Raw genomic sequence first — 107,449 nt, forward strand, 5'->3', positions numbered from 1 at the left:
TTCTGAACTGCGTAGAGTCTAGGCTAGATCTCAACCGCTGGTTCAACCGCTCCCGCTGAGTTTTTTTCTCCAAAGTATATATCATTCGAATAATCAAGGGATTGCATTTCCTTATCCTATCACAAGAAATTTGAAAATTCTGTTGTAGTACTCTGGATCTTATTATTGAGTTAAAAAATTGAAGATGATCGATTTCTACAATTGTTTGCTACAATGGTATTTGTCTGGTCCTAAACCAGAAACCATCTTGATGGTAGGAAGCTAATAAACGAGCAACTGTATACAGAGGAAACATCCTCAAAACCACTTCTTCTTCATGGCTTGGCTTCGAGAAGGATAAATATTTAAATTCATTCAAAGTTTTTTAGGAATATTATTCTGTTTTTAGTCACAACAATAAAAATGCATATGTCAGTTTTAGTAATATAAACAACTCAATAACAAATATATATGATTGCTTGAAGACTGTAAAGTTAAAAGAGTAAAGGTTAGGCTTAAAAAAAGAAAAATTCAAAAAAAAAAAAACAGCAAAACCTAAAAAAACCCTTTTAGGTTTTTTTAAAGTGGTTTTTATAGGTTTTTTTTGGGGGTTTTCTGGGCTGGTTTTTTTATGCAAACCCTGGGTTATTTTGTAAATATGATTTTGCAGTATCACAGTTAAAACATTTAACAAAAAAAATTCTAGGGAATTCCAAAATGTGGTCTACAATTTTTCACCGTCAAAATTAACGGAAATATCAGTAAATTTTTCCAGATTCCAGTTAATTTCTTAACAAAACTGTTTAAATGATTAATATCTAAGATACAAAGAAGGTAGACCACATTTTGGAAAGCTCATTAGACATTTAAATTTGTGTTATTGATGCACTTTACATCATTTATCAATTTTCAGAAATGAAAGACGATATTCAAGTCGTCTCTCAATTCCCATGTTTACTGGGACAACCTGTACTTAAAATTCATTCCAATGTGTTACTGTTATTGTATTATGATTTTACCTTGCTCAAGACTTGTAAGATTGTCGTCGTCATATGCATCAGCTTTTGTTTTGCTTATTGTTAGAAACATAAAACTCTTTAGCGAATATCTAAGAATAATAATTACTCTATAAATCTTTTTTATGAGTAAAAATAATTGCTTTTTAGAATTCTTGTTAATCCATCTGAAAAAGTAATGAACGAATTTATTTTCAGCAGAGGAGAGAAACAGTTGAGAGACTTTATCCTTATGCAGGTGGTTGAGGGGTCGGAATTTATGCATCTTCATGGGTGAGGTGGGAGGGGGGCAGGCCCTCTTGAGGGTCCCCTCCACCCCAGAAAAAGACAATGGACTACAGGTGTAAAATTGAAAAAAATGACATTTTTCAATTTTATTTCAATGACAGAGAGGAAATGGTAAAATTGCCATAATTGCTTCCTTATAAGATAAGATTTTAAAATTTAAGTCTACCATATGTAACAACGTACATCGCAGAAATGATAGAATCTACACATTTGTGCAGATCACATATTGATCTGCACAAATGAAATATCTGAAAATTTAAATCTAAATATGTAACATTATGTTGAAATAATAACACAACAGAAACTGTACATGTATAATGATGAAAACCAGTATGTTATAAAAAATGGTGAACCATTTACACAAAATATTGTAAAATAAACATTTGGTTTAAACAAAAATTGAATGAAGTCAATTTGTCCCGCTTTACCTGAAATGCTCTTTGAGATCAAAAATATCTTGAACAGACAGATCTCCATAGATCCCAGTAAATCCAACCATAGAAGCGTTTAAGGTCTAAAATAAAAACAAGAGGTCAGTATTTTTATCGAATTCCAAATACTGGCTTTGGTCCTCAAATTAAAATGGTCCATAAATTATGTCTATACATGTTGTAAATGCAGTTCACTTATAACTTTGTCCCAAATGTTTCAGTCCAGGCACAACCAGTTCGCTATCCAACTCAACCAGGACACAACCCACACGGCTCTAAATGCCACACAAGCTTAGCTATCCACAAACTACAAATCAACCCACCTGGCTGTAAATTAGTATCAAACTATTACTTCGGCTCTAAATGCCACACAAGGTCACAAGCGTAGTTATTAAACAAGCTATTACTTCGGCTCTAAATGTCACCCAGGGACACAAGCATTGGCTATCTATCAAGCCCTTAATCGATCTCTACCCTATAACGAGGTATGATCTCACTCAACCCGAACATTTCACCAGGGGTACAATTATTCTACTCTGTAATCAAAGCAGATTTCTGAATCTAACTGATCTCTGTTTACAAATCTATATGTTACATGTTAAGTTTCAATAAGTATTCACAATATTACACAGGTATATAATATAATCACAATACGTAGCTAGTCTAGTCGCATTACAAGTTTTACGTAGTTATGGATTAACGCAGTTAGATCCTCAGACAATGTACAACGCATTTTATAACGGTATGTTCAAACAGCATTTATTACATACATTCAGATTATACAGATCCATTAAACGGTGGAATAGGAAGACAACTTTTAAACTAAAGTTATAACTTTAACCCTAAAAATTATGCATGGGGGGGGGGGGAATGCATCTACAGGGTGTCCCAAAAAACATGGGAATTCAGTGACGAATAGTATATCGTCTTTGCTATGAATTAGCATTGTAATACCTAATTTCAACAGCCATAATATTATTATGTCTGCTAGAGTTTATTTTATGAAAAGGGTAAAAGACTGTAAAGATGTGTCTATAATGTCTCTGCAAGATGAACAGTGAAGACGGACAAGTTTTCTCTGTTTGTATACGGCAATTTTCTTGTTTTACTAAGTACAACCGTATGCAGTTAAAACATAAACAAACAAAATGTAAACATAGCAGACGAAACTCTTACAGATTAAGGCTTTCTCAGTTGGTATCACTATACTAAATCAAAGAATTTTTTAAAAAGACGATATCGAATTCGTCACTCAATTCCCATGTTTTTTGGGACACCCTGTATGTATAGACTGTGGGGGGGTGGTCTCGCTTCCCCGCCCCCGTTAGAAAGAACCCTTAGGACAAAGGTTTCTACGCCACCTCATCAAAAATAAATAAGTAGGAAGAAGAAAAGAGATCCTGTCTCACACTATATGTGGACTGCACTATGGCCAGATATTTGTGAATACAATCTTATAAAAACTTAAATACCTTTAAATTGGCTCCAAGCAAAGATTTCATATCCTGAAAATTCTAGAGTTATTTTTAAATCCAATTATAAATGATTTGAAAAAGGCAAAAGATGTAACAAATAAGTGTAGTGCACTAAAGTATATCAATTGTGTATACATTGGGCATTCCAAAAGCATTGTTACTTTTTAGCTACAACTTGGTTCGTTTTTCAAAAACTTTTAAGTTTGTTGACCTTTTAACCCTATTCCTGCTGGGGGGGGGGGGGCANTGTATTGAAGTATTTTTGTTTACCTGGAAGTGTACTGTATTGAAGTATTTTTGTTTACCTGGAAGTGTACTGTATTGAAGTATTTTTGTTTACCTGGAAGTGTACTGTATTGAAGTATTTTTGTTTACCTGGAAGTGTACTGTATTGAAGTATTTTTGTTTACCTGGAAGTGTACTGTATTGAAGTATTTTTGTTTACCTGGAAGTGTACTGTATTGAAGTATTTTTGTTTACCTTGAAGTATACTGCATTGAAGTATCTTTGTTTACCTGGAAGTGTACTGCATTAAAATCTCCGACCATTTGTGGAACATCCCCAATATAAACAATGGTAACAAAGGTTGTCTTCTCCTACATTTATATTTTTTTTAATTCTTTTATAAAGATATTTCTTCTTTAAATATAAATATACAAATAGTTCAAGCCTTATGGGCAATATTTCGAGGAATCATGAGGTAGCAAAAAAACTAACTTTTTCCGTTGAGATTGAAGCTACGATGGATTAAAATTAAATTGATTACTCTAATTTTGGTGAAAATGTTTCAAACTTTTAATGCAACTAAATTAAATATATTCCAAGTTTGAAAAGTGAATCGTTTTGTTTTAAAGATATGGGAATTGACTGCAAGTTTTTGGTGAAAAAGAAAAAATATGTTGAATAACCTCAAATCTGGTATCTACTAGATTTCTAATAAATTCGCCTAGATCCGGGATTTGGTCCTGACAAAGAAAAAAAAATTGATTGTATACAAAATTTATATAAAAAATTATACGAAAAATCGTAACCTTTTTTTTAAAATTTATTTTAAAATAAAATTGAACTTTAAAAATGACATATCAAAGCTTTTGACAAAATATGGGTGATGCAATTTTGTTGTTTGCTACTTAATAAACGGAAGCACATTATTCCATTAAATACTTACTCTGTTTACGTTTGCTTGTATTGGAGTAGAATCTATTTTCTCTGAATCCTGACCGGGCGGTTTGACCGGAAAATCACCGGCCTCAAGACCCTAGATATCAAAGTGATCTAAAGGTTGCAAGCACTGATTTAAAGTCCAGCGAGTCTTAAATTTCACACGTAAAAAGTATATTTTTCGTTTTTGTTAGTTTAAATTTTTTGTTGGAGTATATTTATAGTCGAATATATCAATACGATGAGGACAACTTTCTATTTTAATTTTGATTTGTACAAAGCTTTCAATCAGCTCAAATACACATAAACTGGAAACAAAGAGAAGATGCTAATTAACAGAATCTTTTAATGTTTACTTAATTGTAAACTTGTAATTTGAAAAAAGGTTTGTTAGAGATCTAAACCTTAATAGAAAAGTCGTCTTCATTGAATTGATACAAACGCCAACTACTCTAAGTATTTTAAATATTTAAGTATGTACGTTATTTTTGAAGGATTTTGAATAAATATTAAGTCATTCTGATTCAGCCAGAATGCACATTGCAAATCGTTGTATATTTAGTTCTACGAATAGCCTGTCTACTATTATTGCAGAAAACGCGCTGGGTCATCAACATACTGGGTACACTAGATGGGCTGGTCCGAGTAATTACCAGATCTGTATCCTTGTACCGGCTTCGATTAAGCAATGATTGGTCTCATGTGCAAGTTTTCAAACAAAAATCGATAAGAACTTTGCAAATTACTTCTTAAAAACTAAATAAATGATTTCAGTTCTAAACATATTCATGTCTGTCCTAGTGACTTAATGTTGCAAAACCAAAGGCCAAGGCCTTGCGACACTTTAAAGTCGATTTAACCTTAAACAATCATGCAACTTTTCGTAGCTATCTAGTATCATGTGATACGGTTGTCAACGTACCTCGTACATCATGCAGAGATGTTACCAACAGCATTTGAAAATTATTAATATTTTGTTCAAAATTATGAAAAAAAATAAATGTCTGGACAAAAGTTGTTGATTATCAAAACTATGCAAATTATTTTGGCTAAATTTGGATTCTATATGTGGTGCAAGACACACATTAAATGAGATGTTTAATTAATTCAGGGTTTTTTTCAGAAATTTTTCGGGAGGGAGGAGGAACTTGAGATATTCTACACTAGAAAAAAGATTGATTTTGATGTAAAATTATGATTTGAGCTAGGAACTTTTGTGCAGGATACTTATAATCTCAATCGCTTGATCTAGACATCCATTTGGGACACTTTACATTTAAACTTAGAGATTGTTAAAAAAAAAAAAATTTCACTTTTTTACATTTATAATATTTTTAAAATATTTTATTGGATACAAGATGAAATGCCTGGCGTTGCCCGTGAAATAATAAAAAAAATTTAATTTTGAGAAAAGATTGATTTAAAAAAACATATTTTTAAAGGAAAAAATGTCAAATTTTCAGCTTATGTTACACCTAGGGTACCCAATACTCATATGGGTTCCCTTTAAAAATTCAGTTTTCTTTGAAACAATTTTTTAAATCGTCAAAAGGACTTGAATTAACACTGAGAAAAAATCGTATAAATCCCATGACAATGAATCAAACCATAGGCATCTAACCTGGGAACCTATAAAACTCAATCCACTTAACTTAAAAATTTAAAACCAAAATGAGAACATTCCCGTGTATCTCCCGGGTTCCCCAATCAAAATTGGAGGAGAATCGGTCACGGAATCGGACATACCATACACACAGGAAAAGAGATTACTACTTTAAATACATACAAGATAAACCGGTTGTTAGGAAAGATATATATAAGTGTATTAAAAACTATTTGTTTGCCTTTAATCAAACAAATATTCAGAAAACGAACTAATGGGCGGTATTCAGCGGTACACGTCGATTCTTATGATACCCAAAAGTTTTGACTGGTGCAAAAAGGAATTGAAATTTCCGATGACATATATGTTTTGCCCGTATAATTATAAAATATGTTTTCATGAAATGTTCTAATTCTCTCAAAATCATTCCTTACCAGAACTTCTGTTGTTGTTTCATTTCTGATTTCTGTATTATTTTCGATGTCGCGGAAAGTCTGACCGCTTGCGGTTGACCTACTCAGAATAAATAAAACTATGAAAAGCATGGTTTAAACCAAACTGATAATAAGTTCAACCTGTATTTTTATATATACATGTAAAACTAGGGGGAATCAAATTTTCAACAAAAGAAAAACCATAATAAGTAATTATAGCTAACCTTTTATTTAACTACTTCAACTACTGGATGCGCCTATCCGTCTAAAATATCAGGTTGTAAAGATATTGAGATTAGAATAATAGAGTTTGAAGCGAGTAATCAGTCACTTTTACTGTACATAATAAATTTTATATTTTATCAAAAATTTGTTGTCCCCTTAGTTCTGCATCCATGTATCTGATATCAATAATATTAATTATAAAAAGGATATTAATTCCTGTACTTTACATCCTTTCGTAATGTCATGAGGGGAAATTATCAACATGCAAACCAAAATACTTTAAGGTATTGAGTATTGATTTATAATTATCACGATGAAACCCCTTTTGACGAACTGTAGAGATCAACAAGTCCTTTTTTCTTTTCCTTTAATTTTCATAGTAGTAGGCTTTCAATTTTTATCGTTTTAAAGAACTCAGTTTTAAAATCTTTCCTTAAATTTACGCAAAAATATTTTTGAAAAAGAAGTCTGAATTTGTTGATAATTCTCTATTCTTCCTCATGTAAGAAGCTCCATTACCCCCCCCCCCCCCCATTATGCACTTCTCCGTCATTATTTGCTCTATATGTGTCCCACGATAAAAAGAATATGATGGAATGAAAAGAATAAATTATTCTCCTAACTATTAAATGTATGCATCTCTATTTATTATATTTATCATATATTCTCGCACTTCTTTAGAAATGGAACAAAGCAAGGAACTGATCAATAAAGTTAGATAACATAGAAGTTTATATAATTCTTTAACTTGACTTGAGCTTTACTTGGGTCTAAATATACTCTACTACAGGATTTTACTCATGTTTTCTCAGCTCAGATCATTTATAACTAGTTTTAATTTCAAGGATTTGACACTTTAATAATAATGGAAGGACAGGTATTTTGAGGTGGGTCGGGGACCAGAAAATGAAGAGAATGTGGCGCCGCGCGGATAAGAAATTATTGTTTTTTGCCTTCCTAGCTTGGTACCATAAGATATATGTCCATTGTCCATGTCCTTTCTAATCCTGATGTATAGCATTGAATACATAGTTAGGAAATATATGATATTAATTAGGAAATTAGGAAATTAAATCTATACAATTATTCCAATAGTTAATAAATGGATATTAGGAGAGTTGGGAAATAGTCGGAAATCGGATTCTAAGGGACTGTGCCCTGAATTCAATTTGGGCGCAACCAACAAATTTTTGCTTAGTTCAATAATAAAATTTTTTAAATCAATTATTCACTTTAAAAATAAGAAATTACAAAAATTTCTTGAATTTTCTCAAGTACTTCTAGAGTAGGTTTCTTGCCATAGTGTCTCAAGAAAGCATAAGTTTTAAAGTTGCATGACCCGACCAGTTGCACGTATATCTATGATATTGTTGACCCCAAGAGTTTTATGAAACAACATAGGGCGGGCTGGACTATAGTTATCTCAATGAACTAGAGACTAGAGTGCTTAAACTAAAATAAGGCGGGCTGGACTATAGTTATCTCAATAAACATGAGACTAGAGTGACGACTTAAACTAAAATAAGGCGGGCTGAACTATAGTTATCCCAATAAATATGTGACTAGAGTGACAACTTAAACTAAAATAAGGCGGGCTGAACTATAGTTATCTCAATAAACATGAGACTAGAATGACGACTTAAACTAAAATAAGGCGGGCTGAACTATAGTTATCTCAATGAACATGAGACTAGAGTGCAGACGAGACTTAAACTAAAATAAGGCGGGCTGAACTATAGTTATCTCAATAAACATGAGACTAGAGTGACGACTTAAACTAAAATAAGGCGGGCTGAACTATAGTTATCTCAATAAACATGAGACTAGAGTGACGACTTAAACTAAAATAAGGCGAGCTGAACTATAGTTATCCCAATAAACATGAGACTAGAGTACTTAAACTAAAATAAGGCGGGCTGGACTATAGTTATCTCAATGAACATGAAACTAAAGTAACGACTTAAACTAAATTCCCCTAGAGAGGCAAATGGTTCATTTGGTGTACCGTCCCATTATTAAGGCATATCAAAGTTATGTGTGCATGAGTATGTATTAACCAGGGGGGATGGAAGTTTACTGATCAAGGATATGAAGAGATTATGGCCTAACCATACAGTACAAACTTCAAATATGCAGTACGCTTTTGGAGTGCAAGTATATGGGGAGGATTTGTGTTCAAAATTTTACATGGTTTTCTCAGAACCGTATACGAACACTGTAGTATTGCTCTGTAACAGATTGTAATACATATCTAACTGTAATTAGTTTGTTTAAAATGGGTAAGGGTAAAAAAGGTTTATTTTTTGAGGGTGGGGAGGGAGCAAAGTATTTTTGCATAGGCGTAAGATAAGATAAGATAAGAACTTTTTACCGTCCTATACCTACCCTATGCCTATGCATTAAAAAATACTTTAAATTACTATTATTAAAAAGTCAGAAAATTTTAAGGTGATAATGTCGAAAATGAAAGGTTGCAGGCAAAAAAATAAAGGTGTGGTGTCCCAAGTCCTACCCCACGCCCCCTGTTTATTTTAGTAATTAATTTAAATATTAAAGGGTACTGCAAGTGCAACTTTGTAAACTATTCGATCATATACACACTTCCATATTACAAGTGATAATAAATTATTTATGAGTGAACTCATCAGACAAAGGTTTTTAATGAAACTTTTTTAGTTAAGGGCAAAAGTGAGATTATAAAGTATTTATTATATAATGTAATTATACTTCACAGGAATCCATTTCAAGTGACCCTCCATTTATAGATTGGCATGTCCGATGTAACTTTAAAAACCTTCAATTACCATCGTTTCTGAAGCAAGAAATGCATAAGTCACTTTTTTAGAGAAACCACAAATAAAAAAACTAGTTTTCAAAAAGGGAAACAAGGATATTTAATGCAATACTTAATCAGACAAAGCTTTGAAGGGTATTGCTGTGAATCAGAGCTGAAAACTTTAGAATGGTGGATATCGGGATTAAGGCTTAATCCACTCTTTTTCTTAATCTGCAGATTAAATATTGCTTGTTCTCCACTCATTTTTAATCTCCAGATTAATTAACCGATCAGGATTAAGGATATCCCATTCAAAAGTTCCCATCTCTGAATCTATTTTTTTTCTTTTCTTAATCTTTTAGTTTGGGTGATCGAGTGCAATGCAATGCAATGTAGAATGTAGATTACCTGAGGAAAGGAAATGCAAGCAGATATAATATTAAAAGACCCCCCATGGGTGTCCCCGAACGCGTATTGGGGGCCAGGGGGCTCGTCCCCCCTCGTACGCCCTTGGTACTGTTATCAATCTGACATTCCATTCTTATAGATATGTAGAGGACGACTCGCTAATACAGGGTGTTCCACGAAACATGACAGTATGCAGGACGACTTGAATGTCGTCTTGATTTTTGATATAATTTGCTGCGTTTATTTGTCAACCTAATTTTAGAAGTAAATTTCTGGAGATAATAATCACAAAATTTCCCTTGTCCTGCCATTTCCAAAATGTGGTCTGCCTTTTTACTTCCTATTGTCATGTTTCGTGGGACACCCTGTACGTTACACTGAACCTTAAAAAATTATTTCCAGAATTCCCCCCCAAGTACTATAATATACAAATTGACCTTTGGAAGTGGAGCACATGGCCTGTACAATTAGTAAGATATTAGCGTAAACATCATCATTCTATATACTATAATCTTGTTGGTATTAACGGTAAAAGGAAGTTTGTTATTTATTAAATGTATATAATATGTTTTAAAAATGTCCAGAATATGAACTGTTAAGAGGGACAAGTCACAAATGTACTTTTTTCTGAATTTTTCTTATTTTTCAACAATGCAACACCATGAATCGAAACAATAAACAAACACAAGTGAAGAATATAGCAGACAACACATTTTACGTCACTAAATTCAAATGTTCAATAACATGTTTAGTTAAAGATTTTTTGACTGCCATCTAACGGCCTCTTGTGGCACATAATACATATTTAGGGGTTAAGTTGTACTACAACTTTAAAAGAAATACTCCAATTTCTAACATGAAACATAGAATTTAGGATTTTTTTAAAAGTTTATTTTTAAAGACTTGAATATCCCTGAATACAGAGCCCGTTCTCTTTATAGATAGTGGTTGTGTAGTTCCGAAAACAATCTATGGTTTTCACCGCAATTAATAAAAAAAAGATTGAAGTTCTTTAAGCTCGGAATTATTTGCGGCATTCTTCACCGGGAATATCTAAAAATGTGAACATTTTTAAGGACATTAAACTTAAACACTTTAATTTAATTAACAAAAATTCAAAATTTTATCTGGCCCAATTCTTATTTGGAAGGATTAGACACTTAAAAAAAATAATATTGGAAGGACGAGGATTTAGAAGGGACTCGGACGAGAAAACGAGGAGAATGTGGCTCGGACGAGAAATTGTTTTGGCTGCCTTCCTCCCCACGCATAACACATTAAACTAAAGTCAATTGCATGTAAGATTGATTGTATTTTCAATCATAAATCCTTTTATTAAAGAGAGAGGGCGAAAAAAGGTTTTAAACTTCTATTATTAAACCGGATAAAGGAGTTGAGTCTTTGCCACAACCTTCAATTTACTAATCCCTATATCTTTGCAACTTGATGGCTTTAACCTTTAATATTTTAAACTTAGATTATTTGATCTACCAGAATTCAGAGTTTGAAATATTTAAGATCTACAACGTTTGGTTGCAGAGAAATTGGGATTATAAAATCAGAGTTTGTGGCAAGGACTCAATTCCTTTGCTTTCCTTTACCAACACAAGCATAAAGATTATACCATTAGTACAGATTGACCTATAAAAACCTTTATTTTATCATTAATAGAATATTTAACATGTAAACTGTTTAAGAATTCTAATCTTGTTGATAATGTTTACTAAACTTAGAACTCGGATTTCTTTCATAGAGGTATTTAGAGTACTAAAGAGGAACTTTAAAATAGGGTTTCCATTTTTTCCCCGGATCAATTTGGTTCCATACTGACTCTTTCTTGAAGTTATGAAGAATCATTGAAAGCTAGGTACGACATAATGAAAAAAGTAAACTGGACGATTATTTATTTCTTTATTTTGTGAACGGAAATACAATTTAAATAATTGGTACAATTAAACATACAAAATTTGTTCATTTAAAAACGGAACCCTCCCTTCTTCTTCCGCGGGTATTTCTTGAAATATTATACAACTTTTTGCTATACATTTGTCAAAAAAATTCAAATATTTGTTGCATTTATCTGTAATATTTCTCATATTTTTGGCAGCTTAAAAGTCTGATACAGATTTTTGACGCATTTTCTGATGAAAAAATGAATGAAACAAATCAATACCGAACAATCAATCCGTAATAATTGTTCCGTATACTTTAAACCTTCTTAAGAAAGACTTTTATAGATCCAAGTTGACCTGGAAGAAATTGGAAACAATACTTTAAACGTAAAGTAATGTAATTGAAAATGAGGCTGCTAATATACTGATGCTTCCATAAACCATAATTATTTGAAATTCAAATACAGCTTCAAAACAATTGTTGTTTACATGCCGACCACATTCATGAAAACAAATTAAATTATTGGTTTTAGTACATCATTGGTAAACAAATTGTCGTGGATCCCTGGACTGCATTGCATTGTAATTTTTTTTTATTTTGAACGCTAACTTAGAAAGGAATTGAGTTTTTGCCACAAACTCTGAATTTTAAATGCCTATATATTAACAAGCCAATGGTGTAGACCTGAGATATTTCAAACTATGACTTCTGATATATCAAACAATATAAGTTTGAAATATCAAAGGTTTACATCATTTGGTTGTAGATGTATAGGTATTAGAAAATTGAGATTTGTGGCAAAGACTCATTTCCTTTCGGATTGATTTGAGTATTTAGGTATCTATTGGCACTTCTCAGTTATCATAATTTTCAGATTTATTCCTTATTTGCTGAATATTTCTAAATGTTCTAGGCTTTATTCCATACGCCTTTTCCTTTTACCTTTACTGTCACTTTAAGTTGTGGTATTATTTGTTAATTATGCAGATAGTTTGTACACTATATACTGGAAAATTTTTCTAAACAAATTTAAACTACTTCATTAATGCATGTTTATTTCATTTATATCCTTGTGTGCAAATTCATCTTTAAAAAAAAGTTAGGTTTTTATATTTCTTTAGGATTGAATTGAAATTGTACACTCTCTCTACGAGCTCTATGGTTTCTAGTATGAGAATATAGATAAGATAAGAAAACAAATTTTGTATTACATCTTCCAACATTTTCTAACATTAGTTTGTTAAACAATGTTTAAACTTTCTTCTTCCTTTCTTCTTCTTCATCTTCTTCGTCCAAATAAAGGAAAATATAAAGAAACCTTACATAGATCCAGACTGTTATGAAAAGTTGCACATATTTTTAAGAATGGGTCTACTTTCAAGTAACGCAACGCTTTTGCCTTAGATTTAAATTTTCTATCTTTTAGACATGTTCATAATAGAACTTTAAAGCATTTATTTTTAGCGTTAGTTTTAAGAATTAAATTGGGAAAATTCCCCTCGCTTTTTGCGTAAAAGCTTGCAACCATCTTTTGGATCACTGTGACATATTTTGATATCAAGTAACTAAACAGAAAACTTACAACAAATTATAATATTCTATTCCTATATCTTAGCAATTAACCTGAAGTTGTATATACAGGATGTTCCACGAAACATGACAGTAGCAAGACGCTTGAAAGTCGTCTTTGATCTAGGAATTTATTTGTGACATTCAGTTGTCAAACTATTTTAAAATGTATGATTCTCAAAACATTTACCAAAATAATTTCCAAACTGTTTTTGACAAGTGTTCAGTTGCTTTACTTTATTTTTACATTTTATTAAAAAATAAAAAAGGTTTTTTTTATTTTTCAGGATTTGCTGTAAAATCTACAGATATTGGTAAACATATTTCTACAATTTGTCTAAAATGTTGATTTTTTATTATTTTATTTATTCATAACTGCAGAAAGATATAAAGTGTCTTTAACAAAATCTAGCCCACATTTTAAAGATATTCTAAAAGCAAACATCATAGAAAAGAGTTAAGGTAAAAGTTATCAAGTCCCCTTTAAATTCTGCTGACATTTTGGCTTGTATAATTTTTGGCATTCAGCAATGCAAAATCTTTTTATTTCCATTCAACCAGCATCTCGTTAATCTAGAGTAAATTACACGTGTAATATTTAAAGTATAGGTGACTCATGCTAAAAACCTCCCCCAGCCTCACACCTTTATCTCTTTGTTCTTTTAATGAATGCGGAGTAGTTAACCTGAACTGATTCATTAAGATTCAACAGTGCACCCTAGACCTTTGAACCGAACAGACGTATGAGTTAAGCTCCGTTTGTTCAACCAAAGGCTAGGGGACGGGCACTTCATGGACAGCTCTCAGAAGGCTTACAGCATGTGGACTTACATGATTATATCTACATGATCATATCTTCAGNTCTTCCTATATAGGAGTTAGTGGAGACTTGCTTAACGGCTGAGGGACTCTTCATATACACGAGTTAGGGGAGACTTGCTTCACTGCTGAGGGACTCTTCCTCATATAAGAGTTAGTGGAGGCTTGCTTTACCGCTGAGGGACTCCACAAATATATGGAATATGATTTAATGTAAATAGATATTAACAGATATATTTGTACCAATAAAATATGTAATGTTAAACCACCCACTTATTAAAGACCTTGAGAGATAGATATTATACACAAGAAGAGAGGTTTGGGTGAATTATGAACTGGTACTGGGAATGAAAGTGAAGTCTTGTATTAACCCTCAAATGATGGGGGACAACGATTGATCTTGATTTCCCTTGGATTTATGTCTGGGATTGTAACGATATCAAGGGATTAAATGTTACACACGTAAAATTAATTCTTTATTATATCATAACTACTGGTATTGCATTGAGGATGAGTGTCACTTGAAAATAAAGTTTACCGTCCATTTAAGGTATTTTTTTCACTGCTGGATATCAAGTTCGGCTGCTAAACCCTAGCAATATTCAAAAGTTTTGCCCTCTGTACTTATAAACTTTTGTTTGCAAAAAAATGGATTAAAATCTTTAATCTTCTTATATCAGGTTATTTTTGGCATATCACAGATTTCCATCATGACCCATGGTATGGAAGAAAGCTAGGAACAATATTTTTGAAATCTTAAAAGCTCTTTAACGTGCAAACTGCAAATGACAACAAACCATGATTTTTTCCTAATTCGGTTATTTTGACTATGGCGTGCTCATTTTTAAATAATTTTTTTTACTTTCATTCTGACCCAAACACAGTCAAATTTAATATGAATCATTGGCGCGACTTTACAACCTCATATAATTTTAATGTTACACAATTAGCAATTAGCTTGGTTGCAAGGTTTTTTATTTTTTTTTTCTATAATACAGCTCTTTTTTATAAAGTTCATGGTGAGCTATATTGGGAGTTTGGTAAACCCTTGTTCTAATGTCCGGAACAATCCCTTGATTGGTAAACCCATGTTCTAATGTCGGAAATAATCCCTTGAAATTATAAATTTAAACTTTTTACTGAAGCTAACATTTACGTTGAAACTTTTTGTATTACCAATTTTATTTAATTTCCTGATTAGGTATATTTCGGAGGCTAGATTTTAACAACTTGCATGAGATTTCAGATTTGTATTTGATAACTAACACTGAAAAACTGAGCTCAAGTATTGAATACTAAGCTTAGATTAAAAATTCAGCTAAAGAGTGGATTCACTAAACTTTTTGATCACTTCGTGTCCGCTTTTCTAGCAATTTCATGCACTTTCTAATTACCTAAAACTGTAAAACTTTTTCTAAAAAAAAGGTTTTGTTTGGCCAGTCAAAATTGTTTCCTTATGGAAGGTCGTGTGATATATCACAAATCAAACTATAAATTCTAGGGGATCCAATAGTTTGGTATATAATAAAATTTGCACAGAGTGAAAACAAAGAAAGAAAGAAAACAAGAGTGACAAGTGTTCAATTTATAAAGTATAAAATTAGTTTAAAGGGACTGTTGTAAACCTCCATTTTAAGAGAGCATGTCCGATTCTATAGGGTACCCTTTAAAAAATATAGACGTTTATCTAGCTTAAAATTTCCTCTATTATTTCTGCAGCAGAAACCCGCAAGTCAATTTTCTAAAGAACACACAATTGAACATGATTAATTTCTAAAAAATAAAAACACGGGCATCCTATTCATTCTTGACCAGACAAACTTTTTAAAAGTACTTTAATAACGTCCACATCCCCTTTAAAGATCACTGTATTTGTAATCTGTAGATTAAGGTGAATACATGTACATGATACGGCAATGTTTGTTTAGGATTTTACCTATGCAAACAATTGAATTCGGATTTATAATAAGCTTGAAAAATTTGCTCATATTTGTATGCAACATGTGATGTGAAACACTTTGTGGACCATGTATCTACTACTTTTAAAGAAGCTTAAATAAATCCCAGCTTGGAAACACAGCTTTGCTCATGGAAACTGAATAATAATAGTAATATGATAATAATAAAAAAGCTGTAACAATATGTTTCACAATATGTTTTGCGACCAAATCCGGCCGATTAAAATATCCTAGAGTATCAAGCATGTCATAATCTACCATGAGGTCTGATGGAACCAGCACTAAGTCTCAGATCTCTCTTCCTCGAAATAACTCATGTGCTCTGATTAGCGCCAGATGGGTTCAATAAAATTGCCCGATTAATCTTATTTATAACTGTAAAAAATACAAAATGCAGAAAAAGAAATATATACACAAAATCGGTTAGTGGAAATAAAATCTTTTAAATAGCTCGAAAATATGCAATAAACTATAACATGGATAAATTCAGATTTAATTTAAGCAATACAAGGATACAAAGCTCATTTATCAATTAAAAAGAATGCAGTAATGCCTAATTAATACCTTAATGTGATGCTGTAAACAGATCAAAACATTATTATCGGCAATACTAATTGTATCAAGTTTAACTGACGATAAATGGCGGATACAGTATATAACGTAAGCTAAAGTTTACAAATCAAAACTGGTCGCTGCAGTTCAGACTTCCACCCCTGGACTTCAGGGATTTCACATCTTTTGCGTGAAGAACTCAGGGACGAGGGAATTCAAAGAGTGACGATTTCGTCGCGTAACAGTTTAATTCGTGATATTCAAGCCACATCAAATTTGAGTAATTTTCATTCTGGATTTAAAGCTTACAGGTTTTCAAACATAACTCCTTTTTTGAATAGCTGTTGAGACGAACAAAAATGTTTTTATATTTCTAATATTTATCTAAATCAAGGATGTATTGCAAGGAAAGTTATTCAAAGAAGTGTACACATCTTTTGTACTGCAGTGTACTGTCTCTGGGTGCTAATGTAAACACAAGAGGGATGTCGAAGCCTGACATGGGATCCATCTTTCACATAAAAAATCAATGAAATATTCTGGTCATAGGAAACTAATATGTCAATTATCAAAATTATCAAAAATTAATGCTTTTAACCTCCTCGGATACTAAACGAACAGTGATGCATCTATTCTTGTTTACAAATTCCGCCCAGAGAGAACTGGCTTCAATATGTACGCAGATTATACGCGACCGCAATTAACTTTCCTTGCATTATAAGCTTGATCTAAATGTAGTTTTGTGAAAACTAGATGAGTTACAAGGTCACAAAGTCGTAATATCACAAAGATCGGACCTTTTCCGCCTGAAGCATGAAACGTGTTAATAACACGCAATGAAAGTCGTTATTAATTGTAATTGTAATTGTAATTTTTAATTGTAATTTCTAGAGGTGTAACATTAGCAGGTACTCATTACAAAGAAAGACGATTTACATTTCGCTTTTTACTGGTAAAAGATGATGTTTCGGTAATTAAAAAAAAATCAGAATTTGTAAAAAAATATTGGTTTCCAAGATGAAAAAGATTACTATCTGGGTGAATATGACCAGGTATTATTTTTCTCCTTTACGCTTTTTTTCTGTAAATATTTAATCTATTTTAAGTAATTTAATCTTTAAGAGGAGAGATTGTTACAATTATTTTATCTAGAACATTCAGAAATTCAAGACAGATTAAAAAATGCCATAAACACAACAAATCAAAATTAAAATTAAAAAAATTATATCTATCTTTTGTATATCTTTCTATGTATCTTTATTTCTATCTTATATTTATCTATCTATTTATATAATTATTTATAATTCTATCTTTCTAATTTTCAATCTTTCTATTTATCCATATGGTCTTTAAATTATTTCTGTATTTTTCAATCAAATGTTAAATCATTGTTTTGACATAATAATTTGTAAAGTTCAGGTAGCTATACTAAAAGATTTATTCTTTACATTAAAAAATTATATTTCGTAAAGCTCAACAAATGTGAAAATGATATAAATCAGTCATAAACAAAGCCAACGTCAATTTGAATATTGGAAAATAATTAGATAATGTTCAGACGGTCTGGAGTATAAATATGTCTGTTTTTCTAATTAAACAATCTAAACATATATAGATATAGATATAGATCGAGGCAAGGCGCTTCGCATCTCTCTCAAACAGACTATGGGTGTAATTTTTTGCGACCCGTCAAAACGGCAACTTTAAAAACTTTGTTTGATTTATAATATTGAAGGTATCCTAGTTTCCTGGATTGAAAACTGTTTAATTCTCACATTTTCTTCATTTATTTCTGTAACAAAATATTCTGCAAGTCACTTTAATAAAGAAACCGCTATTTCTGTTAACCAATTTTTAATAAGAAACCATGGATATCTTATTCACTCTTAATCCGGCAAAGCTTTTCTGGGTATTGTTTTGAATCGAACGTGTCACTCTATGAATAGAACTCGGAAACTCTGAATTTACTTCTACATTCCCTTGCAGCAATACTTGTTATTTATTGTTATTTATTGTTATTTATTGTTATTTATTGTTATTTATTGTTATTTATTGTTACTTATTGTTATTTATTGTTACTTATTGTTATTTATTGTTATTTATTGTTATTTATTGTTATTTATTGTTACTTGATTTGGTATTTGCCACTCAGTCATAAATAAGACGAAGAATACGAATTACTTCATCGGAGGGATTGTACCTAACAAAAAGGATAATGATCACTCCAGAAGTGGGATAGTAATTAGTGTCCTCAGTGTTCATTAACATCCCTCCGGTGAGGTAATTAGAATCATGAGTGTTAAATACCATCCTTCTTGTAAAGTTTGCAGCAAATTCCTCCAGTGGAAATTAATTTCCCTCCTGTGGCCTCCAGCCCTCCGGAGGAAATGCTAAATGCTACTATTTTCTTCCAGAACTCTTCAAACTCTTCATTTAATTTGCATGTACCCTAAGCACTAAACAGTTATTTATACTGTACACAAAGCCGGAAATTGAGAGAGCATATCTTTAAAGGAAACTCCTGAATTCCTCTTTTGGGTTTGAACATTTGTATAAATTTTAATCTAAGAGAGAAAATATAAAACAACACTGGTCTTTTATGTAGTTTACTGCATTGTATACTGTAATGTACTGCACTATACTGTATTGCATTGTATACTGTACTGTACTTCACTGCATTGTATACTGTAGTGTACTGCATTTTATACTCTTCTGTACTTCACTGTAACTGTACTGCACTGTAAATACACTGTACTGTATTGTACTTTACTGTACTATACAGTACAGTAAAATAGAGTACAGTACAGTTAGAGTACAATGCAGTACAGTACAGTACAGTACAGTGCAGCATAGTACAGTACAGTACAGTACAGTACAGTGCAGTACAGTACAGTACAGTACTGTAGATTACAGTACAGTAGAGTACAGTACGGTACAGTACCGTAGAGTACAGTACAGTAGATTACAGTACAGTAAAGTACAGTACAGTACAGTACAGTACAGTACAGTACAGTACAGTACAGTACAGTACAGTACAGTACAGTACAGTACAGTACAGTACAGTACAGTGCAGCATAGTACAGTACAGTACAGTACAGTACAGTGCAGTACAGTACAGTACAGTACAGTACAGTACAGTACAGTACAGTACAGTACAGTACAGTACAGTAAAGTACAGTACAGTGCAGTACAGTACTGTACAGTACAGTACAGTACAGTACAGTACAGTACAGTACAGTACAGTACAGTTCAGTGCAGTACAGTTTATGTTTAAAATTGAAGACAATGTAATATTTCAGACGCTAGTTGGCCCTGTTTCGTGTAGAAACTGTAAATTCAATTTAAAATTGCAGTTTTAAATCTTTCCAGAAAAACCATTTTCTTCATAGTTTAAACTAAATTGGAAAAATGTTATGTGAGTTGAAAATTCCAACTTTGATTTTCTTAAATATTTTTACAAAAAAGACATTTTTTTATTTACAAATAATTAGAGTTTCAATGAGATAATTGCAATTATCTATTATTATTGCTATCATCAATCATTGTAACTATCTATTATTGCAATTTTCTAAAATTATGTATTATTGCATTTATATAATATTGCAATTATGTTTTATTGCAATTATGTATTATGGCAATTATCAACTATTGCAAATTGCAATTATCTCTCATGGCAATTAACTTTTCCTGCAATTATACTATTGTAATATTGCACATGCAATTATTCCAGGGATGTTGGACCGAGAAAAGAGGAACTTTTGGAGATTATAATTGTGATGCACCAGATACACTCATAAAGGTACAAAGAATATAAAAAACCAAAAATATTAAATGTATCATCGTATAAATGACAAAGAAACTGATTTTTGTCCTCAAGCTCTCTCTTTGACTTGATATTTTAGACCTTGAATATAATTCAGAATATTATTTTTGCTGTTCATGTCAAAGTTTTAATATCAAAGGTTATCACAATTAGGTTGCACAGAATTAGGGATTTGGAATTTTTGCGATAACGATAACTTTATCTGCAATAAATGGAAAAAGAGAAATTATGTTCTCTGCACGCCAAAGTTTGTTTTCAAAAAGTATATTTTTACGAAATCGAAAACGTATCTTATTTAGTATAACGCTAAAAAAATTAAAAAAGACCAATAATAAGATGTTTCATTTTTATTTCACAACTTAATTTTTATATTTTGTGATGTTTCTACGTAATTATGAAACTAAAAGTTTAATTAGCTATTCTCCCATCTCGGATTAAACACTGATTGGATTTCTGAGAAATTTCTGTGAAGAAAATGTATGCGAAAATACTTTTAAAAGTTTTATAACATTAAAATCACGAAAAGTACATATGTATAATTTACATTTTATATACAAAAATCAAGAAAAGCTATCGAAAGTACATTCGAAAAATTTATTATCTTTTAAGAATTTTTTTTCTTAACTTTTAAACTTTTTTGTTAAATTTCTTAGTCAGCTGTGGAGTTTATCACAGGGTTTAATGAAACCAAGTACGTTTAACCTAGAAGATAATCCGAGTTTCATTTTTTTCATTATCTTTTTAAGAAATTTTTTTTCTTCACTTTAAAACTTTTTTGTTAAATTTCTTAGTCAGCTGTGGAGTTTATCACAGATTTTAATGAAACCAAGTTCAACCTAGAAGATAATTCAAGTTTCATCTTTTGGACCGGGTAAACAATTATTAGATAAAACATGTCTGGATAAGATGAAAAAAACACATTGGAGAAGAGGGTTGGGAAAAGTCTACATAAAGCTGTCAGACTTATTCTTTTTAATTCATTAATATCCATTAATTTACTAAACGGAATGAAATCAATTGAGAAAAGTAATATAACGTGGTAATGATCCAAACCCTTGATAGTTCAAAGTATAAAATATGCTGGATCAAATAGTCAAAGTTTGAAATATCACCATAAAGATGAAAAGATTTTAAAATTTAAAAGAAATAAAAATGAATTTCACTCTTAAATTATTTTCCTCTGAAAAATATATCGTTGTCAATTAATGTTGCGAAGAAAACGGGTTTCTATAAACACAAAACTGAAAGTTCTGAAGAATTTTGCAATTCATTGTATTTAAATTAATAAAAATCAATGAAATTGCCATTGTTTAATTTTTACTTAAATACACTGCATGTTAAAATAACTAACAATCAATAAAAATAGTATGAGAAACATAATTGTATGGTATTTTTAATTTTGAAAAATACTTCATACACAAAAAGTTCAGTAATATTTAACAATTGCAGGGATAACACTGCTCATGCTGAAAATTCATTTTTTAATGAAACATTGGTTCTTGATTCAATAGATTTCATTGTAAAACAGGTTAATATTGTATTTCATCGTATTGTGTTGTTGTATTGTATTTAATTTGAACGCTTTTTCTTCTTTTACTAATATATGCCATTTAAAAGATAACAGTATAGGAATTTTTTTTCTGTTTTCAATAAATGATTTTTAGAAATTTAAGAAATCTAAAGTTTTTAAATAAATATATATGACTTTTACATCGCAAACACAAACAATCAGAAAAGCTAAAAGTAAGTAAATAGATTATATTATGATGACATTTTAAATTCAATTGTGTTTATGTGTTTAATGACTTTTTCAGTTGGTCTCAACAGGAAAAATTGTATTTCCCGTTCTGGGAAATCATGATGTTCATGAAAAAAATCAGGTTTTTCTTTAATCATTTTTTTTTTCATTCAAAACAGTTAATCAAATATTGTTCTTGAAATTATTTTTATATTACATTTAGTTATTTTATTTCAATAATTCATTCATGTTTAAGTCAATTAAATAAAGCGCTGATGATAAACTGACTCTGTAAAAGAGAAAAATATGATTATAACAGTACTCTTATCTGATCAATAATGTGAAAAATATTATCGTTGTTTTTGCAGCAAAATTCCAAAAGTCTCTTTTAAAAGAAACCACAAAAAAACATTTAATTTGTTGTGAATCTATAAATGGTTGATTAATTGGAAATACGTGCACAGTCCCATTAATACGTATTTTTACGATTATAAGAAAATATTTTGTATTAAGATGCCGGAAGGAGAAGATTACTATACTAAGTATAAAGATATTCTAGAACAGTTCCCGCGTCTCAACCAGTCCTCAATACTTCAAGATATTCAACAAAAAGGTCCTATTTATAGAGCCTAGGGACAGTGTTGTTAATAGTCTTGGATTTGAAAACTTTTAATAAAACTTCTAAAATATCAAAACTGGCATAAGCTAAGGTTTGTTTTTATTTTACTATAAGCAATATTTTTATCTAAACAAATAAAAACGATCCAAACACGATCGTTTTTTAAAAAATTCGTTTTTAGGTTTTTGTAGTTCGTTTTTCTGTCTTTATTTTCTGTCATGGCCAAGATTGGGCATAATGTTAGAACAGCAAATGTTTAGAAGTTACCATTTTTTTTAAACAATTGCTTTTCTACACTATAATGACCAATTTGGAAATTGAAAAATAATAAAGGTAAAAAAAGTTACTATAAGAAACCAACAGAAAACATCACTATCTAAGGATGGACAAATCCGTTTTTCTTCTTCTTTAGAAATCCTGCTAAACTACTTGGCAACGAACCTTCCAAAAATAATAAGTAGGATAAAATAGAAAAAAAATATAAAATTTTTTTTTGAAGGATAGTTTTCGTTTTCAACCCGAATCAACGCATTTCTCGATTGGATTTTGATTTTAAATTTTATCTAAATAGAATTTTAAAAAATATTTATTTTAGTACAGAAATATGTAACTTTTTCAGGAGGATATTTCTCTGTCGGCCCAGATACAAATATTATTGATTTTAAGCTTAGGAAAACTCTTTTATTCTATATAATGAAGATTTAGTTAAAAAGAAATTTGTTTCCAAAATCGTGGATTCATGTTGGGTGAAAAATTCTAAGGTTGAAATATCAAAGGGTTAAACCATCAGGTTGCAGAGCTATTATTTATTCAAAATTTGTAAATATTTACGAAAAAACTGATATTTTCAAAAATCATTTCGAAATGTTAGTGTAAACATTGGACTTTGATATGAATACAAATGTTGATCTGCAGAATAATTGGATTAAACTCTAATCTCTGGTATCAAAGCAATCATCTTGTTTCTGATAAACCAGATCCTGCTGATCAATTCAGGTGAGTGTTGTCTATATTCCTGATCCCGCTGATCAATTCAGGTGAGTTATGTCTTATATTCCAGATCCCGCTGATCAATTTAGGTGAGTAGATTCTTATATGCCAGATCCTGTTGATCAGGTTGTGTGACAGGTCTCTTATGTATCAGATCGTGTTGTCAATTTAGGTGAGTGGATTATGATATACCGGATCCTGTTGATCAATTCAAGTTAGTGTTTTCAAATATACCAGATCCTGCTGATCATTTCATATGATTGGAAATGAAAGACGACTTTTCTACTCAAGCTATGATTTTAAAAATTCCGATGATATATATTGGCTGTTTTCGCAAACCATTTCACTTAACTATTGATTTATTTAATTACAATAGCAAAATTATTTGCATGGTAACAACATCGAAAACACTTAATATTGTCTAAATCTTGTATTTCTATTTTACAGTTATATGATTCTCACAGATAGCAAAAAATTATCTTTCTTGCTTAGAAATTTTGAAGAAGAATTAAAATCTGCTCGAGAGAATAAAGAAAGAGTACTTATATTCTCTCATATCCCACCTGGGAAATTTGAAAGGTAAATCAACAATTAAAATTTTCTTAAAGAAAAAAAATTATTTATAAAAAAGTTGTTTTTCTTCGTATGATTCAACTGTTCTTTAAATTTTCTATGTCATTTGAAATAACAAGATTTCGAAATTAACATAATTTTTAAAGTCACATTTATAGCTTCCTGCAAACTTATAACTACAACTCAAACAAAGTTATAATTTTATTTCTAAAATTGTGTTTTTTTTTACAAATTTTCCCTAAGATCGTTTCTTTCTGCACGAAAAAAATATTCCAGTTATGAATCTTATGTCACTTTTTGCAAATGTTATTAACAATAACATACCATGTGCACTGAAAACTATAAAAAATGAGAAAGTCAAATTTATGCGACATNCTTTTAGGCACACAAAGCATTAGTCTCCGGAAAATCAAAACAGTGTTTAAACATCATTTATCATTGTCGGAGGAGGCTGATCTGTTGCATGTGAACTCAAAAATATGTATTGTAACTTGAAAATTCAGTTTCAAAAATATCCGTGCAAAAGCGCCCGCGCTGTTTTTGATTTTTGGTAAAAAAAACCCTACTTTATTCACGTTTTTCAATTTTTATTTGAACTTCAAGACATGTAATCTCTGAATAATTTTGCAAAAAACAACAGGTAATTTTGAAAAAAGAATTCATTTCTGAGGTTAAAATAGACATTAGAGGGTTCTGACCGACGCACGAATAACCAGATGTTTTATTATGGGTCATCTTACCAAAAAATTACATGTCATCTGTCGATTCTGGGTAATTGGGCACAGGGATTCTATTTCTTGGGTAAAAATGTCTTTTGAGCACTCTGATCAGCGCGCTATTAGTCAGCTGTTACATTTTGGGTTGACCCAATTTGTCCATTTGTCCATATCCTTGGTTAGAAAATCGTGAGAACACTTTGATAGGCGCACTGGAGTTACCAAGCAGGTCATCCTACCGTAAATGCGCTCGTGTTTTTCACATTTTTGCATTTTTATGTTAGTTTTAGCAACAGAATCAATTAAAATGTCAAACTATGATAAGTTGACCTTCTAGCTAGCAGCTAGCAATCAGTGCAATTTATCCTCAAGAAATAGAATACTTAGGTCTAGGTACCTAAGATCGGCGTAAACATGTAAGATGCAAGATGACAAGGTAACTGCTGATTGCTAGCGCATTGATAAGAGTGCCTTTATATTTTTTTAATCTAAGAATTGGACTCAGCATGCTCAATTTTCCTTAAATCGACAGCTGGCTACTAGCGTGCCGATCAGAGTGAAAAAAAACATTTTTATCCAAAATTTGTGGTAGGAGACCCATAATGTGACAATATTTATTTTTACCTCAGAAATTAATTCTCTCTTCTCAATTTACCTGTAGTTTGATGTTACGAATACTACTTAAGTACAGAATTAGGTCATAATTGAAAAAAAACATAAAACTCACATATTTTCTAAAATGCACGCGCAAAACTTTTCAAGCATTACATAATACAGTGTCTAGAAACATATTCAAGTTCATTTAATGGTGTCAAGATTTCATAAATATAAAACGCGCACATATGGAAGGATGATAGAAGGCAAGCTGCTAGTGCGCCTATCAGAGTGTTCTGACGATTTAATGGCCAAGGAAATGGCCTATTACCTTTAAATTGACGCACAAAATGTAAAATCTGTGGTATGATGGACCATAAGTTCTGTCTACAAGCACGCCGGTTACACTGCTCCAGTTATTTGTCTTCCAATATTCTTACCTCGTGCAATGAATTCCTCGTGCCCAATTTCATTTAAATCAACAAACAATATGTAAACCCTTGTGCTAAAACGACCCATAATTTTGTTAACAACTGCATACTAGCGCGCCTGTCAGAATTCCCCAATACTAATTTTGTTCTCGGGAATGAATTCCTAGTTCCTAAATACCTTTAAATCGACATAGAACCCAACAAATCTGTGCTATGTTGACCTATAACATTACAACTAGCTGCTAGCGCGCCGGTCAGAACGCTCCAATATTTATTTTGACCTCCGAAATGAATTCATCGTTCTCAAAACCTGTCAATCGACATACAACAAGAAAAATATATTGTAATATGACCCCAAACGTACCAGCTGGCAAAAGCGCGCCGATCAGAGTGCTCAAACGACATATTTACCCAAGAAATAGAATTCTCGTACCCAATTGCCTAGAAATTGACATACGACGTGTAAAATTTGTGGTAAGATGACCCATTTCCTAAATTTAAGTTTAGATTGATATAATATATTGCATACTACTTCTGTACGGAATGATGTCAAAATTGAAAGAACATACAATCTCAAATATTTTCAAAAATGTGCGCGCTCACTAAGATTTAAGGCTCTTTGCGCATAAATTTTCAGGGATTTCATGTCAAAAAGAGCCTTGAAAGTGAAAGAAATGTAAAAAAAGCACTTGTTTTTGCTCGTATCTTTTTGAAACTGAATTTTGCAGTTACAATACGTGTTCACCCGCAAAAAATCAGCATTCTTCGATAATGCTAAGTTATGTTTAAACACCGCTTAAATTTTCCGGAGAGTAATACGTTTTTAATTTAGCCGGTTATTTAAAACATTTTTGTTCTTCCTAATACCTCGATCTTTAAAAAAAGAAGTTATGATTGAAAACATAAAATATTTCAATTCAATTTACTTTAGTTTGACAAGATTGATTTAATATTCAGAATAACTAGTGGAGTATTTAGATTTTAATATTTTTAGATTTTACCAGAAAATGACCGAAGTTGATTATTCTGGGTACCACTGGATGTATGAGAGGTTTAACAAGAGGTATTTAAAAAGAAAATGAATCTGATTTTTATTTTCTTATATAGTTGTAAATAAAGGAAAAATCTGTGGTGCTCGGCCCCCAAGCCTGTCTAGCCCGTGACAGTTTTCCCCATAATTGTCTGCCCTAACAGTGTCATTCTGCCCTCTACTCAGTTTAAACCGCAGTGCTCGGGCCCTAGTGTAAGCCACGGCGCTCGGCTCTTAACCTTTTGTAGCTATCGTCGCTCGGCAAAAATCCGGCTTCTATAATAGGTCAATAAACTTTTATCTCCTAACCTAAAAAGAAAAACTACCAACGCTATATATAGATGAACCGAAAGGTAGTTCAGCGACCCCGCAAATTCATTAAATCTGGTCTCCAATCACACAATTTATCATCTTTTTTGTTAAGGTATCTGAACATAATAGAAGAATTTTGGGACATCATTGAACTGCAGCTGTTTGCCCATCATCATACTGACAGTTTCAAAGTAAAGACAATTGCTTTTGAAATCATGGTCATTTTCTCATAAAAGAACGGGGTTTTTGATTTCTTTTTCTTCATAATTAAAACAAAGCTGATGTTCATTACATAGATGTACCTTTCAAGTGAAAAAGAACAATTAAAACTTGTACTTTTTATCTATTTTTACTTAATATTTATATTTCTTGTTTGTAAAGTTTATTAGTTGCCTTTTGATCTATTTAAAAAATTGTATTAATAGATTATTTATTGTTGATTATTATTATTATCAATCATCTAACAGACGGTAGATTAATCAAAATAGTGTCATGTTCAATTCACAACAGTATAGTACCCTTTAACCCTTTATTTAAGTACAATGAGAAAGATATCACCATTTGTCTGCCTTGAAAAGTGGTAATTCTTTATATTTCCTAATCAATCCGGAATTCACCATTTTATAATAATAATTAAAAGCATTCATTTCATCTTTAAGCTCCTTTTAGTTCAGTCCCTTTTAATATTTAGGTATTTCGAGGACTAAATGGAACCCCTATCAGTGTAGGTCTTGTTGCCCCTGGATTGACTCCCTGGAACTCTACACTAGCCCCTGAAACAGGGGCGAATAATCCAGGACTCAGGGGCAAAATAAATACATCCAATCTATATTGTAAAAGTTCTAAAATTCTAGTAAAGTACATTTCAACCTTCGCCTAAAAGAATAAGTTATCAAAAACACAAACCTAACTTAATTATCGCCTCAATTTTATGCTATGAAAACTAACACTAAAATTCAGGAGATTGGTTTAAATTGAACCCGTTTTATCTTTCCTGAACAGTGATGGATAAATATTACATATGAAATATTATAACTTACATAAAACGTCTTTAAAAACGTTTCTGTCAGTTTTTAGATTTTTCTAATTTCAAGTGGTCTTCAAATTTGTACTTGCTATTAGCTTAAACTTTATATTTTAATTAGGAATTTCTAGAATTTGCTGAATATTGAAAAATGATATGACGTCATTGTTTTTAAGATACATTGGATACCTATTATATTGGATTATTGTGTTTACAATGTCAGTAAACATTCCAAAAAAATCATTAAACGTTAAAAAATACGAAAATGAAAGAGAAAGTTTTGGGGAGTCTATGTGACCTAGTTTCTCCATTGCAAGAAATGCGCAAGTCACCTCTTCAGAAAAATTCCTTTTTTTGCAGATCAGCCAACAATTTGAAGGGTACCATTGCAAATTGAACATGCCACTCATGTCAATGGAGTGTCACTTGAAATTATCTATCACTTTTATAAAAGGTTATAAAGCTGGTTTTTAAGTTTCGGATTTTTCAATAGAAAAAACTGAAAAATGTAAGAATAAATTTATAGTTTTTGACCAAAAAATATACGACACTTTCCGTGTAGATTTTAAAGGGCTTTTCAAAAATTAAAGTTTTAAAAAATTTGGGCTTATTTATTATTTTGCCTTTTAAAGGTTGTTTAAATACAGCAAAAACGATGGAAGGGTGAGTTTACTTTTAAATAAGAAATTTTTCAAACATTCCCCTTACTCACCTTTTTTGATTACTTCTCAAGTTTTCAGAAAGGACTGAATCAGTTTTGAAAGAAGTTTAAGAAATTTCTTTGATCAGTCAAATAATTTTATTAATTTTAGTTTTGTTTTATTTTTTTTTATTCATTTTTATTAAACATCTTACTAACTAAAAGTAAGTTTTAAAAGTGTGAAAACCCTAAAGAACATAAATTATTATAATTTTTAATGGTTTTAATGGACAAAAGAAGCAAAAATAATTGCCTTTAACTCTTATTTTCCAATAACTATATCTTGGCAGCCTACTGGTAAAACCCTTGATATTTCAAATTTTTGCAATTGGATCTTGCTGAAAGCATACTATAAGTGTTTTAGACAAATTTGAATTCTAAAAGTGATGTGAAGTTTTTATTTTTGATTTTGCATTCTTTACTACCCGATGTTGTAGACATGTTTAACTTTAAAAAATAATTTATTTTAATTAAGGGTTGTGGGCAAAAGCTCACGCATACAAAACAAAACGATATTAATGCAGTAAGCTTGTTTCCAGTTTGTTATCAAAGTCTTTCTAGTTAAAGTTTAGTTGTAGACATTTAATATTTAAATCTATGAGTTTTTTTAGTTAAATTATTTTAAGTTTGAAATATTAAAGGTTCTAAAGATACAAAGATTAGAAATTAGAGTTTGTGATGAGCGTTCAGTTTTTCTACAAAGGAACTGAGTTCTCTCCACAACTCCGATTTTTGTACCCTACATACCAGCAACCAGATATTGCAGGCCTTTAATCTTTCAAAATTTTAATTCGGATCAGAAAATTTGAGTTTGATGGCAAAACTCAGAGTCTTTTTTAATTTTAAGAGTGAAGTCTTGATAGATTTTGTACTTCCTACTTCCTACAACTTTTGCTACCTAACGTATTATACCTTTGACCCTATTCCTGCTGAGGGGTGGGGGCAATTTGACCCCCCCTTCCTGTAGTTTTTTTTACATAACTCAAAAAGCATTGGTCTGAGGCTGTTGAAATTTTCTGACTTTTCCTACATACCCAAAGCCCTCCCTTTAGGGCTAAAACCAGGCTTTAATACTAACTGCCTGAGTCCTCAGGCACACTGTCTAAATCACTGCTTTTTCCTGTAACAAACTAAATCTTTGTTTTGACCCACTTCCACTTGTCAGATTTTGATAAAATTTAGCTTTTTGGAAATCCTTTGACATAAGGAAACAAATTGCACAAGTTTTGCGAAAAAAACATGTCTAAGGAAATTTGCACATTTTCAAAATTGTATAATTTTTCATTTTTTGGAAAATTTTTTTTTGCAAACATATTATATAACTGGATTTTGCGATAAAAAATTCAATTCTAAAAGTAGAGCACAAGGGCTTTCCAGTGATGTATCATTTGTCATATTTGGACATCAAACATGGGATTTAGAGGGGGGGGGGGGGTCAATTTCAATTTCAAGTACCCCAGCAGAGATAGGGTTAATTTCAAAAATTTTTGAAAGTTGTTAGATTAATTACTCTAAATTTGAAATATCTAAGATACAGCGGTTAGAAAATTAGAGTTTGTGGCGAGCACTCATTTTTTTACGTAGGAACTGTGTTCTAAACACAAAATTCGATTTACTAATCCCTATAATTTTGTCTTAGTGAATAAATACTAAAGTGGAAGAGACAAAATAAAAACGACTTAATTTAATGTTTTATGGCTCCAACTCAGTTCTTTTTTTTAATTCTAAGAGTGAAATTATTTTAATTCAGGTTCTGGACTTCTCTCAGTTTTATCTGAACCTCACCCAGGAATGTTTAATCTAAAAAATTATTAAATTCTTCTTGAAGAAAAACATCCGTTAGACGTGCAACATAGAAGAAAAGTAAAAATAAAAATTAGCCTTGAAAGAAAGTTGAAATTTACATGTTAAAAAATAAAGAACTCCAAGTAAAATTTTAGATTCACAATGGTAGTATTTAAATTTTTATTAGGGCAACAATGAGGAAGATTTTTAATCAAATCTGAAAATAATCTTGCAAGTTTTCTAAGGTCTTGAATATTATCTATTCAGTGTTTTGTGAAATCCAATATCTTTATATTACACAGCTTCAATCTTTCTAAGTTATTATGATTGAAACAACTTTTAAGTTTTAACTCGTTTATTTAGTAAAAAGACATAATCAGGAGTTTTTCTATAGCTTTTTCTATTTTTTTCCCAGCATTTTTACCGACAAGGTTTTAACATTTATAAAGGATGTTGACAAATTCTGGAATTACAAAATTAAATTTTGTTTGAAACCTTTAGCATTAATTAGAAATTCTGGAAAAAGCAACTTAGGAATTTTCCTTTTAACATTTTTACGACAAACTTTTTTTAATTTTTGGAATTTTTAAGTACTAGCCAAATTCGATGCATTTTTTGTACACTTTTATACCGGATGATCAGCTAATTTATTAAACCTATTCATTTAATTTAAAGTTACAGAATCGGTTGAACCCTGGCCGGGCCTGCATCTAGGTGTAAACTGGACTGGGTCGTCTCAAGGGTGTTAGATACTTTACCAAAGGCATTTTTCCAGGGGCGACTTCCCAAGTGACAATTTCCCAATTATTTAGGTCCAGCACATTCAAAAATAAGCTAGACTTACAAATTCAGAGAACTATTTTGTACACTTTCATCCAAATTAATAACATGCAAATTTGTTAAACCTTCCCTTTCAATTTAAAGATATATAATTTGTTTTAATGAGCTGGCCTTCGAAATTTGAACTGTGACATCCATACTTCGTCGATAATTAATTGCAAATATAATTAAACAATTGACAAAGGCAAATGAGATTGGAAAAGCTCACTGGGAGCTTGAGTATTCATTCCTGGACTTCTACAATATCAGGTTTAAAGGAACTGTCAACGATAATTAAAGTGACCCCCAATTTAAAGAGATGCATGCCAGATTTACAACGGTACCATTTAAACCAATTCATATGAACAATCTTTAAAAAGATCGGTGTTGTTTTTTCTCTGAAAAAGTGTTACACAATTTCTTTGCTGCAATTTCGCAGATCACTTTTTTTCTTTTTATTTTAAGATTAAAAATAAGAATATCATCATCATTTTTGCTAAAGTTCAGCCATGGGAATCGGCCATATCCCTTTCTAAATAAAAGGGTCATTTAAAATTGTATCGACTGTTTCTTCATGGAATGGGTTTTGGGAAATGACACAAATAAAGCTCTAATCAATTTTATAATGATTGATATATCCTTTCATATATCGTTCTAATCCTTTTACAATTTGATTGAACGTTGTCCAACAGCCATTTTTTCCAGACCCCTGCGCTATTTCTTCAAATTTATGTATAGATCTATTACTTTTTCTAAACTGCAACAATTATAAAAGGATATAAAAATAATTATTTCCGAGTCCCTTATCCTCCAGAGTTGTCTTAAACTTTTTGCATATACTTTATAAAAATAGACAAAGTGAAAATTGAAAAAGTTTCCTAACCTGAATACTAAATATAGATTCACGGTCCTTGCATGGGGGTTAGGGGAGTTTGCAAAATATGGATCGTGTTTGCACAATTCACGTATAATAAAAGTGCTGAAAAACAAGCAACATCTATTTAGTCTTTATACATACTTTGATTGTCTGTCCCAGTGATCCAAAGTTGTATGCTATTAAGCAATCGATGAGAAGTTTGCCAATTTCTACTTGAAAATAGGTATTTCATAGTTGATAGGCGGCTTATGGGGGAGGAGAGGGGACATCACCCCCCCCCCCATCCTCCTGCAAAATTTGGGGGGAAATACCCTCTCTAAAAAATTGGTGGAATGCCCCCCAACCCCCTGGTAAAATTAGGCGCGCAAGAAGAGAGAGAAGGCCTTTAATTTTGAATTTAAATAGGAGATTGCCTGCAGTTAGCTCAAAATTTAGATTTTTTATAAAAATCCAAACTTTACCAAAGCATTTTCCACCTTCCACCTCCCCCTTCCCCAGCTGGTCTTGATTTCGACATTAAATTGATCCAATTCCCTGTACAACATTCCATGGGGTTGGGGGATTTTTTGCCAGGGGGGGAATCCGGCGCACTTGGAGCACAATTTATTTCAATTACCCCCCTCCCCCCCCCCCACAGGAAAATATCATAAGCCTTTCCTGAGTATGGATCTATGTGGAATTGTTTGAACAACTCACCCTGAACGTCTGAGGGCTTTTTGATTGTCTGTTGTTTTGTATGTTAAATTTAAATAAACGTCGAATGGGTTTAACCAAATAAAGTGACCTCAAATGATGATGAACCCAAAAAAGATTAGTTGTCTGTCAATATTTAAAAAATTCCTTAAAAATGTAGATTTTTCAAAAACGTTTCAACGATATGAATACCTATCCTTGTACGTATACAGAGATTTCTAAAAAATTGTATGAGAAAATTATAAATGAAATAGAGGTTAAAATAAGTAAATCTGGGGGAAACAAACAATAGAGATTAATTCATTTCTCGCGTTTCATTAAATATGGTGGTTTTTTTTCTGTATTAACTGTTTCCAATTCATAAGATTAAAAAATCAAAAACATTAAATTGCTTAAAAAATTATGTTTTTTTTTTCATGATAAAAATATAAATATGCATTTAAAGCAAACTTCTAAAAGTTGCAAATAATGATGATGACAGTAATAGCATGTTAATGTAAATTAAAATAATCAAAATTTGCTTGATTTTAATTAATAATATAAATATTTACCAGTGATTTATCTGCCCTCAGTGTTGCTTCTTTACTTGAAAGGGTGAGTTGTGAATACTTTTATTTAAAAATGACCTACCCTTAAAAATTTGTTCTATAAACAAGCATATTAAAGTTGATTTTTTATCGTAACCCTATAAAGGCAAATTTTCAAGGCTAGCTCAAAGAAAAAAAATTAGCCGAAAACTTCAATAGTCTGGGTTCTATGAAGGGTTAAAAAAAATGCCTAAAAAATATTTTTTTGATTTAAACAAGTATCAAAGTGTGACACATGCATTTTTCAAGGGCTTTTAAAAAATATAGTGTTTCGATCTGTAAATTTAGTCACAAAAAAGTTAACTATTTTAGATTTTTTTATCAAAGACCGGACTTTTTTTCTGCCCTATGAATTTAAAATAAATATTTTCTTAACAAAAAATCCTTTAAATTACTATTCATTAAAAGTCACAAAATTTCTCGGAGTGTCAAAAATGAGAGTGCTAGGACAAAAAAAATACAAGGTTGGGGGGGGGGGGGGTTTGCTGTTTGGCGTTTAGGGTTAAAATATTTTTTTTTTAAATAACTCTGACTGGAAAGAAAGAAAGCAAATGTGAAAATCTCATTAATGGAATTTCATCTGAGTAATTAAAGAATTACGAAAACTATGTTAATCAAAATTGAAAAAACCTTGCCAAGCTTTATAAACCAGCTGACAACGTTTAGATGAAAACTGATGACAAGCTGTTTAACCAATACTATTCCCTCAATACTGTCATGTTTGAATCAGAAAAGGTAAAAACTTTTGATTTTAAATTTTTTTTTTATTTTGTAATTTATCTTCATTGGGACCCATTTAACTGTGGAATATGAAGAACACATTTAAGTATTCTTTGAACTTTTTATAGGTAATGTTTTTACCAGTAGCCTGTAATTTCTGGTCCATGTTTTATTGGTCCCTCTGGATATAATTTAAGAATTATTTTTTACCTCTCAGACTTTCGAATGTTTCAATTGGTTTATTTTATCTCTTGAACTTTCCTGTGTGTCACACAGTCCCTTCTTACCTCTTAAAACTTTTAAAAATGTGACAAATCGTCCTTTTCCTTTCAAAAAAATGAATATTTTCCTATTATATCAAACAATTTAGCTTACCTCTCAAACTATTTAAATTGTGCCAAACATTTCCCTCATAAAATCAAATTAAATCAAAAAAAAAATATCAACCTTTTTCTTACTAAAACGATATTAAAATAATTGTTTTTTTAATACATACCTTGGTAATTTTTTAATGTGTATTGTCAAGCAGTTTCATTTTTCTTTGCAGATTTAAAAGTACCCGCTAACTTAAAACTCTACTTAGCATTTTTCTAACGCATTTTTCTAACAAACATTATCAATTACTGGTTTCCTAGGATGCAGAGGAAAACTGTGATGCAACCTGCAGACGGTAATGTTTAAGTTTTATTGCACTTTTATTCTTTTTGGTACCTTAACATAATTGAGTTAAAGTTATGATTTGTGATACAAATCAATAACATTTAATACATTTTAGGAAAGTCAGTAGACTCTACTTCAATAATCTGATTTTAAAAAAATTTGCAAAAATCAAAAAATTTACTGCAAAATCCAGTTTTTAGAAAAAATTGGGCAACATTTTCAATTGCTAAACTGTCTGCTTTCTTTTCTTTAAGGCTTTTCAAAGAACTATAACATGCTAAATTTCATTGACTGGAAGTGAGGAACATGATTAAAAAAAAAATTTAAAATTGAACAGACTCTTCTTGAAATATAAAAATGTGTTTAGATACCATTACTGTGCACAAAGTGAGCTTGATTATTCAAGGTGAAATACATAAAAAATATATTTTAAATTATAAAAAAGCGGTATTTGTCCGATTCAAAACTGTACCACTTAAGGCTCTGTCTAAAAAAATTGAAAGTTTTCAACTGTGATTTCTCCATGAAGTTATTGAGTCTTTGCCACAAACTCTGATTTTCTAATCACATTATCTTTGGAACCAAATGTTGCAGACCTTAGATATTTTAAACTGTGAATTCTGTTAGATCAAATAATCTGAGTTTGAAATATCAAAGGTTTACAACATGGAGTTCTTAAGATATTGAGGTTTAAATATTTGATTTTGTTCCAAAGACTCAATTCCTTTCTGGCCCAGAAATGATATAGTACAAACAAGCTGAGAAACAACCTAATTTTTTAAAATATTGATTAGAAAAAGGTTTACAGATTTTCGTTATGTCTTAGACTTTTTTCAAATACACATTCCCTTTAAACCATTGCTTAATTTTAGTTTTGAAACTTGTATCAGTTCTACATCAAAGGGGGATTCTCCTTCTATCTCAATAGAATTGATCAGTGCTTTTGTCCTTAATGTGTTTTTAGTATTTAATAGTTATTCCAAAATATTTTTGTAAGTATTTAACTGAAATTAAATACACTATAAAATGTAGCAAAGCCTACAGAATTACCAGTAAACATGGAAATTTAATGATAACCGTAAAGCGTCTTTGATCTTTAATACCTAATAAAGGATACAAGTATATATCTTTTTTTTTGATCAACTTAAAGACAGATTCTATAAATGATGAAATTCCACACTGAATACACTATAACTTCAACATAAGCGAGATCTTCATTTTATGTGGCATCACTTGTGCGCCTTTGAAACCTTGTAATTCCTCATCTTTTATGTTCTTTTACGCAAAGAGTAAATAGATCAAATTATTTTGGTTGTATTTAAATTTATATTATTTCATCAAAACTTCTTTAGTAAAATGAGTTGAATTAAAAAAGAGGAGATTTCAAACTAAAATTAATGTGAATAGTACACGGTAGACTAAGCCAGTGGGGTCGGTCAAATAGGCCTATGATTAGGCCGGGTACTGTTAAAAGTCTGAACGCGCCATGGGAGTTGTCATAGTTAGCCCTCGCACGGGACTATGCCAAGAAAATTGACCCCTGTCGTATGTTAGTCTGGTTAGGGAGACATACTGTACAGAATATACAGGGTGTCCCACGAAACATGACAATAGAAAGTCGTCTTTGGTATTTGAATTTATTTGTGACATTTAGTCTTCTATCTACTTTAACATGTATGATTCTTGAAACAATTATCACATAATTCTCCTAGCCCTGGCATTTCCAAAAAGAGGTCTGCGTTTTTTGTGCTTTCAATGTTACCGGAGATATAAAGAGTTTGGTTCAGATTTCAATTTTGTTAAATAAAAGCAAAATTGTCGACATCTAAACGAAATTCTTCATATCTCGGGCAATATTGAAAGCACAAGAAAACAGACCACATTTTGGAAATGGCAGGACTAGGGAAATTTTGTGATTATTATCTCTAGAAATTTACTTCTAAAATTAGATTGACAAATAAACGCAGCAAATTATATCAAAAATCAAGACGACATTCAAGTCGTCCTGCATTCTGTCATGTCTCGTGGGACACCCTGTACCATAGGATCGGGTCAGTACACGCTGTTATCAGCCAGGCCGGTACAAACTGGGCAGGTCCTGTTCGAATTCAAATTTACTACGGGGATAGAGTGAGTAGGACTAATATGAAAATTACTTTGATAAAGAAAAATGTCCTGCTTGTTGGGAAGCTATAATGTAAAATCCCGACTTAGGACTGAAGGAAAGGTCATGAATTTAAAACTTTAAAAATGGCAACGGCTTCAAACAAAAACTGCTTGCGTTCAAAAATTTATTTTTGCGTTTTCTGAGAAAGTTTTTCCTTCGAAAAATAAAAACAGAAATTTAACAAACTTGAAAAACCTGAAACTTTCAGTATTTCTATTTTTATTGTTTTTTACCTCAACTTCAGGGGCTGATGTTTGCACAGGGGGGGGGGGGGGGGGGATGACTGCAAGTAAAGAGATAAAGATTCTATCTAATTTGGTTATGTAAACCTCTCCGGAGTTTTTTTTTAAGAGCATCATAAACCATCGTAGACTTCCCTTCACACAATTAGATAAATGTTGTTTTCACATTTATCTTTGCACCAGGGCATGTTTAATAAAATAAAAACTGGTAATTCTGCAGTACATTTGTTTGCATTTGTCAAGAGATTGTTTGTTTATTTTTAATTATGTTTGTTTGTTTTAATCTTCTTCAAGCCTCCTGAGAGTCTTTTGAGAAATCTCTTGATTGATAAACCTTTTTCTTTTTTCATCTGTTTTAAAATTTTTCGATTATGTTACAGTATGACCAAATGTATGAGCGAAAAAAGCTTGTACCTAGGTCAGCCAAAAAGTTCAAATTGTCGATGGAAAAGAGGATCACGCTTTATCTTATCATCCAAATTTTTATCTCTGTCTCTATTCCACGGTTGTATTTATCTATCTATCAAGATCTGAGTTGGAGAATAAAGTTTAGTCTGTTGCGAGATATCTCAGAGAAAAGATCCATCTATCAGAGAGGGAGAAGGATATAGGACATGGCAAAGTTCCCTTAATCCTTTGCTGCTGTCACCCCCCCCCCCTAAATCTATATTGATCTTCAATAAATATATTTTTCTTATCTGTTTTTTTTGTATCCAATAAACGCCAAAACTGCTAAACCGAGCGGGCCCGCATTTTATTGTGGGACCTTACGTGACCTTAGGGAAGGTTTGTGGATGATCAAAATTTTAAAAATTAGCCTCAAACAAAATTCGATTTCAATTAATTTTTGATTAAAATTCGCAAACTTTTTTGTGTTCGTTATACAATGTATACAACAAGAAAAAGATTTTCAACAAGCGTAATCAAAAACATATAAGAATTCAGTTTTACGTGGAAGGTACTTTAGTTTGACGTAAGGTAAAGGACGGCACAATTTAAGAGCGATACTGTGTGAAGTGAAAAAAAATCTTTTTGATGTTTTGGCAATTAAAACGGTATGATGTGATTTGAATTTCAATTTTTATTTAATCTTTTGATAGTCTGTAATTCAACTATCTTTATCTTGCAGTATTTTCATTTTCAATTTTTTCGTTCAAAGCATATTCTCTGACAAAAAGCTATGAAAGAAACAAACCAAAAATGTATGTTTGAATGGTTAAATTGGGATCAAATGTGACGGCTTTCTGGGGCAAGGACCAAATCAGCGTATATTGATAACACATTTATAAGGAAATGAGATGTTTCCATTTTTCGAGTCCCTAAATCTTTGCAATCTGATATTTAGTATTTTAAAATTATAGTATTTGATATAACAGAATTCATAGATGGCAAAGATGGCAGCAATGCCCGATTAACAACGGTACCCTTAAAAGCTTCGTATGAGTTAGATATCAAAGTTTAAAATTTTAAAAACAGATTTTTTTTTAAATTGTGGTTCTCTACAAGTGACTTGCGCATTTCTACTGCAGGAAAAAATATAGAAATGATTAGAATTTAACCCCTTTAAGCCTGGAAATCGACTTTATCTTCCACTTTTTAGATGAGATAAAGGTTTCATTGTAAATCGGGAATTTGCATGAAGGATCATTTGAAATTTGGCATGGAGCCCCTTTAAAGGGAGTGACCGGCTATGTAAGGTAATTGAACTGAGTATGCAGTGTTGTCGAAAACTTCTTTAGGATTCATTTGTGACATATTTCACTTTTTAAAGATCTGTAAATCCTGAGTTTGAGCGCAAATTCGACGTTCAAAACAACTGATTTGGGGGTGGATACGCTTTCAGAATTAGTTTTTTTTAAATTCTTAAATAACGACAACGAAAAATAAAGTAAAGCTTATACAGTAATCTAATAAGATGGCTAGGAACATATTTCACAAAAGAAATTTGTCAATAAATCCATTCTAAAATTGATTATTTCGTTTTCATTATTATATTGAATTTCTAATTTTCTTTGAATTTATTCGCAGATTTCTTCAAATTCTTTAAATGTCGTCTTTTCAATAATAATTATAGAAATCTGCGAACATCTTTGTGAAAAACGAGAAACCAGAATAATGAGATAATATAGACTAATAATTGAACAAGATTTCTTATTTTCGATGATAAGATTAATTTTTATTTTCTCAAAATGTTCCTAAACATGACGTCTGTAGTTTATTGTAGAATATTTTTACATTTTATGACGTCGTGAATTAATAATTTTAAAAAAACTAATTCTGAAAGCGTATCCACCCCCAAATCATGAGTTTTGAACGTCGAATTTGCGCTCAAACTCAGGATTTACAGATCTTTAAAAAGTAAAATATGTCTCAAATGAATCCTAAAGAAGTTTTCCACAACACTGCGTCCTCAGTTCAACTGCCTTACATAGCCGGTCACTCCCTTTAATGTATTATTATTGATGAAAAGAAATAGTATAGATATGGATTTATAGAAAATTGATAATCTTCTTCATGGAAAAGGCAAGTAATTACTGCTTTTGTTCGATAATTATTAAAAAACAAAAACAAAAACAGATTTAATGATTTTTATCATTACTTTTTGATTAAGCTAAATGAAGAAAATAAAATCTTTTTTCTCTGATTTTCTGTATACAATATACACGTTGTACAGTAAACTCTAACATTTTGATCAAAATATCGAAATTATTAGAAGCGTTCGAACTTTTATATTAAGTCAATTTTGATAAAATTACGATAATATTGTTCCACACTATAAACATATGTTAAAAGTTTATAAAACGCTCTGTTCATAATATCCTGTACCAGTACCTTCAAATGCTTTTGATATTATAGGAACAAAATTTTAGTTCCTATAATATCTTCTGACAGTTTAGCGTGAGAATTATTTAAAATTTTCCTGATATTGAACAGGGATCCAACTTTTTACTTACCTACAGTATAGGCCTGTAAAGAATTTTAAGATTTCTTTTGATTAAAACTAAAGTTGTTAGATTTTAAAGGTTGAACTATGTGTTTTTAAAAAATATTCTCAGATTACCTATACATTTTAAGAAATAATTACAAATTTGTTTTTTATAAAATCCAGAAATGTGTAGACCGAAAAAGGGTTAGAGTCTTTTATAGACCCTATGAAATTTGCAACAATTTTCAAAAATGAATCGACATAAAAGTGTCGCAACGACTTAACCTTTACTTTTACCTCGCTAGATCATTTAAATGTTTTTGTATTACTAAATTAAAAAGAATGGAGCTCTTGCTTTTATTTTTCAGTTTTAAAGGAACCGTAAAGGAAAAATGAAAGGGGGTATAGGCTGAAAGCTAATTACTTTAGCTCTCGATCGCGACCCATGAAAGTTATATCTGATGTTCCTTTCATTTTTAAGTAAGAGCTAAAATTACTGTCCGTCTATCGCATGTCAAAGTCTGTCTAGAATTGCAAGGCATATTTAATTAGGAAAATTTTGTAACTCAAACTATCTTTACTCAGGCACCAGCTTGCAGAGAGTTTTCAAATATAAGTTTTTAAAATGCAGTTATTTTTTTAAAGCTTTTAAAAAAATGCTCATTTAACCTTCATCCCCTTCCAGCATAAAAAAAACAAATGTTTTAGTTAATAGAAGTGAATGGTTAGGTATGGTAGCTGAACTCATAGGGCAGTATGCAGAAAAAAATATCAGGCTTCATTTGATATTTTCTCAACCTGTTTATAACCAACAAAAGAATTAGTCTTTGCCACAAAGATATAGGGGTTAGATATTTGAACTTGTATTCAAGACTCAATTCTTTAGCTAAAAGTAAAGTATTATTAAGCTTTTTGTCCTGGTTATCAAATAATCTTAAAAAAATGGAATCTTGAGAAAAAGCCTCTTTGTGAAAATGTTCGGTCTTTTATAGAACAAAAAATGTAGGTATCAATTGAATCAGACAAGGTTTAACAGTTACAATTGTGAATCGGATACGCCCCTCTACAATGGAGGTTCATTTGAACTTGAACAGATCCGTTAATAAACATTTACTTAGTTACTTACAGTAAGCTTGCTGTAACCCCCTTTCTCAATTATAAATCATATAAATTGTAAGATTGTTAATTAATAATTTTATTTGAATTAAAAACTGTCGGTTTTGACAGAAAATGCCAGAAAAGAATTAAATAAAATCATAAAACATTTGAAATTTGTTGAAATACTGATATGGCTACAAATAAATTCTCTAGTGGAATCGTATGTTGTTTTTTAAAGGTTACATAATTTTTCAATCGTAAGAAATGTATAAAGAAATATTTTTAAAATTTTTTACAAACATCAACTATTGAGAAATGTACATTGCACGTATTGCTTAGTTAAAAGTAAAATAGAAATTATAATGTTTGCCTCAAACTCAACATCAGAACAGAGCTATAGTGAAACTTTGAAGTGAACTTGAAACTGAGTTTGAGTTTACAATTAAATACTACTTCCAAACCTCAACATACAGAATACAACAATGGTTAATTTAAATTTCAATTAATAAAAAGTGCAAAGGTATTTTCATTCAGCAAGATGTATCTTTAGACACCAATTCTGACAAGTACTTCCAATATAAGTTTAACTAAAATCTTAGATCCTAGATCGTGAAGCTAATGAGAACAAAGTTTAAGTTTCTTATATGCAACCTGAGCTGAAAACTTTCAAATGGTGGATATCGAGATCAATGCTTTAGACTCTCTCTTTTTGCTAATCTCAAGACTAATTTAGTCTTTAGATTAATTTCTATAGATTAACTGGTCTTTAATTTCCCCTATTTGTAGTGTCATATCAATTATGATCCAATTGAAAGAACGTTAGTTTTAGATTAATGTTTATTCGGACTAATGTTCAAAATTACTATAATCCTGTAATGTGATAAGTATGTTTTTTAATAAGTTCATATTAACATGAGTTAATTTATATTTGTTTAATTGCTCTAAAAGCAGACTTGTGAACAGCTAACTTTAGTTCAATCGGGATCAAATTGATATATCATCGTATTCATGTATTTGTAAGCTAACGTATCTTTATTACATGCAAGGTAAGGTAATTTCATAAGAAAATTTTGTACTCAGATTACACCAAATGTGTTAAATCACAACGAACTCAGTTTCGGTGGCTGTACTAGAGTATGCTGGTTGCTTGTCGACAAAGGCAACTGAAACTGGATTTGAACCGAAAAATGAAATTGAACCCAGTATTTTAAGATAGGGAATAAAAGCATAAACAAACAGACAGACAAGGGAAATATAGTGAAATGATCTACGTTAAAAAGAATTAAGCCCCCTCCCTCTAACATGCTTCTTTGCATGGTCTGTTCTCCCCACAATGTTTATGTCTAAACTTTAGATATTGTTTCAACATTAGCCTACTTAGATTGTTTGTAAACAGACTGCTAAGCCAGTTTTAAGCCACCGAAACCAAGTTCATTGTGTATTCCAGATTTTTTTTTACATTAGATAAATTATCTTAAGGCCCATACTTGATTACATGTACACTGCTAGAAACTCATTGCGGAAATTCACACAGAAAGTGCGATCTATCGCATTGTCCCCATACCGTTGCGATCTATCGCACATAATGTTATTTAATCTCATGTGAGATGGAAAGTAAATTCTGTGCGAAGTATCTCACATCTTGATTGTAAATCTCACACACAGTCCAGCCCGTGTGCGCTACATCGCACACACAGTGAGGGGGCTGTGTAATTTTGTGCGGTTGTTCTCACCTCCAGGACTGCATGTGAGTTATACCGCACAGGGGCCCTGCTCCTGTGCGTTGGCACGCACAGGGGCCTGGCTCCTGTGAATGATAGCTCACAAGGGCAGGGCTCAAATAACATACAGTAAATCTAAAAATTCATTGAAATACTCCATACTTAATAACATGAAATACCATGCATTTGATATTTAATTTAAAATATAAGTATAATTAAATTGTGATTTGAAACTCAAATAAATAATATAAAATGAGATGCAGTGGTAGGCGATAATATCAGCACAGGATGTGATGAATGTTAAACCTCAGGCACAAAGTGTTAATTACTAGAAATATATTTCGCACAGGATGTTAGGGCTACCTTGCAAACATACCTGTGCGAAATAACTCACATGATTATAGTCCGAGTTAAGATCATGTTACCCTAGGCTCACAGGACACTTAGAACAAAAGAGTGTGAGCAGTTTCTCACAAAAAATGCGATAGATTGCACATCATGTTAATTGCACGGCTGAAATCAATATGCACTTTTTGCAGCTAGTGAGAAATGTGATATCCAACAAGAGCGGAATAATAATTAAAATTTATAGTTTCCACAGTGGATATTCAGATTAACCGATCAGGATTAAGGGTATCCAATTCTTAAGTTCTCAGCTCTTATGGTTTAACTCTTTAATATTCGTTACATTTCCAGCCAACCCTTAATAAACAATTTTACAAAAATCATAATCCAGTTTTTTGATGAAAAATGCCAAATTTCAAAATTATTTCGGAAAAAGCCTTTTAATTAGAAATATCTAAGTATGGGATTTAAGCTGAAAATTTCTGTCTTTTAAAGTAAGCTGGCATTCTTTAAAAGTAGAATGTCCAGTGTCCACAATATATTACAATTGAAATGAAAATTCATTCAAATATTAGATTTAAGTTCCATTGAACTTTGAAATAAAGTTAACATAGAATCAAGTAAAATGGTCTGAACAGTGAACATTCTAGCGAAAATCCTTATCTTTTTCAGATGAAATAATAAAGATCAATCATATCTTGATCCCAAAATATTGGTCTTGATCTTATACTCTTAATCTTAATCTTAATCTTAATACTAATCATAAGCTAAATATTAATCTTAATCGTAATAACAAACTTAATCTTATTCTTGATCCTATTTTAAAATTGATCTTAGCTTAATTTAAACTTAATCTTGATATAAATTTAACCTTTATGTTGACCTTAAGATTAATCTTGATCTAAATCATAATCTTAATCTTGATCTTGATCTGAATATCCTAAGGATCAAGGTTAATATATTATGAATCAACAATTGTTAGACTGTGTGCCAACTAAAGAGTTTTGGAAAGGTCTCAGATTTAGCTTTCAGAATATAAATCATCCTGGCATACACAGAAGGTAGAAATACAGGGAGTTGACATACAGGGAGTAAAAATACAGAATGCTGAAATACAAGGAGTAAAAAACAGTGAGAAGAAATATAGAAAGTAGAAATACAGGGAGGTGAAATACAGGGAGTAGAAATACATGGATTATAAATACTTGGAGTAGAAATACAGGGAGTAGAAACACTGGGAGTATAAATACACTAAGTATAAATACAGGGAGTAGAAATATAGGGATTCTAAATACAGGGAGTAGAAAAAAGGGAGTAGAAATACAGGAGTAATATACGGAGAGTAGAAATACAGGGAGTAGAAATACAGCAAGTAGACATACAGGGAGTAGAAATACGGGGAGTAGACAGGGAGTATAGTTAAAATACATATAGCTGATAAAGAAATAATGACAAGGTTTTGATCATCTTTTCCAAATGTATAAATTCAACAAATTCTTCATCGTGAGGAAATTTCAAATTTTTTGACAAGAAAATTTATGTCAACATTTATTTTATGCTCTTCGCTCACTATACACATATATATATATATATATATACTAGCCCTAGAGGGCGCTTCGCACCCATCTTCTAAATTAATTGTGAACATGTTCTCTTTGTGTACATCGTAAAACAAAACAAAAATAATTTTCGGACTTTCACAAAAAATTTCGTGGATTTTCAAAATTTTCAAAGATTTAATGAAGATCGAATTTTGATGGAGACAAATATTTGAAATTTTGATCATTCACAAACCTTCCCTGGGGTCCCTAGATGTCCCACAAAAAAATGGGCCAAATCGGTTCAGCCGTTTCGACGTTTATTGGATACAAACAAACAAACGAACAAACAGACAGACAAGCCAAATTTATATATAGATATAAATATATATAATATGGAACCTATAGACAAGCAAGCGTGGGTAAACGGTGGGAGTAACTATGACTATTAATTATTATTTATCAATCCCGGGCACTCTTAGTTTAAATCATAAAATAGCTATACCATAACCTCAATAACCAAGTATTCAAATTTGAGAAAAACCTCAAAAAAGTAAACGCTTAGCAGCTAGGGCTGCAAGCTTTTAAAAAACATACGTCTTTCATATTTCTTCATTCGTCCTTTTTCTTCCTTCCTTCCTCACCCATTCTTCCTTTTTCCTTTTTACCGCTTTCATTTGTCTTTTTTCCTAATTATCACTTCGTTGTTTCCATTTTCATTCTTCCTTGTTTCCTACTTTTTCCCTTTTTCCTTTTTCGTTCTTTCTTCTTTCCTCCTTCTTTTTTCATTCTTTCTCCTTCCTCCTTTTTTCCTTTTTCATTCTTCCTTCTTCCCTCTTTCTTCCTTCTTTCTTTTTTCTTACCTCATCATTCTTTACTCTTTCTTCCTTCTTTCCTCTTTCTTCCTTCTTTCTTTCTTCTTTCCTCTTCCTTCTTTACTCTTTCTTCCCTCTTTCCTCTTTCTTCCTCCTTCTTTACTCTTTCTTGCTCAATATTTCTTCTTTCCTCTTCCATTATACCTTCTTTGATTTTTCTTCCATCTTTACTCTTTCTTCCTCCTTCTTTACTCTTTCTTCCTTCATCATTACACGTTTTTTTCTACTTTTCTCTTTCCTCATCCTTTTTTACTCTTTCTTCCTCCTTCTTTACTCGTTTGTTTCTACTTTTACTCTTTCTTTCTCATTCTTTACTCGTTTTTTCTACTTTACTCTTTCTTTATCCTACTTTACTCTAACATCCTCCTTCTTTACTCGTTTCTTTTTACTCTTTACTCTTTCTTCCTCCTTCTTTACTCTTTCTTCCTCATTCTTTGCTCGTTTTTTTTTACTTTGTTCTTTCTTCCTCCTATTTTACTTTCCACTTTTGATTACTTGGTTTTTGAGGTTATGGTAATTCTCTTCTCATAAAAAATCATAAATAAGTTTCTATCAATGCTGAATTTTTTAATGACTACTTTCAACTTTGCAGGTAAAATGTCAGATATGAAACTGGAAAGAAGACTTCTTCGGAAACAGCAAACCCTTGACTCAGCATTAGGCAAAAATATAGTAAATTTTAAATTTGATCTAAAAATTAATTATTTCGCTGAAAATATTAAATATTATCAATAATGTTGGCATAAATTATGAATTACAGTTTAATTATTTTACAACAAACTGAGTTGAATCCTTGTTCAATGTTCATTGAGTTTGGAGAAAACGGAGCAAAAAGTGTTGGCTCAATTAACAAAAAAGCATGGGAATTCAGTGACGATTTCGATATCGTCTTTTTTATGAATTAGCATTGTAATACCTAATTTCAAAAGCCATAATATTATTATGTCTGCTAGAGTTTATTTTATGAAAAGGGTAAAAGACTGTGAATATGTGTCTATAATGTCTCCACGAAATGAACAGTGAAGAAGGACAAGTTTACTCTGTTTGTATACTGCAATTTTCTGTTTTTACTAAGTACAACCGTATGCAGTCAGAACATAAACAAACAATATGTGAACTTAGCAGACGAAACACTTACAGATTACAGCTTTCTCAGGAGGTATCACTTTACTAAATCAAAAAATTATTTGAAAAGATGACATCGAATTCGTCACTGAATTCCCATGTTTATTGGGACATCCTGTGCATGGTGTAAAGGTACGGTTGTAAATCGGACATGGCACTTTTAATATCTAGACACCAGGGGTCAATATAATTCCCAAAAAAGCTTAATTTCTCGATCCCAAAATAATTTTTTGCCCCCATTTAAAAAAAAATGCCCCCAATTTTTTTAAAAATTATCATTTAAAAAAATTTGCCCCCATTTCTTTCAAATTTGTCAATCCCAAATGGGATTGAAAAAGGAATTATATTGACCCCCCTGCTAGACATACATTATTTTACACGACAGTCTTTTAAGTATAAATTAAGATTTTTCTGATATACAGAAAAACGTTTGTATGGGGAAAAATGGGTTCTTAACTTTTTCAAAAAAGTTGTAATCAGTTAATCCTTCAATTATAGTTCTCTGAAAGTGTATAAAATGTTAATGGATCTTAAAGTTGTCTGAAATTGAAAAAAATCACAAAAATGTATGAATTATACTTTAACTAGTCTTCCTCCATTAGAATTTGTTTTATTGTAATTAGGGTTGGTAATCGTTTTTGAAAACGATCGTTTAACGATCGTTTTTTGCTTCGTTAAACGATCATTTTTAAAAACGATACGTTTTTTATAACGATCGTTTAAAAAACGACAGTTTTTAAAAAACGAACTTTTTAAAAAAACGATCGTTTTTAAAAACGATCGTTTCGTTTTTCGATTTTCCTCGACGTTTTCTTAACGAAACGATCGTTTTTTTCAAAAATCAAAACGTTACCAACCCTAATTGTAATCAATAATTATCCAGCTACATCAAAATTATAACTGGTAGATATAAGAGCATAAAAATGTATAAATCATAAAGCTTAGTAGGAGGGGTGGGAGAGTTATCCCCCTCCTGAGCCCTTTCTCCCCCTTATGAAGGTTTTTGTCAACTTTTAAAAAGTTTTCTCTTTTATCTAATCAGCAGAGAGGGTGTACTCTACACTTTATTACACAACTTTGGAAATAGAATAAATGTTTGGACAAGAGATAACGCGGCGCGTACGTACATTTGTCAGAAAGTTCTTCTTTTATGGATCAGTCAACCCGTTAAAGGGACTGTTAAGGAAAAATGAGAGGGGATATAGACTGAAACCTAACAATTTTAAGTATTGATCGAGACCTACACGATCATGCTTTCTGATGTTTCTGTCGCGAGAAATTGATATAAAACTGTTTTAAAGTTTTACCAAAACTTAAATATATGAGAGTTGGTATAAGAAACAAATCAGATTCAGCAAAAACACAACCTTATACCCTTTTTCATTTGCCTTAACAGTCTCTTTAATGAGATTTCTAAGTCGTTTGTTTGGACGAAACCTGAACAAAAAAAACAATCGTTTTTTACTGAACGAACGATTTTTTTAAACGAACTTCTGAAAAAAAATTTGGTTTTTTACAAAACCAATGATTTTATTAAACAAACGATTTTACTGCATGAACAATCTCACTGGACAGACGATCTAATAAAACGATCTTTCAGTTAGAAAACTAACAAAATGGATGGAGAATAAACGGTATTACTGAAAATTAATAATCTAATTTTTCTGAAGGACTGAATAAAAAAGTAGTTAACAAATGATGAACGAACGAATAAAAAAACGAACGCGCTCATGTCTACTATTATTTTCATTTAACAACATAAAATGAAACAGTTGAACTACTACAGACTAGGGTGCACTGTGATTTTGCCAGGCTACATTTGTTGCATAATACGTGTTGGGTCGAATCTTCAGTTGGGTAGTCCAAACTGAACAATATAACTGAATGCAAGTACAGTACATGTTGTACGACGGAGGGAACCCCCGGACGCCATAAGCCTCTGCTATAAAGACACAAGCCTCCCAGATTTGCTAGGCAGACCGAGCCTCCACTATGCAGACCAAGCCTCAACGCTATGCAGACTGTGCCTCCGTTATTAGGGAGGGAACCCCTGGACGCCATGAGCCTCTGCTATGCAGACATCGAGCCTCCCAGTTTTGCTAGGCAGACCGAGTCTCCACTATGCAGACAAACCCTACGCTATGCAGACCATGCCTCTGCTATGCAGTAAACGAGCCTCCATCATACAGCACAGCCTTTTTTAAATCTTGGTTTTTATGAGTGATGAAAACTTTTAACAATTTTTTTTGACGTAGTGGCATAAGAATTTTACTAAAGATTAGAGTTGTTCATTGGTTGTCATGATTAGAAACATATATGGACTCATAAAGCGGTTTATAAGATTGATATTAAAACTTTAAACATTTCTTTCGCAGAAAGGAAGCTATTTGGAGAAATATTTCTGGAGTAAACTTGGTTCGTTTTGTTGTAATCTTTGATTTAAACAATACCTTTTGTTGAAAAATGTTGAAATTTAAATAATAAATACAAATTTTTTAAATTCAATTTGAACTTCAAAAAAAGAATTGCTTAAATCAAAGATTATAAAAGATAAAATAAAAGTTATTTGTTTAGATTTACCAATAATGTTAAATGTACAAGCTAAATCAAATGTCGTCAGTTATACTTATCAAAACTATATGATCGCCACAGGCTATTTGGACTAAATTGCGATTTTTCCCCCTGAAAATATCTGAAAAAATTCAGTAAAAAAGGAGAAACAGAGCCTTTATTTCCATTTCTGGTTTTAAAGTACCCTTTTTAAGGACTTTTCATAAAAGGTCGAAAAAATTCCACCTTTTACTCCAAAACCCTGGGAGCAACTTCAAAATCCTGGGAGCCCTTCAAAACCCTGGGAGCAATTAAAAAACCCTGAGTCGGTGAACCACTTGAACCAATTTACAACAGAAGTGGTTCAACTCATCTGCGAAATTCAACTACTTCGTGCAATTCATTAAATCAGGTTTCTGAGTAATTTAAACATATTACATATACTGTTTACTATTAATAAATATATTATTCTAATTCTTGATTATTATTTTGATATGAATAGCTAAATATCATCTGTACATAACAGATGAGGAATTCATGGATAGGGGCATTATGGTTTCTATTATTTTGTTAGCAATTCATAATTTATCAATTGATAAATATTTAGAATATGCTAAATATAGGTTGTCAGACGAAGAATAGTAGTTTTTAGACGATTTAACGTTGACAATAAATTTGTATCATTCCTTTAAACAGCAAGAACAATTTTTAGAAACCTTTTTATTACGTTATGACGCTTTGTCAATGAAAAAGAAAATGTTAAAGAAAAAAGACATCTTTTTAAAAGGTATTTTATTTTTTTTTAGTCTTAATTTTACATCTGTGTACCTTAATACATCTTTGACTATTTAAACCAGTAAAATTTATAGTTTCAAATTTCAAAGGTTGCTTAGGTATCTTAATAAGAAAATTTGTAATATGTTAATTTATAATAACTTTATAATACTTTATAACATATAACAAATACCCTGAAATCATAACTTTTGTGTTGTAAACATAGATAAATAAATAAACATAGATAGCATATGTGCGCAAAATCACCAAGAATTGTACAGTCCGCGAACTCATACTTCTAGGGGTCAAAGTGTACTTCAATGATAAGCGGGGTGGTTTGGTATTTTAATGAATTTCATAAAAGAGTGTAAAATAACTCTGGGAATGGAACTATTTGAACAACAATATTTCACTGAGCAATATATCATATTGACGAGATCTGAAGAGGGACATGAGAAGGACTAAACTAACTTAAATTTCTCTCTACAGAACTCATGTACACCACAAGTACTCAATGACATAAGTACTGCCAATGTTCACAACTGACCTAGGTAATTTATATAATAGGAATATCTTTAAAAATCTCTGTACATTTATATCTTTCAAGATGAAAAATGTCGTCTTATGCGCAATCTATCTTTATGGTTGTAAATCTTGCGATAAAGGATTGATCTATGAATTAATCTAATTCCTCCTTGATATCCCGTGACAACATTGAATATCAAAATTAAGCCTTCAAGATAAACAAAATCCACCCAAAAGTTCCGTACTCTGTACAATTTAAGATTTTGATCTAATAATGAAAATATTAAAATTTTTACAACTTATGATATTTTTTGAAGACGATACTTTGAGTAGAAAAAAATCAAGAGCCATTTCAGAAACAGGTAAAACGACTAATATAGTTTTTCTTAGAAATTAATAACATTTTATTATAACTTCATAACAAAATGTTAGTTACAAAAAAATGTTAATATCAGCTAATTATTATTCAGTTCATAACTTTCATAAAATGTTAGTGCACTCAAATGTTTTTATTAGTTTGATATAACAAACATAAGTTAAGTTTTTTGTAATATTCAGACTGCAAATTTATGTTTTTTGGGGGCTTTTTAAAAAATTTGCTGACATTTTTGGGAGGGAACTTATGTATGGTAGTTGGGTTGAGCTGAGAAGGCCAGCCTCTGGGGCAGGGAGGTCATCTTCAATAACTTGTGGGAGTTACAGAGGCTATTTTTTTGTTGTAAAATTTCACAGGCAATAATATTAATAGAAACTTTAAAACACCAGGTAATCCAGCTATTTTATATATACTTAAAAAAGGAATAGATGTGTCAAAACAGAACCTTAAAAATAACAAACAGTTTTTTTTCCAGGCCAGATCTAATTTAGCAAAATATCTGTAAAATTTGCATTTCTGGATATCTTTTGATCACTTGCAAATTGCAAGTAGTGGAGTGCAGTTTTAATATTGAACAGTAAAGGTTGAAACCCGGGGAAATTTCTTAGAAAATTGAAAATAAATCTTTTTTTTTCTTTTCTTGTTAACTTCTTGTTACCATAAAGGTTTCAAAGAGAGCGTTCCCGAAAAATATGTTACCACTGGCAGCTAGTTGCTTTACTGGGGAGTTGATTAGTTTTGTGGTTGGGACTCTAACTGGGACAGTTTTGAACCACCTGGAAATAGTTTTTTTAAAGTGTAAATCTAGGTCTTAGGTCTTTATTTAAACCACTTTGAAATTGGTTGAGCTAATGTTTGACTCAATAAAAATAAATCTTAAACCTCTTATAGTAATATTTTGGACCACCTGCAAGCCAAAAAGTTTGTTTTACTACATAGAAGTAAGAACAAGTTTTGAAAATTGCACCACTTAAAATTAACAATCAGACGCTTAGGAAACTTTTGTTTTCAAAAATCCGAAGGTTAACAAATAAAATTAATTTATGTAGGTAGTTCAGTTGAGCTGAGAAGGTCAGCCTCTGGGGCAGGGAGGTCATCTTCAGTAAGAGAGGATTCTGATAGGTCATCCTTAAAAAGAGAGGATGTAGGGAGGTCATCTTCAACTAGAGAGGATTCTGGGAGGTCATCTTTAACAAGAGAGGATGTAGTTAGGTCATCTTCAACAAGAGAGGATGCAGGTCGGTCATTTTCAACAAGAGATGATTCTGGAAGGTCATCTTCTACAAAAGAAGAGATAAGTAAGTCATCCTCTTCTAAAGAGGTTTCAGGGAGGTCATCTTCAACAAGGGAAGGAAGATCAACTAGGGATGATACAGGACATCAAACCAGGTAGAGAAATCATTTTCATTTAAGAAACCCAATTCCAACAGTTTTATTCATTCAAAAAATTTAGAGATTCTTATTTTAATACGCTATGAAAGATGTAATAATAACTAGAATGAATAATTAGAAAACCCCATGAGAAAGTATTTTTAAGAGAGACTTACGTAGACATTACGTGGACATTGAAGACACAAAAACTGTGGTGTGGAAACAAATTCACAGTTTCCCAAGAGTAAAAAAAAACATTGTGTGGAATGGTGAAATCTATAGATATGTACATGATCCCTGACATTTAAACAATATCCAATATTTAGTATCTTTTTTAATATAAGATTTACATGAAACATCAAAATTTTTGTTTAACTCTACATAAGCAATTTAAGCAAGGAATTGCATGATTAAAACCTTCAGAGAGAATCTTTTAATATCTTTATATTTTTAATTAGGAAAATTTAACTCAAACAATTTCTATTTTTAAAACAGTATTTTATTAACTTTACAGGCATTTAACAAATTTTTTCAAAATTGAATTTGAATTTATTTTTTGAACAAAATGTGATTTGTTCTATAAAACAAGCATAAAATAAAATCAATTTACTGATTGTTTTTTCATTGTGAATCCCTTACTTCAATTCAGAACTGTAATTGTATTGCAGTTTTTTTCTATTATCATTAGGGTTTCCAATGCAATTGCAGCCATGTTATTTACGCGCAATTCCACACAATTCCACACAATACGAGAACGGTTGCTCGCAATTCCGCACAGTTGCCTGCAACGGAATTCCCATTGGAAACCATAATTATCATCATAAATGACTGTATTCGGGAAGACAGATTGATAGGTGATATGTAAAACTTTTAAATGTGTTCCTTTTGCATTCAACATTGATAGCTTGAATTTTCATTTTTTATACTCCTTAGCCTTTATGTTGAAATATTTGATGTAAAGGTTTTTCAAAATATCAATAAATATTTAATAAAGTTTTGGATTTTACATCGGTTAAAAGAGAAGAGGAGGGGGAATGTCTCGAGTTAAAAGGGTAAAAGGAAGTAAAAGTAGAACTACACAAGGTTCCATTTTAACAGAACATTTAGGATATTAACAGAAAATCCTTTGACAAACTGAAAGAATCGTTATCCCATCCCAGAGGGGGAAGGGGGTTGGACCAGATTACACCCCCCCCCCCTATGTGGGATTTTAACCATAACTTAAAAACTGATAAACTCGAGAACTTTAGCTTCATAATTGGAAACAAATTTAGCAATAACAAAAATTTAGGGAACGTTTAAAAATCCGGTCAGTTATTAGCCCTTGAAAATAGATATAAAAGGTCTAATATCTGTAAAAATAAAGAAAATTATATATTTTTCCTTTTCCATTGTACCATTTAAAAAAAAATCTCCCTTGCACTCTAATTATTAAAGTGAGAGGCCTTGAAAAGACTGACATTTATCATTTTCATTTTCGTATCTCAAATATAATTAGAGTTTCCACGAAATGGCTAAATCTTTTGTGCAAAATTTTTCGTGCCAATTTTTTTTTGTGAACTTTTGAGCTATTTTTGTGCATGAAACGCAATGAGTTTTGCGCTATTTTTTTGCACAATTTGCTCAAAACCGGAAATATTTTTTGCGAAAGTTGCGCATAAAACAAAATTTTAGTTTTGCGGAATTTTTGGCGCAATTTGCGCAAAACCGCAAGTTTTACGCAAAATGTAACTTTTTAGGCAAATTGTCAAAAATTGATATTCTAAGCTTAGAATTAAACAACTGAAGATTTATTCCATACATAAAAAAATATTAACATACGAGTATGATAACGATTATATTACACTCAATTGGTTACTTCCAGTTACAAAAAGTTTAAATTAAGGGACCAAAATTAATAAAATAGAAATTAGAGAGTGTGCAATATTTTAATCCTATTAAATAATTTTAAGTGACCCTTAAAAGCTTTGCCTTATCAAGTATGAACTATATTCTTAAATTTGTTTAATCAAATTTCTGAAATTTTTTTAATCTCATATAAAATAATGCAAGAAAGTAACCAATGCCTGAAGAATTCACTTTTAGGAAATATGCATGTCCAAAACTAAAATTGTCGAGAAAATTGTGAGATCTGAAGTCTTCATAACTGTCATTGGTCAATTATGTAAAAGTGCCCAATACGAAGACATTCCAAAACAAGATTTTTCCAGAATTGAATTCTAAGAAACACACACCGTCACCAACCCTTTGATTTTTACGAAATTGTGGAATTGCGCAAAACTCTAGTTGCGGAATTGCGCAAAACTTGAGTTTCGCATTATATTTAGGGTATCTATTCGTAAAACTTTTACACAATTTTTGCGGAACGAAAAGCAAAATTTTTCTTTCTTTGCGCATCAGTTTTGCACGAAAAAACAACAATTTGCGCAATCATTCGCAAAAGTCATTTCGTGCAAAATTACCCTATAATTTATCTATCTAAGGGAAGAGGAGGTACAGGAAGTGGCAGATTTTTTAACAAATCTCAGGAACTTGCTCATTTCTTGTTTTCATTGTAAAATCATTATGTTCATTTATGAATTTTTCATCAATTATAATAGATTTATTATTTCATTAATTTATTTGCCATTGAGTTTTAAATTCGTTTATTACAAATATTAGAAAAAATGAATTTGAATTTGAATTAGAGTTGATGAGAACGGTATAAGCTGTAGAACAGGTAGCATAAAATACACCAGCAGCAACAGCAAGAGCAGCATTAAGAGAAGCAGTAGCAGCAAACAAAGCAGTGTAACATCTGAAGATGCTGCTCACAAACAAAGAGCACAAATAAGGCAACTTTTAAAAGAAGATTATTAATTGGAAGCAATTCTGAATTTCAGTAGTTCTATTTACATCTGTCAGACAGACCCTTCCTACACAAGACTGCACCGTAAGAAGGAACCCAACATTTGTTTGTACTATTAAACATGCAAAAAGCATTTTGAAATTAGAAACATTTTGTTTAAAATGACAAACAGAATGTTAAAAAGCATATGTAAAATATTCCCAACACTCTGTTCGTAATTTTAGCAAAATCGTACTCATTTCAAAATGGCTTAATTTGTTGATGTTATTTCTAAAAAAAAAAATTTCCATAGTTATTTCTAAAAATTTCGAAAAAAACATATGCCTTATCTCTCAATATAATTTAAACTTTTCTTCTCAAAATTCATCTGGAATTTTGTCTTAAAAAGTTGAAGAGTACTATATATACAGGGCTATAAAATAGGAATGATACCCCCCCACCCCTTCTTAATAAGGTGTTGTCTTGATGGCAACTTTCTTCTTTTCATGAATTTTAGATTTCTTATACATTGGCCCGATTATCTGATTAATTAAAATTTATTTTAAATGTTTTTGCCAGAAAGTTCCCAAGTGATGAGTCTGAGCGGTCAATAAGGAAATTGGAAAATTTGGATTTATTCTAATTTTCTAAATTTTAAGAATTCAGTATAATTTTTTGTGGCAGATATTTTGAATTAAGTTTTAACAAACATACAATATTGTAACAGACATTTCTCAAAAGACTTAAAAATATTTTTAAATTTAGGATGTCTTCAATTCAATTTTTTAAAAATATTTCCAACTAGACAAAAGACAGAAAGACAAATGAGTTTGGATGTTTCGATTTTAGGTGGGCTATTAAAAAAATTACAGTTTTTTTCTAATTAGCAGTAGCTTAGAAAAATTACTTTAAAATTAAATTATGATTTCCGAAAAAACATAAACATAAATTTCAACTTTTCAATTTGTTGAAAACCTTAAAATTCTTTAATATTTATTATTTTTTTTTTATTTTACGAAGGTGGAGCCAGAGTGAAAGACCCCCAGGTAGTTAACTAAATTCAAAACTTTTTAAAAAATGTTTCATCTTTGAATTTAAAAGTTTTTTATCTTTGAAATGAATAATATGTACCTACCTTGTTTTTTCCTCCAGAAGTGAATTTGTTCCAACAAAATATATTTTAAAAATTATATTACTTTGATGTCCTGTAGTTTAAAAGTTTTATAAAATTTGAAATTTAGTTATTCAAAATTTCTTTCAATCCTGAAACGGTGCTAAAGGGAGTGTTCGCGAAAAATGAAAGGGGGTATAGGCTTAATGCGATAAAAAAGCGCTTTTGATCGCTACTAATCTTACTTCTATCTGTTGCGTCTATAAGGAGAAAATTGTTAAAAAGGTCTCATACCGAATAACTTAGCGCCCATACAAATTCAGAAAATTGCAACATACGACTTAGACCGTAAAAAATCAATTTAATTTCAAACAAATCATTCAGATATTACAACCTGTAGTCATTGATTATCTTTCGCCACATTTATATATAGTTTATATTTTAAAATATTTTTTAACTATTTTGTTTTGAATTTGATTTGTTTGAAATTAAATTGATTTTTGGAAAGCCTATGACAAAAGGAAACGGATTGCACAAGTTTTGCGAAAAAAATTGCAAATTTTTGCAAACAACCTGTCAAAGGAAATTTGCACATTTTTAGTTTTTCTTGATTAAAAATCAGGTTTTTTTTAAATTTTGCAAATATTTTTGCATATTTGAAATGGCATGGTCAAGGGCTTTTCAAAAATGTATAATTTTTCATTTTTTGGACAAATTTTTTTTTGCAAACATTTTTACTATAAAACTGGATTTTGCGATAAAAAATTCAATTTTCGCAAATTTGCATTTTTTTTTGCAGATTCTAAAAGTAGAGCACAAGAGCTTTCTAATGACGTATCATTTGTCATATTTGGTCATAAAACATGGGATTTAGAGGGGGGGGTCAAATTGACCCCCCCCAGCGTATCCTGGTTTTCAAGTACCCCAGCAGGGATAGGGTTAACTACCATACACCACGGGTCACCCCCTTTAAGTAAACTTGTAGGTTGTCATGTATGTATAATTAATTTCCACACAATTAAATACTGAAAAATTGTAAATTGTATTTTAACCAGAGACTCTGAAAGGAATTTAAATCATCAAACTTCAAGAACACCTTGAATCTGCCTGACCAATTTTGTTGCAGAAAACGTGTCGGGTCAACTGCATACTATGTATACTAGACACGCTGACTATTATCCTTGTATTGGTTTGGATCATGCAATTTGAAATGAATTATCATTTGACCCCGTGAAATATCAATTTGTTCTCACCTGGTCAAGCATATTTCTTAAAAATATTTGCAATAACCCGTTTTTTATTTGTTTTGGATTCTTGCAAACCAACGCGACGAAACTTCGTCTTTAAATAAAACTAAAAGGACGCTGAGAAAGGTGTCTGCACACATAGGGAGGGAAAACCAAGCGGCCCTGAACCCCGTGCTCAATTAGCTAGCCTCCTTCTTAACTACAGTACCAAAGGCCGGGGTACTAAGTCAAAAAAATAGGAATAACAAAGAGCTAATATTTCTGATACTAATCCGGTTTTGTATCCACTCCATTTAGCGATCGGAGCCCTTTCTGTTCCCCCTGAGCAGAATTGAGTTGAATAGCAACCATCCTTGTACAGGAAAGTAAAAATATGTGGTTTATAGCAGGGAAGCTATTGCTTCCCCGCGCCTGCAAAAAGAAACTAACTTGAAGTGCAGAAGTGGTGACTAAGCACATGCAAGTAGACAGAATGTTCAGGGCTGATGCAGCAATTACAATTAAGCAAAACAAAACAAAAACAGAAAGAGGGGGGCATCCTCACAATAAAAAGGGGGATCGTGCACTGTCTTATAATGGCGCAAAGACAGCGACTCATAAATATTCTTTCAACTGTATGTTATTAAAGAAACTTGTTTCAATCAGTGTTTGAAAAAAAACTTGAAATTCCTGTAATGAATGAAGAATGTCAATAAATGATGATCAACAAGTAGAAAGTTTTAATGAGATGAAAGTTCAAAGTTTGTAAAGTTAGTTGGAAAAATATCCTTGTTTTTCAGTACTCCGGTTCTAGGTGGAAAAGTATAACTTTAAAACAACTGTAGACTTGATTTACGATGTTTTCGTGAGTGGAATATCAAGGTTCATGAAGGTACCCTTCAAATTAACCAGTATCTGATCCTTTACTTTTCTCGCAGACTATACCATGAAACTGGAGTGTAAACTGTTTGTGTACAGTCAATGGTTTGTACAAGGCGACTACGCCTTGACTTAAAATCAAAGAAATACGTGTAAAATCTTTCAAAATCAACGAACAAAAATAGAAAAATCCACTATTTAAATGGATTGAACTTTTAGCCACTTAGGTTTTAAAGTTCTTACACATAATGGAAGTGAGCAAAAACATTATACGTATCATGTAACCCAATATCTAAAGATAAATTAGCGACAACTTCACCAGTTTAGCCCAATTTTAGAATACTGTTCTAAAGTGTATATTGCAGTGAATTTGTATTGACAGGGTGAGAGAAGTGAAGAAAGAAAGAGTCGGTGGCAGATTGTCAGAGAACGAAGACGATCTGATGGTTCATCTCTCAAAAGCATGTTCAGACTGGGGTAAGAATAAAAGACGACAATTATCGATATATTAAAATAATTTTTCAGAGTTTCAAGAAATTTTACATCTAAAAAGTCGTAATGGTATTCTTAAAAAATGTACTGAGCAAAATATAAAAAAGTATCCTTAATTGTTTTTCTCTCATAAATTTCACAGGTTTCCACACTTTTTAACTTGTAAGAAAAAACTACAGCTTTATCTTTCCATAGTTTCTCAGAAATTTTATAAATTTTAAAGGACCGGATGATTTGAAATTATATTTACAGTGCATTTTATTCTAGACGGGGTAGAAGAATATCAGAACCTGCTGCAGACACAGTTTCAACGCAAAGGGAAATTTCAAATGAAAATTCTCAAAGAAATTTTTTTGCCTATGGAGCTTGCAAAAAATAAGTCAGCAATTTTTAGCGATTAATTAAATTAAAAGTGTCCACTCTGGATTTTATCATTTCGTTGTTGAGCTATTTTATTGTTTCTTACAATTCCCCTTTTTCTTTGATGCTAAATAACGCATATAGATCCTATTTTATCATTGAACTCTTGTTAGTCCACGAAAAATTCAAATGAAAACAATCTCATCCCTGCTTAATTCCTCAACATCTACAATTCTTAATGTGAGCAGCCATCTTGAATCGTCAGCTGATTCTGACGTATTTACCACTGAGAGCTCGCCAAACATGATGAATGCGCCAAACAATTCTACTGTCCAGTGTTTTTGTGGTGATATTAGGTAAGATTTTATATAAATACAAAAAAAGTGTTATTATTATTACTGCAAAACTGATATTTTTCATTTTAGCTGTCCATTCTGCAATCTTCTTCTAAACCTGGAGCTTACTGACCCAACTCTATTGCAATAGAAATAAAATTAATTTTAAAACATTCTAAAACTCTGTTGATAGATGTGAACGTTGGTTGAAATGTATTTTGAGCCTGAAACTTAAGACTGTTGTTATCATTACATCATTGATAAAACTGGGTTTTAATTAAAGTTAAGACGGACATACGGTAGATGTCATAATTATTAATGTTGGGTTCCTTTGGCATTCTCGGTTTCAAAACAGGGTTTTGTTTATCTCTAAAGTTGTTGTCCCTGATATTCTGTTGACTGGGCTAACTGCATTTTTTATGTTTCTATTCTAATAAAAACCAGATATCTAATCCTGGTTGCAATTGTAATTCTTTTACCGGCCAAAGTTGATGTAATGTGAACGAGTTAAATGGTAAAATTTATATTTGATGTTATATAATCATGTAGCTGTCTAACATAAATTTATTGATGTATACTCAATGTATTTTCTTGTAAAATCAGTATTAAGAAATGTGAGGACACATTTTGAAAGAACAAATTCTAGAGGGACAAATACAGTAAAAAAAGATTGACAGAATTTTAATCTTTGATCTTTAGCTTGTCCTAACTACAACAATTTCCTCCTAAGCTTGTATTAGCTACGACACTTGGTCCAAAGCAACATATTCAGCGTGCACCTGTCCTACACACAACGCATTTTAGTCTGTCCTAAAGATTAACACTTTAGCCTGTCCTACAGATGAACTTTGCCCTTCAGTCTGTCCTAGATGCACCACTTTGCCCTTCAGCCTGTCCTAGATGCACCACTTTGCCCTTCAGTCGGTCCTAGATGCACCACTTTGCCCCTTAACCTGACTTTTAACCGCAACAAAAACGATCAAACAAAATTATCAAACATTATATTTTCAATTGGCTCAGAATAAATTTTCTTTTGTGTTTTATTTTAAGCTGAACCATCATACATTAATATTTTGTATTTTGTGTTTGAAAATAAGTACTAAAAAAAAAATCACCCCCTCAACCGATCAGCTTCCCCAGATATGAGGCTTTCGATCATCAGTGGTTCTCCTCAGTTTGTTCTTTCTGAATTGTGTTCTATATATTGCCCTTCAATAGCAATTGACTTTAACAACATGAATAAGACCCGTCCAAAATCAAACTTAAATATCCTTAATAATTAATTTGACTTTATTGGACCATTTGTTACAAAAGAGCAATATTTTTAGTGAATTTAAAAGTAAAAAGTAAAATGTTTTGTGTAATTTAGTGAAAAAAAAACAAATTTTTTGTATTATTTTACAAGGGTTATATTGCCAAGATTAAAAAAGCATCACAAAATTCATGTATTTTTCTATATAAGATTACTTTTGATATTTCTTTATTAAAGATCTATTCCTTCTAAATCAAAAGAATGTTGGAAAAAATCCGAAAACCAAGTTGATAAGCATTTCTATTGTAATTGGTTTCATCTTGCGACTGACAAATGAAATCTTTTTTCAGAAAAAAAATAATAAAAATTAGAAAAGAAGTAATAAGGACTATATGCACTATTTCAAGTGATCATCATAATTATGTACTGACATTTCCGATTCACAACGGTACCCTTTACATCTTTACATGATCAACAATGAGGAAAAAATGTCGTTTTCATAGCTAAGAAAGTTTAAAGTATCTGTTGTCGTAGTGACTCTTGTAGTGAAGAGAATATCGAATTTCTCAAGGATACCGTTTTAAATTGGACATGTAGCTCATGGAGGGACACTTGAAATTATGTTTAAGTACCTTTAAAGATATCTTAAACGTATTTGTACAAAGTACATTAATGTCATTAAATAAATGTTTTATGTACAATTTGGAACTGTTTAAAGCATTGATATTCTTCTAATAGAATTGTTAAATTCGGAAATAAATGTTAGACCACAAACTATCGATTAAAAATTATATTTTTTGTTTAAAATTCTTTTAAAATCTCTGAAAGCTGCATATGAATATCCAAGTGAACACGAAGATTCAAATGTTGCAAGGTTTCATTCAAAAAAGAGTTTTGCCGGTTACTTCTTTACGAATAAAGCTAAACACAAGTTCGTTAAAGTTCTATATATGTCTCTGCAATACAACAAATAAAGTATAATTGACTCTTTAAATACTTTTCCAAGATAAGTGTTGGCCATGTCGTGACTCGGGTGTATAAAGGCGCCATCTGAAGGGTGTGGAAAAAAACACTTCAGACTTAATTATTACCCAACCATAATTAAATTACTATTGCAGTGTCTATAGAATGGTTAAAAAAAATCGGATTTGGTCGATTCTTCTGTAAATAAATTATCTTTATAACTTGGGGATGGAACTGAAAAAATGAACTGATCGGGTCCAAAATTGTATATACCGGAAGGTAAATTCGAGTGGTTAAAGGGAGTGTTCGCGAAAAATGAAAGGGGGTATAGGCTTAATGCGATAAAAAAGCGCTTTTGATCGCCACTAATCTTACTTCTATCTGTTGCGTCTATAAGGAGAAAATTGTTAAAGACGTCTCATACCGAATAACATGGCGTCCATACAAATCGAGAAAATTGCAACATACGACTTAGACCGTAAAAAAATCAATTTAATTTCAAACAAATCATTCAGATATTACAACCTATAGTCATTGATTATCTTTCACCATATTTATATATAGTTGATTTTTCATAATATGTTTTAATTGTTATGATCTGAGAGTTACTTATAAAAACGTTTATTCCTGTTTCGAGGATTTTTGGTAATGAAGACGACATTTTCATATTTTCCAGGAATGTTCGGAAACAAGTTGTAAGCTAAATATTATTTTAAAAAACAAGTATGAAATATTAAATATATACAAATGTGGCGAAAGATAATCGATGACTATACGTTGTAATATCTGAATGATTTGTTTGATATTAATTTGATTTTTTTACGGTCTAAGTCGTATGTTCCAACTTCCTCAATTTGTATGGGCGCTACGCTCTTCGGTATAAGACGTCTTTATCAATTTTCTCCTTATAGACGCAACAGATAGAAGTAAGATCAGTAGCGATCAAAAGCGCTTTTTTATCGCATTAAGCCTATACCCCCTTTCATTTTTCGCGAACACTCCCTTTAAAGATGAACAAAAAATGTCAAACAAGTTTAAGTGCCCTTAAAGCGTTTAAATTATTATTTGTCTAACCTACCATAAATAATATATTTTGTTTAATTTCTAGATTTTTCTCTTATATTACTTTTTAGAGGTCAAAATCTATCACATCATTAGAAACTGATCTTGCAAAATTAAAAGTAATCTCCCAAACATTCTAAATCGACTGTACAAAAAATCAAGTTGGAACTTTTTTAAGACTTTCAGAAAAAAAGTTCCAAAATGTAGTAAACACAAAACAAAAAATTATTTAAAACTATTGTTCCAAAAAACATGGGTGTTAAAGGTTAAATCGTCTTTGGGGATCTAATACTATATGATTTTATAGAATACACGAGGTCGTTTGTGCCAAATGTTCACTTTGCACATTTTGAACTATAGGGTAACTTTGGAGAACAAAAATATCGCTGAGATCAAATTCATCAAAATCGATCAGTCTCAATGTTTATTGAGGCACCCTGCATTTCAACCAATTTAAAGAAAAGAGTTCAGGAAAACAATAGAATAAAATAATTAAAGATTAAAATTGTGTAAATTTATAAATATTTTTATTTTGAACACCATGTAACTTGAAATCTTAGTTTTGTCCCGAATTTTTGTTAATTTTGATATTTTAGAAAACGGGGTTCAAACTTCGAACTGAATTCAGCATTGAGTCTTTGACACAAACTCAAATTTTCTGATGTCTAAATTAGCAACATATTAGTGTACTGTAAACTGTTGATATTTTAATCTTTTGATTATTTGATCTGTGAAAACTAATAATTTGATATATCTAAGGTCTACGAGATTTGGTATGAGGTATATTAATTTTTATGTAGTAATTTTTCGATAAATCGCCCAACCAGGATTGATTTTTAATATTCGATTTTGTTAGCCTATGTCACTTACGGGCTACCTATATGTCTCCACAAAAATGTCAGTCTATTCGGTCCAGCCATTTGGCCAGCTATGGGGAACATATATACGATACGAATGTCAGATTTTTTCCTAATCTCAACATTTGAAGGAAATCTTAACATTATTTTGTTATAAAAAGCATTTAATAATATTGTTTAAAAATATCAAATTATAATGCAAAAGACATCTCTCAGTTTTTATAATGCTAATATTCTGTTTGTAATTTCTAACAAAATATCCGCTTTTTGGAAGACAAGCGGTGTTTATTTTTTTCATCAACAAAGACAATAATTATGACTAGAGATCCAATCTATTTAAAGGGACTGTAAAGGAAAAATGAAAGGGGGTATAGGCTGAAAGCTAATCACTTCAGCTCTTGATCGCGACCCATGAAAGTTTTATCTGATGTTCCTGTCTCGAGAAATTGATATAAAACTGTGTTAAAATTATACGAAAGTTCATATATGTAAAATTTAGAAAATCTTCAACTTAAATCACGTGACCAGAACTATCATCAATGGCAGAGCAGTATACTGGTCACATGTCTCCGCCTGTATCACGTGACCACTTTACTGCACTGCCATTGGTGGAATTTCTGGTCAAGCAATACGGACGTATAAATAATATTATGAATTAAATTTATAAAAAATAGAAATAACAAATATAAAATTAGAATTGGAGTAAACCTAAGTTACAATTAGCTTTCTCTGGGATATCATCGTTTTCAGATTGGTTGCATATTTGCTGAATTTGATCTTTTTAAACCCTCTACTTTTATACAAAATTGTATATATATTAATTTTCGTATAAATTTGACACAGTTGTAAATCAGTTTCTCGAGTAAGGAACATCAGATATTACTTTCATGGGTCGCGATCGAGAGCTAAAGTGATTAGCTTTCAGCCTTATACCCCCTTTTATTTTTCCTTTACAGTCCCTTTAAAGGGTCAATTATAGTAACATATAGAGATTTAAAAACCTAAAAAAGTGAAACTTTGCAACTTTTGATGAGTTGTTTGTAAAACTTTTCTAAAAGAATGAAGGATATAAAAAGTTGTAAATGGTTTAAAACTTTTATCAATAAGAGACAAATATATATGTCAAGCTCAGGGGTCATCAAAGCATCAGATAAAATTTTACATTTTCTTTAAATTTAATTTTAAATAATCATGGCAGTTTTTTTAAAACTTTTTCGTTTAAACTAAATCTTTACAATAAAAGCAAAATGTATTCACGTCATATAAAAGTAAATTGCGCATCAGATAAAAACCTTTTATGTTCACAACTTTTCTTTTTGAAGACATGTTGAGAGGAAAAAAAAAGTTTTGCAATTCTAATATGTAATTGGATAAATCTTAGCTAGAGTATCTACAAGGTCACAAAGTTGTGCCGTATTGTCTTATAAATACATGTTGGTGGCATAGTTTTCATAGATTTTGCCCTTGGAGGTGAGATAGGGGAGAGTGTGATAATTTTATTTTTACTAAACCACAGTTTTTAGTTCTAGGAGAATACTAATCGAGACTGTATGAGGAATATTCTTCGCTTTCAAATTAATTAGGATTCTTTTCATAGAAGATTAAAACCAGATTACTGAGTTCAATCTAGAGTTTCCAGAGATCTAGTATAATGTCAAAAAAATGCTAATGATTTAATTAAAATAAAACTGGCAACTTTAATTTCGGTAAAAAAAGTAAAAATAAATTAATATATTTAAAACATTTTTGGGATAGACATCCTAATTTTAATTTTCTAGTATATCTAAATGTTTATTTTTTTGTAAATTAAAACTAAAATGATGATTAGTTATAAAAACGACAGCAAAAAAGGAGCATGTCTGATGCGATATGAGTTCTTCGAAACCGTTATCTGAACAATACTGATTCTCTGGCTTACAAACAAGATGGTTTCCACAATTTTTCATTGCTCCTTAAGCAAGAAATGCACAATATAATCTTGTGAGGAAACCACAAATGAAAAAAAAATCATTTTTTAAAAACAAAAATGGATATTTACGGACTACTTGATCAGACAAAGCAAGGATAAAGTTGTGAATCTGGCATAGCATTTTTTCAATGAAAGGTTACTTTAAACTATGATTATATAGTGTCTTTAAAAAAACTACATTTTAATTTTTCAATTTAACTTTTCTTTATTTGAATTGCACTTTAAATACAATTGTATCATTTTTGAATTATCAAATTAATATATAATTACTGATTTAACATGAAAAACATTGAAATGAAAGATGGGAAGGGGACGGACGAGAAAGGTTCAGTTTTTCTTTCCGCCTGAAAAGAAATTCTTCAAAGATTGTCCCACTCCGCTAATAGTACCAGTTGTACTATCAACAGTTTTAACTGTTGTAGTTCCAGCACTGGTCGATCTGGTAGTAGTGGTGCTAGGAGTACCAGCAGTAGCAGCTGGTTGATTGGCGCTAAACGAGAAGCCAGAGCAAACACAGTCTACGGAGCTGATCTAAAATCAAGATGCATAAAACGGATTCGAAACATTAGAGATCAATCAATCATTCAGACAGAAAAAAATCTGTCATAAAAAGAAGTCCAAAAAGTATTTTAATTTAGAGTACATGCCCAGCAAACAAGGGTTTCCGATATTTCCCGATTTTATTTGGATCCGTATCCGGAACCTTTCCTGAAGCTGTCAAAAATCATACAGTGAAATCCTTAATAACGAATACATCGGAAGAATTTATCAAATGTCGTCTTGACAATTTTTCATTGAGTTTTATACTATATTACGTAAATTTCAGTATTTGCGAAAATAGATAAATAGCCATGAATATGCGAGAACAGTTTTAAAGATTTCCATATAATCATTTAATTAAAAAACTAAATATCTGCAACATTCCATTATCAGAAAGTAAAGAATACGACATTTGATGAATTCATTCGATGTATTCGTTATTAAGGGTTTCACTGTAAACCATGTTTAAGAAATTAAGGGTGGTGTTTCTTAACCTTTTTTTAATAAATCTACCTCATAGCTGCTGGGTGTGACATGTTTATGGGATGATAATTCACATGGAATTTATCTGGACTAATTATTCCACAAAGGAATTGACTTTTTGTCACAAACTCAAACTTTCTAATGCTTATATGTTGCCAACCTAATGGTGTAAACCTTTTATATTTCAAACTTAGATCACTTGAACTAACAAAATTCATAGTTTGAAATATCTAAGGTCTATGACATTGGGTTCTAAAGATATGGGGATTAGAAAATCAGAGTTTGTGGCAAAGACTCAATTCCTTTGTTCTGCATGTCACACAACACACTCATACAAAGCTCTAGGTGTAGTATCTAGGAGGTAGATTTAGTTTTTAGATTAAGTTCTGTTCCTAATTTCTGAAAGTTTTTATTGGTTTATCATTCTTAGCAGCAACAACGTAATGAATTTTTGTTGCTTGGTAATGAAATAATATCTACCTTTTCATCTATGTCTTTATATCCGTCTTCATCAAAGTTCTAAAAAAAGATTAGTTTAACAAGAAAATTAATAATATTTTTAGGACAAAAATGGCTACCTGGTATTTGTGAGCTCCAACAGCTGCTACAACTGCTGCTTTACCCAGTCCAGTAAATATTGAATCTTAAATTAAAATATTTTAAGTGTTATAAATACTTTTTTTGAATTTGTACATAATTCGGAAAATTGTCAGGCTAAATATTCCTTTTAAAGTTTATTTAACATTTTTTGGTCCAACATTTGAATTGTGAATTTTTTAAATCTTGTATTTCACCATCAACTCCAAGAAAAAACTAATTTAATATAAACGTATGTGAATTCTGAATTGAGAGATTCTTATTAACTTGGTCAAATATGACCTTGATATGAAATCAAACCTTGAAATTTTATGTAGAAATGAAAAGTAGCTGATTGTTTGCAAAATTGTATGCTTACAACATCTTATTCACATCATAAATTTTTAATTCTGTGCATTTCATTTATTTTTAGACAAAATCTTGCAAAAAATGTTCCTTCAGAAGAAAGTTATTTTTAAACATGAATGCAGTTGTCCTCACTATTTCTTGGATGTGAATTAGTATACTGTATGTAATCGGGAATTCTCAAAGATATGCTACAATATTTTTTATTAAAATTTTCTTTTTCAGCATTTCAGAAAAGTTGGCGTTATTTTCTAAAAATTATGGTTTAAAAAAATTTCAGTTGTTTTGATTTTATAAAACTCGAATTCTGTAGCATAATTTGTTCGTTGACCTAGATATGCTTAAGTGCAAATATGACAATTTAGAAAAGCTTTAATTTAGAATCTGTAAAAACTCTAATTCATAAATTTGCCTTTTTCAAATTCTTCATAAAATTTGTGTAAATGTTAAGAATTATAATTTCCAAAAGTGGGGCAAAACGAAAATTTGTTTGGATAAAAGGTATGTAAAAGCCTGAAATGAGGGTCAACAGTTGTTAGGTAAAGTGAAAAAAAATCACCTGCAGTCTCAGCAAATAAAGATTCTTTGAAAAAAATGCAAAAGATTTACTTGACAATATTAGGTTTTTATTGTAGGTACATTATACGATTCTAAATTGAATAACTGGACTACAAGAATAAAGCTGAGAAAAACAAATGGAATAGAACTTGAAAGAAATACTTTAGTGGCCGAGGACAATCATATTAACCCTATCTCTGCTGGGGTACTTGAAAACCAGGATATGCTGGGGGGCCCCCCTCTAAATCCCATGTTTGATGTCTAAATATGACAAATGATATATCATTGGAAAGCTCTTGTGCTCTACTTTTAGAATCTGCAAAAAAATTGCAAATTTGCAAAAATTGAATTTTTTATCGCAAAATCCAGTTATATAGTAAAAATGTTTGCAAAAAATTTTTCGTTCTTTTTGGATATCCCTACTAAATTCTGGTTCTCTCATTATATGGTGCGCAAAATTTTAAATCCTGCATACACCACTCTGACTTGTTGAATTTTAGAAACTTTCCTGGATACAAACTAAAGATAAAAAGTCTTAAGATTAACAACATTAATCGCGATATCCTGATTTCTAAAGTTTTCTCTTCAGTGCAATTTATAATTACAAAATATTGGTTGGAAAGATGTCAAATGTAAACAACCCCTATTTTCACCCCAGGCCTCATTATATGTGTTTCCAAAGCATAATAACATCGAGACTGGGACACACGGCAGTAAGTAACATTTGTTAAATTGAATTGGGTACCGATGTTAACGTTTTCATTTTTTTGAAAAACGATCGTTTCGTTATGCAAACGACGACGAACAAATTAAAACGAAACGATCGTTTTAAAAACGATCGTTTTCAAAAAGTTCGTTTTTTTAAAAATGGTTGTTTTTAAAACGATCGTTTTGAACATCGAAAGTTTTTAAGTGCGATAGTTTTTCAAAACGATTGTTTTTATAAAAATCGTCGTTTCGTTAACGATCGTTAACGACGATAATTCGTTAACGATCGTTAACGACGACCCTTCGTTAACGATAGTTAACGACGACCCTTCGTTAACGATCGTTAACGACGTCCCTTCATTAACGATAGTTAACGAAGAGAGGAAACCGACCTGAAGGGCATCTGTACTTATCATTGAACAGTTTTTAAGAAAATATCAAGAATTTTTAGCTTCCCCACAACTTTTTAACTTCATGTAAGACGACATTCAATAAAGTTACATATAATTTTTTTACAAAAACGATCGTTTTTTCAAAAACGTTTTATAAAGTTCGTCGTTTCGTTAACGATCGTTCACAACAACCCTTCGTTAACGATCGTTAACGACGACCCTTCGTTAACGATCGTTAACATAATTTTCAATAAAATTTTTTTTTCGAAAACGATCGTTTGTTCAAAAGCGATCGTTTTTTTTAAAAAAAAAAAACAATTATATACAACGGTCACAAATGGTTTTTTAAAAAATGATCGTTTTCTAAAACGATCGTTATTCGTTTTCTAAAAGTTCAAAACGAGTGGGTCGTTTTTAAAAACAATCGTTTTTTCCAAAAAGGAAACGATCGTTTTTGAGTTTCGTTTGAAAAACGAAACAAAAAATGTTCGTTTAACGATCGTTTTCAAAAACGATTAACAACCGTACTGACAAACTCCTTAAAGACGAACTATGGAAACAAGAATATCCTCTGGAAAGGCAAACTTTTAAAGAAGAATTAATCCTGAAAAAGTCAATCTGAAAGTTTTTTGAAAAAAAATAGAATGTTTCAGGGTTGAAAACTTGAAATAGGCTATGAATGAGCGCTGTGGCTAGGATATGAATCATGGGAACTTTGTAGGGGGCCCAGGGGGTCAGGAGTTTGAATTTTTGCCAAAGTACTGCACCTCATACTTTATAGTGTATGTGCTTGTTTACCAGTACCAGATGGTCTAGTGTACCCAGTATGAAGTGGACACAGAATGTTTAATGCGCAACATACAGGCTGGATCTATGTAACCTTTTACCTCTATCATGATCGTATCCGACCAGAATACAACCTTTTCTTACAAGAACAGCTTCAGCATCATTTTTCTAAAGTTATCAAAAATAATAATTTAAAATCTAAATCCCCACCCCCTTCCCCGCCAACATAATTATAATTGTAATTATGAAAATGACATTACTAATTATAATTATTTTTTTTGATTCCTTAGGATTGTCAATTAACGGTCCTCCAAGTCTGCAGAAATAGAAAATATGATAGATAAAGGGGTTCACAAATCAATGTGGATGTAAAATTTTGATTAAAAGTTTGTCCTTAAATTTCATTTCAAAGTAAATTTAAAAAAGAAGTTTGATGTTGATTTTCTTTCCAGGTAAATGTTTTCCTACCGCCAGCTTTTTTTCTCAATCGGCTTATTAAATACTGTCATCATCATCTATTTTTTTGAATATCCCATTTAAAATTGATTTGAAATGTGCACGTTTACCAACATTAATTATCTTAATTGAAAAACGGGGTCAAAATTAAAAGATTTTTAAAAATTAACAAAAATTCAAAATTGATCTTTGATAAAGTTTTTCTACAAGCTTAAAGTTTCCCCCCTTCCCCCCCCCCCGCTGGGTTACAATAAACTTTTTCTATATGTTCTTATATATTTTCTATATATTTTCCATAGTATCCTTTACTTGTCGCCAAGGGTTTGTTTGGGTAGTTCGGTGTATCCTTCATTTACATGCAGCTGCCATCCAGAGCAGCTAAATAAAAAGCAGTTCCGTTTATCTTTCATTTACATATGTATCAACTGCTATTAAGTGCAGCCAAATTTAAAGCAGCTAAGGTTATACTTCATTTAAATGCAGCTGCCATCCATAGCAGCTAAATTAAAAGCAGCTCAGTGTATCCTCAATTTAAGAAAATGTTATGACTGCTATAACGTTTTTTGTAGCCCTAGATCTGTTGATTTTTGTTGTTAAGAAGTAATAAGTAATTATCAACGATTTTTGTACAAGAGCTTATATAGGCTGGGATATTTTATAATATATAGGCTGGGATATTTTATGATATATAGGCTGGAATATTTTATAATATATAGGCTGGGATATTTTATAATATATAGGCTGGTATATTTTATAATATATAGCCATAGGCTGGGATATTTTATAATATATAGGCTGGGATATTTTATAATTGTGTTTGCACAAGAGCTTATATAGGCTGGGATATTTTATAATTGTGTTTGTTTTAACTTGTTACGTCGATTTCAAAACCGCGTCAAACCTCTTTAAAAGTGAATAAAATGTTTTGAACCCTATATTAAATTAACTGACAACTAAGTTTGATGTGGTGAGGATTGGTTAGAACTTCTCTCAGAACAAATATAGGTCTATATCAAAGTGAGGACTACTTTAAGGAACTAAACATCCCATATATGGTCGGCCACATTTCTCCAAAAGATAAAAAGAAGAATTTTGAGATTTAAATCGATTATACAATAAAAATTCAATTAAAATTGAGAACGAAAATCATTAAAATTTGTTAAACAAAATAAATTGGTTCGTAGATTTAAGATGTCCACAAACAAAGTTTAACTATTGTACTGATATGGTAAACATTATTTGTTCTTAATTTTTTTCAACACCCGAAAAAGAGTATTTAAAAAAAATAATATTTTCGAACATAATCCATAATTGAATGAAACTTACTCATCCTCATCAAAAAGAATAGCACAAGTTCCATTGGTCGGCATTTCAGCACACTGAAGCCTGGATTTTACACTCTCATACTTCTCCTAGTGTCAAAAGTATTAGATACTAGCTTGGAAACCCAGACTTGACTGGAAACTAAAATTTCGCTGTAAAATTCCAACCAATCAACAAACCAAGCTAAAAACAATTTTTGTAAATTTAGCGAGTTCCCAAATCCAAATTTGAGGCACACCGGTCCAGGGGTTTATGAGTTATGATCGGGCGCATTAAAATACAAGCTGACAAACATAGAGTATTACTTTATATACATGGTTAGTTAGTTTGACTGCTGAGGATCTTCGTAAGATGTTGTTAAGAATGATTATGTTTTAAATAAAATGTGAAGTTTAAAAACTGAAACATTTAGGTGCATAGTTGCAGATATTTGGAGAAGATGCATGCTAGAAAATCTAATTTTGTATTTTAACATTTCATAAGTCTGATTTTAATATGTTTTGTGCAATGTAAGTTTAATGTTCATATTTTCCAATTTTTCTGAGAAATCTGAATCTAATTTTTTAAGATTAACTTTAATTGTGCAGGTGCAATAAATATTGAAAATATACTTTATATGGTTATCGGGTCGACGGAACAAAAAAATCAAGGATTTGTGATAATGTGCTTGCAAAATACATAATTTTACACGATGGGCGTTTTCTATTTTACCCATGGACATGGTTTCATGATAACAATATTACTTTATTTAACATGTTAACTAATCCCAGAACCATAACCCGTATTTCCGGTCTACGATTTGAAATACATAAAGGGACTGTAAGCGTAATTTCAAGTTACCCTTCCTGCAAATTTGCCTAAGTCCGGTTCACAATGGTACCCTTGAAACCTTTATCTGATCTATAATGTTGATATTGTTGTATTTCTAGGTTTTAAAGTGATTATTTCTGATAATTTTTATACGTTTTCTTGCAGTAGAGATGCGCAGGTCACTTTTGTATTAAAAATAATCAGTTTTCTTTAATTAGAAATACTGATATCTAATCCCCACTTCATAAGACAAGTTGGGAAGCATTGTGAATCGGACATTGCCATCTTTTCATGGAGGGTCACTTAAACATTATGCATACAGTACAGTCCCATCAAGAGAGCAACAAATATCAGAATTATAACAGTTCTAAAATTAGTTGTACAAATTGTCAAAGCCTAAAAAAGATAACCTATCAAATAAACGTCAAAACGGCTAAACTGAAAATGCCAAAACTTGTTGTGGCAACTCATTTGACCCCAGAGTAGGTTCATGGAAGGAGCGAGGTTTAAAAATTGCTCGTAGAAAAATGGAGCTTGTAGAGCATCGGTCAGCAGCTCTAACAATTGTTGCTAGAAAATTAACGCGAAGCGTGCTGAAAGCTTTTTTGGAAATTTATTAAACATTTTATTTTTGAAAATCTTAGAAATATTGAAACAGAATTATCTTATTATTTTGTCTGTATTGATGTTAATCTCAGATTTTCAAACTGAATATTGTTTCGGCATTGAATTAAACCAATAATCCTGTTTGTCCTGTTTATGCATAGCTTAAGGCAAAACCATTAACTGGCTTATTCCGGAAAGGAAGGGGGGGCCTTGGAGAGGGGGGGGGAAAAATAATCCATGAAACCAAATTAATTTACTATAATGTGGGAATAAATTAATTTTTGAATGATTTGTATCAACATTTTTCTAAATTATAATTTATTTCTGCACCTGCACACACTGTTCTTAAAAAAATGTATACATATCATGGTTTTACAGAAACTTAGAAATCGAAAATATTTCTAAATGCTACTTATAATTGAATTTTATCTGTATTTTTTTGCTTGGCCATGACTTAAAATTTGATCGTTAAAGGAACTGAAGGCGTTAAAGAGACCCTCTGTTTAAAAAAATAGTGGCATGTCCAATTCACAACGGTATAAAATACGAGTTACAATTCTGAACAAATTGTTGTTTTTCTACCATAAAACGGTTAAATTATGTTAGTTTCAGAAAAATCGGAAAATCATTTTTAAAGAGGAACAACAATTGGAAATAAACAAATTTTACTTATAAAAGGATATTATACATCATTCATCCTTGAACAGGTACAGATATAAAGTGTACCGTTGTAAATCATCCAGACCCTCTTTCAATGGAGAATCACTTAAAATGGCGGCTACAATTTGCATACAGTCCCTTTAATAAACTAAATGCTCCCAGGAGCTGAGCAGAGGTTGAAGAAGCAGCAAGAATCAGAAATAAAATCTTCATCCTAAAAAACTAGACTTTAAGTTGTAAAACGATTAAAAATATATTCAGCTTAAATAATTTATCCGACGAAAATGAATAATAATTTGACAATTTTAAGATTGCTGATGACGTAAAAGTACAAAGGGAATAAAAAAATCAGTGTCATTACAAACTTTGTGATCCAGCAGAATTTTTACTCCAAGATTTTACTTTATTTATCTAAGATTTTACTTTATTTATCTAAGATTTTACTCCAAATGACAAATGCAAATCTAAATTATTCCTGTTCAAAAAGCAAATTTTGACCAAAGTGAAAAACTAGCGATGAAAAGAAAAAATGCGTAAATTCCCTCCCCCCTGCAATGGGACAAAACTGGGTTCGTTTTTTTAATCCGCGAAAACGATTGAAAATGGCGGCTTTCAGAGCAACAATGACGACTTTGTGGGTTAAAATTTGGTATAGGTAAAGAGAAGTAAATATTTAGAATAAACGATTTTTAAAATTTGTTTAACTTAATTCTTGTGGAATCTATTAAAAGTTTTTAAATCCCATAAAAGGAACCAAGTTATTTTCCATCACTAAATGATATAACATCATGCGTGTATAATATACCTGTATCCTGTCTGAGGGTCTGAATTCAACTGATCCTGTCAAATCTGCAATTTCAAGATTTTAAGTTTTTAGACAATTCCGGGGCACAGTTGTTCAGTATAAAAAGAAAGATAAATCCATCTAAAATTGATCTTTTTATTTTGTTGATCTTGCAGTTTCGAGTGGAAAAAATGCGTAAATCAAAAACTACCCCATTACTTCTCTATTGCATACAGTCACTAACAAAAAGTATTTTTGTTACGCATTCAACTCTTTTTAGGTTTCACATTTCATTGGATTGTTCTTGTTCTACCTTGATCTTACAATGCTTTTCTGTAAAACATCAATTTATCAACACTTCAAATAGGCATAGTACAATAATAACAAAAAAAGAATATTTACTTGAAAGATTAATTTTATCAACACTGTAAGAATGTCCTATATTGAGTGATGGGCATTTCTTTTGTTAAGGAACAAAAGTTTTGAGAGAGAACAAAATTTTTAGAAAGAAATGATGAACGATATTTTTTTTTACTGAAGAAACGATTTTTTCGAAAAATAATTTACTTAAAAGAACTATTTTATTGGGCAAACGATTTTACTGAATGATTGTTCATTGATAAAACGAACGAAATAGATGTTAAAATATGAAATAATAACTACTAAATACTACTACTAAATAAATTTTCTAATCCTTGTATAGCAATTCAATATTTGATATTTAATATTTCAAAATTATAGATCATTTGTTCTAAATAATGCTTAGTTAGAAATAGGTAAGGTATAAGACGTTTGAAATAGAAAGACTCCGTTGTTTAAACAATTCAGTTTTTAACAGAATATTTGGTGAGATTGATAAACTGTGAATAAGATTATACTACATAGGCAAAGTTTTTTAAATGTGGAAAAACAAGGGTGTAAACTCCCCTCTACCCCCCTCCCCATTTTGAAATCTGTAGCATCTGTGGGGAAAGGGTGGAGGGGATGTTATAAGGAGAAGAGGAAATGCATTCTAGAGTCCAGCAATTGAGTTTTTCGACCCAAAATTAGTGTCTTTTAAAACCCCACATGGACCTAATACACAAAATATTTGAAAAATGTCAGAGAAATGCGAGGGAAATATCCCCCCCTTATTTTGGTTTTTGATTAAAACAATAGATCCAAATTCTGGCATGCATGCTAAAAATCAGAAATAAACCTTCCCTGTGGTCACGTGATGTCCCACAAAAAATTTGTGCCCGATCGGTTCAGCCGTTTTGACGTTTATTGGATACAAACAGACAGACAAGCCAAATTTATAGATAGATATACGCGCCTGAGTCACAATCCATTCACACAAGCCGACAGAAAATTCCTATCAATTTTATTATGGTTGTCACCGCACCCCTTTCAACTAGCGAACACACCCTTTTCTAAATAAGTTTAATATGGAAAAGAGGTCTGGACAAGGAACAGAAAAGACATGAAAACTGGTATCTTTGCGATTCAGTGATAAGGTTTCTTAGAATTTATTATATTTGTATCTGAAAACAGGTTAATTTATATCTCTGCAAATGATAAGAATAGATATACATGTGGGCCACCCTTTGTATGGAAATGTGAAAATTCTCCTTTAGAAAGAGAGTTTTTTTTTAAAGGGAGTGTTCGAAAAAAGTGTCGAAAAATATTTAGATTTGCCCAAAGAACTTAATATTTCAGATATATTCGGGGTGGGGGAAACATCGGTCACAGAGAGGGCATTGACCGCATGAAAATCCAAAACTCACTTAATGTTGACATTCTTTTTCATGACCGGGACCAACGGAGAAGACTATGGAGAATAAGTTTTAAACAAAATATTAAATAAAAATATTATCAAAAAATCATTACATACACATATAACCCGAACAGAATTCGACATATATAAAATATTATATCTGAATAGTTAGTTTTAAATTTAATTAAATTATTTACTTTATAGGTGAAATAATGGAACCTGGTGAGCTTATATAAATACTGAGCTCTTGAGTATAAAACGTTTTTAACCTTTTTCTCCCTATAGACAAAACAGATAGAAGTAAATTTAGTAGCGATCGATATCGAATTCAATTCGGGATTAGCCTATACCCCCTTTCATTTTCGCGACCACACCCTTTAAGCAAGAAATAGCAAGACTTAGCTAAGGCACTTCTTGAAAAAAGAGGCAAAACTTTATTTTTCTCCATTATAGAAACTAAAAGAGGTCTGTTTACAGTTTCGTATCCAACATGAGTGCATTGCACAATATCCACAGTGATCCAAATATTGAAAGCTATCACTTTACAAATGTATGAGAAATTTGCCAATTCCTTCTTAAATACCAAAGCTAAACCAATGTGCTTTAAAGTTCTTTAGTTAACATGTTTAGGGCCCAAAAAAGTGTAAAGGAGTTAGTAAGGTGAAATTAAAGGTCACTAGGCGTTACGACAACTTAAAGTCGATCCAGTCTTGAAATGGATGCAACTTTTCATTGCAGTCTGGATCTGATGTATCATCAGGAAGAAAAACACATGCTTGAGTCTAATTTATTATTTTCATATATTCAAAATTTAAAATAAAAGCAAAAAGTCTCGATCTTCTGCATGGGGCCTCTGTTATCTCCGTCACTCTAAAAATCATAAACAATTTCTTTATCTTATATGAATAGCAAATGCTTACAAATGTTATTATTAGGTAAAAAGTTAATAATAAATCATTTATATATAATTTTTGGATGACGCACTTGGTCAATTCTCTTAAGAGAATAATATACTCAGTGTGTTTAATAAGTTTTGCAAAGGAAATTAAAGAGGAACTTCTAGATGTCTCAGCCATGTCATTTTTTTAAAGTTCACTACATCTGTTATGAATTATTTTTCAGATAACATGATGTCAATCATATCTTTGTTCTAATGTAAGGAGCGTTCTTACGAAAGTATATCAGCTCCGTTCGTTACAGAAAGAAAACTTTCAGAATATAGTCTCAAACTTAATCCATCAGAGATCGAACAAAAGAAATGAGAGATTATGTATTTAATGTATATAAAGGACTTATGAGGATTTTTCTGGTTTTTATTTACGTTTGAGATCCATAATCGATGTAACCCTTCATGGTCCTATGTCAGAGACTTTGAAACAACTTTGTTTGCAATGTAAAAGCATCCATCAAGCTATATATGACAAATGTACCCGGTAAAGATATAGTTTTTAGAAAAAAATTACAGGGCTAAAGCATCTTGAAGTTATTCATTGGTTTCTATCAAATATCTTGACAGAAGAATTACATAGAAATGAAAATAAATGTTTCATATTCTCTTATTTGTATTTAGTGAAAAGTCCCTTTAAATTCATGTTTCCAAATAACAGAGAATTTAATAATGAATCATATTTTCATATTTAAAGGTTTAATTCAACTACTTGGAAAAATGGTTCCTGAGAATTTTGAAATACATTTGAAATTTATTTTGCTCTCTATCTTGTTCAAAAAATTAATAACCGATAATTTTAGATAGGAACAGATGACTCCCATAAAAAATGTTCCATCTATTATTTCTTTTCAACCTGAGTCAAATTTTAAAATAACACAGGATTATAACATCAAATTGCAAAGATATAGAGACTAAACAATAGTTTTGGGGATTTAGACCAGTGAAGTTGGTGATTTTATTTATTAACCTCAGTTCTTATTAGGTCCTGTTGACCCAGACTCACTAAAGGCGAACCCAGAGCAAACACAGTCGACAGCGCTGATCTATAGATTAAAAATTGAACATTAATTTATCCAGTAAAACAAAAAAAATGTTTTTTTTTTAATGAGATACCTCTTCGTCAAGATCATCGAATCCATCGTCAGATAAGTCCTGGTATTTGTGAGCATCTACAGCAGCAATAACAACAGCATCTCCCAGACCTTTGCTGTGACCTGATGGAAGAGAATTTCGTTTTTTGACATTTTTGGCATTCCTACCAGGGTTTTCACGCATGTGTTACGTGAACCAAATCGCAAGAAGCAAGAAGAATATTGCACATTATTATCATTATTCACAGGAACAATACTTTTCCACTGTTTTTCTTTACATTTTTATAATCGGAGAAAAGTGTTGCGCCAGTGAAAATATCTAAGAATATGGTTTACCTTTCTTATGATCATATCCTACAAGAACACATCCTTTTCTCACAAGAACAGCCTCAGCATCATCTTCCTAAATAATCATAGAAAAGTTCATTTTTGTTGTCTGTTTAGATTCAATTCACGTCAAAAAAGGTGTGCGACTTCACAAGAACAGGGTTTGTTTGTGGTTTATGACTCAGCCTAAACTACCACTTTTGATTTTTTAAATAATTTAAAAAAGAAAGAGAAACTTTGCCAATTTTTTTATTGTTAAATGATTCACGAAGCATAATGTTTGTCAGCAAAAGAATCCAAGATAAAAGGAATAAACGTCCTAAAATATTTTTATTCCTTGAAATCTTCGAAATATTATAATGTTTATAGCTTGGGAACCAGCCTGTCCCTGGAAATTAAGTAAACATTTAAACCTGGCTAAGAAAATTCCGGTGGTTCTATTTAGTTTCCTGCTCAAAATCTGAGGCAATTTGGTCAAAGCATTCACGACTTTTGATTTATGATCAGGCATACAAACAAACAAACAAAAAATCGCCCAAACTGAGATTACTACTTTATTTAAATAGATTTTACCTTGGCGTCGTCAATGAAAAGTTTTTTCAAACCGCCGGCCTCAGGTAATTCAGTGTATCCCTCTTTTACTTTTAACTGCCAACCAGTACAACTAGATACAAATTTTTAAATGAAGGAAAATATAAGAATACGAAAATATCATTGAATAACGAGATAATGATCAGAACAAAACAAGATAACGATCAGTATGCAATTCCCTGTTTGTAATTCTATCGCAATACCGTGCAATGGCAATTGAATTCTGGAATTCTGGGCTACAATGCAATGTGAACACAATGTTAGCAAAAAAAAAAATATCTTCACATCTTTTTAATACTAAAAACCATTTAAACATTTGATTTATTATCTGTAGGCAAGTATGAGATCTTTCAATAATAGCGAAATAATAAAAAAATCTATATTTTGAAACAAAAAAATATTTGGAAAATAAACAAATAATTTAAACAGCAGATTAAACAAAATTGAAAACTAAACGAAAGTTATAACCTATTCATTTTTATAGTTAGAGAATACACAATAAAGCACATTCATGGTTCATATTTACAGAGTACACAATACACAATACAACACATTAAAGAACAGAATATAAAGCACTAACAAATATAGATACGAGAATTAAATCATTTTCCTAGATACATTAGATATATTATCTAAGATTATTATGTTTTCAAATATTCAATTTATCTGATTAATTCCTTAAAATTAAAACGTACTCATCATCGTCGAAGAGAATGGCACAAGTTCCATCATTTGGCATTTCAGCACATTGAAGCCTTGCCTTTACACTCTCATACGTCTCCTAAGGATAGATGGACAGATAGATAGATAGAATTTAGGTCAAAAGGAGCACCATTCTTGTTTTCAGTTTCTACAAAGGAAATGAGAATTTAGACATGTCAGCACCCCCAGATATAATAAGATGTTGGCCTTATAGGGGGTCTATTTTGTTCGTTAATTACTGGTAGATTTTAAAAATATATTTTACCTTGGCTCCTTTCAGGAACTGAGGGTTTGCTGAGGCCGATGCAAGAAGAAAAACAACGAAGATTTTCATTCTTTAAACAAATAATTTTTTCAGTTTAAAGGGACTGTAAGCGTAATTTCAAAGTGACCCTCCATGTAAAGACTGTAATGCCTGATTCACAACGTTACCCTTAAGTTTTGTCTGATCAAGAATAAAATATATATCCAGCATGATAATTTGGAAAACTGATTATTTTCAGCTGGGATTTTTCTTAAAACTTACTAGGGCATTTCTACTGCAGGAAAACAAGTTAAAATTATTAGAATGAAATAATTTTAAATCTTGCAACACGAAAATATCTATTACATTATTGATCAGAAACAAGTTTCAAATGTACCGTTGTGAAACGAGCAAAGCCATCTTTAGCACGGAGGTTAAATTGAAATTACGCTTAACAGTTCTTTTCATTTAGATATTTTCAAAATTATGATTAATGAAGTCATTAAATTTTGACTTTTTCCCAATAAAGTTAACTTCAACAATAAATTTCACATACTTTATTTAGACACTTTTTATAACTTTAATTTTTTTATTTTTCCTTTGATTATGAAGAATAAGGTGTATTACGCTTTTTTTGATGGATTTTGATGAAAACATAGTTTGTGGGCTGATTTTATAAGAATTGAAACGGAAATTATGTTTGAATTCGAGAGAGAAAACATGAAAACAAAATGTTAAATTGGATCATTTTAAAATCATTTGCTAAATTCTCATAAAAACTCAATAAAATGTCCCCCTTAAAAAAAGTACGATAAAATGTTTTTTATCAAGGAAACTGAATTTTCATAAATATCCTACATATTTGCAATTTGAGAGTGTATATCAGATTTTGTGGCAAAAACTCAGTTCCATAAATAGAACGACGACAGTAAGGCTCTTTAAATAGATATACATGTGGGACCCATAAAACTGTGTAATAGAACGACGATAGTAAGGCTCTTTAAATACGATTTAAAATAGTCTTACGAACATGAAGCAAAATAATTTTGTAAATCTCAAATTTTAACATTCTTGAATTCTAATATATTATTAAATATATCTTCTTAAAATAAGTCTAGAACATGTTCTATTGTTTATTAAGTTAGGTTATTGCTGGACACAGTATTTTATTTAGGACATTCTTCAGCAGCATATTGAATATAAATATTTCAGTTTTTAATCCGACACTTTATTTAGAAATGATTTTACTAAACAATATCTTTCGACACGTCTCACGACAATCCACAGTAAAAAAAAATCTCTGAAAACTAAAAAACATTTCCTAGCAACAATTTTCTTTTCTTTAAAAATATTGCACTTATTAAAATTTATATTTAACTTTTATTGAAACGTAAAAAAACTAAATTTAAATTCAAAAATGTCAATTTATTTATATTTTAGTAAGTTTTGAATTTCGTTTTTGTTTAATTTCCAATAAAGAGACTGTACACGAGTTTTTAAGTGATCGTCCATTCTTAGAGTACCATGATCGATTTACAATTTGGTGATAAAAGCTTTATCTTCTCAACTACTGTGAGATATCCATTATAATCATCTAGAAAAACTACCATATCTTTCAGATCACTGATCAGATAATGGTTAAAGGGTTGAAGGGCATTATTATTCTTTTTTAATAGCTTGGGTCAACGCCAGTCTCTTTAAGCTTGTAGAATTGAAAAAATGTAAGATTGTAGAAAAATTTATTTTGAAGATGTTGCCTTTTATATAGGCTATTAAGTTTATTTCCTTGGCAACATAACCCCCACCTACATGGATAAAAATTTTAAATCCTGCATACACCNTTTTAAAGGATACTTTTCTCAGAACAGTTCTCAATTAACCCAAGAATACTGTAACTATGAGAAGAAATTATGGTACTTTAGCTGTTTTTATTAAATTGGTGAACATTCAACCCCATTATTATAGTTAACCCTATCCCTGCTGGGGTACTTGAAAACCAGGATATCCCATGTTTGATGTCCAAATATGACAAATGATACATCATTGGAAAGCTCTTGTGCTCTACTTTTAGAATCGGCAATAAATTTGCAAATTTGGATAAATTGAATTTTTTATCGCAAAATCCAGTTATATAGTAAAAATGTTTGCAAACAAAATTTGTCCAAAAAATGAAAAATTATACATTTTTAAAAAGCCCTTGACCATGCCATTTCAAAAATGCAAAATTTTAAATAACCTGATTTTTAATCAAGAAAAACTAAAAATGTGAAAATTTCCTTTTACAGGTTGTTTGCAAAAAATTTGCAATTTTTTTCGCAAAACTTGTGCAATTCGTTTCCTTATGTCAAAGGCTTTCCAAAAAGCTAAATTTTATCAAAATCTGACAAGTGGAAGTGGGTCAAAACAAAGATTTAGTTTGTTACAGGAAAAAGCAGTTAGTATTAAAGCCCGGTTTTAGGCCTAACGGGAGGGCTTTGGGTATGCAGGAAAAGTCAGAAAATTTTAACAGCCTCAGTTATGTAAAAAAAACTACAGGGAATAGGGTTAACAGTGATCTCCAAAAATCCATAGATCGAAATTACAATAAATGAAACTGAATATTTTTTATGAAAAAAAACGTAACATTTTGAATCTATTAGATTTTGTCTATTTGAAACTCTCAATGTGTGAATCGGAAAGGTTTTCTGGTTCCTAATAAAACTCATCAACTCTGATCTAAAAATGTCCGAAAAATGAGAATTGAGGTGGAAGAGAGGAATTACATGGTGACATTTGATCTTCATTTTTATCCACTTTAAAGCAGTAATATTTACACAAGATGAAGGGTTCGGCGTTGCCAGTGAAAAAAAAATTCGAATTTTGTTTAGCCTCTGGCCACCCATGAGTGTACACAAAAAAATTCAGCCCAATTGGTCCAGCCGTTTGGCCGGCTATTCGCAACATATATACGAATGTCTTGTTTTTTATATAGATTTATTCGGATAGGTACCTGGTGTTTCCCCCCCCCCCCGTCTTTACTTTGCGTGGTTGTCCAACGCCCATTTTAACAAGAATATATTCATTTTGAATAAATTATGTACTTTCTAATCAGGATGTTTCTATATCTCTATAATTTTAATAATCAAATTAAATAAAAAGACTAGTTTACGAGAAACAAGTTTTTCATGACAAAAAACCAGATTTTAATCAAAGAAATTATACTTAAGTATACACAGGGCTGGGCACGTGAAGTATAATATAGGGCCGGTTACGGTAAGGGCACAATAGGGTTTCCACCGGAATTCCGGGTTACGGTTTACGTACGGAAATGATCCGGAAATTTTTTCCATTTCCATTATGGAAAAGGTTCCGGAAAACCGGAATTCCGGAACGATTTTTTTCCGTAAAACGGAAATTTCCGGAACGTCCCGGAATATCATTCCGGAAATTTTCCGGAAAATCGTTCCGGAAATTTCCGGTTTCCAGAACATTTGGTACCAGAATTACATTAAAGTCTTACATATGTAAATACAACACCAGTTAGTAACACTAACAATATATGGATGGATGCCGGACGGTAGAAAAAGTTATACTCAATAATCAATATTCAAAGTTACTATAGTGTGAAATGTAACTGATAAACCGAGGAATAAAAATAAAAACAATATTTAGAAAGGAATTGAGTCTTTGTCACAAACTCTGATTTTCTCTTCCCTATATCTTTGCAATCAAAAGTCGTAAACCTTAGATATATCAAACCATGAATGTTTTCGACAAAACAATCTAAGTTTGAAGTATCAAAGACATTGAATTTGTGACAAAGACTCAATTTCTTTGTAAAAATTTTAAAACATTGAATTATTAGTTTCATATATAAATACTAATTAGTTCTTCTGGGGCCGAACTTAAAGAATTTGAGCGGCAATTTAAATTTAAGCCGAGGTTTAAATATGGTTGGTTCCACTTACAATTGTATCAAATGTTTCAAGATTTAAGCCGGCGCCTAATTTAAACCGGGTTTTGGTGGATTTAAACCGCGGCTAAAATTCTTTAAATTCCATCTCAGGTCACAGATCTGAAACTACCATTTTTAAAAATACCCGTGAAAAATAATATACAACATGAGTACACTTTTTTATCTTTAATATCTTTTTCTATCTTTTTGCCGTTTTTTTATCCTTTGCAAAGAGGGCTTGGTGGCGTCCGCCCCCCCCCCCCCCCCCGTGGCCTGTCCACGATTTAAAGAGTATCATTGGGAATCAGAGATGCCCCTCTACAACTCATAACTGTTTGTTTAAAAGACATCAATGTTTGTTCATCAAACAAACATTGTTTGAAGATTGTACCCGTACTCTAAGAAATGCAAATAAAGCGCGTTAAAACTTAAAGATACATGATATTTCAAAGATAATTTCCAGACGCCATTCTCAAAGAACTGTCTTATCATTTTATATAAATAGAGCTTAGAAACAATAGTTTAGAATCAGTGCTATAAATAATGGCAACTGAAAAGACCCTCCAACATAAGTTCTTTACCAGCATTGAGACTAAAACCTCCAATGTAAGAATTCCAATGGGCGAAGAAGGTTTTAACAAGGTGGCAATCATTGGTAGGGGAAGCTTTGGTCTAGCTTTGTCTAAAGAATTTGCTCGAGCAGGTATTCCTGTTTGCATAGGTTCAAGGACACCAACAGTAAGTAGTGATGGAATTCCAACGATGTCAATCCGGGATGCTATTCATGACAACAACATCATTATTTTGGCCATACCCTATCTGCATCAGGACAGCATTCCTCTTGCCGAAATATCTCTTAATCAAATTGTAATTGACTGCTCTAACAGAGTTAAGATTTGCAAGAGTTCTGAACACTCGCAAGCAGAATTACTCCAGGCCAAACTACCAGCTGGCTGTGCAGTTGTAAAAGCATTAAATACCCTGTCAGCTTATGAGATTGAAAATAGGACAAGAACAATCAAGGAAGTCCCCATTGCATCGGATAGTAAGTTGGCCAAGGATAAGGTAACAAGCTTGCTTCATGTTCTAAGCTATCACGCATATGATCATGGAAACTTGAAAGCGGCAAGGCTTATAGAAAACATTCCACTGCAATTGTTTCCTGTATGGCAAACACCTCTCGCCATCGCCTTTCTGATGTGGATATTTATGTACTTTCTTCAGTTTGGACGTTCTTATTTATGCCGTGATAATACAATTGGATGGCACCCAACTGAGGAAATAGATTGTGAAACATACAGTCTTTTGACAGATATGTTTTTTAAGGATATCATTAAGGCCTGTGATGGACAAGCCCTGAACTTGCTTGCTGCTTGCTATCTACCTGGAGTTCTGGCAGCTTACATACAGTTGATGAGAGGTTCAAAATATGCTGCATTTCCTCGCTGGCTAAACAGCTGGATGCTGATGAGAAAGTACTTAGGACTGTTGATGCTTTTATCAGCCAGTGTTCATGCTTGTATGTACTGCCTGACATTAAAGCCTGATCTGGGTGAACTACCTTGGAACAAAAAGGCTTACTACACAACAGGAGTGCTTGGCTTTGCCATGGCAGTCATTCTTGGCATTTCGTCTCTACCTTCAGTCTCATCTTCCTTCTCCTGGAGAGAGTTCAGAGCCATTCAGTCAGTTTTGGGTTGGAGTTGTCTTGTCTTATGCTCTCTTCACGCTACTTTCAATGCACTTTCACCTCCAAAAGCTGGGCAGAACTACAAGCTATTTACCTGGAAAGACTGTTATTTTGGCTCCACCGAGCAGGTTGCTCTGATTCTACCAGTGATAACGTTTATCCTTAAACTGCCCCTTCTTCTACCCTGGGTGGATTATCGCTTAACTAAAATCAGGCAAGGGATTGTTTTCAACTTTTACTCTGGTTGGAATGGTCTTAGAGTCTTTGGCATAGATTTCAAAATATGAAAATTGTAATGTTTATAATGGAAAATCTCCTAATTTATTTGATCTGGCATCTCAAGAAGGGATTCAGAATCTCACCGCATATTTATTTCTACTTCAATTCTTTAAAATTGATGCTTTTTGTGATTAATCTAATTCTTCTTTATTCTTTACTAAGAGTATTCTCAGGGTGCCTGACATTCCAAGAAGGTTTTCAGAATCTCATTGTAGGATCAATCAATGTAAAATATCTAAAATGAAAATATATGTTATTAATAAATTGTAAAAATAATCAAAGATATGATTACTAAAAACACAATAGAAAACAGCTAGGTTTGGAGATATAAACTAAGGGGGGTTGTGAAGTGGATGAAAATTGTTTGAGGTAATTTAACATGATGCATTTTTTTAAATTCAATCATGTCTATCATGGTTAACATAGATTAATAAAAAATCGTTAATTATGATGGCGATATCACACAGAGTCTAAGATATATTTGAAACAGCATTTGGTACTGAAATGCTAAATAACAAAAAGTAGTTGGTGTTAATACTTAATTTGTATAATATCATCATGTAAAAAACCTAAACTGTATTTATATATATGCTGACCACTGTCTAAGAAAGTTTGTTATTAAAATCCTCTTAGAGTTTTGTTTAACATTAAACAAAAGGAATTGAGCTTTTGCCACAAACTCTGATTTTCTAATTTCAATATCGCTGCAATCCAATTTTGTAGACCTTTGAAATTTTAAACTATAAATGCTGTTGGATCAAATAATATGAGTTTAAAATATCAATGGTTTATATCATCAGGTTGCAAAGATATAGGGATTACAAAAATTGAATTTGTGGCAAAGACTCAAATCCTTTGGTGACTAATGTGCTATTAAAATGAATTGTGAAATGAAACTTTTGAATTTATCAAAGTGCAGCTCAAAATAAATCTCCTTTTTATCTATTGTTTGATTAAACATGTTCTTCAAGATTTGTTTAAAATTAATTTGTCTATAATGAATTATATGAACAAAATCAGGGGGTTGCAACAAAGAAAAAAAATGCAATTTCATGAAAAAGTTATTAAAAAAAATTTTAAAAATATATTTTATTTCTCATAAATAATATTAATATCAATCATATGCTGACTAGATTACACTGGAGACGGTATTATTCAAAGCTTTTAACGATACCTAAATATTTTTTTGTGGCGCTTTGTGAGAGAAAACATTGTCCCAAAACATTGTTGATAAAAAATGTTCTTAAATTTCTAATATAAATATTCCCTAACCAATAAATAGGTCCGGTGGGTGATGTTTGCATCTACATTATACATATTTATGATGAAGATTGTTAAATAATAAAGATAAAAGTAATTATGGTAAAAAGTTATGGAAATAGCAGCTGTTTTCAACCATTAAAAACGGGTTAAAAATAGCATCCATTAAAATGATAAGGCCTTAGAATTAACAAAGAATAATTAAAAGCTTTAATATTATTGCCTCAAAATTCAAGAACTCTTGGTTTATTTGCAACAAATATTTTTTTTAATATTTCCTCATTCGAAACCTGGTCCAGGATGCTGAGGTGCATGTGCATCCTGGTCAGGTTGCACAGCCTCCTGCTCTCCTCTGAGAGACTGAAATGGATTGTAAATGGAACCCCGCGAAAAAAAATATTATAAATTATGGGGGGGCCTAGGGGGTACAAAGGGTACCGCCCCCCACTACGCCCCTGAGTAGCCGTAAAACCTTTGTATTTTCAGGAGGGAATTAGACATCCATTCGATAAATTTTGAAAATTGATTGTTTTCAATGGGAGTGATTAGAGGATTTCTACAACAGAAGCAAAGGTGGAAATCTTTAGATTAAAGCACTTTATCCTATAGAAAAATGAAGATCAATTTTTCATGATTAAAACAAGAATATTTTGTTCATTATTGACAAGAAGATGCTTTAAGGTTACTGTAGTGATTCGACAATTATAGAAATCTAAATTTTTTACTGAACTTGCCGATACCATTTCAAAGTTACAAACATCTGGACAGCAATCACGGACATCATGGTAATAATATAACATTTTGTAGTATATTTCTAACATTCTGTTTATAATTTCGAGTACACTTTTGGTTCGGAATTAGGAAAAAGATGCTTTTGTTTTTTGCAGCAAAGAAAAAATATGTTTTTTTTGCAGCAAAGAAAAAAAATTTTATGAGTGATAACCTCATCATTGAGTATCTACAAGTTTGTTATAAATTTATTTAGACAACTATATGAAAATCCGATAATTCCAACCCAGCTACTCCTCTTTCCTTCCTCGTCCTCCCTCCCACCCTCCCCACTCCAGTCCCATTTCCACATGTCCCAACCCTTCCTTTTCTCTAGTAACATTCTATACCAATAATACATACCTTATACTTTATCAACTGTTTTAATGATAAGATTTTAATGAAAACTCTTCAGAATAGTACTGTGGAGTGTGGAGTGTGGAGTGTGGAGTGTGGAGTGTATGTTGTAATATTAAGTGACTCTCTCACAGTAATTGTCTGATAAAGGAATTGAGTCTCTGCAACAAACCCTGATTTTCTAATCACAATATCTTTGGAACCAAATGTTGTAGACCTTAGATAATTCAAACTATGAATTCTGTTAAATCAAAACATCAGAGTTTGAAATATCAAAGGTTTACAACAACGGGTTCTAAAGATATTGTGGTTTAAATATTTGATTTTGTTACAAAGACTCAATTCCTTTGACAAAAGATATATCTTTATTTTTCAAACTAAAAATTAATTAATTTCAATTTTTGTTTCTCTGTTTACAGTCTCTTTAAGGAAAAATGAAAGAGGTACTTCTCCGAATTTAGGAATATTTTGTTCCATAATTTTATTCCTTAGACTGTATTTGTACTTAATTTACAGGTTTTGTACAGAAATATTTTCAAGAGGCACAATAATAACTTGATATTTTGTCAAAGAATCTGGCCATTAAATTTATCTTAATATTCTACTTCCAGTATGTTTACTTCAAATACAAAAGTAGTTAAACAGTATGCAGCACACGGAGATAGCGGGAGACATGGATTATACTTAAACAAAGAACATTTGGATGTCTAGAGAATATAAAGATGAATTGATAGAAGAAAAAATTATGTTGAACGTTTTTTGAATGGTAGAAATGCATTTTAAAAGTCAAAAAATACTTGCAATTATCTTTCTGAGAGTTTATCAATGATTTGATCTTCCCATTATCATACATACAAAAATATGTTAAAAATATTTAAGTTTTGAGTTTTGGTACCTGCTTTTAAACCATGATCTATAAAGTGCAACTGGGAATTTGGATTTTACAACTACATGAAAAAAAACTATTATACTCTAAAATAGACATTTTATTGAATCAAAACTGAAAAAATAATCATGCTAAGTTTAAATTAAACGCATTTTTTAAATTTAAATTTAAATTAATGTAATTTATGTAATATAGGAAGGAATTGATGATTTTTTAAAGTTTTAAAAGAAAGTATTCAAACGGTTAAACATTTTGAAATGCATGTTCATAGCCCAATTTGTCATGGCCAGCTCAAAGAAAAAAATTAGACCGATAACTTTAATATTTTGGGTGCTAGGGAGGGTGGAAAAAAATGTTTAAAAAAGGGAAAAAAATGAAAAAAATATCAAAGTGTGACACATGTTTCTAAATGCATTTTCAAATTCTTTTCAAAAATATCTGTAGTCACAAAAAAGTTATGGGCTATGAACTGAAATTTTTAACCGTTTTTCAGTCAGTAATAAAATTTGTTCTTTTGCAAAAGAATACTAACGTAATAAACAAATCAATCAATCAAAGCATTGTTGTCGCTAAGGAACAAGATTCTGACGATGAACAGTTAGACAAGGTATAACCCACGAATCAAAATCGATAATGCAGAAAACTCTTTATTTCAGTTGACAAGCATACATATTTGTTTTGTTCGAAAATGAGTTAAACGAAAATGTTGTAATTGAAAAATTTTAGAAGGAAGATTTGTATTTATCCCTAAATAAAGACTTTTATTCAAACTACAAATATACTGATATGCAATATATTTTCATAGTCTAATTTTTAAGATAGCACAGTATTGCCAGGGTCAGGGAGGTTTAAAAAAAATTGCATAGGTATGTCGAAAAAATGTATCTAATAATTATTAAATAAAGGCACAGACTGGACTGCTATGCAAATTTGTATCAATTTTTGTATTGCAACGCCCGCTTAAAGCTTTGATTTCACATCACTAAGTAATTCATACTTTTTTGTAGCCCTAGACGTATACATTTAAGAACTATACAGAACAAGTTTATGGCTTTATTTTAAGTAGCGATTGGCAAAATCCTCATTGATTTTTGCATGAGATTTTGCAATTTTGGAGTCCCTGTGGTCATAGTAGTAATCCCACAGTCCACTAACGCTTCTAAATCTTTGGTCAGTGTACTGCAAAGTGTACTGCAAACTACTACAGAACACACCATAGCTTAGTTGAGGGTGATTCTTTTTGGCAAGTGTTTTTCGTTGTTCGTGTTAGATAATGTAAACAAAAATTTAGAACATTTGTTCTGTCTTTTTTATAGTATAAAAAGAAAAAGAAAAGAAAAACATTTTTCCCCTAACGCCCACTTTTTTGTAAATTGTTAAGAATTGTTAAGGAATTAAGTCTTTGTCAAAACTAAAATACAATTCATTTATAAATGTATATTCATATTATATATCTATATATTATATATATATCAGAAACCTGATGGTGTAAAGCTTTAAAAATTCAAACTTTGATAATTTGATCATAGTTTCATATTTCAAAATATTTGAGGTCTAAGACATTGGGTTGTAAATATATAGAAATAAGAAAATCAGAGTTTATTCATTTGACAAAGATGATGTAAATATCTTTTAAAACATTATACAAAGGTCCTTTTGCAATCTTTAAAAACAAAGTTAGCACCTTCGCAAATTAAAGTAAAATTTTAAAGGTCCATCTCGAGTCCAAGTTTTAGGGATTAGAGAAAATTAATAGTAACTATTTTAACAATTTTAGCTTTTGCCTGAATTGCTCTAAAAGTCGCAATTTTAAATAATTTTAAAGATTTCACGAAGTTTTTTGCCTAAACTTTCAAAAATGATAATTGTGAACATATTTTTCGGGGAAACTTTTTCATCTTCTACTTTCCATAAACCTTCCCTATGGGGTCATATTTGTGCCACACAATATCTGGGACCAACCGGTTCAGCCGTTTCGACGTCTGTTGGATAAAGACACAAATCTTTATTTTCTAATCCCGTCATCATTGCAACCCGATGGCAGAGACAATTTAATATTTCAAACTATAAATTCTGTTAAATCAAATAATCTAAGTTGGAAAATTCTAAGGTTACACTATCGGGTTGCAATTTTGTGGCAAAACTAAATTCTTTTATTTTAAAATGGTTGGGACGCATGTAATGTGATTTTCTCTCCATTTTCCTTAAACAATTCTTAGTTATTTCTTAGATATTTATGTTTTTGGCATACATATAATCCACTGATGTTTTTATGCACAAATGAGAGAAAATCAAGATCATTTAAAATGTACATTGTCTAAGGCTCCAAGAAGCGTAGATAAGGCATAGTAAAGTAAAATCGGAAGTCAATGCGTTGTGACACTTCAAGTCTATTCTGAAAATTGATGCAACTTTTCATATTAGCTATACCACTGTTTGATGTATTACAATAAACACCAAAACAGCTTAACTTACACGACCCCAAAGTCTGAAAAATTTGCCAAAAATCAATGTCAACTTTAATTGCTTTTGAAAATGGGGTTATTTAAACAGAAAAATCCGCAAAAATTTGAGAATGATAAAAATAACCACTTTTAGAGTAAACATAAAGTAATGTTAATATAAAAGGCGTTGGAAACTAAAAAAGCTAAAAAGTTAGTTAAATCTGTATTATTTGGAAAGAAATTGAATTAATGAAGTCAAGAACTAATGGACCCCTCAACATCAATACACACCTCTTCCTAAATCAGAAATGGATTAAGACATAAAAGATATCAGTAGGATGGGGATTGTGCCTGTAGATTGAGAAATATAGAATTCAGAATACAAATTAGATTTAAATCAAATGAAAATATAGGATTATTCGCAGATGATGAAACTTTAGAGAAGAATTAATATTATTATAATTTTAAACATAATTATAATTTTCTTATTCTTCATCCTTATATTGAGAATTCCCTGTAGTTATGACTAAATTTTCCTTGTAAAATTAATTAGCCCTGTTCATCGCAAAATTCCTACAACTTACAAGTTACATGGTTGTGACAAAAAAATCATTGATTTTGCGTCATTAACGAGTTTTATAAAAATTAATGACTTTCAGGATGCATCAAATGCAACAACATTTTTTTTGGGGGGGGGGGGAATATGGTAAATATTGTATATTGGTTTTGACGTTTCTTGAAACAAGTTAAACTGTTTTTTAAAACGATAATATTTGTTCTCATAGATTAAATATTTGAAAAGAAAAACTTTTTTCTTTTTTCAATGTCGCTTTTATATAAATACTCTTTTTGAGAAGCTATCCTTCCTTTACTTTTAACGAAATTACCGAACATTATTTAAACTAGCTTTTTGTCTTGATTTCCGTATTCTAGTTCTTTACTCTCTAGTTTCTAAATTAAAAAGCATTCTTTTAAGCCTAATGAGGAAAGGACACCAGACCGCCATGAGCCTAAAGCAAGATTTTTTACTGATCAACTTAAATTCCTTTGCTATTTTTATCTCTAAAATTTTCCTTTCATTGTAAGAAATGTAAGTTTTAGTAAAAAAGTCAGTATTATAAGACAAATCTGGGAAGCTTGTTTCGGCCGGGTATCCTTCCATCGGTTCGTGCCAGCCTGGTCTCTAACCCTCGATCCACGGAGCCCCTGATGGAGGTCCTGGACCTTCTGCAACTTATGGAGGTCCTGGTCTCCCTCCCTCGGAGTCGGCTCATTGAGACCCTGGTCTCACTACCTTTGGCTTATGGAAATCCTGGTACCCCCCCCCCCCCTTGGCTCATGGAGGCCCTGGTCTCCCCTTCAGCTAATGGAGGTCCTCGTCTTTCTGCTCATAGCGGTGCTGATATCCCTCCCTCCTTTAATCTTATTCCAGATAAATGCATTTCCGCTATTCTAACAACTACATGAGAGAATCTTAAAGATTTTAAAGGAAAGAGAAAAGGTTGGAATGAGAGGAAATTATTCATTCATGGATTGAGTCTATGGTTTTTCTGACAATTTTAAATTCTTAATTTTAATTTGTTCTAATTCGAAAATTAGGTTATCATGTCTAAATTTAAATAGATGAAAAATTCTATAGTTTTTTTTTATATTAAAGAAACCCACAGCTGGAAAAAACCTGATTTAGAATAACTATTTATTCACTGTTAGCAAGGATTTACCAGAGAGAACTGCCAACTTTGCCGGGAATTTACTTTTCTAAGTGTTTTCGAGACTTTTTTGATGAAATTTCATCATGAGCCTTTGTCGAGAAATCACAAGGTAAAGTCAATTTCCGGTTGAGTGCAGTTCTCCCAAAGGAAATTCTCGCTATAAGTAAATGTGTAGTTTAATCCCATTCTGAGCAGCATTATTAACCGATTAAACTTTTCAATAATAATTAATATATATATATGTTTAATTGTGTTATTGATAAAATATTTATAAGTTATATTTTTGTTGTAAAACTTTAAACTTAAAAGCTTTATCCATCTTGTAAATACTTGAATTTCTCTCATGAAAATATGCTAAGCATCACTTTCTCTCTCTTGGGCCATCACAAATATATTTACACTGTTCTTTGGGAGAAAACTTTAAAGGGAAGGGATGAACATGATCAATAATGTTGCTCAGAATGGGATAAAACTGGGTAAAATAGATATAAGGGGCGAACATCCATGCTCTTTCACAATATGGCAGTATGACAATAAAGAGGTAACAATAATTCTGTTATAAACTCTAAATGTCAAGTTCAAAAACAGGTTGAAAATTAAAAATTATTTTATTTCATCCAAAAAAGTTATTTCCTTGAATTTTAAAGAATGAATTCAAGACCATAGTTATTAAATGATAATCGATACCATCGATGGTTTCATTTATAATTTTTTTAATAAAATATGTTTCTAAACAGCTAATTAATTTATAGTTAAAAGTTTTTGTTACTTCGTTTGTCCTGATTATAATTCTAAGACGTCAGTTCTTTTAACCCTATTCCTGTTGGGGGGGGGGGTCAATTTGACCCCCCCCTGTAGTTTTTTTTACATAACTCAAAAAGTATTGGTCTGAGGCTGTTGAAATTTTCTGACTTTTCTTACATACCCAAAGCCCTCCCTTTAGGCCTAAAACCGGGCTTTAATACTAACTGCCTGAGTCCTCAGGCACACTGCATGAATGACTGCTTTTTCCTGTAACAAACTAAATCTTTGTTTTGACCCACTTCCACTTGTCAGATTTTGATAAAATTTAGCTTTTTGGAAAGCCTTTGACATAAGGAAACGAATTGCACAAGTTTTGCGAAAAAAATTGCAAATTTTTTGCAAACAACCTGTAAAAGGAAATTTGCACATTTTTAGTTTTTCTTGATTAAAAATCAGGTTATTTAAAATTTTGCATTTTTGAAATGGCATGGTCAAGGGCTTTTTAAAAATGTATAATTTTTCATTTTTTGAACAAATTTTGTATGCAAACATTTTTACTATAAAACTGGATTTTGCGATAAAAAATTCAATTTTCGCAAATTTGCAAATTTGTTTGCAGATTCTAAAAGTAGAGCACAAGAGCTTTCTAATGATGTATCATTTGTGATATTTGGACATACAACATGGGATTTAGAGGGGGGGGGTCAAATTGACCCCCCCCAGCGTATCCTGGTTTTCAAGTACCCCAGCAGGGATAGGGTTAAGCAAACTTCTAGATAATCCAGTCTTGTGATTTAATATTTAAAATAAAAGATAATGATTCCTGGCTGAAAAGATCCACAGGCTGGTCAAGCGAGAAACAAAGCTATAATTGAGAATTAATTAAGTATTTGAGCAACTGAAACAATAAAGTTTATCACATCTAAAGTCTAAATATTTATCAAGCAAGAATTTTTTAACGCTAAGTTTAAACCCAAGCTTGCTCTCAATTTGTTTAATATTAGGATCAAAATCATTCCATAACAAAGGAAAGCTGAAAAAAGGAAACTTTTTTTTAAAATCATTTCTGACCCTTGGTAGAAAAAATCATCAGCATTTCTAAGAGGATTTAACTTAATCCTTCATACCAATTATTAAATTTTTTCTCAATAAAATTTGCATTATTCATAACACACATTTTTACAATGAAAAGTGTTATCATCTAAGAAGAAGTTCTTTCAATATTTTATTTTAAATTTAAAAATTATCACTTTTCTTGTAGACAACAAACATTGTTTATTACAAAAATTGCATTTACATAAAAGACAAGTATAATTTTAAAGAGGAAAAAAATTGCAGGAATTGTAAATTTAACATATAGATAAGTCCATTAAAAAAATTTGATCTCCTTTCTAAGAAGATGTGGCGTGGCACACATGAAAACAAAGTTTTCTCAGTTTAGAAAAATAAAATAGCTATTAGTTGTGAAAAAATATATGTATTTCTGAATGATTGTCACATAAATGGATTCAGAAAATATGTTTTTACAATAAATTTATTAAAATAAAATGTTGAAACGAAAAATTAAAATGTTATTATAAAATATCAGACAAAATATCTATTTTCTTAAATTTTGATTTAAAGAAATTATACCACCTATATTATACTTAATATAGGATTTTTTTTGTAGTAATTAAATTTATAATATTTGTAAAATTTTAAGGAAGCTTTAATAAAAACTGAGTAATTTATTTTGCTTGTAGATTTTTTTCGATTGCATTCAGCAATTTTCTGACGCATATATTATGAAGTTTTTTTCTTTAAGAGGTCAGGGGATTAGTAACCCTTTCATGAGTTAATTCCGAGTTACAAAAAGTGTATACAATTGATTATAGAAAAAATGAATATCAAGTAAAAGGATGGTTTCACAAATCACAAGCTTTAAATGTAAATGATCTGTTAGGGTTATTTCAAGTGGCCCTCAATGCAAAGATGACTATGCCCAAGTCACAAAGGTAACATTGAAACCTGTATCCGATCAGTAATGTGGAAGATATTGTCAATTTCCTAGTAGTAAAAGAGTATAATTCTGTTAATACCTATATGTTTTTCTGCGGTAGAAATTTGCAAGTCACTTTTATAGAGAAATCACAATTGAATATTGTCCGTTTTCAAACTTAAAAACATCCAATTCATACTTGTTAAGGCAATAAATACGGGTACCGTTGTTAATCGTATATTGCGATCTTTGGATGGGTTAAAATCACACTGACGATGTAAAAAGATTTGTAAAATTAGGTAAACTTTCGTTTACACCTTAATCTAAGTAACAGATTATAGAGTATATAGAAAAACCACGATTGAAAAAATAAAGGATCAGGATATCTCATTTTTTCATGATTGGACAAAGGCCTAAATGCAAATCTATGACTAGACAGTTACTTAAAATTACTTTACAGCGCAGAAAAAAACGATTTTTAAGATTTATCCTCTGTGGCCGTGAGCATCCTTACAGCTACAGGGTGTCTTAATAAATATGACATTTGAGAGACTGTTTTTGGATCGTATTATGTATAAAACTAAATCCAAATTTCTTTATATCTTCAGTAATTTTTAAAGCAAATAAAAGACAGGGCACAAATTTTAAAGAAAAAAAATAAATAACTAGATTGACGACTAAATGCTGCAAATTATTTCAAAGATCAAGACGATCTTCAATTCGTGTAACTAGGGCACTCTGCATTGTGATTTGAAAATATGTTTTAAATAGCTTGATACTGATGTCGTCTTTTATGAAGTAGGAGAACAACACAACCATGTATAAGACCAGAAGCAATCAGCTCGACTAAAAATAAAAAATAAAATTGCTTTCTGTCCAAGGAATTTAGTGCTAAACAACAACGTTTTGCACTTAGATACTTTGAAAAAATTCTTTTTTATAATAATTGCAATAGATTTTACTTCCGAATAAAGAATTAAGATTCTTGAAATGTTGTTATATTTTAAATTCTATTTATCAAAAAAGAATGTCGTGCCAGTACGGCCTGTCTAGCTCGGCGTGCTAGATTCAATAAGCAGTTTTCATTTTTTAGTCTATAATCCTGACAAGGATTCAGAATAGGCAAAATGTATAAAATAGGAAACAACCTCTTTAAAGAATATCTACCTGAAGCTAGATAAAAGGAAGCTGAATAGGAGTTTGTTGTATCATGTATCAAACCAGATATTGGGGGGCCTGCCAAGGCCGCTATTCCACGGACAAAGGTTAGCATACCTAAAAAGGTTTAACATTGTACAACTTGATTCTCCAGAAGTTTTGTGTCCCTTTGTTAAATGTTAATTTTATTACTGCTTTGCCTGTGGCTGTGAACATTTAGTTTTTATATATTATAAAAAATAAGAAAAGACAATTAAAAAAAATATCGAAAAATATTCAAGCATCATTGCTTATTACTGCCCACTTTTGATCAGAGTAACAACGTCAGAGTGAGTTGTTTCCCAGGTCTGATTTTTCTTTTTTATCAGCTAGATTTATGTTACAGTTAAAGGGACAGACCGGCTATGTAAGGTAGTTGAACTGAGTATGCAGTTTTGTGGAAAGCTTCTTTGGGATTCATTTGAGACATAAAAAACTTTTTGAAGATTTGTAAATCCTGAGTTTGAGCGCAAATTCGACGTTCAAAACTCCTATTTGGGGGTGGGTACGTTTCCAGAATTAGTTTTTTTTAATTATCAAATAACGACTACATAAAATGTAAAAAAATTCTACAGTAAACTAATTAGTTGTTAAGGAACAGGCTGAGAAAATAAAAATTAATCTTATCATCAAAAATAAGTAATCTTGTTATTAGTTTCTATTTTCTCATTATTATGGTTTTTCATTATTCACAAAGATTTTCTGCAGATTTTGAAGAATTTGAAGAAATCTGCGAATAAATTCGAAGAAAATAAGAAATTCAAGATAATGATGAAAACGAAATAATTGATTCTAGCATTAATTTATTGACAAATTTCTTCTGAGAAATATGTTCCTAACCATCTAATCAAATTACTGTATAATTTTTACTTTATTTAATAATTTTAAAAAAACCGAGTAGGAGTTTTGAACGTCGAATTTGCGCTCAAACTCAGGATTTACAAATCTTTAAAAAGTTTCATATGTCTCAAATGAATCCTAAAGAAGCTTTCCACAACACTGCATACTCAGTTCAACTTCCTTACATAGCCGGTCTGTCCCTTTAAACCCTAAATAAAAATTTATCAAATTTCGTATTCTTCACTTTCTGATAATGGAATGTTGTAAATATTTAGTTTTTTAATTTAATGATTATATGGAGCTCTTTAAAACTGTTCCCGCAGAATTTCTGGGTGGTCGAAACTTGAGATAAGATTACAATAATATATTTATAATCTATATAATAGAAAAAGACATTCCTTAGGTTCTAACGAGTTACCCCCCAAAAAATTAAGGAAAATCGGTGCAGGGGTTCATGAGTTATGCTCGGACATACTTTATGTACATAGATGATATAAAAAACATCATAAATATTATTATTATTGTAGAACATCAACATCGATAACAATTAAATAATTGTTATGAAAGAATGTAGATATTGGACTTTTGCAAGCTAATTTTAGCAAAACACAATTTCGAATTTAACCCTTCAAGGAAATTATGGTCAAATCATATACAATACAAACATCAAATATGCAGTACGCGTTTGTAGTACAATAGTGTGAGGAGTTTTTTATCTTAAATTTCAATCAGTTTAAAAACAATAAAATTTAGCTCTGTTCTCTCAGATATTTTCGGCTTTCTTTAAACATGTAATTGAAAATAAAGAAAAAAGCTAATCTATTCTTTAGTTGTATACTACCGAGATCCACGCAGTAGGAACAAACATGTTTAAGGTATTACCAGTTTCATAAAAACAGGAAATAATAACAGGAAATGCAAGTCTCAAACAACTGAAATATTTATGCACCATGATTTCAAATAATTTTAAACCCTCGTTGTAAGTGACCCTCTATTATATGGTATTTAGTTCTGATCATTTCCTCCATTCTTTCTAAAGCATAAATCCACATGTCACTTTCCAGAGAAACCACGGTAAAAATAGTTATTTTCAATGAGAACATTATGGATATCATACTTGCCTTTCTATAAACGTAAAAGATATTTTTAAATTATGTATCCAGTTCCTTTACGGTTTTTTATCGTGAACCTATTGCTGTTTAATTGGAAACAAACATTTTCGGACATCCCCAAGTGCTGTAACTATTGTAACTATATCTAACTAATCAAAAAGAAAAATCAGACGTGGGGAACAACTCACCTTGGAGGTTACTCTGGTCAATAGTGATTCCAAGCCTATGATTGATATGGAAGAAAATTACAGATAAATATTTGAGATGTTGTGTTCACGTACGTAAATAAAATGTAATTTATAGGGAGGTTCGTGAAAAATAAAGGAGGTTTAGACTAATGCCGAATTTAATTTGACCTTGATCACTGCCAATTTTACTTCTATTTTTGTTGCGTCTATACGGAGAAAATGCTTTAAAATGTCTAATACTTAAAAGCGTAGCATCCTTACAAACTCAAGTAGTTTACTCAGATCGTAAATAATTAAATTAAATTTAAAACTGCGCAGTTAGATAACATAACATAAAATTGTCGAATTCAATTCGATGTTCTCTTATAAAGATGATATTTCATAATCATATAATAAAACAAGACTTTCATATATATATGTGTTGCGTATAACCGACCGGCTGGACCGATTTGGCTGAATTTTTTTTGTGAACACTCATGGGTGGCCGGGGAAATTTTTTTTCAAATATTTTTTCCACGGGCAAAGCAAGGCCTTTCAGCTAGCATTTTTGATATTTTTTTTTAATAATGAAGATGAAATTTTAATATTTTTCAGGAATGTTCGAAAATCCAGTGCTAGCCGTGAAAACAAGTTGCATGCAAAATATTAATTGAAAAGCAAAATAAAAAAATATTATAAATGATCAAATAAGGAGAAATGCATCGAATTGCATTCGACAATTGTAATTTGTAATGTATAAATGAGTAGTTTTAAATTTAATAAAATTATTAACGATATGAGCGGAAAAATCCAACTATGTAAATATGAACGGACGATACGCTCTTGTGTGTTAGAGGTTTATGTTTATGAATGGCACGCGCCTTGGGTGTTAGAGGTTTTTCTTATAAGTAGAAGTAAAATTGGTAGCGATCAAGATCGAATTAATTTCAATTTCAGCCTAAACACTCTTTCGTTTTTCGCGAACACGCCCTTTAAACACCATTTAGGTTTAGGCTGTCAATAATCAACCAAAGCTTTAAAGGAACCGTTGGCAATCCCCTCTTTGCATGGAAGGTTACTTGAAATTACGCTTACGGTTCACCAAAAAGTAACAAAAAGAAAATATGAAAAATATATCAAAAATACATCGAACAAAAAATAATATAAAAATTTATTAAACATGCATCAAAAATATGTAAAAAAAACTTACCGAATCCTGAGCTAAGATCTTGTTTTCCTAAGATTTCGACAATCAAAGCTGAGGTTACAGAAGGAATTACACTTGAAAATAAATCAATCCAAATTTTGTAGTTTCATGCAAACTTCTTTTCAAGTGACATTTTATGCTAAGATGACAATTCCTGGTTCACAAACGGTAGCCTCGAAACTTTTATCTGATCAATCAATAATGTGGAACCACAATTATAGATAATCAGTTTTCCAAATTATAAACATTAATATCTTTATACTTGATCAGACAAAGCTTTAAATGGTACCGTTGTGAATCGGGCATTGCAGTCTTTGCATGTTTGTCACTGGGAATTACACTTACATATACCCTTTAAGGTGAAAACCATCCTCACTTTATGAAATATTATTGTTAATGATCTGGGTAAGACGAAGACATTTAGGATTCATTGTATATTTTAATTTGCTTGGATCAATAATTCAAATTTTGACAAATCAAGTTTTTTAGAACCACAGATTGCAAAATATTGGATGAAAAAATCGGAGGCTAAGACAAAAGTTCAATTCCTTTGACAAGTTTGATGTTTCTCATTGTATACTTTTGTCTATTATTGTATATTATTGTATTTCATTGTATATTGTTGTATATTGTATTACCATGCCATTAAGGTACAGTTTGAAGTTTAAAATTTTTTTTTAAAAAAGCAAATGTTAAAGTTTATCTTACCTTATTATTAATCCAAACAGACTGGAGAGGATAAGGAAGGTTGCGTGAGATGAGCACAACAGAAAAATAGATGGAAGAATGCCGGCTAAAAGCGGAAGTATAAAATATGATTATTTTATCATTTCAGTAGAAAAATGGTTATTCTTAAAATAGCAAACTAGTTACGGTGTTCTTGTGTAAATTGAAAGAAATCACATTATTAAACATTTAGATGACCAGTTATAAGGAATAGATTTAAGGACGTATACAGGTATATAACAAGAGGTAGCTGTTGTGTTGAGTATCATTAATCTAGTACACTGGATCTTCAAATCTAAGGACCTACTCTTGTATTTTGGGACAACTAATTGATTCCTTTAATAACATTTTCCATGCGAGGTTTGACAACAACGGGATATGAAAGAGGAATTTTATTAATCCATAAGATGGATAATATTTCTTAATCAAGGATTTACAACACTGTAGTTCTGACTTCTGGGGTGGCCTATTTATACTTTTTTTAAGACAGAGGGTGGCTGGTTTTGTACCCATTGCCTAAGATACTAATTAATCCACCGCGGCCGGAGGGAATAGGAATGCGATACTTTTTTTTTAAAACCAAAATATTTATATTTCCGATAGATTATGAAATCCTTAATCGTGAAAACCCCTTTTTCAGAAAGTGATACTAATAACTAACTAGGACACTAATTATGCCGGCGGAGGTATAGTAGTTACCAACTATGATACTAATTACTAGTTAAGAATTTACCTATAATTGATGCTAGCGTAGTCATCCTTAGCGCACTTATATGCGGGAGATCAGCAATCCAACCAGCCAGTATTCTTCCAAGTGTATTTGTAATCCCTAAACAGTATTATCTTAAATAATTTCCTCTTTTTTCCCATCAAATGAACTGGTTGGAACAAACTAAAATTTTCTTTCTGCTAATCACCCTTTCTTCTTTTTTCTTTTTATTTATAGTTTTTGTATTTATTTTCAAACACAAAATACAAAATAATAATGTATGATGGTTCAGCTTAAAATTAAACACGAAATAAATTTATTATAAGCAAATTGAAAATATAATGTTTGATAATTTTGTTCTGATCGGTATTTGTTAAAACAGACTACTCATATTGAAATCTCAACTGAATATACATTCATTGTCGAGTTAGAAGTAAATACTTAGTCAGCACTCAAATTAACATTTTCAGGAATCCATTCATTGAACTTAGCAATGTATATTTTCTTGCTGACTTTAGTACACTTTTACATCCACCATTGGCAAAGGGTGTGAATCCATTCTTGTTGTCTGTAGTAAACTTTGACATTCACCATTAGCAAAGTGTGTGAACCCATACTCGTTGACTGTAGTAGACTTTGACATCTACCATTAGCAAAGTGTGTGAACCCATTCTTGTTGTCTGTAGTAGCCTTAGACATCCACCATTAGCATAGGGTGTGAACCCATTCTTGTTGTCTGTAGTAGCCTTCGACATCCACCATTAGCAAAGGGTGTGAACCCATTCTTGTTGACAGTATAAAGGTTATATAAGGGTTGCGGTCCTAGTCCTTAATATATTCTGAAAGCATTTTGCACGCTCAGAGAGATGAGGTTTTGACACCTCAAGTTCTTTCTAATAATTTTATTAAATTACTGTGTGTTTTCTGTAATGCATTAATTATTTGTTAATTTAAAAAAAATATATCTATAAAACTTTGGAGGGCCAGCCAATTAAAACAACCAGAAATAGTTAGGCTGTAGCCCAGTCTATAGTGACTGTTTAGTGTTAAGTTAAAATTAACAATGTATTTATTCTGATGTTAACCAAAATATGTATCTATCTCTAATCCTAAAGCTGATATGAAATAAGATGACCTACCTACAGCTTATATGAAATAAGACAACTTACCTACAGCTGATCCTTCTTACAGCAGATATCAAATAAGAGGACATACCTTCAGCTTATATTAAATAAGACGACCTACCTACACCTGATATAAAAAGACAACCTACTTACAGCTGATATCAAATGAAACGACCAAATGAAAAGAATACCTACCTGCAGCTGTTATGAAACAAGACCTACCTACAGCTGATATCAAATAGGAGCACCTACCTACAGCTGATATCAAATAGGAGGACCTACATACAGCTAATATCAAATAAGACGACCTACCTACAGCTGATGTCAAATAGGAGGACCTACCTACAGCTGATATCAAATAAGACGACCTACTTACAGCTGATATCAAATAGGAGGACCTACCTACAGCTGATATCAAATAAGACGACCTACTTACAGCTGATATCAAATAGGAGGACCTACCTACAGCTAATATCAAATAAGACGACCTACCTACAGCTGATATCAAATAGGAGGATTCCAGTTTTGCCAATCCTGTACTTTCAGCAAGCTAAATATATTTCAGTGTTATATGAGTAACGTGTGGAATAAACATATTTTAATATAGCTTTACCCTATCTCAATTGGTCTATTTTTCTTTAATATCGTTTGATGCGGGTTGTCCCCCCCCCCATGATTTTCCCCTAAGAGTTAAGATAGGGGTGTGTGATACATGTTCTTAGTTCCAACTTTTCAAGGCTACCTCATTAAAAAAAATAGACCTCTTATCTCTAAAGGTTAGGGTGCTAGATAGGTTTTTTTTAAAGTTCAAAAAGTTCGTCGGGAAAGATGTTGAAAACTAGATAATTTTTACTTTTGAAAAATATTAACATGTGACACATGATGTTACTTACGTTTTTTAAGGGCTTTTCAAATATATACATTTTAGGGCTGTAGTTTAATTAATAGTTATTGACTATTTTTAATTTTAACCAGCCGTTTGACCTTCCTCCACCTTTTGCATACAAAATATTTTTTTACATGGATGGAAAACACCCCTACCCCAAATCGGGGATGGGGTAAAAAAAAAAAAAAAAAAATGGGACAAAAAAATTTTACTTTTGGCGTTTTAAATTCAATTTCATTAGTTTATTTTTTCAATTTTAAGAGACTTCATGTAGGGGAGGAAGTGTCTTTATCGCCCTACAGCTAAGAAAAAATATATTTATCGCCCTGCTTCACATCTAATAATTCCTGATGTAGGGTGATAAAGTTACTTAATCACCAATTAACAGGGTGATAAAGTTACTTGATCACCAATCAACAGGGTGATAAATTTACTTAATCACCAATCAACAGGATGATAAAGTTACTTGATCACCAATCAACAGGGTGATAAAGTTACTTTACCACCAATCAACAGGGTGATAAAGTTACTTAATCACCAATCAACAGGATGATAAAGTTACTTGATCACCAATCAACTATGGTGATAAATTAACTTTATAGGTTGCTATTAAATAAGATGAGTAAAATTTAATAAAACCATACATGTATGTTATTGTCGTTGGTGTCATGCGTACGAAAAGGTTTTTGTTGGGATTTTTACTTTTTCTAGTTTGTTTTCGACTCGCACTTATCAATACCCATTACAAAAACAAAAATTAATTTAAACTTTTTTTCAGGAAATTAACACGGGGTTCCTTAAAAAAATCCCTCTCTAGTCACTAAGCTCTAAATGTTTTGTATGCAAAATTGATCTTGGGAATTCTTGGTAAAGTAAAATTCCCTGTAAAATAGTTGTAAATAATTAAAATCAACTTTAGTCGTTATTATTCATATTTATTCTAATTGACACGTCTTAAGGTCCTCTTCAGTCGACTTTGGTCAAAAATTTATTCCTCTTTTGTAGAAGTTCCCTTACCATTGGAAGGTATGAGTAAAGAGCATAGACTGCCATCACAGTTGGAACATTGCCTTTAACGTTGTGTTCAAGAAGGCATGGCCATCTTTAATATTTGTTATTAGATACAGAGTGTGTCCCATGCACGAAACATAACAGTAAAAAGACGAACTTGAAGGTCGTCTTGATCTTACGACCCTCTTACACCTAATTAATAATTAAACTTATTGTTCCATTTAGCCATGTAATTGCAATTTAATTTTTCTATAAAAATTATAATCATTTCGGTGAAAATATTGTAAACCAGCATCATTTAATTATTAATATGTTTTGCGTAAGTATAATGTTTCGTGCATTTCGTGTTATTAATCAGAACAGACATAGAACAATTCAATATTATTGAATTTTTAAACTTTATGTTTGCAGAAATTTGTTTAACCGGAAAGAATCGAAAACACACAAGATTTGTTCGACTTCATGCGCTCTTTTTAGTTGTGAACTTTTGTAATCCCACATTGAACACAATGCCTATGAGAACTAAGAGAAAACTTGATTTTCTCAAAATATTAATGTTGAACATCTTCTGTTCACCATTGTGTTGACCGCGTACTTTTGGAACCAAAGCCAGGCCAATCAACATACAGATAACACAAAGGCAGGCCAAGGCTCTAAAAAAAAGTAAAAAAAGGAAAACGCACTAAAATTTTATTTCTGAATAATTAGGCTTCTATCTATTTATTGATCAACGGTTAAAACTGGTGAAGACAATTGTTTCGGGTAAATGTACAGTACATGTACGGCATGGTTTGTCACAACCTTTCCCTAATCTGCCTTCTCTTCAATGCATAGCTTAAGATATTTCTCATCTGATGGGGTTTCTCTACTACTCTGCTCTTCTCACCTTTCTTTTTTATTGTTTTACCATGGTAGCTTAAAACTCAACTATTAAGTGAAATGGATCAAGTGCACATTTTGTGTTTTAAGTTCAGTGGACTATAAAAAATCAGATGTATGCGGTGACGCAAGAAATTGAACTATCCAATCCACTGATTCTATCCAAGAGTGAGGTCACGCTGTACGGTTAAATCTGTACATACAGTAAGCGGAGTATGTTTAATCAGACCACAAATAAAACATATCTTTTTCTCCTGACTAATCAATTTTCACATAATTCAAAAAGAATAGACCTTATAAGTACTGAATAATTGGAAAAATTAGTTCAAATATGAAATTAAGAGCATATAAGGAGGAAATTAACACTTTTTTAGAAACTTATCCAACAATTCCTATTCTCTAACTTGTCACACTCCCAGCATACTCTAGGAGAAGATTTTGATAAAGTGCAGCAAAATATACAAGAAAGAGTTCATCATGGATTACAGAATGATATAAATAAAGTTAACACCCAGTCAGTCAAAGATGCACTAAATAAAATGAAAGCAATGAAAAGTGACGCATTATTTGACTTCAGCTCTGACTGC

At 31.2% G+C, this 107,449-nt stretch overlaps 7 protein-coding genes across 9 annotated transcripts; 3 read left to right on the forward strand and 4 right to left on the reverse strand.

Annotated features, from left to right (window-relative positions):
- Positions 1 to 998: 998 nt before the first annotated feature.
- LOC111711714 (uncharacterized) lies at positions 999 to 6,498 on the reverse strand (the record flags this gene model as incomplete). Its single annotated transcript, XM_023486134.1, has 7 exons — positions 6,388 to 6,498; positions 4,358 to 4,447; positions 4,098 to 4,154; positions 3,705 to 3,785; positions 3,187 to 3,219; positions 1,712 to 1,797; positions 999 to 1,087 (listed from the first exon to the last, which is right to left on the reverse strand). Coding segments are annotated over exons 1-7 (547 nt in total), but the record flags the coding sequence as incomplete, so codon positions are not given.
- Positions 6,499 to 12,956: 6,458 nt separating this feature from the next.
- On the forward strand, positions 12,957 to 36,705 carry LOC111711718 (acid sphingomyelinase-like phosphodiesterase 3b). Its single transcript, XM_023486140.1, has 23 exons — positions 12,957 to 12,991; positions 13,546 to 13,572; positions 14,758 to 14,814; positions 17,605 to 17,639; positions 20,318 to 20,386; positions 21,202 to 21,281; positions 21,860 to 21,938; positions 22,225 to 22,290; positions 22,662 to 22,761; positions 23,387 to 23,438; positions 23,683 to 23,763; positions 24,250 to 24,336; positions 27,066 to 27,134; positions 27,526 to 27,604; positions 28,105 to 28,217; positions 29,070 to 29,100; positions 30,888 to 30,926; positions 31,947 to 32,011; positions 33,866 to 33,905; positions 34,565 to 34,633; positions 35,254 to 35,288; positions 35,646 to 35,684; positions 36,151 to 36,705. The coding sequence occupies exons 9-23, from the start codon at positions 22,662 to 22,664 to the stop codon at positions 36,272 to 36,274; spliced, it is 1,023 nt and encodes a 340-aa protein (XP_023341908.1). The 5' UTR covers positions 12,957 to 12,991; positions 13,546 to 13,572; positions 14,758 to 14,814; positions 17,605 to 17,639; positions 20,318 to 20,386; positions 21,202 to 21,281; positions 21,860 to 21,938; positions 22,225 to 22,290; the 3' UTR covers positions 36,275 to 36,705.
- Positions 36,706 to 46,648: 9,943 nt separating this feature from the next.
- Positions 46,649 to 62,153, forward strand: LOC111711715 (putative surface cell antigen sca2). Its single transcript, XM_023486135.1, has 12 exons — positions 46,649 to 46,851; positions 51,482 to 51,526; positions 52,590 to 52,929; positions 55,395 to 55,439; positions 55,599 to 55,745; positions 56,318 to 56,353; positions 56,544 to 56,587; positions 56,759 to 56,784; positions 59,337 to 59,431; positions 59,714 to 59,764; positions 59,980 to 60,162; positions 60,232 to 62,153. Exons 1-12 carry the CDS (start codon positions 46,746 to 46,748, stop codon positions 60,290 to 60,292), a joined length of 1,179 nt encoding a protein of 392 aa, XP_023341903.1. The 5' UTR covers positions 46,649 to 46,745; the 3' UTR covers positions 60,293 to 62,153.
- Positions 62,154 to 66,429: 4,276 nt separating this feature from the next.
- Positions 66,430 to 75,377, reverse strand: LOC111711717 (uncharacterized). 3 transcript variants are annotated; one of them, XM_023486136.1, is made up of 9 exons: positions 75,314 to 75,377; positions 74,657 to 74,722; positions 72,436 to 72,522; positions 71,419 to 71,487; positions 70,939 to 70,969; positions 70,755 to 70,821; positions 67,846 to 67,910; positions 67,748 to 67,786; positions 66,430 to 66,775 (listed from the first exon to the last, which is right to left on the reverse strand). In XM_023486136.1, the coding sequence occupies exons 2-9, from the start codon at positions 74,719 to 74,721 to the stop codon at positions 66,572 to 66,574; spliced, it is 627 nt and encodes a 208-aa protein (XP_023341904.1). In that variant the 5' UTR covers position 74,722; positions 75,314 to 75,377; the 3' UTR covers positions 66,430 to 66,571. The 3 variants fall into 3 exon arrangements, with proteins under 3 accessions (XP_023341904.1, XP_023341905.1, XP_023341906.1); XM_023486137.1 differs by having other exon boundaries at positions 74,657 to 74,730; positions 75,314 to 75,330; XM_023486138.1 differs by lacking the exons at positions 74,657 to 74,722; positions 75,314 to 75,377 and adding an exon at positions 74,575 to 74,651 and having other exon boundaries at positions 72,436 to 72,521.
- A 2,442-nt stretch (positions 75,378 to 77,819) lies between these two features.
- On the reverse strand, positions 77,820 to 81,084 carry LOC111711720 (uncharacterized). Its single transcript, XM_023486142.1, has 7 exons — positions 80,974 to 81,084; positions 80,702 to 80,787; positions 79,989 to 80,079; positions 79,425 to 79,491; positions 79,111 to 79,211; positions 78,965 to 79,040; positions 77,820 to 77,918 (listed from the first exon to the last, which is right to left on the reverse strand). Exons 1-6 carry the CDS (start codon positions 81,040 to 81,042, stop codon positions 78,966 to 78,968), a joined length of 489 nt encoding a protein of 162 aa, XP_023341910.1. The 5' UTR covers positions 81,043 to 81,084; the 3' UTR covers positions 77,820 to 77,918; position 78,965.
- A 4,329-nt stretch (positions 81,085 to 85,413) lies between these two features.
- LOC111711721 (metalloreductase STEAP4) lies at positions 85,414 to 87,136 on the forward strand. The gene has a single exon (XM_023486143.1). The coding sequence runs from the start codon at positions 85,430 to 85,432 to the stop codon at positions 86,861 to 86,863; it is 1,434 nt and encodes a 477-aa protein (XP_023341911.1). The 5' UTR covers positions 85,414 to 85,429; the 3' UTR covers positions 86,864 to 87,136.
- A 9,351-nt stretch (positions 87,137 to 96,487) lies between these two features.
- LOC111711719 (monocarboxylate transporter 10) lies at positions 96,488 to 106,636 on the reverse strand (the record flags this gene model as incomplete). The annotated part of the gene is given in 8 exon segments (XM_023486141.1): positions 96,488 to 97,850; positions 98,172 to 98,279; positions 101,531 to 101,601; positions 102,236 to 102,320; positions 102,987 to 103,082; positions 104,579 to 104,636; positions 105,990 to 106,042; positions 106,497 to 106,636. Coding segments are annotated over 8 exon segments (666 nt in total). The 3' UTR covers positions 96,488 to 97,767.
- Between the last annotated feature and the right edge of the window lie 813 nt (positions 106,637 to 107,449).

The sequence above is a fragment of the Eurytemora carolleeae genome, unplaced genomic scaffold (assembly GCF_000591075.1).
Source record: "Eurytemora carolleeae unplaced genomic scaffold, Eaff_2.0 scaffold1199, whole genome shotgun sequence".
In the NCBI taxonomy this organism is placed as follows: Eukaryota; Metazoa; Arthropoda; class Copepoda; order Calanoida; family Temoridae; genus Eurytemora; species Eurytemora carolleeae.

Bases quoted from the DNA above. Each gene is read 5' to 3' on its own strand.
- LOC111711715 (XM_023486135.1), top strand. From the start codon at position 46,746: ATGCTGAATTTTTTAATGACTACTTTCAACTTTGCAGGTAAAATGTCA. The intron at 52,930-55,394 runs GTAGAGAAATCA...TATCTATCTAAG, and splicing joins GATACAGGACATCAAACCAG to GGAAGAGGAGGTACAGGAAG. The intron at 56,785-59,336 runs GTAGTTAACTAA...TTGTATTGACAG, and splicing joins CCAGAGTGAAAGACCCCCAG to GGTGAGAGAAGTGAAGAAAG.
- LOC111711717 (XM_023486136.1), bottom strand. From the start codon at position 74,721: ATGAAGATTTTATTTCTGATTCTTGCTGCTTCTTCAACCTCTGCTCAG. The intron at 72,523-74,656 runs TTTATTAAAGGG...CTTTTGACACTA, and splicing joins CAGCTCCTGGGAGCATTTAG to GGAGAAGTATGAGAGTGTAA. The intron at 70,822-70,938 runs GAATCAAAAAAA...TGATAACTTTAG, and splicing joins CGTTAATTGACAATCCTAAG to AAAAATGATGCTGAAGCTGT.
- LOC111711720 (XM_023486142.1), bottom strand. From the start codon at position 81,042: ATGAAAATCTTCGTTGTTTTTCTTCTTGCATCGGCCTCAGCAAACCCT. The intron at 80,080-80,701 runs GTACGTTTTAAT...ATTTGTATCTAG, and splicing joins ATTCTCTTCGACGATGATGA to TTGTACTGGTTGGCAGTTAA. The intron at 79,041-79,110 runs GTATCTCATTAA...TTTAATCTATAG, and splicing joins TCGATGATCTTGACGAAGAG to ATCAGCGCTGTCGACTGTGT.
- LOC111711721 (XM_023486143.1), top strand. From the start codon at position 85,430: ATGGCAACTGAAAAGACCCTCCAACATAAGTTCTTTACCAGCATTGAG.
- LOC111711718 (XM_023486140.1), top strand. From the start codon at position 22,662: ATGCCGGAAGGAGAAGATTACTATACTAAGTATAAAGATATTCTAGAA. The intron at 23,439-23,682 runs GAAAACTCTTTT...GTTGATCTGCAG, and splicing joins ATTATTGATTTTAAGCTTAG to AATAATTGGATTAAACTCTA. The intron at 29,101-30,887 runs GTGAGTTTACTT...ATTTTAATTCAG, and splicing joins ACAGCAAAAACGATGGAAGG to GTTCTGGACTTCTCTCAGTT.